This window comes from Aquila chrysaetos, chromosome 24 (genome assembly GCF_900496995.4).
Source record: "Aquila chrysaetos chrysaetos chromosome 24, bAquChr1.4, whole genome shotgun sequence".
Classification (NCBI taxonomy): Eukaryota; Metazoa; Chordata; class Aves; order Accipitriformes; family Accipitridae; genus Aquila; species Aquila chrysaetos.
The window spans coordinates 4,041,724-4,181,282 of NC_044027.1; the positions used below are offsets into that span (position 1 = coordinate 4,041,724).

The 139,559-nt window shown below is 57.0% G+C and overlaps 3 protein-coding genes and 1 long non-coding RNA gene across 9 annotated transcripts; 1 reads left to right on the forward strand and 3 right to left on the reverse strand.

The window, feature by feature from the left end:
* Window positions 1-2,049: 2,049 nt before the first annotated feature.
* On the reverse strand, window positions 2,050-19,594 carry MDFI (MyoD family inhibitor). The gene is made up of 4 exons (XM_030000220.2): window positions 19,351-19,594; window positions 8,002-8,196; window positions 3,694-3,948; window positions 2,050-3,300 (listed from the first exon to the last, which is right to left on the reverse strand). The coding sequence occupies exons 1-4, from the start codon at window positions 19,418-19,420 to the stop codon at window positions 3,044-3,046; spliced, it is 777 nt and encodes a 258-aa protein (XP_029856080.1). The 5' UTR covers window positions 19,421-19,594; the 3' UTR covers window positions 2,050-3,043.
* LOC115335058 lies at window positions 3,957-7,002 on the reverse strand. The gene is made up of 2 exons (XM_030000219.1): window positions 5,909-7,002; window positions 3,957-5,834 (listed from the first exon to the last, which is right to left on the reverse strand). The coding sequence occupies exon 2, from the start codon at window positions 5,619-5,621 to the stop codon at window positions 4,626-4,628; it is 996 nt and encodes a 331-aa protein (XP_029856079.1). The 5' UTR covers window positions 5,622-5,834; window positions 5,909-7,002; the 3' UTR covers window positions 3,957-4,625.
* An 8,364-nt stretch (window positions 19,595-27,958) lies between the features above and the next one.
* On the reverse strand, window positions 27,959-94,834 carry FOXP4 (forkhead box P4). Of its 6 annotated transcripts, none has more exons than XM_030000214.2 (17): window positions 94,737-94,834; window positions 71,318-71,534; window positions 62,350-62,439; window positions 53,726-53,848; window positions 51,636-51,722; window positions 45,575-45,722; window positions 44,825-45,029; window positions 44,435-44,539; window positions 41,768-41,855; window positions 39,624-39,707; window positions 38,871-39,072; window positions 38,691-38,767; window positions 38,368-38,469; window positions 33,872-33,993; window positions 33,678-33,744; window positions 33,357-33,523; window positions 27,959-33,128 (listed from the first exon to the last, which is right to left on the reverse strand). In XM_030000214.2, exons 2-17 carry the CDS (start codon window positions 71,516-71,518, stop codon window positions 32,984-32,986), a joined length of 2,013 nt encoding a protein of 670 aa, XP_029856074.1. In that variant the 5' UTR covers window positions 71,519-71,534; window positions 94,737-94,834; the 3' UTR covers window positions 27,959-32,983. The 6 variants fall into 6 exon arrangements, with proteins under 6 accessions (XP_029856074.1, XP_029856073.1, XP_029856075.1 ...); XM_030000213.2 differs by lacking the exon at window positions 94,737-94,834 and adding an exon at window positions 94,601-94,694; XM_030000215.2 differs by lacking the exon at window positions 94,737-94,834 and adding an exon at window positions 93,536-93,722.
* LOC115335060 lies at window positions 94,736-95,941 on the forward strand. Its single transcript, XR_003921345.2, has 2 exons — window positions 94,736-94,802; window positions 95,501-95,941. It is a non-coding gene; the product is annotated as an uncharacterized LOC115335060 (long non-coding RNA).
* The last annotated feature ends 43,618 nt before the right edge of the window (window positions 95,942-139,559 follow it).

A 139,559-nucleotide genomic window follows, 5' to 3' on the forward strand; every position in this document is an offset into this window, starting at 1 on the left:
GTTGTTAATTAATTCCCAGGCAGGAGGATTTAACTCCTGCCTTCCCCGGTGGTTTGCAAGGTGGATGGCCAGCATCAGCTTGCATCCAGAGGAAGGCTTGAACTTTGCTTTTCAAGCCCTTTCCAGGGACTTGAGTTGCTCTGGTCCATCATTCCCTGCTCTGATCTGTCATTCCCACTTCCCAGAACCATCCCTGTGATTTTCAGGAGCGCCCAAGACACGAGCAGAGCAGTCAGTACTGCTCAGGGCAGTGAATGTGCCCCAGGCTTGGGGCAGGGGCTGAAAAATATCTGGCTTTGCCCCTTCCAATGTCCAGCCCTGAACAGCTGGAAAAGGTGGGACCTCTCTTGAGGGTGGGTTTGCAGAGCATCACTCTGCAGGGCTGAGCTGTGATTTTTGGGTAGCCCTGCACTGGCAACTGCTATTTTATTTGCATTTTTTTGAAGGCAGCTGTCACTAAAGTACATTCGTAGGCGTGAATATCACATACATTCAGCAGTACATCATGCTCTGTGAAGAGCCCAGCTCTGCTCCCCACCTCCCTGCTCTGCCTTGCCCGTGAGCTTCAAGCCATGGGTGGGTGGACAGGGCTGCTGCGTGGGGACCTGGTCCCTCGGGAGCAGCATTAAAAGGGCATTCGATGCTGGAGCAAAGGCAGGGAACAGGCCGGGGGGGGGGCAACTGGCTGCTTGGGGTGCTTCAGGCACGTGAGGTGCGTGCGACCCCCCCGTTCCCACTCTGGGACACAAGCACACATGGCACGGCCAGCCCACAGGGCCCTCCCACACTGGAGGAATCTGTTCCCCATTAAGTGACTCCAGCAGCGCTCGTTACTGCGGCTGGTGGGGAGAGCAGCCCTGCCAGCTCCAACCTCCCTAATTAGCACCACAAGTGAGGCCAAGCTGGGGAAGGCCAGTGCCTCCATCCCTCCTTGCCAAGGATGCGAACGGTTTGGAGCAGGGCCTCAGCCAGAGCCCCTGGAAAAGCTTCCGAGTGCCGGATGGGGCCCCGGTCCCATCCGTCCCAGGGTGGGCAGCGATGTGCATCCCCCCCCGCAGCCCCCCGCTCCGAGGCTCAGCCTGAGAGGCTGTGCCAGGGCAAAGGAAAAAAGCCCCGATCCACCACCTTGAGTCCTCCCTGCCGTGCATGGGGTGGAGGAAGGCTGCCCGTATCATCCTCTTCCCCTCCATGCACTTGCACTGCACCGGGCTCCGACCGCCTTTAGCTCACCACTAAAAATAGGTTTCACGGCTGAGCGGCAGTGCCGGAGGGCAGACAGCCCAGATCGCAAACCAGCCTGTGTCGCCGTGACCAACTGACCCATTTGGCCTCGATTTTCAAGTATTTTTCCCTCCTCGTTCAACTTCAGCCCAGGCAGCAGCCTCGCCAGGACAGCCGAGCCCCCCGAGGGGCAGCGAGACTCCGGCAGCGTGCCGCGGTCCCTTACTTGCACGGCACGGCACGGCACGGCACGGATGGCGGTCCTACGGCCGGGCTGGGAGGTGGTGGGTGGTAGCAGGAGCACCCAGGCCACCCAAATTCGGATGGCTGCCAGCTCTCACAGCCTCATGCCAAGCCTGGGCGGCCGGTGCCCACCCCAGCCCTGCAGCCGGGAATTTGCGTCATTTCTTTTCTCCTTTAGGGCAGTCGTGTCCCTGGGGCAGATGAAGCAGCTCGTGGGTCCCGCTGCAGAGCAGAGCCCCGGGACGAGCAGGGGACGGTGCTGCAACGGGGCCGGGGTTTGTCCCATGGCTGCAGGAGCAGGGCAGGGAGCCGACGCCAGGCTGCGGCACACGGAGACCTCGACTTGTTCCCTGGAGCGAAGGACAGGGATTCCTCTCGCATTTTCACTCCCAGCACAAGGACCACAGCAGGAGCACCCTGGGACCGTCACTGAGCTGTCCCATGTCCCCACGGCCAAAGGAGCCCGGCAGCCTCTGTGCCAGCCCTCCTGCCCCGCGCCTGCAGCTGGGAGCAGGACGGGGTGGCAGGCGCGGGGACAGGGGACACGGCAGCTGTCCCCTGGGAATGCCCTGCTGAGCACAGAAATGAAGAAAGACCTTTATTTACAGTAACAAACAAAAGGGACAAAAAAAATAAAATACCGTGACACTTCCCTCCCGGTCTCCCCAAGCCCTTCAACGGGGCGTTTTCCACCCTCACCCAGCCACGAGCCCTGTCCCCAGAGTGGTGGGACGGGGCCAACAACTGCTGGGGGTCATTTGGCACCAACCAACCCACCCAGCCCCACCATCCCCTGGGACGCACGGGGGTCGGTAACAGCTTGGTCCGGCTCCGGGCTCTCCCCAGCTGCCCTGGCCCCCGGCTGCAACCCCACTGCAGGGACCGGTGAAGGAAAAGCTCCTTCCCGGCCAGCCAAACAGGGAGGGGAGCAGGCTGTGTGTATTGCACTTGGCTGCCGATCTCAGCACCGTGGGGGCTGGCAGGATGCGTCCCACAGCGAGGGACCCCGCAGCCCGGCTAAAGGCTTCGGCATCTCCCGGTGCCCGGTGGGCTCCCGGCGGGGAGCAAGGCTCTGTACTGCGCCCAGCCTTGGAGGTGTCCTTGTTGGGGAAGGATGCTCCGTGCCATCCCCGTGTAAACCAGAGCAACGCACCCGGAGCACCGTCCTGGGGCAGCCCCGGGCGGTGGCAGCAGGACAGGCTGTCCCCAACGCTGGGACCCTGCGGTGGCACCTGCGGGCTCTGTGGGACGCGGGGTGGGTGCTCCTGCTCTCGGCTCAGGTGGCAGGAGGCTCCCGCAATCCTCGGCGAACTGGCCCGGTGCGGGGAAGAGGTAGAGCGTGACGGGATGCCGGCCGTCCCCGGAGCCCCTACAGCTTCACCCTTCCCCAGGCAGGATCCGAGCCCGGCTCACCGGCTCCGAGGATGAGGTTTGCAATGGGGGAATATTGCTCTCCTCCTTCACCGGGCTCCGTCTTTTGGCATTTCACACCGGCTCAGGGAGCAGCTGGAGCCTCGGGCGCTGCTGGAGAGCCTGGGGGGGGACCCACTCCTGGTCCCCCCCTACCGAGTGCGGCCCCTCAGGAGGAGAAGCAGAGCCCGCAGCACTCCATGCAGATCTCCAGGCAGTCGGCGGACTCGCAGCAGGCGTCAATGATGCCGCAGTCCATGTCGCAGGGCAGGTCGCAGTCTGCGCACTCGCCCGAGTTGCAGCAGCAGCAGCAGATGCAGGAGTCCTCGGAGGTGCAGGAGCCGCAAGTGGCACAGTCCAGCACGATGTTGCAGAGGGTCAGGAACTCGCAGAAGAGGCAGGAGAGGATGCAGTGGACGCAGCAGTCTGCGGAGGAACGGCCAGAGAGTGGGCAGGGGGGACGGGGCTGGCTGGGTGAGACAGCACCCAACATGGATGCTCAGTCCCCGTAAGGGTGGAAATCCTCCCTCAGGAATTAACGGAAGGGATGGGAAGAGGGGCTGGGAGCCAGGCGCTGCTCCAGGGGCCTCCCTCAACACTCTGGGACATGCCCAGACCCCAAGAGAGACCGGTTTTGGAGGACATGAGATGACCCCACTCAGCACCCGCCCTGCAGAAGGCTGCCAGGAAAAGAGCTTGGGGCACCCAGGTCCTGGGGGTCCCGGTGGGCTGGAAGGATGCTACATGAGAGACCCCGAGGGACGCGGGGCCAGAGGAGAAAGGTGGCTGGGAAGGGACCCCTCCGGGGAGAGCCGGTACCTTCTTGCGCCTCAATAGGGATGTGGGAAGAGGCCGACTTGGAGCTGCCCTTGCTCTTCTTGCTGCTCTGGCTGTTGATGGAGTGGTGCGACTGCAGCTTTCGGTGAGGCTTCTGGGTGCTGGGGAGGGGGCGGAAGACCCCGTTCCCTGCCTCCCCGTTGGCACCGCCTGGATCCGGCCCCCGCCCAGCACCGTTCTGCAGCAGGTGGGTGCAGGGACCGGGGGGCTGTGGGGCTGCTCGCACCTGGGGCTGGCCTGGCGGGGGGGAGAACAGCACGTTACCCACTCCGAGCCCTCCCTGCAGCGCTCTGCCAGGGGACAAACACGTGCCCGGTCCCTTGCCACCGCACGGGAACCTGGTCCCCAGCTGGAGACGGGGTGGCCTCATGGCTGGGAAGCAGTGATGCTAACAGATGCATGGTCCGAGAGGGTGGAGATGGAAAAGGAGTTGTAGAAGAAGAGATGGCTGGAGGGAAGGAGATAGAGGCTCCAGAGAGAGGACGGGATGAAAAAAAGAGCAACAAATAAAGACTCGTCATGAAGGATGTGCTGCAACTGCCAAAACTCTGGGGTCTCCCGGGGTCCCGGCGCTGCCAGCACAGGCAGGAGGGATGAAACCACCGAGGCCGACCGGAGTGGGCGCAGAGGCACGGCGAGGCACGCTCGCCTCGTGCCGAGGGGGGAAGAGAAGAGCCTGTGGCTGCTTCCAGCTGAGAGCCACCCCCGTGGCCAAGCCACCGTCCCAGGAGCCCTAGCCATGGCGCTGCCAGACGGAGCTCCTGGCTGTCCCCGTCGCCTTCGGTAAAGCCAGAGACGACGAAGCACCACCGGAGAGCTGGACTGCTCATCTCCCCAGGACTGTGTGAATTGGCCACTTAATTAAAGGTCTCCCCAGCCTCTGGCTGAACTTCTCTGCAGGAGGAGGAAAATAACTATCTGCTCTGTCTGCACCTCCCTCCAGCCCTCGCACGCTGCAGCCGTGAGAGAGGCCGGCGGCCCCGCGTCCCGCCGGGATGCTGCCGGAGCCAGCGCCACGGCTCAGCCCTTCGCTCCTGCCCGGCGCCGCGTCCCCACGCTGCCGTCCTTCTGCGGTGGGGGAGAGGACTGGGAACCCAGCACAAGGGAGGGGGGTTCAAGCATCCATCCCCCCCCCGCCCCGCCACAGCAACGCCAATCGAAGCCACAAATAAAGTCCCGCCTGATGGTGCTTTGGCCAAACTTTGATTTTCCTCTCCCGCGGCAGTAAACAAGGGATGATTCAGGCGAGAGGCTTGAGGGCAAAGGCACCTCCAGCCGCCGGGGAACAGGAGCTGCTTTCTGCGTGGGGTGGCCGTGGGGTACGGGGAGACTGACAGGGTGGAGGGGGCACAGACGGTCTCTGTCCTGCACCCGCCCTCACCGGCAAAAAAAAAAAAATAGATGGAGGTTAAAAAAGCACAAGTGCACGGACCCAGCGCCCGGCTCTGCCAGACTGAGCTGGGCTCAGACCACGGAGGCAGTTTAACCGGGTGCTTGGGTGAAACGCTGCGTCTTTGACTTGTGCTGGGAAAGGAACTTAAAATAACTGGAGCTGAGCGGGAAGAACGGGCTGGAAGCAGGAGGGGTGGGAGAAGGGCAGAAAGGAGAAATGGAAAACAGGTCTTGGATAAAATGGGATGTGTGGCCGCCCCAGAAAAAAAACCCTCCTGGGGTGTTGGCTTCCCACGCACCCTTCTCCATCGCCCCCGACCTGCCTGCGCCCAAGTGTAGGCACCGAGTCGCACCGAGGTGCCCCAGAGCCGCGGTGGGCAGGGGCCGAGCCCGCAGGGACCCCCGCGGTGCCCTGGCCCGGCAGTGTCTGACGGCAGCAAATATTCTGCAACTTTGAGCGCTGGGTTTCTCCGGGGGTTTGCAGCAGCATGCAACGCGCTCGCTTTGGCATTCCCCATTTCGTTGCATTCCTCGGATTAAACCGTTTGTAAATCAAAATCACGCTCCGGCTCCAGTGAGTGGCAGCGAAAGGCAGCCAGTAATCCCCCCCTCTAAGTTAGGAAAAATAGCTCCTATTTTTTTAGGAGAGACTTTAACTCGCAGGAGCCTAAAGCTCTTCTAAAAGAGACATCTTCAACCCGAGGCTTAGGTGGAGCAGTGTATAACACTCCCTAATAACACGGGTGTCAGGGCAGGAGCTGGGGGGGGACCAGCGCACCTGATGGCCCCCACGGCATCTGCCCACCAGCATCAGGGTGGGACACCAAGGCTTTGGGGGAAAGTGCCTGCCTTCAGCTCTTCAACGACCAAAAACCGCCTGGATGTTCATTTTGGGTTTCGCACCCGAGACGATACTCCCCGGCACAGCTGCGGTGCCGGCTCAGCTCAGGTTCCCCCATGGCAGCATCACCGGGGCTTAGCAGACAGATGTCCAGACCGCAGCGGTCCTCGCCCTGCTGTGACCCGCCCCGGCCATCGGCTCTGCCAAAAGTCATCTTCCCGAGCCGCTAACAGGGCTTGGACAAACCGGCACGTTGTGGCCGCCTGAGCAGAGTCCGCTGCTCTCGCCTGAAACGCAACACCCAGAGCCCCAAACCCGCAATTCCCACTTTGGTTGCTCCTAAACTGCCAGAAGACTGACTTATTTAAGAACCGTGGCAGGCTTCGACCAGCAGCGCCGAGCCTCGGGGGAGCCGATACCGGCACCGCTGGCGAAGGACATGACCCAACACCCGACAGCCCCCTGCTGCCTGGTCCCTCCTGACCTTGCATGTGCCAGACTGGCACAAAAATGCCACCCTTACCCCCCTTCACCTTCCCATGGGGGAGCTTAACTGTGCTCCCCAGGTACTGCCGAAGGGGGGAATTTGCCCCTCCCAAGCGATGGTGACCCCCCCCAGTAACAGCAGCGGGGGGACACACCGTGAGGAGTGGGCTGCAAAGCAAGGGATGCCGGCGGCGATGCTCCGTAGGGAGCTGAACCTCATTTCCCCGGGGAGGAGAGGGGAAAGAGGGGGGGTTCCCTGCACCCAGCACCCAGGCAAGCCTGGATGCAGGCGGCCACGTTCCTCCCAGCCTCGGGGCCTGGGGGGTGGCCGTCCCCGGGGGGGTGGGCTGGGGGAGGGGGCTGCGCAGGGCTGCGCCATGCAGGGTGCAGCAGGCTGCAGCGTGACTCAGAGGTGCAGAATGTCTGTGGGCAGCCGGCCCAGCTCCCAGATGCTTTGCAAGGGCTTGAGCTCTGGTTGAGGAAACGTGCGCTCTCCTCGCTCCACGTACACCGTCAGGAGCGCCCGGATTTTGCCGTCCCTCCCCTTCCCACCCTGCCTGCCCGCTCTTCGAAGTTTGCAACCTCGTTCCCACCCTCCCTCTCCCCGTTGGGAAGCATTCATCCACTTTACACCCCTTGGAAGGGAAAGCTGCACGCTCGCATCCAACAAAAGGGGAATGGCTGTGTGCGTAAGGGGCAGCCTGGGAGCAAAACCCTCGGATCCAGGCTGGGGGCCAGGGAAAGGATGGACGGCATGACTCCAGGAGAGCCTGGCCCCCGGTCTCCCACATCTGCCAGCTCTGCTCTCCCGCCCTTGCAATGGGAAATGGAGCAAGGGCACCCCGGCCCCCCCCCCCCCCCGGCTCTGCTCCTACCCCACCCCGGTATTTCTCACGGCGGGGGGACCGGCCGGTCTGCAGCAGCAGAAATGGGGAGGTGCTGCTTGGCTTCACCAGCGCCTCCAGCAAAACCAGATCCTCAGCGCAGACAGCCCGTCCCCTGCTCGTTCAGGCTTTGCACCAGCCTCACCCTTGCCCTGGATATGCCAAGGCAAGAGCTCTCTCAACGGGAGGCATCTCCCTTTGCTCCAGCAAACGGCTGGTGCACTCCCCTCCTGTGGCTGCGATCACGGAGCCCGTTCTGCCAAGGGCTCTCCTCTCTCCCGCTGCGGCTTTGGAGGATGCTCCATACAGCAGCCGGCTCCTTTCCCCAGGGGCCGGTCCCTCTTCCCACCACGGCATCCCAGCAGGACCCCAACACGACCGAGAGCTCCTCCAGCTGCCCGCCCTCCTCCTCCTCTGCCTCCAGCCGCTCCCACGGACGAGGGCAGCGAGAGGCATCGCTGCGCTGCTGGATGCTGCCCTTCACTTTCCCCGGCTCCCGGTGACTCACGCTCAGTTAAAGCCTTTTGCTTTGATGTGGGGAAGAGCAGAGTGAGGAGGAGACGGCTTCCCACCACAGCTACCCGCCTTTTTAATGAGCCCTGTTACTGATTAGATGGCAGCAGCCTGAAGCACGGGCACCTGGAGGTGTCCGGAGCCGCACGTGCTGCTGCGGAGGGAAACACTCACATGTCACAGCTTCGGGAGCGCCTGCGAGCTCGGCCCGGGAGCCCTTCGTCAGGACTTTTCGGGACTCGTCATCTTCCAGGGGTTTCTCCTTCTTCGGCGGCGCGGGGCCGGCAGCGGGGCGGGCGGGCGGCCGGGGCTCTGCCGACGGTGCCGCTGGCGTCTGCCTCGGCGAAGGGCGCGAGGTCTCGCCCGCTTCTGCAAAAGAAACGGGGTTGGAGCCGAGCACCCCGGGGTGCCCCGCGCTGCGGGCAGAGACCCCGGTCACTCCAACCCACAGCAACCCGCAGGACGTCCCCAGCCCCTGCAAACGGCACCAGTCGGTGCTTTGGAACTCCGATTTCTGGCATGAGCCAAATCCAGCTGCCCCTGTTGGTTTTGCAGCCCAGAGTACACAGCGCGGGGAAGAGCTGGAGCACCGCGAGGGATTTGGGGCTGCTCGGGGTGGGCATCGGGGCTGCATCGCTCTGCAGCCGCTCACCCCGCTGCAACACCAGCAGTTCAGCAGCACCCTCCTCCCAAAAACCCTCCCGAGGTCCCACATTCCGTCTCTAAAAAGCCAGGGGATCTGGTTACACTGTGGTTCAAGCTGGATTTTTCATCCCCCCTTCCCATGAAAGGGCCACTGTCTTCCCCGCAGGAGCCGGCTGCCACCTCCCCTCGCGTTCCCGCTTGCTCTGGGACAGGAGCAGCCCCCGCAGGACCCCCTCGATGGGGCAAACAAAACCCAAAACAAGAGACGTGTTATTCCCCGTGGGGATAAACCCCAACGCCACACAGCCCCTTTCAGAAACCCAGCGAGGAGAAGGCATAACCACCTCCCGCAGAGCCAGCGCTGGGGGCTGGGGGCCGGCTGCCCCACCACGGCAGGGTGTCTGGGGGGGGGCTGTGGGGTGTCCGGGGGGGGGCTGCATGGTGCTCAGTGCGATGCTACGCTTCCCCACCCACCGCGAGCCCGCTCCTTGCCACCCCATCCCTCTCCCTGTCCTTCTCCCCAGCACTCAGAATAGCAACCGCTTGCACAACAGGGGCTGGACCGCACTTTATATAAAACTAAATTATAGCTTGGGCGAAGGGAGGGAGACCAAAGACCCATAATTTCCCTGGCTATAACAAGAGGTCCTACACGCAGGCAGGCAAGGGCGGGTGGGGGGAAGAGAGACCTCGGACACTTCATTATACTCAATATAACAAGAGGTCCTACAAGCAGGAGCCGGGGAGGAAGGCAGGCAGACCTCACACATATAATTATAGGGACTATAACAAGAGGCCCTACAAGGGAGGCGGACGGCCCCATCCGCACCCCAGGGTCGGCAGGAGACTGGACACGCTGCAGAGGGGCTGCAACCAGCCCGGAGCGATGCTCACGCAGCTCCCAGCTCCGCTGCACCCCCACATGCTCATCCACCTGCCTCAGTTTCCCCACAGGACCATCCCCTCTGCCCTCCCCAGGATGCTGATCCAGCCTGGGGCACCGGAGCTCCTGCGACAGGGGCTTTGCTGGGAAGGAACACTCATCCCGATGCAGAGCCCTGCCCGCAGCTCTTGCACGCAAGGTGATTTTGGGGCTCAACCAAGGGAAATTCAGCAGCTCCAGCTGAATTTTGCACAGCACCCTTGGCTCCAAATCCCAAGCGGAGTGGGAGTACACGAGTCCCAGAAAGGAGAAAACTCATTCCCACGTCCCTGGAAAGCCCAGGGCAAAACAGAGAGGAGGAGAGAGCAGGCTGACATCTACCTATAGGTGTTTGCACATAGGCGTGGCATATAGGTGAATAATAACCACATGTTGCTGCATCCACGTCCTGTCATGTCCCAACCTGGACTGGCCTGAGTCAGACTTGAAGTGTTTAGTCAGCTCCTGATCTAAAGCCTGTTAAAGCCAGACATGAAAACCCTGATGGCTGAGGAGCTCTGGATGAAGCCCTGAGTCAGAGCCGCCCGGTGCAGAGCACAGAGGGTGCAGCTCCTGCACAGTCCCTGGGAAGGGATCCAAGCCACCGGGCACCAGCATAGCCAGGCAGCTGCTCCAGTTTCTACTATAAGATGCCTGGAATATGCTCAGGGCTTAAAAATCAACAGCCGAGACTTTGGGGTTGCCCAGAGCAGCCCCAGCACCATCAGATCCCCTGCCCTGCTCTCACCCCCGAGGTCAGCGCTCCCCTCCACAGCGAGTGATTTACACTGGGAAAAAGAGCTGGAAAATCAGGTGCTGCAGCGGGAGAAGGGCTGGCAGCTGCTCTGTGCACAGGGAGAGCTCCAGCCGATCCCTGCCTCTGCCATTGCCACCCTGCGCTGCTTCCATCACATCCCTCACCCCCTCCGTGCCCGTTCCCAAGGGGCCGAGGACAAGGACGGTCTGTTTAGACCCTGAGCTCCGTGAGAAAGCAACGATGCTGGGCTGTATGGCTGGCGAGCGTGCTGGTCCGCCGACTATTGAGACAAGGCTCGTTTTTGCCATGTCCACTTCACACATATAATTACCCTGCACAACAAGAGGTCTCACACACAACCACAGCGATGCAGGGAGGAAGATGGCAATTAAATTAACTCCCGCTGGAACAAGCTGGCCAGAAGAGAGACAAAAATAGACAGGAAAGAAATTTGGGTAAGCTGGTCCTTCCCTGCCTTAGACAGCCTCGCTTCCCTATTGCTGCACATCCATGGGGAGCGTACGGACAGCGCTGACCCCCAAGCGCACGGCATCCCCTGGGAGCGAGATGGAGAAGGGCTACGTCTGCCCTCGTGGTCGCAGCCTGACCCCGCGGCAGGGCTGGGGGCAGCCGGACACGTGTGGGCTCGGCGCAAACCCTGCAGGCTCCTGCCCCACAGCCCCCTGCCTGCACTGCTGGTTTGCTGCGCCTGGGCACTTCCCAGGCACCTTCCGACCCACAGGGAATGCACAGGAAAATGCGCGAGCGCTGGGCGCGCGTGGGTACGGCGGCTCTCCGATAAGCTTGGCAAAATGCTCCTCTAAACACTCGCTTTGGGGCTCAAAGCCCCCCCGAGAGAGGGGTTCCTGCTCCCCAAACCACACTAGAGAGGGCGAGCGGGGAAAGAGGCACGGGGAGGAGCAGTCCCATCTCCCCCATCACTGGGGTCTAGCAGGGGGTCCCCCGGCAAGGTGATGCCCCCCCCAGGGTCCCCTCTCCCTGCTGCCACCAGGGCAGGGACTGGCTTCTTCCCTCCCCTGCTATTACCCCGCTACCACCAGAACAAGACCAGGCTTGACCTAAATCTGACGGGTTTAAAACCAACCACAAGCCCGGGCAAAATGCAGATAAAGCCCTAAGGAGAGCCAGCCCTCGGGATGGGACGTCCATCCCTTTCCCCACCTGCACCCCCATAGCAGCTGCACCCCAGCCCCTTCCCGGCCAGGGCAAACGCTCATCACACGGTGGAGAAACAGCCTGGGACAAGAGTCCGGTCTCTGCTCCCCCATTCTGCACCACCTTTTGTAAAACACAAGGGAGAAATGAAGGTAACGTGACACAGGGAGAGCAATTCACATGTTTTGTTTATGGGAACAGAGATAATAAGGCATTTAAAAATAATAAGCCAGGCTTCAATAAATCACAGTGCTGCCGTAAGGTACAAAAGATTAGGAAAGCCGATAGACGCGGAACTACTTTTTTTGCCTCCTGGTTGCCAAGCCCCGGCGATGCACACAGGTCAGGTTTTCTGACTATTCTCCCCATTTACAAAGTCCAAATCCACCCGTCATAAAAGCCCCAAGACATCAGTGAGCTCCAAAGTCCACCAAGCATCACAAGAGTTGAGAAAAAAGGAGGGAGGAGAGGAAAGATGCAAAGAAGTGGAAAGGTTTCATTGGCTTTAATCGAGTATCTTGTAATACTCCTGCAAAGTCAAACGTACAAAATGTCCCTCCGGGAGCAGCAACCGCTTTGCATGGCCAGAATCTGCAGGAGCTTCTGGGGCAACCCCCAGTTGTTCCGATTAGGGGAAAAACTATTTGTGCTTCGGGTGCGAGGCACGCTTAATTCCTGATGAGCTTGCAGGACTGAGCTAACCCATCCCCAAAAAGCTGGACAAACAAAAGGAAACAGCAGCGTGTCAGCAGCTGGTGAGAGCGCTCGGCTGCGCCGAGCCGGGACGGGGCAGCACAAACAAGAGCCACACCGCAGGCAGCACGGCCACAGCATCTCACGGCTCACCGGGACCTGTGGGTTTCCTTCTGTGGGTGCCCAGACCCCCCAGCAGGGAAGGCACAGAGGATGTGGGAAGATGCAAAGCTGGAGCCAGACTTTTGGGTCAAACCCACTCAGGTTGTCCCACGGCTCCTGCTCCGCTTTCCTGAGCTGTAGCTTAATGCAACAGATGATCTGCCTGACTGCTTGGGATCTCTGATTTATCCGCCCTTCTTCTATCCAAGTGCCTTTGGCTGAAGAGGAAGAAATCTGGTGGCAGGAGATGGACGTACCCATCACCGCTGCCCCACACGTGGCTGCGTGCCAGCGGCGGGCAGCACGGGAGAGAAAAATGCCTCCAACACATTGCAGCTAAAGACAGGCTCGGGCTGGTGAGCTCAGAAGCAAATCCCACCTCTTTAGCAGGCAGCGTGTTTGCATTAGGTGGTGTCAACCTGTTGCAAAAGGGAGGGACAAGGGTCTCGACACGTCTGGATCCACATCTGAGCTCTTCTGGACTCGAAGAGCATCCAAATCTAACACCGTGGGTCGCGAGTCCTGCTGACGTGGAGATGCTCAGGAGAGTCTCCCGTTCCCCCTTCTCTCTCCCTTTAATCCCTCAGGAATGGCTGGGCAGGGACGAGATAGTGTTGGACGGAGACACAAACAGAGACAGTCTAGCGAGGCATTTGCCATTAACAACATGCTACCTTGCAGCAATATTTAGTTTGGGAGCTTTCTAATCTGTTTTATGCAGATAAAATGAGCGTGTAATCTCTCTTGGTTTTCCCGTACATGCTGCCTGGCCCAATCAGGTGCCTGTCTGACCTATTCAAGGGATATTTTAGAGCTTGATTAAGTGGTTTCAAGTGCAGAAGAGACGGCACTGAAGCAAATCCTTCCAATCCCATGAGCCAGGCTGGAGGAGAGGAAAGCAAAATTCTGGTTTGAAAGTTTGCTCAACTGGGAAAAATCCAAATGGCTTATTTACATTCAGTCTGAAATTAATGCACTAAAGCATTTTCAGATTCTATGATATTCAGGGAAAGGAAAAGCAGGGTGAGAGGGGAAGGAGGAGAAATGCCCAGAGCTCCTGAGCACACCCGGGACAGATCCAGCACAGCTTTGCTTCCCTCCCGGAAAGCGTTTGCCCCAGCGTCTCTCTGCTCACCTGGGCAATACTTTGGATAAACAGTTCAGTCCTGGGACAATGAGGAATCCGGTCAAAAAAATATTGGTTTCTATGAAAAGTTACTTCCTAAATGCAAAAAAAGCAAAACAAAGCAAAAAAAACCCACAAAACCCCAAATAGCTTGCCAACCTGGGAGTTGTTATTATTTGTTATTTATAGCCATTGGGTGGGTAGGAAGAGAGGAATTTCGGGATGGCCAGACAGGCCAGGACCAGTGTCTATCCAGTCCATCCGCGTTTGGCGTTTGACCTCAGCTGAAAGCTCCTTCGGTGACAAAACCGCGACTCCAGGTTTGGGGCGCAGACCCCGTGCCAAGGTGTCCCTACAAATCCCATCACCCAAAGGTCCTCGTTGACCCAGCCAGCTCCTGCAAAGGAGGCACAAACCAACCCTCATGGAAGAATTGCTCCTACCCAAGAGCAAGGACACCAGGGTGCTGGGGATAACCCTCGAGAAGGGGTTTCAGGGAAGATAAGAAATAAAATCACTGCAAGAAGCATGCACTTCTGTCACTGCAGCAATGGTGAGGAACTATTCCTTACGCACTAAGAATATATTTAACATATATATATATTAAGGCAGCATTCGGGACTACAGCTGCAGGTGTAAGGCAAGAAGCAATCTCCAAGCCTAAACTGGAGAAAAAGGACAACGCGACTTGCCCCAGCACACAAACCCGATCCAGCAGGACCAGGTTTCTGCCTCCAGCCAGCCCATCTCCCAGCGTCAGGCCCGGGCTCCACCTAAACCAAAGAGCAATGTCTAACATCCCAAACGCACTGTGGGGCCAAGGAGTGGAGAAAAATGATGGGAAAAAACAAAGGGTCAAAGACCCAGCCTGGGGTTGAGTCAGCTTTCACTGACTTTGAGGAGCACCGTGCCGGTTCGGCGCTCCCCGGTGCAGGCTATCCCCCGGTACTGGCCAGAAGGATGTAAAACGCCCATGCCACGGGAGCCGGGCATGGAGGAAGGATGCAGGAAGAGATCCTGCCACATCCCAGGTGTCCTTAAGGACAAGCAATTATCCTTGAAGCCTGGAAAGCGGCTAACGTGATGCCTATCAGATCCAAGGAGATTCTGGGAATTACAGAGTAAGGAGCCACACCGCTGTGCTGGGGAAAATTATGGAGAGTCTAATTAAGGACCATGCCGGTACAGTAATTGCGTAACCTTACGGGGTCAAACCAGCACAGGTTCTGCCAGGGAAAATTTGTGTCTTTCTAACCTGCTAAGAGTCCTTAAAAAAAGTTAATTGAAGAGCAGATAAATGTAAGCTGGTGGACATCATTATTAACAAGAATAATAATTTGCACTTATGCAGCACCTTTCATCCTGAGATCTACCCGGCATACAGTTCTAAGCCAGTGCCCATCATACATTACCTGATCTCCATGTATTTTACTTTAGCATAGCTGCAGCTCTAAGCCGCTGTGAAATGGAACCTTATCGCTGCTCGGCCCGGCGGGGAAACCGAGGCACGTAAAAGGGATTTGCCCAAAGCAACATCCTACGGCGATGGAGCCCAAAACTTTGCAGTCCTGGTGCTCAACTTCCCGCCGGCGTGCACTCTCGCTAGGTTGGGGTTTCTTCTAAGCACAGACCCCAAAGCGGCTTCGGAGGAGCTACAGCGTGGCCTGAACGGGGCCGGGGGCGAGGTGAAAACAAGCTCTTCTGCAAACGTCAGGGCAGAGCTTGCGGGGCAGTGGCGTGCCTGCTCGCTGAAGGAAGGCGGCGAGGCCGGCCAACGATGAAGCCATCCGGGTGGAGCGAGCAATCGCTCCCGGAGCCAGCCAGTCAACCCGCTTCGTCGCGATGCGAAGGCGCAGCCGCTGCGGGGAACGCGCCGCGCTGGCAGCCCAGTCCTGGCACCGAAAGCAGCCGAACCGGGTGAGCACCCTCCTGCCCCGGGCACGGGGGCCGCCCGCAGCGGGGGAAGGAGTCCGTGCACACCCATGGGGAGCACCCCAAGAGAGGATGGGACCGGGGTGAAAACGCTTCCCGAAGCTACTGCTCGCTCCCCGATCCGCCCCGTCGCAGAGCCGGGGACGCACCGGTGGAAAGACAGCGGGAAAGCACCGGAGCGAGGGGGGAATCTTCCCCCCAGGTCAAACACGATGTCCAACGAGGCCGCCAAAGCCCGGGTGAAGATCAGAGATGGTCAAAAGCCTGCATGCATGTGGCTGCAGTGGGCAAAGCCTGAAAATTGGAATTTGGGGCAAAAAACCAAAAAAATCCCAATTACCCCATCCCTGCTGCTACGCAATAGCTCATTTCCACCAGTACAACCCAAACGTGGCACCTGGGGGGGGGATGCGGGAAGGGGCCACCCGCACCAGGAGGGACCGATGTGGCTCCGTCCCACACCAAACCCCACAGCCCCGGGCAGCTGCCGGTGCCCGTCCCGCAAGAGGCTGTGCAGGGCACGGCCTGAGCAAGGCGGAGCTCTGGGAAAAATCAGAAAAACTACAGAAAACGCCCAGAGGACAGCTTGGGTTTCTGCAACTAATAGACTCGAGCAGGCGCTTTCCAAGGAAATTCAATAAGGAGCTGGAGCGGGACCGGGACGCTGGGGCGGCAAGCGGCACAGCCCCGAAGGGCTTGCTTTGTTTTCCTCAAAACCAGAAACATTTGAAAAAAGTCAGAAATCTGCCTTTTTTGTTGGTTTTTTTGAGTTTTGTTGTTGTTGTTGTTGTTGTTGTTCAAAGACAAGGAAAAAAAAAAGCATTTTCATGAGCAGACGAGAAACTTTGAAAGGAAACCAGAAATGAATCTTTTGGTGCAAAAAGTCTTTATGTGGGGTAAAAAACAAAATTAATTTCGATTCTTTTAGGGTTTTGTTTTTTTTTTTTGGCTCCTTTGCACTTACAGGATGTCTGCATGCAAATCTGCAACCAGTTGCATTTAAATCGGTGCTAAGACAACCAAAGACCCTTTTATTTTGACCTTGGCGGGGGTTGCCTTTGTTTCTGCCCCCCTCCCAGGGCAGGACAGAGTCCCAGTAATGGGTACGTGAGTGATGGTGGCACCAACTCCTGCCCAGCCTCCCCTGCCCACAGCCCCACAGTGCTTGGGGCATCTGTGGGTGCTCAGGACCCCAAGTGGGGTGGCAGCACCCTCGTGCAGGCAGGCAGACCCCAATATTTCGGGTGAGCAGGGCAGAGCCGCTCGGCATATTGAAGGCTTCGCTGCTGGGGCTGCAGCTTTTCGCCTCCTGTTACACCTCGGGCCAAACTCCTTGGGAACAGGCAGAAAGAATTAAAGGAAAAAAATTGCGCGCGCGTGTGTGTGTGTGTGTCTCATCCCTGCCCGGCTCCAAGCAAAGAGCCGCTGAGCTGCCGGAGCCTGCGGCCAAGCCGGGATGCAGACACGGAGGGGGGACATGGAGGGGGGGACGCGGCGGTGGCCCCATGCAGCAGATGTCCTGCTGGGAAGGGAAAGAAGGGAGGTGGGAATGAGCAGACTCAAACCCGAGGGAAAGGTTTGTCTTCTGGAGATGGATTTGCCTCAAGCATCTTTACATGGGTTTGCTTCCCATAAGGAAAGCCCCTCTCCTGCTGTCCCTGTTCCCCCTCCTCTTCCTCCCCGTGAAGGGAAGGAAGGACAAAAATAATCTCATTGGCCAAAGGGCTTTCTGTTTTTCTCCCATTTTCTGTTAATTCCTCAAAAAAATAATTATACCCCACGTACTCCACACGGGCAGACAACTCGCTCTTCTCTCTGAGGCTCCTCTGCAAACTACCTGTGGCTATTTCAAGCATTTGGTTTGCAATGTGCCCGTCCCTCCCGGGCGGGAAGAGGCTGCGACGGCACCGGGCCCGTCTCCGGAGATGCCAAGGAACAAACTCCGGGAAACAGGCTTCGTCTCAGGCTGGGAAATCGGACCAAGCATGGCAATGCCAACCCGACCCTGCCCATGACGCACTAACTTGTGCCAAACCACTCTGGCACCTCAGTTTCCCCATTTACTTCACAGGCTCGGTGTTACCAAATTAACTGGTCTAATTTGCAAAGCATCGGAAAAGGGAGCCGAGCAAAAATTCCCAGGCTCCGTGGTGCGTGACAGAGCCCCTGGACGCTGCCCAAGCGATAATGGCTCTGCACCGAAACATCACGAGGCCAAACAAGCACGAAAGACAAACCGGACCCTGTCCATTCATTGCTCACCAAAAAAACCGAAAAAGAAGTTATGTGAGCAAAGAATTCAAAGCTCAAGACGTGCACCCAGAAAGCTGCTCTCTGAGAGAGGACAGGGATATTCTCTCGGCATGAAATTTGGCCCCTGGAGCCTGGGCAGATGGAAATCGAGGGTGTCCTGGAGACCCCCTTGACCCCCCTCCAGCTTTGCGTGCCGTGAAAGGGGGGTCTAAAGGAGGCAAATTTGGTCCCCCTCTGCTCGGGTCACCCACTCCAGGTCCACGCTCCCCTCCAGGAGGAGCTGGGGAAGAGGAGGGTGGGTTAGGGGCTAGTCTGGGATGAAGGTGACACCCCACCACCATGGGCCCACCAAATCGGGCACTCACGGATGCCCCCGGGCTCCCAGACGTTGCACACCTCGGCCGGGTCCCACCGCTCCCGCTCAGGACACCAGTACAACTGGGAGGCTGAACCACGCTCTACCTACACACTGCTCCTGTGCGGCCAGCGGCTGGCAACGCGGAAAAGCTGCAAGGCCATTTTTTCCGACGCGTTTAACAGATTTCTAAACTACTTTTAAAAAAACCCCACATTTGATCTCACAGCAGCTAGTGCACAGCGTTCCTCCTAACCCAGGCCGGTGGCAAGTTCCTGTGCAAAAGCTTTTTTGCACTAGGTCCGTGCATTAACAGTTCACCGTTTCCCACCTGGAGAGGAAAGCAAATGGAAGGAAATCCAGAGAAATAAGCTCTGCACAGCCCCTGCAGCTGCCTCGGCCCCGCGACACGGCTGCAGCACAAAGCAGCAAAAGAGTTTAGCTGGGAAGCGGAGCCTGCAGCATCCAGCTGGAAAAGCAGGGGGAAGAGAACAAGAGGATGTATTCTGCGAAATTTGGGCCCAGCTGTGCTCCGGGCCAAAGCCAACAAGGGGAGAGATCCAGCTGTGCTAAGCTTGGTTTCTGTGTATCACCATGCCCGGTGCTGCCGCGGCACAGCTCCTGCCTGCCCAGCCCGCTGCCCGGCAGCCGCTTTTGGAGCACGCGGGGAGCTGGTCCCGGGGTGAATTTGGCCCCTTTTGTGTCTGCTCTGACAGCGCACACAACGGGGTGTTTCACCTCTTGCCATCGGCTTCCCGCTCCGGCATTTCTGCCTCTCGCATCGGGACTTTTAATGCAGTTTCCGCACGTGAACTGAACCTTGGTGGGGACCCACCACCCCGGGACACCAGCGCGGGTCCTCACCACCCAGGCAGAGCCCGGACAACCGAGGGGCTCAGTTTTGTCCCAGGAAAAAAGTGAGGATTCCCAAAACTTTTCCATCCTCCGTGGCCTGCTCCTGCCCCAATTGCATCCCACCCGAGAACCCCAAAAAGTCGCTGCGGGGTGGGGAAGGGCCCCCCCCCCCCAGCCTGAGGGGATTTGCCTCGGGGTATCCCTGTCCCTCGGGGGTGTTTTTAACCCTTTCAGCTTGCACTCCCCCGCTGCCCTGGGCGCTTGGCCGAAGTTACCGAAACTGCTGCAAAGTTTTTTGCTGCGAACTCCCCCCCCTCACACACACACACTCGGGCCTTGCCGGACACGCACTCAGGCCCCCCCCACTCCTGCACACACACAGCCACGCACCCCCCACCCCCCCCAAGCCCTGCACCCCCCCCCAGCCACGCACACACTCCACCATACAACCCCCCCCCGAGCCGTCCTTACACGCACCCCCCCCACAGCCCCCCCCCAAACCGTCCTTACACGCCCCCCCCCACTACCCCCCCCCCCCCATACACACGCACCGTCTCCAGCAACGCACCCCCCGGCGGGGCACCCCCTAACCGTATACCCCCCCCCCCCGGGCAGACCGTATACCCCCCCCGACCCCCCCCGGGTACCTGTCGGCGGGACCGGCTCGGCTCGGGGGGGCTCCGGGCGGCTCGGTCGGTGATTGCTGGCCTGGGACATCGGAGAGGGGCACGGCTGCTGCGGCGGGGGAAAGAGGGCTCACTGCGGGACCCCGGCCCCGCCGCTCACCTGGGGGCCCCGGGGGTCTCCGAGCCTCGGCTCAGCCCCCTGCCCGCCCTCTCCGCCCCCCCCCCCCCCCGGCATCCCCCGGCCCCGCCGCCAGCAGAGCGCCGGGAGCGCTCACCGCCCCGCCGCCTCCCAGCCCCGCCGCTCCGGCGACCTATAATGAGCCGGCCGGGGACGCGGGGTTGGGTTTGGGTTTGGTTGTTGTTTTTTTTTTTTTTTTTTTTTTTTAACCCAATTCCTTCAAAAAAAAAAAAAAAAAAGGCTGCGAGAACAAACAAACAACCACCCGCGTCCCGCCGCGCTCCGCGGAGCTGGAGGGGGAGGAAAAGTTTCTTTTGGGGGATGGAGCAGAGCCGGGGAGGGGAGAGGCGCAGGGCAGGCAGAGGTTGCTTGGCTCCCAGGGCCAGGCTCGAAATTGGGATTTCTCTGCTTTGCTGCGCTTTCGGCTCAGCGTTGGGTTTCCCTCCTGAAAACTGGGGCGGGGGGAGCAGTGGGGATTAGCGGGGCTGGGAAACTCCCACCACCCAGCCGTGCTCGGGACCCTCGGGTGGGTGCTCCAGCTTGTCCGCTCTGCGCCCAGGCAAGGAAGGAAAGAGGGTGCTTTTGTTGCTGACTCTGCTCGCACGTCATGGGGAAAGCCTCTGCCTCTCCCACCACTCCCTGCCTCAGTTTCCCCAACTGGTAAATGAGGTTCAGCTCCTTGGGGCGATGCCTGGAGGTGCTGGCATCGGAGGTGGCAGCGTCACTGCTGTCATCAGCCCCGAGAGCGATGGCGTGGAGCCGAGGTTTCAAGCGGTATCAGCACGTCCCAAGTGGGCCAACTCAGGGGTCGCTGCGTTTGCTCCGGCGCTGTGTCCCTGCGGGGTCCCCATGAGGATTCATCCTCGTGCAGAGCATCATGTAAGGACCCGGTGGGACATTTTCAAAGTTGTTTTTTTATAACACCGCCATGTTTTCCTGAATTTAAAAAACCCAGCATTGCAAAGCATACAAAAAAGAGGCTGCAATCGCTCCGGAGCTCGGCCGGAGCCACGCTGCCGCCAGTGTGAGCCTGGAGCTGAACCAGCCGGCAGCACGGGGGGCTGCCCTCCCTGCCCTCCCCTGCAGCGTGGGGCTGGGGGGTCACTGTGAGCCGGCACTTCCCTCGGCCACCGCTTCCCGGACATGCCGGGGATCCGGGTGACAGCTCAATTTTGCAATCCAGAGCTATGGCTCCGGGTTCCCAGAGCAGGGCTGAACCCATGGGATGGGCCCCGAGTGACTCCCCATGTCCCGCTTCTTTCCTGCCTGGTGATGCCATAACCCTGCTGCCATCGGGGCCGTCTCCTACGCTGTGGTGCAGCATTTAGCGTGGCGAGGGAGACGTCACCGCTGCGGCCACATGTAAAGGAAACGGGTTGGGAGGGGGAAATGAGGCAGCCTGGGGCACAAAGCAGGACTGGAAGGACCCGACGTGCTCAGGATCCTTCTGAAAGCTCCAGCCTGAAGCCAGGAAGATGGAGACGGTCGTGCAAGACCTCAAGAATCGGTCTATTTTAAAGCCAACTTGTCACTACGGTTTGTGCCTTTTAAATAATCCTTCCAGGAGACACATTCCTGCCTGCACCATACAGCGGCCCTAAAATCCTGCTGCTGGAGCTGCGTCCTCCTGAGAGCCAGCCAGCACCATCCTGCCCAACCTTGCCGTGCCGGGCGCTGCACATCACAGTCCCTGCTTGGCAGGTTGGGATAATAGGGACGCTGACACGGACAGAACCCCGAGTGCTCCCTGCCCAGGCAGCGGTGGGTGCGTGGGGAGCAGCACAGGGTGCAGCGTGGGGTGCAGCGCCGTGCACCCTCCGTCCCGGCCACAGAGAGCCTTTCCCTGGGCATCGCTGTCACTGGGGGTGAAGCATCAATTGACACCACGACACCCCGTCCCTGGGGGGGGCCACCCCGGCGCAGGTCACCCCACCAGGAGCCAGCGGCTGGATCATTTCCTTCACCTGACACCGCTGCGCTGGCAGCAGCCCCAGCAGGACCCAGCCAGCTTTCCACAAGGGTTCATTAAAAGCAGCGTCCAAGCGCGGAGCCGGCCGTGGTGGTGACGGCGAGCGGGGCCGCGGGGTGTGCCGGCATCACCGGCCTCTGAGGCAGTGTCTGTGAGTCACAGCGGGAACACGCCAGCCCCACGCGCTGCCGCCGCACATTCCTCCCTGTTTACCTGCTCAGACACCCGTGAGCCTGGCCCCACCGAGGCGGACGCACCCTCGCTCCTCCCGGGCAGCCCCAAGGGACGTGGTCCCACCGGACAAAGGTGCTTCTTGCAAGAAGGGACCCAACAGCCCTGGGATTGCCTTGAACCTGGGGAAGAAGAAGGGCGGCTGCCCCGGGTGGGTGATGCTCTGCCTTGGGGAGGACGGAGCCGGGAACGCGGGTGCCACGTGCTCGGCTCAGGCCATGAGGCTGCAGAGCCGGGTGGGGATTAGCAGCACTTTTCCTCTGTGCTGACAGCTCGGCCTGATAACCCACAAAAAAAAAAAAGAATTAAAGAGTACTTGGGAAGCTGAGTCATAGCTTTGGTGGCCCAGGATCTCCCTGCCGTGCAGCCCTGGCTTTGGAGGGGGAAAGGAGCTCCCCAGGGCGGCCGCAGACACCCGGGCACAGCGGGAGCTGTGCCATGCAGCAAAGTGCTTTGCAGGTTTTTTGGGGCCGGAGAGCAGCAGGGCTTTATCGACAGCAACACCAGGGCCGTGGTGCTGCCCGCCCCGTGGGCCATCCCGCTGAGACTCCCGCGTCCTGAGTGGGGACACCCCTGGCCTCAGAGGCGCAGCATCGCTCCCCCTCCAAACGAAAGGGATTACACCGAAGCCAAAGGCAGGATCCAACCTCGCAAAACAACTCCGCGCCCTCCTTTCTTTAACCACCCGTGTCGCTTTGCTGTAAGGCAAAATGCTGCCCATGTACCTGCTCCCGGTGCCCAGGGGCTCTGCCCCTCTCCCTACGAGCCTGGGCAGGATTCATCCCATCTCGGCACAGCATGACGATGGCTGACAGCGGGCCTGCTTTCTGCTGCCTTAACTCCGAGCTTAGCCCTCCTCCGCCGTCCCGCTGCCTCCTCCCATTGGGGTTTCTCTCCTGCCGCGTCCCCCGTTCATTCAGAAGCGGGAGGCGAAATTGGGCAAGTGCAAACGAAGGGCAGCCGGGGCTCAGCCTTCCCTGACCTCTCCGTAGCGTGTTGCATCGCAGGGACGGTTCGAGCACGTCACCGCCAGCACCCGTCACCCGCAGCATCGGGTGGGACGAGCCGCTCAGCCGGCCCCGCTGCTGCTCTCCCGTGAAGGGCCCTGGAAAAAAAAAAAGTGCTGCTGCTTTGCATCGGTGTTGCCCTACAGCGATGAACCAGCCTCCAACAGTCTCCCTCGCTGCGGGGCTGCTGGTCCCTGGGCACGGTGGTCCCATGGGGGCTCCGGCCCCATCCCTGTACTGGAAAGCTCCAGGGATGGAGGTGAGCAGGAAGCGAGGTCTCTCGCAGGGATTACAATTTGCTCAGCGATGCTGAGTACCCAACCTGCTGACAAGAGCATTTTCCACAAAAACAAGGGTTTTTTTTCCCCAAAGTGTTGTCCTATCTAAAGAAAACTCCCCCCTGAGCAGTTTTAGCAGGGTGCTGGGATGGGCAGGATGGGGGCTGGGGGCACCCTGCAGTGTACAAGTACAGTCCTGCAGTGATTACACCTGGATTAATCCTGTGATACACCTGGGACTGCTGCACCCCAAGGAACACTGTGGGAGCTGGCTGTATTTTGGAAAACAAGGCCATTTCTGTAGGTGTGTGACTGCACTGACCCACATTCACAAACCCTGGCATCAGCCACCGCTCTGAGCTCCTCTGCCGCCAAAGTAAATCCATCCGAGTCCTCCCAGCTCCCGGTTGCGTCTCAGGCTCCTCGGGGGGAGCAGGGTCTGTGCCCCGTTGCCCCCGGGTCTCCTGCTCCCCATTTACCCCATAGCTCCCCATCATCCGGGCTGGGGGTGGCGCGGAAGAAGGGGGCAGAGATTTAAACCTCCCTGACCTTCCCGACTCTGGCGAGGATTTAGCACTAAAGCCTCGACTTTGCAGTTCAAAGAGGGTTTTGCAACATTCCCGGCATCTATCCCTCGGCGAACCCTTTGCAGTTTCGAAAGAAAAATAAATAAATAAGAGAAAATGCGTGCAATCCGAAAACAAACAAAAAAAAAAAACCCCAGCCACAGCGTGCGGTTAACCTGCCATGAATGGGACTGTAGATTTCGGCTGTGTCTCAGCACAGAGCCAGGCTGTGCAGACTGAGCCATGTTTGCTTAGGGTCCAAGCCATAACCCCCTGATCTGTCTAGCATAATTACCAGTCGCTGGGCGCACACAAAATCTCTAAACAAAATAACCTTCTCAAACCCTTCTGTGCGAAGCGGACGGGGTGGGGGGAAGGAGAGGCGCTGCCTCGCTGGGTTCGCAGTGAATGACCCCACTGTTTTAGATTTTCTGCTAAAAGATTTTGATGAGTCACGAGCTATTTCTGTAAATAATAAAAAAAAAAAAAAAAGGAAATGGACATTTAAAAAAAAAAAAGGGGGGCCCCACGAACATTCATCTTTTGAAGATGGAAAAATTAAAGACTTCCCCCCTCCCCTCCGCGCCACGCTCCGTCCCCGGGGGGGTTGTGTGCAAGCGCTGTTATTGGGGGGGGGGAGGCAGAGGCACATAAGCAGCCGCGGGAGCATCGTGCGGTACATGTCGGAGCAGTCCCACCGCTGCCACCCACCACAGCCACTCTCAGGGGGATGGATCGCTGGGGACCACGGCGTGGGGGGCTCGCCGGTCCCTCAGTGCTGGGGGGGTGTGAGCGGGCTACGTCCCAGCTGGGCAAGGGACTGAGCATCACCGCGGTCTTTTGCAAAGAAGGAAACTGAGGCACGAAGAAGTGGATTGCTGAGGAGGATACGGGTGCACCCGGGGATGGGGAGGTGACCCTCAGCAGCAGCATCCCTGAACGGGGCTGGGGACGGCAGCTCTCCCCGCTGCTGCGTCGGGGCTCACGCTGAGCACGTTTCTGGGCAGGGTCAGCAAAGCAGATTTGGCTTCGGGGTGGAGATCAGGCGGCCAGATCCTGCCATGGGCAGCGATGCGGTGCGCTCACGCTCGCCAAAAAGGTCCCCTTTGTCCTCCCATCCCGTCCTGCGCTGGGGGGACCTGCTGGCCTGGGGTTGATGTTCCAGATTTCTGCACAGATGGGTACGAACCGAGGCTTTCGGAGAGGCTGGGGTGGCAAAAGTGGGGGCTTACACCCACCAGTGCCTGCTCCCCCATTCCTGGTCTTTTCCTTCCTGGCTACTAAAGCCATAGTTAGTCTTTCCACTGCTTTTTGAGACCCCCCCCCCCAACGGTGCAGAGGGCTCACAGCCCCGGGCTGAAGCACATCACAGCTTGTGCCTTGCTCCGGACACGATGCGACGCTGATATTAAATCGGCCACGGTCTTTCCGCAGGGAATACAGCGCTGTCTGAGTGGCAAGAGAAAAATAAATCAGCTACAGGCACTTAAAGTATATTCAAGGGCTGTTCTTAACAGGAATTCGTCTACACCGGTCCAGCAGCCCCCGGGCAGAGGGTGGGCCGGGACCCCCAGGCGCTGCCCCTCCTGCAGCACCCTCCAGCCCCGCGAACAAACCGGAGAAGCAAAATGGGTGCAGAAGGGAGACTAAAGCAGGGAGCAAACCCACTCGTGTCCCATTGCAGATCTGAGGGCTCTGTGCGTGCCCTCTGCCCGCACTGCTTCAGGACCCCTTCTCAGCCCTGGTCCAAGGGGGGGGATACAGCCACGTGGACCAGAGACCCCCCTGAGACCCCAGCAGCTCGGGGAGGGAAACAGATCTCGGAGTAAGAACACTTTGGCCACATCCCTTCCTGGCCCCAGTTGCAATTCCTTAATGCTTATTTAAAAAAAAAAAAAAACCCAAACCCAAACCAACCAAAAGCACTCCCTCCTTTTGTTTGTTGTTTTTAACGATTTGAAAGCCGTGCCGGCTGCGTGCATCCGAGGCAGCGACTTGCCCCCGGCCGGGGGCTCCGCTCCCAGCAGCAAACCTCACGCTGTGCTTCAGGGGTGTGCGAAAATCCCACGGATTTGGGGCAAAGCATCGAGCTAACTGGAGAGAGGGGTGGTGTCCTCATGGGTGCGAGCTCTGGAGCACCCAGGAGGGAAGGGAGTGGGTGCCCCCCACCACTGTTTTCTGGGTGCATGGAGTTGCTCTGCACCCAGGAGCTGAGGGAAGAGGGTAGCTGGTCCCAGTCTCTTCCCCCATCCACGTACTGGTTTAGCAATCAAACCAAGAAAGCTTTCATGTCCACAGGAGGAAAAAAAAAAAAAAAAAAAGAAAGGAAAAAAGGTTTCTAGTTTAAAAGTTAAAAGCTCTTTCTCCAAGTGTTAAATCAATCAAAGCCACATGCTCCCCCAAGTGATTGACAGCCTGCGCCCAAACGCGAGCCCCCACGCCCTCCCCGTGGGAGCTGGGGAGCCGCTGGAGGAACGGGGACACCGGCCTCTCTGCTCGGCTCGTGCACCCATGGGTGCTGGCTCAGGTCCCCCAGGGCGGGCGGCGAGGGGCTGGCGGGGGCACGTTCAGCGCACCCCCAGGAAGCCACGGGCGAGCTGGCCGCGGTGCAAAGAGCCCTGGAAAAGGGCCACTGGAAAAAAGATTAAGCGAGTTTGGCTGAGACGGAGCAGCGGAGGGAAAGGGGATATAACAGTCTATTAATATTGGCAGGGTCTAGACGCAGATGGGAGCCAGCCATTTCGCTGGGCTGCGAACCGTGGGGCTGCGAGGCGGCCGAAATCTGCTCCCTGCCCTCTCCCGTCCTCATCCCTGTCCCCTTTGCTGCTGCAGCTCTGGCCAAGACTCATAGCGAGGATATTCAGGAAAAAAAATAACGCGATGGCCAGAAGTCCCTGATGGCGAAGCCCCGATGGCCCGGGAAGTCGATTCCCCGAGGGGAGTGCCAAAACCTTGCTGTTTTGTTTTTAAAGGGCAGATATCAAGGCTGCAGACCTGGCCCTGCTTTCGGAGCCTCGATGAGCACCAAGTGCTTCCGAATAAACCCCCCGGTCCTCCAGCCGTGGGTGCTGAGCTGCCGGGAAGCCGCCCCCTCGCTCGCCGTCATCCCGGGGAGAACCGGGCTGCCGCCGGGGCCGAGCCGCGGGCTCGACGGCGCCGGGGGCCGCGTGTCCGGCTGCCCGGGGGCTCTGTGGTGTGAGGGGGCGGCTGGTGGGTGCCGCTGCTGCTGCTGGATGGAGAGGGCTCTGAAGAAGGCGGACATGGATGTGTTAAACATGCGGCGGAGGGGCTTCACTGCAGAACTAGTCTTAAAAAAATAAAAAAAAAGGAGATAGGAGAAAAATTCCCTAAGAGCAGTGGCAAAAACTGTCTTACTTACTAATTATTAACTTCTTAGTAATTGTGATTTTTTCATTTGTACAGGCAGATCTCTTACTGCAGTAACTCCAGCAACTCACGTTCTCCCCAGCCTTTAGGAAAACCCTTCCCATCTCAGCAGGGTGGAGCAGGGGCTGTTTGGTGAGGAAGAGGAGGGACGCTCCTGTCTGAGGTGCCGTTGCGCTTTTCCAGGGGCCACTGCTGCCTCACGCCGTGCCGTGCCATGCCGTGCCATCCCATCCCATCCCACTCCATCCCATCGCAGCTGCAGGAGTCCACCAGCATGAGCCGGGTGCTGCGGAGGGCTGGCAGGGCTCTGCCCTGTAACCGGCCCATCCAGGGAAATTCAGGCACTTCCCAGGTTTCTGGGATTCAGGGAGCAGTATGTCAGCACCCGGGGAGGTGGTGGATACTGGGTGGGTGCTGCCGGGTCCCCTCTCCGTCCCTCTGCCCCCCCTGGAGCTTGGAGGGGATTGAACTTGCAGAAAAAAACCGAGCATCTCCTGGCTCCCCATCAGCCAGTGCAGCTCTGTGGTGTTGGCTGGGTTTGGCAGCTTATGGCAACTGTACAGTTCCCAGCACCGCAACCATACAGGTCCCAGCACCACAACCATACAGGTCCCAGTACCACAACCATACAGGTCCCAGCACCGGCGGACGTGGGGGTCCCTGCTGCGATGCCACCAGCAGCATCAGCAAACACTCCACGGGCAGGATGCGACCCCAAGGCTGACCAGCTCAGCAAACCCACCCGAAACGGGTATTTCAGCCAGTCCCCTGCGTTCAGCTGGTGGCGCTGGAAGGAGTGAGCTGGTGAGGTGTAGAATTAAGGACCTAAATTACCGGGACTGCTGTAGCCCCCCAGCTAGCCCAACACTGACAGAGCAGAGCAAGTCACTTCTCTCCCCTCTGATGCCCAGGCTGACCATCGCTCCCTCGCTGCTGAGAGCCTACAAGGATTAAAAATGCAAATTTTTTTTTTTAATCAATAATCATAAGAAAGCAGCCACCACAGCAGCATGATAGGTAATTTATTTTATTGCATTTTATAATGCCATTGTCCATACAGATTACATGCAGCTAGATCTACTGTACAAGGGTTTACCGTCTGCCAAAGCAGACACACGGAAGTTCAGAGTACAAATACACAGCAATGCTATTTCCTTTATACAGCACGAGGGATGCGGCAGCGAAGGCGGCGGCGGGAGAGAAAGGGTCACTTTATACACATCCTCCCTCCCCTCCACCCTCCAGCCCCCTCGGACCTCGTCCCACCTCCCCAGCATCACCTTCCCACCCAGCGCCAAAGAGGATGGAAAAAAATAAAGGGGAAAAAAGGAAAAGGTTGTGGCAGGGCTGGCGCTTCCCCGGAGCAGCCAGGGGATGGGGATGCCCCCAACCCAGGCACCCACCTGGGGTCCCCCAAGGCCATCATGGGCAGCTCCGGAGAGCGGAGGGTCCCCGAGCCCCTGGCTCTGGCCTGTCCCTACCTTCCCCAACGCTTCCAGGACAAAAACCTAGATCCAGGGAGATCCTCTTGGGCTGGCCAGGTGTGTAAACAAAGCAAAGAAACCCTTTGGTTTAATGCAGGTTCAGCTGCTGCTTTCCCTTCGCCTCCACTGGCCTCCCCAGCAGCCCCCCAGTGCTATCAGCGCCCCTTCCCTTCGAGCACCGGTTTCCGACCCCACTGGCTCTACCCATGCTAGCTATTCAGGGGAAAACAAAGAAATCATTGGGGAAAAAAAAAAAGGAAAACATGGAAAACTGAGTAATTCCTTCAGTGAGAGATACCAGAAAAATGCCTTTACTTACAGAGAGGTGCCCACACCTTCCCCTCGCAGAACCGCCCCGGGGGGCCAAGAAACAGGAAATTAAAAAAAAAAATAAAATCCAGAAGAAAACCAAAAAGAACAATTCATGTTGGTAGGTTTAAACCCAGCATATATATATCTCAATATATACAGACATACAATTCTGCCACACATTGCGTTTGGTCCTTTATCCTTCCTTCTCCCCCCCTCCCTGCCTCTGGCGTGTGTTTGAGGTAAGACATGCAGAATTCTGTAAAATTCAAATCAGCAAAAAAAATAAACCAGAGGGGTGGACGTGGGCGAGGCTGGGAAGGGACACGGTACCTGGGTTCAGATGGGACCCTGCAGAGGCGGCCGGGCCGGGCGGGGGGTAAGAGAATGAATTAAATTTACCCCTGAGTATCAAACCGGGCACGTTTCCCGTGAAATCACCCACCGTGATTCCCATTTCAGCAACGGCCGGGGAAGAGGCATCACTTGGAGCCACAGGACTTTCCAAACCTGTGCACGTGTTTAAAGAAAAAAACTCCTTTATATTTATATATTTATTTTTATATATATAATATATATATATAGAGTGCTCTTCGGAGCCAGGATGGCGGCTAAAGACCTATAGGAATATACGGCGCGGAGGGGAAGGCGCCAGGTTGTCCTCGCAGGGTCTGGGGGTGATGGCGTGATGGCGTACGGGAATTTTGGCTGGACCCGTGGGGATCTGGAGGCACGCAGCTCACCCTGGCCCCGGGAGGCCTTTTGGGGTTGTCTGTACCTCTGGAAAAGCTTAAAAAAAAAAATAAAAAAAAAAAATCACACCCCGAGCAGGAACCGCAGTGGGTGCCGGAGGGCTCGCCAATGCCGGGCGGGCTTTGTGCCTGGACCGCCTTGGGTTTTGCTGAACCATATGTGGAAACCAGGGGGTTGCAGAGCTGCTAAAAAATTAAATTTGAAGAGCATGAGGAAGGCGAGGGACTCAGGAAGAGCAAACGAAGGGGAGCAGCTACTGAAACAGCGAGGGGGGGGGGTCTGAACCCACGCAGAGCTCACAGCCCCGTGGATGCGGGGAAGGACCTGCCAGCAGAACAGCCCCAGCAGCGGGTGGGAGCCGGGGCCGGCAGCACCCACCACCCGCCGGTGCAACGGCTCGCAGCCCTCCCCGCACCCGTGCAAGCTCCCGAGCATCTGCGGTACCAACCGTGCCCGCACCCATCAGGCTGCAAAACCTCCCCTTCTGCGGAAAGGACAAACTACACCAGTACGAGGCCAGGTCATTCCCTCCCCGGGGACACTGGGGTGTTCCAGACACGCTGGAGCAGCACGAGGGGTGACAGCGGGTGCTGGTGCTGCTCTAAGAGGCACAATTGCTGCCCGCCGGGGGAGATGCAAAGCAAAAACCCAAAAGCCTGATGGAGGCAGGCGATCCCCTGCCGAAGCGGCTGAGCAGCAGCGGAGGGGGGGGGGCCAAGGGGCTGCACCCCAACATCCATCGCGTCCACCCCTCCCCGCTCCTCCGTACAAGTAAAGCAGCAATGCGCGACGCCGGCCTCCCTCCAGCAACGCCCGCCCGCGGCAGCTGTAAACTTGTTTAAAACAATAACTTAAAAGACTGAAAAAAAAAAAAAAAAAAAAATTAAGAAAAAAAGAAAAGCAAGCAGGTGGGGAAAATATGCGGCGCCTCCGGCCTCGCAGCTCTTTTGGAGGGACGGGGCTGCACCCGCACTGCAAGAGACGGGGGTTTGGTTCGTGTCCCCCCCCCCTTCCCCAGCCTGGGCAGGGTCTTTGGTGTCCGGCAGAGCCCGGTGGGAGCCGGTGGCGGCGGGGACGAGCCGGGAGAGGCCGGAGGGCGAGGGGAAGCGGGTGGCCTGGCAAACCTCCTCGCCCTGGTATTTTGGCAGCAGCGATGGCGCGAGCGAGGCTGCGGCGCGGGGAGAAACACGGGTCGAGTGGAGACACCTAGCGAAGGCCGGCACGGCACCGCACGGCCACCCACGCGTGGGGCTGGGGAGGGCGGGTTTTGCAGGATTTTCTGGCGTTTTAGGGAGGGGAAAGGGCCCCCTCTGCAACACCAGCCAGGGGGGATGCTGGTTGACCCCCGTTAATAGCCCCACTGCGCTGTGCTTTTCCCCCAGCCCGGGGGGGGCTGCTGCTGCTTCCCGAGGGTCTCGGAATGGCCCGGACGGTGCTAGGGTGGCACAGGGGAACAAGGCTGGGGGGGTTTCGGTCAGCCTCACCACTGGCTGCAGGGGGGGGACCCACGGACCCCCCCCCCCCCCAATCTCTGCAGCCACCTGGGTATCGAGGATGCACCAGGCAGCAAAAAGGATGATCGGAGGTATGTCCCGGGGACACGCCACAGGGCCAACAGCCCCTTGGGGATGTCACAGAGGTGATGCACGGGGACAAACAAGCCCCCCCCCCCCGCCCAGGACCCGCAGCCGTGTGTTGCATTTTTAACCCAAAAATGCAGCTCCCGGGGTACCAGCGCCAGGAGCCCGGCATGGGGCCGGGGGCTGTGTGCTGGGGCACTGACGCAGCCCCCACCGCCAGTGTCTCAACCCAGGGTACCAGGGACAGGGAGGGACGGAGCGGCGCTCGGGGTTGTTGCGGGAGAGCCCGGAGCTGCGCTCAAAAAACGAGAGCAGCTCCACATCCATCACAGCAAGTCTCCCAAGACCCCGCTGCGTGCCAGGACGGCCAGTGCCAGCCCAGCCGTGCTGGGGAAGGTGCTGGTCCCCGAGGAAGGTGCTGGTCCCCGAGGCCAGCACGGGGCACCCGGCAAGCCGTGGCTGCCTGCCGGGAGGAGCCCGGCGCTGGGTACCCACATCACCACCACCGAAAGAAAGAGCAGGGAGAAGAGGGGTGTTTGGTTGTGTTGTTCTCGTTATTATTAATATTTCTTTTTTTTTTTTTTTTTTTTTTTTGGCATTAATACCATCTGTTCACCTGAACTACGGACCTTCTGTCTCTAGAAATCTTTTGGTATCTTCCCATCTGGACGCACACGCACACAAAAGGATAATTAAAAGAAAAGATGAAAGCGGGAGCCCCAGCGGCAGCAGGCTCAGCTCGCTGGCCACGGCCAGGTTCAGCCGCCACGGGGTTTCACCGGGGTCGGCTTTGCTACCAGCAGGATGGCCGAGCAGCGTCTCACTGCCGGGCTCTGCCCACGCCAGCTCCTCTGCGGGTGCCCCCCAGGAGAAGGCTCGGCGGTGCTGGATGCTGCCTTCCCCGCGCCATTACCCGTCCTCAGAGACCCCGTCCCGGCTTCGGAGGAGGAACCGGGCGCGCGGGGGAGCGGGAGCCTTTCCCTGAAGTCGAAGCCGGGCCAGTGGCCATCCCTGCACGGGCTGGGAGGGTGTCACCCGCTGCAGCCGACGTTGAGAGGGAAGCAGGGAGCCGTGTCCTCGCTGCCCGGCGCTGGTGGCGGTCATCGCTGCTGGGTGCCACCAGCCCCCCCACCAGCAGGGACTGGGGGGGGGGCTCGGGGAGGGCGGCCGACCCGGGGCCGGCTGCTCTGCTCGTTTAGCAGCCTGCCGGAGGTGACGAGGCGAAGGGGACACGGTCCCACCGACGCGCCGGTCCTCGTCCTTCCCCAGCCGCGAGAGAACGGTGCGAGCCCGACATCCAAACCATGGCAGAGGACTCGCCCCCCGTTTCTGCTGTTTCTTCCCCCGAAGCCGGGTGGAGGCAGCACGTGGGCAAGGTCCACGGTCCCTCCTAGTGCAAAACCCACCGGGGGACGGAGAGACGACAGCGGGTTCCTGCCATCGCCTTCCCTGCCCGGGGCGGTCGTTGGCGGAGGCTCGAGCATCGCCGGACGGCAGAGCACCGCAGGGGAAGAGGGGACAGAGGTGCCTTCCCTGTGCCCACCGTGCACGGGGAAGGAAGGAGGGACCATTTCGGACAGAAACAACCTACCATCCTCGTTCACCAGTCACTAACCAAGGGAGGAGGGGAGAAAAAGTCCAGCTCTTGGGTTTTTGCTTCTCGTGTCGCGGGATGTCCCCCGCGGCAGGGGTCGGTCAGTCACCGGGGCTGCAGCGCGGGGCAGTGGGGAGCGTGAGGGACGCGCCGTCAGCAACAGGTTGTTGCACCAAGGAAACCCTTTTGCTTTGTGGAAGTGCCTTTGAGAAACAGGTTAACGCCGAAGGTCACCTTGGGGAGGTGGGAGCCGTTGCTTGGTCTCCGGCCGGGAGGGTGGGAAGGGTTTGCCCCTCGGTGGGGAGGAGGAAGGGGTCCTTAGGACAAGTCTTCCACCGGCAGCTCCTCCTCCAGGTCCCTGTCGTCGGGAATCGTCACATTCTGGTTGGTGGTGGCCATCAGTGAGACGGGTCTGCTGTCGTCCTCTGCCTCAGCTGGTTCCTCCTTCACGTGCACTGGATGGCTGCAGGGAGGGAAGCCTTCAGCCTCGGGGAGCCGATCCCCCCCGACCGCAACCCCACGAAGCTCTCGGTCCAACCCTCCCCGTCTCACCTAGGGGACAGGAGCCACGGGAGGCAACAAGCAGCTCCCGGCGCCCGATGTGCCACCGTCCCTTAGCTCCAAACCCTCCAACAACCCAGTAACACCCACCGGCACCGTCCCTCTCCCCCTCGCCCCCGGCCAGGCTGACCTGTACTGCTGCGGGGAGAGGCGCGGGCTGTTGCTGCCGTTGCTGTTGACCTGCTCCACGGTGCTGCTCACGTCGTCGTGGCCCACGTGCAGCATGCCGCTGGCGGAGCTGGTGTTGATCATGGTGGGGCTGTTCAGCAGCGGGAAGCTGCTCTCTGCCAGCGCAGCCTGCAACAGAAAGCGGCGGCGGCTCGAGGCACGGAGGACGCGAGACCGGGAACCGCGCAGGTGGCGAAATGTGGCCACGAGGGAAAACGGGACCACGGAGAGACCAAGGTTTAGTGCCCCCGCATCCCTGCCAGGGACGGGACTGGATCCTTACCTGGTAACTTGCATTAAGTGCTCCGTAACCGAGTCCTGAAATCATGTTTTTGACTAAAGTCGGACTCCTGCAGAAAGAGAGAAAGCAGGACGATGCACGGCTGAGCGCTCCCGGCCCGGGGATGGGGGGTCTGGGAGCAGAGGTGGGCGCGAGCGCGGCTCCCAGGCTGCGTCCCGCGGGAGAGGAGGACCCACCCTGTCATCTTTGGTGGCCTTCGCTTTTGGTACTCGTGCTCGTCGACGGTCCAGACAGCTCCCTTGACGTTCTCCACGCGCACGAAGCACTTGTGCAGGCTCAGGTTGTGGCGGACGGCGTTCTGCGGGCAGAGCGGGCAGGAGAGCTCAGCGGCACGGCCCTCGCCCCGCCACCCGGACCCCTCCTCTTCCTCCCGATCCTCCTCCTCGCCCAGCCCCTGCGGGTCCCCATGGCTCTGGGCTGTCCCGGCCACGCTCGGCTCGTCTACGGCCAAATGCTCCGCAAAGCCACCCGGGGATGCTGGAAAAGCTCACTCACCCCATCAGCACCGAGAGGGTTTAGGAGTTGAGCCCCCAAGCCACTCGTGGGACACGACCCCCCTTTCGTGGACCTTGGGCAGATGCCGAGGAAGATGGGGACAGCGTGGGACAAGGGACAAGTCACACCAGCAAGGAGCCGGGAGCAGAGCCACCCTCTCCGCTGCAGCTCACTCGGCGATGCTCGGCAAAGCTGGCTAATCTTTTCCTTTCTTTTTCTTTCCCCCCACCCCCCCGTTTTGGTCCTTTCCCTCCCTTTCTTCTTTACATCGACCATCTTTACATTTCTAAATGTAAAATAAAGAGACACACACGTAGGCAGACAGCACAGCCCCGAGAGATACCAGCTCCCTTTTCCCCTTCCAACTCCCTGCCATTTGCTACTGCCCCTATTTCATTACCAATTTTAATTTGCCTCTAATTAAATCCTGTGTATTTTTCCGACTCACTTGCTAATCCATGAGGGAGGCAGGAGGCTGGAGTGGAATCTCTCCGAGCTATAATTACAAAGGGCCTAATCACGCCGGGGCTCTGCCTTTGAATAAATTTCCTTGCATTAAGGTTCTCAGATTCTCTGCCTTGCAAATGAGAATGACCCCAATTTCAGGAAGTTGGCCTCGGAGGGTTTTTTTTTTATTTTTTTTTTTTTTTATTTCGAGTCCTGATTCGTGATGAGAGACTAATTCGTTACGCTAAAACATTAACAGCAATTTAAAAGGTCGAACGGGGGCTGTATAAACAAAGGAGCTGGCCAACACAACAAGGCAAAAGGAGACACAAGGACTGACCCCCCCCGCGCTGGAAAGTGTTAAGAGTTCCCAGAAACTCATCAAATTGCACTGTCCCCCCTTTTGCTTTTTAATTTAAGGACAAAACCAAACAAAGCTGGGCTCCTTCCCTCGTCCTCCATCCCTCCATCCATCCCTCCCTCCCTCCATCCATCCTCCGGCAGCTGCCCCGTGCACGCTGCCCGCTGCCCACCCCGGCGTCCCCGGCTATGCCGTCGTTCCCGGCGCTGCCGCGATGGCCCCGGCGAGAGCCGGCTCACGCGGCGGCAGGCAGCGGGGACGGGCAGGGTCCTGCTCCTCTCGCTGTTTGGCAGAGCCAGCCCGAAGGGGAAACTTTGCAAGCTCCCAGGAGCCGGTAGCTGGGGAAGGAGGTTTGGGCACGGTCGGTGCTGTTTGATGTGATTTTTTTGGGGGGGCGAACTGGGAACCCCTGGGTCGCATCAGGAACCCGCTGGTTGGCAGCCGGCCCAGCTCCTCGGGCGATGCTTGGTGCGGTGTAGAGCCGGGTCCCCGGGTCCCAGCCCGGTACCATTGCCGCTCTCACCCAAAGGGATACGCTCCATTTGGGACATGCCCTGCCCCGGGGGCAGAAGCATCCCTCGTCCTCGAACCCCAGTGCTGGCATCACCCAAAGAGGAGGGTCCGGCCGCACTCAGCACCGCGCAGACAGACATCCCGGGGAGCTGGAAATCCAAGAGGGACCCCAGGCATCGCTGTGCTCCCGGACCAGCAAGGGAGCAGGATGAGCCCCCGACCCCTGCTCTGTTCTCGCAGCATCTCCGCAAATATCCCACTCCCTGCCCGCGCCTGGGGGTCTGAAGTCCGGCCGGGGCTGGGTCCTGCCGCTGCCCTTGAACCCCCGTCCCCTGGCGAGCAAACACAGGACTTCCTCCCCTCGCCAGGGCCGGATCCTGCCCCGCACTCCCCTTCCTCTTTCCTGTGAGCGCAGGGGACTCCTCGTCCAAACAAAGCCCTGATTAAAGGCAAGAAGCGTGGCAAAGCCGAAACCTTTCCTGCACGTGGAGATGCAGCCCCAGCCCAGCAGCGCCCACGTCCCCCCTTTCCCCCCCACCCCGGTGACACCCCCCGCTGCTTTGAGGCACCGGCGGGTATGTGTTTGCAAAGGCAAAAGTGGAGATAAAATAAATCCTGGCACCGGGCAGGATGCGATTCAGCATCACCGGAGCCTGGGATACCCCCGGTGCTGTGTGTCAGGCAGGGTGCTGGTCCCAGGACACAGAGGAGGTGCCAGGCAAGACCCCCCCCCGCGACGTGGGAATCCTCCCACCTAGTGTCAGGGGTGGGTCCCCTGCCTCATCCTAATGTGGCTTTTGTATTTCGACAGAGTATTTGTTCAGTGCCAGACTTGGTTGCTCTGTTTGCTTCTCATCTTTGCCTTTTCTAATGATGTTTGCTTTATGCCCCCGGCCCCGCTCCCCATGCCGTGCTGGGGGGTCTCCCCGTGGGCCCCCACGCCGCACCGCGGCTCTGCCCTGCCGTGGGGATGGGGTACCCACCTTGGCCCCTGGCACCCCTGCCCCATCCCGGGGGGCAGCTATGGCAGGAGATGAGGGAGAAGCCGCAGCAGAAACGGTGGTTTTCTGAAGAGCGGAAATACATTATTTTTTCCTGCGTATCCCCCTCCTTCAAAAGAAGCCTGGCCTTGGACGCTGAAAGTTGTGAAGGGAATTATTTCCCCCCCAGCTCTTTTTAATCCCCTGCCATCCCTTTTGGTGGTGGAACAGGAAAAAATAAAGAGCAGCCAAAAGGGAACCAGAAGGGCTGGGGTATGCCCCTCTGAGACATCAACCCTGCCCTTGGGTACCACGGGATACGGGGGAGCCACAATGAAAAAACCCCAAAACATTTACTCCTTTCAGCTAGTAAGAGGGCAGGAATAAGGCATTTTCACCTGCCATTATCTCCTTCCACAGATGGGGAAACCGAGGCACGGAGCAGGTAAAGTGCTGCCCCGGACAGCCCCTGCTCTGCCCCACGGCGAGACACCATCCTGGGACCAGCGACGGCCACACCAGGCTCTCTGCCCCAAAATTCCCCATCGCTTCGCACCCTCTCCCCGAAGCCGGGGGTGTCCCCACGGGCCCGGCCGGGGTGCAGCGGTGGCAGCCAGCGCTGCTCCCCGTGCCGTGCTTGCAGTGCTGCACGCGTGCCGTGAGGGGGACTCCAGACTGATGCAGTGCCACGGCCAGCACCAAAAACCAGCCCGGGCACCTCTGACCGCTCCTGTCCTTCTCCTTCCCACTGCCATCCTCCCGCTCGGCGTGCAGGGATGCTCGGGATGGGTTGTGCCAAAGCCAAGGGCCACCCATAGCGCTTTGGAGCCGAAACGCCCGCTATTCACCCAAAGTTTGCTGCGGAGAAGCAAACCCCTGCTGCAGTCAGCTCTGATCTGCAGCAGCAACACACGGGGGCCCTGGGCTCCAGAATAACCGATTCCTCCTTAACCCTTTCAAAAATGCACTATCTTGCTTGTACCTCGCTTATTCTAATTTTTTTGTTGTTTTTTGTTAGCTTCCCTCTGCCACTTTACTTCTTGCTGCCCTGAGCAGGAGGAAGCTGTGTCTCAGTAAATACATGCAGCAAGAAACAATAAATAAATCTTCCCTGGTTGGGGCAATAACTGCTCCTTCTCACAACCACCCCGCTCCTCTGAGATGTGTTTTCTCGGTTCTCGATTTCTAAATAACCAAGGGGGGATCAGCCTTGGCACCTGCGTGCTGCCCCAGAATTCACACCCATCAGCCCAGGCCAGTGACAAACGGCTCCTCGGTGCCAAAAACTTTCAATACCTGCCCATACACCACCATGCACCGGGTGGGGGGACCCGACAGGCACAGGCACCCACTCGGGGTCTCGCAGCAGAGCCACGGGTGCTCCCACTCGCCGACGGTCTCCCCAGCCACCACCGCTCTCCCTCCATCCCCACGGAGCACAACCCGCATCCCCGGCCACCAGCGAGACCTGCCCGCCGCGTCTCGCGGCCCGGCTGCGGCACCTCGCGTTCGCAGCGTGCCGCCCGCCCCCGGGTTATCATTAACCTTATTTGCTATTTCGAGTGTCTTGCTCTTTTCTCTGCCCTTCTCCCGGCACCAAGGCTCCGCAGAAAGCCGCAGGTTTCTACACCGTGGCCCTTTGCCGTATCCTACTGCACGGATGATGTGTCCCCAGAGACCAGGGATGCGTTTTGGGTGGAAAAATGTGGGATTTATCCACAAAATCATTTCCTGCACCATCTCAGAGCTGTGCAATGAACCGGTCATTTACCACAGATGCCCATATAAGTTGGAGCGTCTCCCGCAGCAGGTGGGATTGGGTGAGCCCCGGGTGGGATGGGGTGAGCCCCACGGCGCTGAGCAGGGCTGCTCTCACCTTCCAGGTGGCCGTGTTCCTCCGGAAATAGGCAAACATCCGCGTGAACCAGTTATAGATTTCGTTCAACGTTAGCTGCCTGTCGGGGGTCTCCAGGATGGCCTGGGAAACCAGAGAGGGGACAAGAGCATCACTCGTGACGCCCTGGTGAGGTTCAACGTCCGTCCCATGGCGAGGCACGAGACGCAGAAATGGGGGTTCAGCAGGCACGGGAGCCCCCCCAGGACCGAGAAAGTGGGGGAGAGTGCGGCTTTGCCCGAGGTGCCCGGCAAGCAGGTCTCAGGGTGCAGAGCTGAACCCCGCGGGCGCAGGGAGCCACTCACCTGCCGGATGAGCGAGGCGTACGTGAAGGGCGGCCGGACGTCTGCGTTTTTGTAAAACTCGTGATTCTGTGCAAGTTCTGGAGGGGGGACAAGAAATAGGGGGGCGGGGGGTGAAGGGACCCACTTTGGGACCCAGGGACCGCGTGATGGGAGGGTGCTGAGCCCCATCCTGGAACTCACCTGAAGATATTGGGGTGCAGAACTTCTCCGAGTTTCTCCTGCGGATGGGCCCCACGTTGTGTAAAGTGGAAGAGCTGATGACAGAGGGGCCCTGCCGCAGGGGGGTGATGGGCGCCGTGGCGGAGGTGGGGGGATGAGGTAAGCCGTCGGGGAACGTGTCCGAAGTGCTCTTGGAGAGGGTGGCACTGGAGACCAGGTTCAGCTGCACGGACAGGCGGAAGGGAGGACGGGCGGTTGGGCACCGGTGTGGGGACGGCAGGGGCTGGGAGAGCCCCCGGCACACCGGCGGCTCGGCGGGGCTGAGCCGGCTCGTGCCGCAAAGCGGGCGGCGAAGGGTTTGCGGGGAGGGGGGGAGACTTGCTGGGCTTGGCAGGGATGGGATGCAACCATGGGATGGGATGCAACTGCAGGATAGGACGCAACCATGGGATGGGGATGCAACTGCGGGAGAGGATGCACCCACAGAACGGGATGCAACCACAGGACGGGATGCGTCCACTACATGCCCGAGCTGGTGGAGCAGCACAACACGCTGACGCAGGCTGCGTTTCACTCCCACCTGATGCCTTGCACCGGCACAAGGGACCAGGCTACGTGTGCCGGAGCAGAGTCAGGGCATGCCCATCCTGCCCAGCTGGGCTGCGGTGCCCATGCGCAGGGCAGGGAGGGGATGGCAGCCAGCGGCAAGGGGAAAGGGGAGGAGAGGGGGCGGCCGCAGGGACGTCCAAGGGCAGGAGGGGGACGCACGCTTACAGGTTGGCTGAAAGGCTTTGGCTCTGAAGGTCTCATGTGAAGATGGGCCATCATTGCTTGGAGACGCTCGCTCTCCTTTGCCAGCTGTGGGAGGCAAGAAGCAGAAGGGAGACGGTCGGGCAGTGCCGGCAGTCACCGCGGAGGTGCCCTGGGCCCGGAGGAGGTGCCCACCAAGCCCCCAGCCCTGGTTCTGGGCAGGCAGCATCCTCCAGCATCCCCGCAGGAGCCACCTCCTCCGTGATGCTGAGCCCTCCCAAGAGCCCCATCAGGGCTGTGGCTCTGCGGGGGGCTGCAGCACCCATCGTGGGGGGCACGAGGGCCGCCGCCGCTCCGGCTCCGTGTGCGCAGTCAGATGAAAAAAATCTCTGGTGAAACGGAGTCACTTCCCATGCCTTCAGGCTGCCATCCACCAGCACGGCTCCATCCTGGCCACACACCGCAGCCCTCGCTCTCCCTCCCGGGCGCTCTTGTCCCCGTGCCCCGGCGCCTGCCGTCCCCATCCCCTTCGCCCTCCCCCAGCCTCTGCTGTCTCCCGCTCACCAGCAGCTCCCTGTCCATCTACCCGTCCCTCTGTCCGTCCATCCATCCGCCCGGATGTGCAACATCGCTTTAATTGTGCACTCCCGCCTGTTTACTCCCCAGAGTGCGGAGAAGGGTGAAATATTCACTGTGGCACCAGGAGAGATTTTGAACCCGGCGGAGGCGATGGGATCTGACACCCGCTCTCTTCCCGTCACCTTCCCTTTCCACCACGACCCCTCAAGCTTGGGGCTCGGCCACATCCCCGCATGCTGCCGGCTCCCCGCTAGCCAAGCCCCCTCCCTGGGCAAGCGCCGGAGCTGGGAGTCGGGCGAGGAAGGAGTTAAAGGCAGGAGCCGGAGCAGAGTTTGCTGCAAGTTTGGAGCAGCTCGGATGCTTTTGCGCTGTCGTGGTGCTCATTAGAGCTGACAGGTCTCCCCTCGTGATGCAGACGCTCTCCACCGGCACAGCGGGAGCTCCGCGCTGAAAACTTTATAATTGGTAGCTCCGGTGGCAGGTTCTCCTCTCTGCACACGCAGCCCTTCAGCTTTTTTTTCCCCTTCCTTTCCCTCCCCTCTTTAAGCCCCAGTAATTGCTTTCAACCTCTCGCTTTAGCGAGGGCTGGGGAGCAGGATGTGATCGCATGGCTTCGCCCAGGCGGCTTGGCAGCCTCCCCCCCACCCGGGAAGGTTTTGCTGTGTCCCCCCCACCCCACAGCCCCCATTATAGTAACTCCGGGCAGAGGGTCTCCCAAGGCTGCCGCACAGCGTGGCCCGCTGCCCCCCGGGGCTGGCGTCCCCTGCGATGATACCCACGGCCACGCACAGCGATGGGCACAAACCGCTTCGAGCTCCTGCCAGCCCCTGGCCGAGCAGCCGGGCACCCAGGCACCGTCACGCCACGGGGGTCTCGGTGAGCAACCCTCTGACAGAGACCCCCGCCCCGTCCCGCTTCCCTCCTCAACTGCTTTCAAGTCCCAAGATGAAAACCCTCCATTTCCTCCTATTTTCCCCACTCCCTTCTCTATTAACCGAATTATGCACAACACATCGGGGAGTCGGAGACACTGGGAAAGGCACTATTTCAAGAACTAGCTTTCCAAAAATAGCACCCTGAAGTTGGGCTCCAAAGACCATCCTCAGCCACTGAAATAAGTGGCCTGATTTCCAAAGAGCCCAGCAGCCCCATGGCTCTCACTGCGGCGGCACGGCTGGGCACGACGGCTGGGGCACAGCTCACGTCCCGCCTCTGGGCATGGACCCCACCAGGCGGCACATGCCTTCCAGGTCTGCGGCATCTCCTTGGACACACAGGGACACTCTGGGCAGGAGGGATGGCTTGTCCCTTCCTCCAGCCCCATCATCATTGTGCAGGGATGCTGGTATCGGATGGGGAACCAGTTTGAGGGTTCCCTAGGTCTTGATCTCCACCAGGATGCGGCCCAGGGCCAGCACTCCCATTTGGGAAGGATGCTTAAAACGAGTCCCTGGGGTGGCTGGTTATCTCACTACGGTCCCCAACCTTGCTAACCCCTTCCTGCAGAGAGCAGCCAAGACACAGCATGCAGAGATGGAAAAGAGACGGCTTTTTAAACCCGTGTCCTTTGAGGCTGAGGCAGCACCCACCTGTATTTCCAGCTGCTGTACCACTTGCATCTGGACTCGACACTGGGCCGTGCTTCGGTCATCAAGTGCATGTTCTGTATTGAGGTGTCTGGGGAGGAGAACACCGGGATTTATGCCCGGACATACCCAAAATGCGGCCCCTCTGCTGGGGCCACACCTGGGATCAGCCCCAACCTGAAACCCCCTGTACCTCAGCAATGCCCGGGGATGCCCATGAGGCACTGCCCACTCCGGGGATGCTCCGGCACTGCTGCCCAAAGCGTGATGAGCAGAAGGGAAACTGAGGCATGAAGGAGGGCAAGCAAACTGTGCTGTGCCTCCTCCCCGACCCTGGGCTGGAGGGCAGCCGTGGACAACCAGCCCTGCCCATGGCAGCCCCGTGGTGTTCAGGAGCGGGCACTGGTTGATGGAAAGTCCTTGAGAAGGCTGCTGGCAGGAGGTGTCCAGGAGGACCTGAGGAGCAGGTTTCCAGGACAAAGGCGGCATTATGGAGGTTTACTCACACTCTCTAAGGAAATCCCCAAGGCGGAAGGTGACATTTCCAGGATGCTCCTCATCCTACTGCTTTCGTGCCTTATGTTTATAAGGCACTTTATGTTTATAAAGCACAAGGACCTTTGGTCCTTGCTGCCCTCCCGCCTTCTCGGGGAGGGGAAGGGCTCCCGGCAGAGGCAAGCAGCCAGTGACGGGGACAGCACTTGCTGCAGAGCCACGGACATCCCGGCATCACCTCGTGGGGGTCCTCGCCCCTGGACCCAGCAAAGCGGCAGCGTGGGGACGCACCCAGCCCTGAAGACGCCGCGTGGCCGGGCCACGTCTTTGCTGGGGTGGGTGCAAACCTGGGGGGGGTCCTCACCAGAGGAGTGGGACAGGTCGGAGGGGGGATGCAGGGCAAACTGTACCAGGGCCACCCCAGAAACACCCCAAAAGGTGGCATCTGATGCTGGAAAACACACAGGTGTCCCAGGGCCGTGGGCCAATGCTTTCCAGGACCAAGACTGAGATACTTCTGCTGAGACATCCCAGGAGAAGGTGCCTCAGGAGTATCTACCCTCAGTCCGGATGCAGAAGACGGTGGAATCTCACCCAGCTGTTTGCAAGAGACTTCCAGCCCCAACTTGTAAAAACAAGTTAGGTAACCGGGACCAGCTGCCAAGCCTGTATGTGAGCAAACCCCGCTGGTGTCTCAGCCCCGCTCTGCAGGGCTTCAGCTGGACCAAGCTGCCTGCTCCTCTCCACCCATGGCAGACTGAGGGCACAGCTGTTTCTCCAGGGAAAAAGCTGTCGAGAGCCTAGGCTGTGCTGAGCGGGAATGAAGAGGTCTCCCACCGACCCTCACAGGCTTTCATAAACCACTGCTCAAAAGATGCACTGCCCCTTTCCACCCTAACGCTGAGGCTTTCTGAGCTACTCCATGGAGGCAATGCTCAGAGGAGGCTCGAAGCCGGTGCCCGGACCCAAAACAAAGTCCATGCTACAGCTGGGCTCAGCCTTTGGGAGCGGGAAGTTTTCCATCTGTCTGTCCCACACCCCGACACTCGCTCACATTGGCAGAGAGGGGACAGAAACGCTTCACTAGTGCTGTTGGGGAGGCTGCCCCTCGGGAAGCTTGCTCCTGCAACACTACGTGTGCTTGGGGGGGGTCAGGCAGATGCGACACAGGGCGCAGGGACCCTACAGCCCCGGCCAGCGCAGCAAGGCTCTCCCAGCACCGTGACCCCGCTCCGGCTGTCCCCTGTCAACCCCAGCTCCAGCTGCCAAACCAGAGCTTGCTTATCTGCCCCATGCCATGTACACATGCCCGGAGGGGTGGGAGGAGATGTCTTATCTAGGTTCACCCCCTGAGTCACAGGCAGGGGAAGGAGGATGCAGGAGCCTGACTCATTCATTCAGTGGCCGCCAGGCAATGCTGCCCCAAGCCTTCCCAGGCTGCCTTCGCACCTCCTCATCCTCCTGTGCAAGGCCTCTGCCCAGCTCCTTCCCTGGGAACGAGGAGGCCAGCGCGGTCTGCGGGATGCTCCCACTGGAGCCAGCCCCAAGTGCGTGGCAGCGGACGGGATCAGTTTGTAAAAACCCAAAATCTCGCTGATGGAGAGCGAAGCAAGCGCCGGTGCATCTCGGCCGCTGCGCCAAGCAGACAGCCGGAGAGGCGGGGGGGAAGGAGCAAGCAAACCCGTCAGTTCCTTCTGATGTCTTTGCTAAAAATCCCGGCTACAAAGAGATCTAATTGCAAATGAACTAATTAAGTAAACCTCTGACGAAGCGTGAAAACAATTTGTTTGACCCTGACGCTAGCAGAGGGCTCTTCGACAGCAGAGTTAATCAGTCAGCGCCGGAGCCCACAAGCGGTGTCAGCGGGCTGCCGCGCCGCCATCTGCTTCCTCCTCTCCTCTCGCCCCCCAGGAGGGGAGCTGCAAACTCCCCTCGCCTGCTGCCTGCGCCTGCCCGCTCCTGCCCGCTGCATTGGGTCTCTTCTTCTCTACCAGTAATCCCCGGTGTGTTTTTTTTCTTTTGCATCGGGCCCCCCTGGCTCTGGGCAGACAGACTTTGGGGTGTCTGGACCTATTTCCAGGGTCTCCCCCTCCGCCAGCCCCATGCTGTCCCAGCCTGAGAGCACGGGCTCTCCCCTTCTCCGGGAAAACCTCCCCCAAAAAGGGGAGCACTTACTTGACAAACTGTCCCAAGTCCTCACAGAGGGTTTCGCAGCCGGGCCACTTGCACTCTCCGTGGCCGTAGAGCGGGTGGGAGCCGGGGGTCTCTTCGTGGGAAGAGCTGCAGAAGAGGAAAAGGGATCGTCAGATGGGACAGCTGTGATGCTCCGGCGTTCCCATGCACGGGACCAGCCCTCGGGGACCTACGGGAGACCCCACAGCAATGGCTCCCTGTCCTCTGTGGGCACACGGGCACAGCGAAACAGCAATAGGACTTATTTGTGTGGTGGGCAGAAACGCCCCAACCCTCCCAACCCTGTTGCCAGCCCTGCGGGTGACAGATCCTGGCCCCTTCCACCTCTCCGGGGGTAAAAACACAAAGTGCCAGAGCCCGACCCGGCTCTACCTGTCCCTTCTCGGCGTGTGCATGGTGCTCTGTCCATTGGGCAGAGGGTGATGGGAAATGGGAGGCGAGACCTTGGCGGCCGAAAACGAGGTAGAGTTGGAGGTGTTGGTGGTGAGGTCGAGACCTTCTTGCTTAATGCTGTCCTCGACGGGCTGGGTGGCCGTGACCTCCTTCCAGAGCTGCTGGAGGTCCGAGGGACACACAGCTACGGCGCGGGGAGAAAGCGCCCGCCGTCAGCGGTGAGAAGGAGCAGCACCCACCGGCACCCATGCACCAGGCTGGTTCGGGACCCCACGGGATCCCTCCCTGCCCGGCTGGCGCAGCTCGGCTCCCTGAAGCTCAGGCAGCCCGGCACGGACCGTGCATTGGGAAATCACTACCCGAACCTGGGCACAGCCCTCTGTGCCGGCAGCCGCGGAGAAGAGGCTGCCCGGCCCCATCGGGAAGCCCAAAACAAGCCGCCCGCAGCACCCGGGAACCCCGCAGAGCTGTCCCCGGAGGGAAGGAGACCCCAGCACCCCAGCACTCCTGCGAGAGGAAGCCGGGGGCTCAATCCTGCAACACAACCCAGCTCAAACTCCCCCAAGCTGCTCCGGCTGTTAATGCAATCCGGCCCCAAACTTTCGATGGATGCATTAGGAAAAGCAACGCCGCAGACCCCTCCCCGCAGCCTTCCCTCGCCCGGAGCAGGGAGAAGCTGCAGCCGCAGGGTCCCCCAGCAGTCTCCCCACCCCAGGCAGGGGTCCTTACCTTGGGGCAGGGTCTGCAGGGGCACGGTGCCCTGTCCCGGCGGGAGGCTCACCAGCCCCTGGCGCTGCAGGTTTAACAGGTGCTGCTGCTGGAGCTGCTGCATCTGCAGGAGCTGCTGCTGGAAGGCCAGCTGCTTGTTCCCTAACGGCTGCCGGGAGACAAAAGGGAGAAATCAAAGCACGTTATTTCCAGCCTCGCAGCAGAAGCCTCGCAAGGGAGGCAGGGGCTCGGCGGCGGCGGCGAGGGATGCCCGCGGCGGCGGGACCGTGGCCGTGCGTGCCTCCGTCCTGCTGCTGGGCCTGCTCAGCTTGCGGCTGAGCCGGACGGAGGCTTTGATCTATCGGAAGAGGAGGGGAAGAAAAGGAAAGGGGAAGGGAAAAATAAAGCACTGAAAAGAGAGGGAGCGAGCAGAGCCGGGGGCTTGCTCAGAGCAGAGACCCAGCTCTGCCTGCAACGTGGGCAAACCTGCAAACCCAAACCTGCAAACCCAAGCCGTGGGGTCCCACGCGGGGAGGCTCAGCCACAGGGCGAGCTCCCGCAGGCGCCAAGCATCGCCAAAGGAAAGGGGGCTCCCAGCACCCAAAAGGCATCCTGGATGCACGGCATCCTCCTTTAAGCAGGGAAATGGTCCCTAGTTGCCAAAAAAGGACCATTACGAGCCCCTTCTTGTCTACAGGGGAGCAGGTGCCCAGCGCCAGCACCGGTGCCCCCACCCCAGCCACGAGCATCCCCCAGGTAGGCGACCCTCCCACCCATCCCCAGGAGCCGGCCGCGCTCTGACCGGCACGGCTGGCCCTAAACTAGTTAGGCAGGACAGGTCCCTGGGGAGGCACCAAGAAATCCATGAGAATTAACTGAAGGGGAGAGAATTCAATTAGGGATGGGGACAGGCAGCTGCTAATCTGAGCCGGCCACGAGAGGGGAGCTGCCCCAGGCCTGCCTGGCCTCATTAGCGGGGCAGGCGTCTCCGTAACCCCTTGAACCCCTCTGTTTGCGCAGACGTTATTTGCAGGTTGCGAGGAGCCGGGCTGGCAGGCAGCGCAAGCCGGCTGTGCCGCGCTGACCGGCCCCAGCAGCAGCCCAGCCCTTCCATGGCAGCTCCGTTATCCTGAGCAAGAAAAGTGCCGGGGTCCGTCTCGGCAGAGCGAGCCCCCTCCTCGGCGGAGCACATCGGCCGAGCCCACGCTAAGGCGCTTCCCCCCGATCTTGCTGCACTCGTGAGCGGGGGCACTTTGCAGCCCCATTGCTTGGCCAAAAAAGAAGTATTTTCACGTCCATGTTCTTACTGATGAGTGCAAAAGCTTTTTTCGTATCTTCTGGCTGGGTCTGAGCATCGTGGGGATTCAGGCCCCGGTGCACCGGGGCTCCCATGGACCTGGCACAGCCCCACCTTGCTCTCTCCATGATCCCTGAGGCTGCGCCTCGCTCTCTGCTCAACAAGGAGCAGCAAACAGAATCTCCGTGGCAAATCCAGTACACGGCTTAGTTTGGAATCAGCACGTGTTGCTGTACCTGAAGCAGCACCCCGGGCCTCGCGGGATACAGGTGGTCCCCTGCAGATGCTGCCGATGCTGTGGCTTTGTGAAACGGAAGGCGAGGATGAGCTCCAGGCACTGCCCTGCAAAATCCCTGCAGTCTGCAATGTAAGGCATGACTGTGAGTCCTGTCTAGGGCACAGAGAGAGTTTAAATCTGGTTTCATCAGTCTCAGAGGGATGTGCGGACTCCTCCCTGTCCTGTCCTGTCCACCTCTTGGCCACAGTAGAATTGTCTCCTCAGAGTCAAGTCCAGATCCTCTTTGGCTTTGCCTCAGTCCTGCACCTCTGACGCTTGAAGATAAAGGCACAAATCAAAGAAATTTCCGCTCAGTGAAGAGAAATCCCTGCGCTCACCCTTGCTCCTGAGCAAGATGCTGAGCCAGGAGGGCTTCAGGCCATGGGACTGGACAAGACCACAGCCTGCAGGACAACGATGGAGGAAAAAAAGGCAGGACCAGGCTGTGTGCCCAAGGATCTTAAAAAAGGCAGTGCTGTCCCCCACGGCGTCCCCATCCCCTGCGAGGGAAAGCTCTGCCACCTCGTGCGATGGACACTCATGTCCTTGCCTTGGTTAGAAACGGCAGCTGGGATGGGAAAGGATGGGATGGGATGGGATGGGATGGGATGGGATGGGATGGGATGGGCTTCTCCTCCTCTTCCCGGCTCCACTGCCACCCTCCCCGGGGGCCCCGGGGCAAGCCTGGGCTCCGCGCAAACACAGCCTCATTCACGGCACTTCCAGGCTGCGGAGCAGGAGGAAATTGGGAGCGGATGAAGTCATGAGGATCCCCGGGGGGGGGGGCACGTCGCCTGCGCCTCATATCCCGGCTGGGATCTTCTGACCTGGCCTCACCGGAGCTGTGGCCGGCAGAATCAGACCCCGCTGAGCCCCTGGGGGACCAGGCAGCGCTGACCCATGTGTGGTTCTGGCAAGGATGATGTCTACGTTGAACCTGCACCTTCACGTGCTTCAAATCCACATGCGCATCCTTCCAGCTTCACCAGACCACGAACGCGGGGACCAGCCTCAGGAATACGAGTCCTGGTGCCCGGCAGATGCGCAGATGCCTGGGCTAAGCCAAAACAAGGACCGCTTCTCTCTGGGGAAGCCAATTTGCCAGTCCCTAGAGAGCAACCGCTGCACCGCAGAGCCGACAAACTGCCCGGGCTCAAAACCACTGAGCGCGACGGGTGAAGAGGTGCACCCGTGTGCAGACCCACCCAACAGCACCCACCAGCCCGGGGGCTCCGAGTCAAGAGTTTGCCCTGGAGAAGACGGGGCGGCGAGAGCCTGACTTTCAGCCCCAGCCTTATCAAAAACCTCACTCCCTGGCCATTTCCCCACGAGCTTTGCTCATCTCCTCTCCCTCTGGCAAGCCCCAGCTCGGCAAACGCTGGCCAAGTCCCTCCCAGAGGGGACCTCCCAGCACCCACCGGAGGAGCTTGCTCTGTGTTAAGGCCGGATCCTGCGTTTGGCCCCCACACCCCCCCCCATCCCAATCCCACCTCCCATCCCAGCGCGGGGACTCAGGGTCCGGAGCTTCGCCTGCGCTCAGCGTACATTAGACGCAGATGACTGGGTGCAGCTACCGGGGTAAGAGCCGCCGTCACTTTGATTTATGAGCACATCAGGAGGAGTTTCGGCGTGACACGCGGGACTGACAGGAGCAGTTCATTAAGCTGACACTGAGGTTAGGCAGCCGGCAGCTCCCCCTTGCCGCCCCCCTCCCCTGCCCTGCCAGACTCAGGAGAGGGACAAACACCCCCCGCCCCGGCAGCTTTGGGGGCACACGGAGACCCACTGGTCTCGCCCCCAGGGGATATTGGGGTCTCCGCACCCGGACGCCGCCGGGCTCGGAGAGGCAGAGCGGCTGGAGAAGGAGCGGGACGGCAGACACCGGCTTCGCTGCCTCTTGCCACGAGGGCGAGGGGCTGCCTGGAGCTGTCCCAGCCCTGCGCCGCAGCTCCTCGCTTCCCCCGGGATGCTGCTGGGGGCTCACCCTGACACCCTAATGCAGGAAAATGCTCCGGGCTGGGCTGGGATGTGCTGCAGCTCAGCCCCATCCTGGACCAGCTGCCTCGCTCGGCCCCTTCCTCGTGGCTCCTCGCAGCCCGCGGACACCCCCCACATCCTCTGGGACAGGATGCTGCCGACAGGCGCTTCCGACACGTTTCCATCCTCCGCGGTCCCTCTTTTCCTGCTCTCCCCTTCCCCGCGCCCGCTGGGGGACCTCCAGCTGCGCCGCTCCTCCTGGGGAGATCTGAGCCGCTCCTCCATGAGATGCTGCTACCTGCTCCCGGCACCTTCCCCGGTGCGGCGGCGGCACAAAGCCGTTCCCACCTGCTGATCCCCCTCCGTGCTCACAGGCGAGCCGCCGACTTACAACTACACCAAGGCGAGTCCTTGAAATCAAGCAGAGGGAAAGCAGAAGGCGCTCGGTTTACAAACCTTGCAGTGGGGCCGTAATTAAATACCACCGTGGATTTCCATGAAGGAACCGACGCTGGCCAAGAGCGGCTCTGCGGCGGCATCCCAGACACGCCAGCTATTCCCCGCGCCGTCGGGGGAAGCAACGGCATCACCGTTCCCAGCAGGCAAGCACTGCTGCCGAACGCAGGCTTTATTAATAGCAGCTGCCCAAATTCATGGGGTGAAGCCGACTCCACAAAGCCTGGCTGGGGGTTTTGGGGAGGGGAAACACCACGACATCTACTAGCAGGGACAGCCTCGCTGTTTTTCCTGGCCATGGGGTGGTGATGCTGCCAGGAGCTGGACACGCATGCCTTTAGCAGCATCTAATGCCCCTTCCCCCCTGCTGGCCACTCAGACTTTCTTAGCGGATAAATTTCTCGTCTCCTCTGTACCATTTAATTAAAAGTTAACATGCGCTTTTTAAACCAGGAGCCTGCTAAGCAAGCCCTTTGTTAGAGCTTAATTATATCCCCGTTCGTTGCTGCAATATAACATCGCCACAGCCAAGAGGAAAGTCCTTGAGGAAGCTCAGATTTATGCCTCCCCTGTTCCTGGAGCATGAGCAGCTACTCCAGCTCCTGGAGATGGCTCCGATAAAGCCTGACCCTGCACACGCTGCGTAAATATGCCAACATCCCGCAATGAAAGCCCGGGTCAAAGTCTATTGAAGGCTCGAGTGGGTGCCGGCCCGACCCCGAGCTGCTCAAGCCGCTCTATTTCCCCAGCACCGGCATGTGCTTTGCTGTCGAGTCCCTGCTGCAGCCACCCCAATGCACAGTCTGGGTTTAAATGCTTTCTTCCTCAAAGGAAAGCTGAATTTTGAAGTGCTGAGAATTGATGAGTGTAAATCAGGGGGTTGGATTTTAGGAGGGGTGATCGCAATGAACAGCCCCAGCACCCCGTTCCCCTGCTTGCTACTGATACTTGGCTGGGGTCAGGGACTGAGCAGCTCAGCTCCACGTCCCTCTGCACTGGGAGCCCAAGGAAGGATGCCCGATAGAGAGGGCAGTGATGCCAGACATGTATCAGCACCTGCAATGCAAAATACTCCCCCCACGGTACCCCATGCACTGATCTGGGAAGAGAGAGGGGGAAAAATGTATAAGAAAAAGGAAGGGAGCGGTGCTGTCTGCCCGCTGCCAGTCAGGGTCGATCCCCAGCCTCTGTGCGACCGACACATCCCCAAAACCGAGCGTTGCTGATACAGCCACAACGCCTCAGAGCGCATTACTATGGGAAAGGACAGCAAAACCTGTTGTGTAAAGGGAGTTATACAAGATTGATGCAATCACACCAGCATAAAACACTTCTACACCAGGCAACCGCCTCCCCAGCAAAGGGCCCACCGCTGCCGACCTGGTCACAGCATCCTCTGCCTTGAGCATCTCCCATGGGAAAAACCCTTTGCTGGCATCGCTGCTATTTCACGCATGCTTGCGTTTTGCAGAACTGCCTTTCCAGGCAGGAAAACCCCTGGTTTGGGTTCCCACCTGACCAGCCCTGCCTACCTACTTGCCAGGGTGCTGCCGTGCCAGCTCGATTAGCACTGGGCTGCCCGACGCGAGCTGTGCCAAGACCCTGGCAGGGCCAGCACGTCGGGCAAGGGCTGAGCCGAGCCTCCTCTGCCCCCCCCGCACCGCAAGGAGGATTTGGGGAGCCCTCGCTCTGTGCCGGGGGGGGGGCAGCGACCTGCCCCTCCTGCCGGGGAGGGTCCGGCGACTCTGCCGGAGCTGCCAGCCCACACCCGCTGACTTCACCGCTCCCCACACCCAGCCCAGAGTTTCTAGATGCGCCAACAAGGATGCGGCGCTGAGAACGATGCAGCTTGGTGCACGTGCCAGATCACAGATAGGGAGGAAGAGGAGGAACTCCCAGCACCCGGACCGGCTGCCCCGGCACCCCCCGGGAGCAGGATGCCCCTGTATCCCATCCTCGCTGGCTCCCAGCCGGCTGCCCTGGGTGCTGGGATTCACGCACACCTTGTTTTGTGCTGGTCCCCCTTTTATTTGCTGCCAGATCTGATGGCCCAGAACCCATCTGCATGAGCTCACCTCTTTGGGTTGCTGCTTTCCGGCTTGCTGCTGTGTCAATAGCTGCAGGTGAAGCTGCTCCTGTTGCTTCTTGTAATATTCCTGCAACTGGGAGGGAGGGAGGGACGGGAGGGGAGAGAGCAGCCTGGATTAGCAGCAGGAACACCTTGTTCACATCTCCCTGCCCAGCACTACCCCGTGCCCAGCACCGAGCTTTGCCACAGCCATGCCAGCTCCTGGCACCATGCCGTCAGGGAAGGCTCTTGGCTACAGGTTAAGATAAAAAGCACCCACTGAAGGAGTCATGGCTGCAGAAAAAACCTTGGCCACACGCTCCTAAGGGCTCTGGATCCCTGCAGCAAGTAAAATCCCCAAACACCTCCAATGCCAAACCTGCCATTCATTTTAATGCCAAGGGGTTGCCCTGGCTTTCTGCCACCGGCTGGTCCGGGAGCCTCCGCCTTGCCTGGCCTCCGGGAGGAAGGTCACAACCCCCGGCTCTAATTCCTGTGCATCCTGGGGATTTTGCAGCTGTGCTAGGGGGATTTTTGTTTGATGGGGGAATATGAAACACCAGGAGGTGGGTGAGCCCCTTGAGAGAAGCGGGCCTGGGCACTCTGGCACGTAACACAGTGTTTCAACAGCAGAGAAACCCCTTTTTTGGCGTGGCGGGACCTCAAAACACCCTGGCAAGTGTTGCGAGAGCTGGGGGGCTTTTGGCTGGGAAGGAGCCAGCAGCAGCCACGGTCTGTCCGGCACAACCCCGTGAGCGCCGGGGGCTCAGACGTGCATCCCCCTTCACGGGCACCACGGGAAAGCGCGGGCAACCCGGCTCCTCGCAGCACCCCGGTCAAAACAGAGGGTTTTGCTGGGCCAGTAAAAGAGAGAAAAACACCCCGGCCCCACGATGAGCCACCGGAGAGGGTCCCAGGCAGCATCGGGACCTGCCAGCGTTGACGCCAGCTCTCGCCCCGGCCCCTAAATAAACTGTTGGTGATGGATTTGCTGCGTGCAGGGGGGCCAGAGGCACGGGGAGGTCAGCGAGACCCGGCGGCCCCCTCCCACCCGGCCTGTACCCCCGTGCAGGGGCGACGGCGGCGGCTCAGGAATGCCCCTTTGGATGCCGGGAAGCCTTTATCAGCTCGGGGCTGACAGCGCTGACAGCAGCAACTTTGCTTTTTCTGTCGGCGAACAGGTTTGGAAAGCCTGGGTGTTTACCCGAAAGCCAATCAAAGCCAGGTCTCTGCAACATGGTCGAGCGCGGCTGCAGGAACATTGGGTCAGGGGTGAGAGGTGTGATGTTTGGTTTTCTTCTGGTGGAGAATGCGAGCTATTCCGGCCTGGGTTGTTTAATTTGCAGTCAAACGTGTTTCTTTATCCGGCTCCAAAGAGGCTTGGAGAAGGACCCACCCAGGGTAGTGTTTACCCTTTGTTCTTTCCCTGGGGCCAACCTTGAATCCTTATCAGCCTGTTTGGAGTAAACAGGTACTGGAGGCAGGAGGAAGGGTGTGGAGGATGCTTGTGGGATTTCTCCTTCTCTCCCTCCCGCCGGCGGGAGGTGTTTACCCAAGCAGACCTGTTTTGTTTCGGAGTTGAGGTTTGTTTTTTTTTTCTTCTCCTCCTTCTTCTTTCCCTCCCCGTTGGTTTTACATTTGACAGAGCACTCCAGAAAAGCTGAGCAGGGCCGTGAGAAACAAACCCACATGCTCAGGTCTGGAGCCGGACCCGGGCACCTGCCCTAAAGCCCAGGCAGCGGCCACGGGGGCTCTGCTCGGGCTCCGCTGAGCCAAGAGCATCCACCCGGACTCCAGCTCTTCCCAAGAGCCGGGCAGCCCCAAACCAGCCCTCATGTGGGAGCTTTCTGGGCTTTGAGACCCTGACTCAGGGCAGCAGCATCCAGCTTTGCCAGCATTGTTAGCACCTGCAGCTCTTTCCAGCCCTTGGCTCTGGACGTACTCAGAATCCCTAAGGAAATATGGGGGGAACGCAGGAGCCTGAGGAGGAAAGGACTCATCTGCCTGCCCCTACCAAGCTCCAGCGTTCACGGACACCAGTGAGAAATCGCTTGGCCCGATCCAGCCGATGCACAGCCAGCCCAGGACCAGGGTTACCTGTTGCAGCATTATCGCCTGCTGCTGCTGCAGGAGGGCCTGGAGCTGGGGCGGCGAGAGGATCTGCTGCATTTGCTGCGGTGTGATCATCTGCGGGGACATCATGGCCACGGACACCGGGACCTGTGGAAAGGAAGGACATGTCACCACCCCCAATTCCAACCTTGGAAAACCCTCCCCAAATGCCAACAGCCTGCGAGTGCCTCCCACCTCCCAGGCTCTCCTGCAGCAACCTCCGTGCCCCCCATCCCTGCGTCACCTTCGGGTGAAGCCCTTGGCCACCAGTCTGGCCCGGCGTGCCGAGACCACCGCTGGGGACGCGGCGATGGCAGGGAGATGCCCCGGCACAGGGGTGAAGCTTCCTAAACCGTTAGGTCCCCCCACCCTGAGGGCAGGATGCTCTCTGCCCACGGGGTCGTCTTTAAATGCAACGTAGCTGGGGGAATTAGGCACTGAGAGGAGCCAGTGGCACATGGGCAGCCAGCTCCAAACCACAGCTCCCTCCTCTCCTGCGAGCACGGGAAAGGTGCCGGGCACCGCTCCTTCCCTCCGGGTCCCGGAGGGTGCAGGGAGGAGGGAAACACCAAGGGAAGTGGGGAAGATACCGATCACCCAAATAACTTTGCAAAGCAGAGCACGGAGGAAGAGGTTACCAGGTTTTCCATAGACACATCAAAGCTTTACCTCCAGTTGACACCAGTAACTCACGTAATTACCATGCCAAGTGGAGGGAGGGCTAAGAAAACCTGCCAACCCCTGCCTTTGGTTATCATAACACGGGTCTACACCCCCGCGGCAAAGAGCCGGGGAAGGTGTCGGTGATGGATCCCAGACCCGTCGGTCCTGCCCAGGTGGAGCAACGCTGCCTTCCCAACCCCGGCCATCAAGAGCTGCCTTGTCGCAGCCCTCCGCTGATCCCACCAGCCCAAAGCTCTTCCCAAGGCTCTAGACAGGGTTATGGCTCTGTTGTAACTTAATAACCCTTCCTGGATGTTCCCTTTTCCTAGGAAAGCAGAGGACCGCCGCTGGTCTGGAGCAGGGGAGCCCGTCAGGCTGCCTGGCAGCCTCAGGCTCTTTGAGGGGACCCCAGGAGGAGGCGACTCCTTGGCACGTGGGATGCGGCAGAGCCTGAGCCAGGCTCCTGGTGCAAGCCAAGGACCCAGTTTTGATCCAAATTAGATGACTTTTCATCCCCTCACCCCAGGGTCTCGGGACCTGAGAGACCAAGGGACAGCGAAACAAAGCAACCGGCTTCAGAGCACGTGGCAAAGTCCAAATGAAAGCCCGCTACCTGCCAGCCCCTCTGCCCCAGGACCTCCAGCAACGCCCGGACTCCCCAGTCTGGACCTGCTGCCCACCCTGGGGGCTGCCCCCCCGCTCCGGCCACCCCGGTGGGACACGGAGCAGGGACGGGACCCCAGGGGCAGCCCCGTGCAGTCCCTCCCGTCTGCGGTGGGCATCCGGCCGGGCTGGAGCACGCCGACCTTCAAGGGAGATTGCAAAGGCTTATCTGTTTACTCAGGCATTTTGCTGGAGGGAGGCGTCGCAAGCGGGCCGAGTTTCATTTGTTGCCGGCAATCCCCCCCCCACCCCGGCCCCGCAGCTGCCTTCGTGTCAAGAGTTATTGATTAATTGCTGCGTGTTCACACCCAAGGGCTGCTGCTGGGGTGCCTTCAACCGCACCGGCTCGGCTGGCAGCGGCGGGCTCCGGAGGCTGCACGAGTACCCCCAGCAAAGAGCCGAAAAGCCCTGCGAGGGCTCCGGCACCCGCCGACGCCTGCCGGAGAGCCAGGAGAACCCCAAGCACCCCCCACGGCACCAGCACCGGCGAAGAGCCGCCGTTTCGGCGGTCAGGTGCTCACAGACAGCTGTGCAAAGCCCTCGGCAAACATCTGGGAAGGAGGGAAGCTCGCGGGGATGGCAAGACGAGAGCGAGAGGGGTGCGCGCCCGCTCGCTGGGAGCTAAGCATCCTGCTAATTTCCCTTTGCCAATTCATCAGCTGGCAACGTGCTCGGAATGAGAGCCCCTAATTAATTGCTCACCGCATCCCCCATCCGGGCGGCCTCCCCGCCCCCACCGCCGCCGTGCGGCCTCTCGTACACGTTTGCTGGCATTTTCAAATCGGAGGCATCCTAATTACCGGAGAGTTATAACACCTTCCATTTCTCGCCCAGCGGACTGACACCCTGTCAAGAGCAAAGAGAATTGCCAGAGGTTTTGACAACACTAATTGCCCCTATAATCTAAAAACACAAAGGAGAGGCGATTAGTCGAGAGGGCCCCAGCTCTCGATCCGACACGAGGTTTTCACAATGTTACAAGAAAACAAAAGCGACGCTTTTTAGAGTTTGATGGCTGCTAACAAAAGCAGAATTATATTTTCATACAACCTTTGTCTGCATTAAATGGTTTTTTCTTCCGTGCTTGGATGTGGAGCTGACACGGGGAAACGGTGGCAGCTTCGCGAGGGGGCGAGGTGTGAACGGGGCGAACCGGCGCCGGTTCTTGCGAGGGGCATCCAGGCTTCGCCGCCTCCCCGAACCCTGGCGGATGCCGAAGCCGCGCGAAGAATTTCCCCCCCCCCCGCGGCGTGGAAAACATCCCCCTCCCGGCTAAGGTTTCCAGGGAGGGCAGGAACTTTCTTTAGTAAAAGGGGAAATTCCCATTTACAGTAAGTTTTGCTCCCGCCGCGGCCATTCATCACGCGCGCCGGTGCCGGGTGCCGGGCAGGCTGCGGCGCTGCTGCCGGCGGCTGACTCGACCCCGGCACGGGGCGGCAAACCGTGGTGCCGCGGTTCTCGGTCCCGGGGCTCCGGTGACAGCCCCAGCTGCCTCTGTCAGGGACGGCGACAGCTGCTGCCTCAGCAAAACCAGACGGGGATGAAAACGTCCGCCCCCGGCCCAGCCGGGAGCCCCGCTGTGGCACCCGCCGGCAGCTGATCCGCTAACGGGGAGGGGGACGGCACGGCGCGGCCCCCCCCCCACCCCGGGACACCGAGGAGCGGGGTTCAGCCCCTTCGCCGGCAGCCGGTGCGCAAGCTTCTTCCCCGCGGCAGGGGACGAGGCCAGCCTGGCGTCCCCGGGTAACGCGGAACGGGGGCTTTGGGCAACGGTCACCTCAAAAGCTCGGATCCAGGCGGTCGCGGCGGTCAACAGCACAAGGGAGAGCCAAAGGGCGCCGAGCAGAGCGGCACGGGCCGGGTACGAGGGGTTAGCTGCACCCAGCTGCCTCCTCTCCATCCCGTCCACCCGGCGGCAAAGTCCCTCCCCAGGTGCCAGAGCAGCCGGGGACCGTCCCCGCACCCGGCAAATCCCTAGGGAAGCAGGTCCCAGCAGCCGGCCCCCGCAGCAGCGGCTGGTCCCCAGCCGACGCGTCACGAGCTGGCATCTGCCAGACACCAAGTCAGGAAGGGTTTGACTCACTCCTTGGCTGGCTGCCACTCCGCAAAACTGCTTACTAACAGCTCCGGCTGCCTCCCAGAAAGCCCCGGCGCTGCGGCTCCGACCGGCGAGCGGGATCTCGAGGGGGTGATTTTCCAGGCGGTCCCGGTTGTAATCCCTCCGTGCCAGAGGATGGGGCGGACGCGGATCATCAGGCAGCGGGTGGAAAACGAGACGGGTATTACAGGGGAAACTCGGCGCTCAGCGTAAGCGCAGAACAACTCTGCCAAAGCCGGCTGAGCGAAACAGGATTTGGCCGGGCGTAACTCAGCAGGATGGGGGAGCGATGCTTTTATTTAAATTTTTCTTAGATTTTTTTTTTTTTTTTTTTTTTTTTTTACGGGAAGCGAATTGCAACTCCCAGCCACGAGGCAGAGCGGGGAAAGCCACGGCCCGACGGCCGGTCTTGGCTCTCAGCGCTGCGGGGCTGCCATCAGAGGGACGGCCGCCCTCCTGACCCCCAAGACAGCTGGCTTGGCACAGCATGGGAACCGGGACATCCCCCATCAGCCCGGGGCGTGTGAGCAAGCCCACGGTTTGCTCAGCCTCAAAGCATCCCTGCACCGACCTTCACCTCCCAGCCGCGCCGTCACCCATGCCGGGAGGTTGCCGCAGGAGCTGCCACGTCCCCGGGGAGCCGGGGGCAGCAGGTCACCGCTGCTACGGGAAGGAGCATCTCCGGGTTCACACCTAAAACCACATGTCCAAGCTCCCGTGCCAGGGCAGGCGAAGCCCAGACCTCGTCCCCCACCCCGTCCCTGCTGACCGGGGGGAGCTCTGGGGCCGCCGGGATGAGCAAACCTCTCCCTGTGGTGGGTGCACGCCAGCTACCTGGGGTGTTCGATGCTTCCCGCAGAGCCCAAGGCGCTGCACATCATTGTCTCTGATCTAATCTCGAGTTTTAACTCCCAATTAGAAACAACAGCAAACATGTTTGTGCTGTTTTTCTTTTTTTTTTTTTTAAACACCCTTTTCAAATCCAAAACCAAGAGAAACAAACCAAGGAGGTCGGTGAGGGAGGCCGGGAGCCGGGAACATAAGGGGGGAAACAACCAGCAGCTTTGGGTCTGCTGTTTTTAGGGGCATCGGATGAGCAAACCCCCCCCCCCCAGAGCACCCGCTTCTCGCTGCTGCAGCTGGACGAGAGCAAATCTTTCACTTTGAGTCCAGCCAAAGCGCACGCAGGCAAATCCACGTGTCCCCTCCTGCGCCCAGCATCCCTGGGCGAGCTCCAAGATTCAGCCAGCTCAGACCATCTGCAAGAACTTCAAACGCCCGGGGCCAGGCAGCGATGCCACTCACACCACTGTAACTCCAGCTACGGTTATATATGTCTTGATGGGTGGTACAGGGCCACCCAAACACTGCCCAGCCTCCGTGCCCTCCTCCGCTCACACCACGCCGTGTCTGGACCTTACCAAGATGGGACAGGGACAACAGACCAAAACCTATCCAGGGTCAGAGCAGAAACCAAACCCAGATCTGCAAGGGAGCTCCAGCTCCACGTGCCAGGCTGGGTTTTGAGGCTGTGAGGTTATTTTATGAGTACTTTGAAGAGCCTTAGCACCAAAGGATTAATTGCCTTGGGTGCGGGTGGCAGGAGGAGGGCAGCAGCACAGGGCGAGCAGGCACCACCGTAGCTGCGTGGAGGACAACCGGCCTCCGATGTTCAGCTGCACGCAAAGAAAAGGAGGAATCAATCCCCTGCGTGTTCGACCCAACGCGCATCCTCGTTAGCACAGCGCGCCCCGCCAGGGAGGCACTGATCGCGCATAATTGGGCTGCGAGTCGCTAAAAGTTGAAAGGGAGCTGGTTGGGGGATGCTTGGCGGCGGTGGGCTTGCTGCCTGGCAGCCCCTTCCTCGGGACGGCCCTGCCGTGGGTTGGGGTGAGCCGCTGCCCCTCAGCATCACCCGGGCAGGATCCCCGGGGGGGCCACGTCTCCTCCACGGGCACGGGGCGCTGGCACGGCTCATCACGCCGATGAAATCGGCAGGGATTGAAGCGACTCCTTTGCTGCCCCGTTAATCCGAAACGCCGTCGGTGCCGTCGTGGCGGTGGGGACGGCGGAGCGGGATGGCGGCGGAGGCTACGGGCTGGCAGAGCTGGGGGCTCTGGGAAGGAGGAGGGGGAATGGCGGGGGGCAGCGGGGATGGACGGCGGTGCTGCAAGTTCAAATGGAAAAATCTAGCGCCACGCAAGCCAAGACGGACGGGCTGCTGTATTTTTTCCTGGAGAGGGAACGCAGAAGGGCTGGTATTGATCTGTCTTCATTACCCATTTCACTCAAGTTTCAAATCAACAAAATACACTTTTCCGCTCCGCTGCCCTCCCCGCCACAGCAGACAAAAGAAAAGCAATTTCCCGCAGTTTGCTCCAAACTCCTCTCCCCTTCCCTCAGCGTCCTTCAGCCCCTCTCCTATTTCAGAAGCTTTTTAACCTCCACAAGCTGCTCCCGCCAGAGGCTGGGAGACCCCCGGCCCCCCAAAGAGGGCACCCCGTGATTCAGCAGCGCCTCCAAGACAGAAATGCCCCAGCACCAAAAATACACGGTGCTGCCTTTCTAAACACGCTCCAGCACCTCATACCTTGGACTTTACCGGATACCGGCAGCATCTCCCCATGCCGGCAGGACCCCGGGGGGGATCCACCGCTCCCGACCTGCCTCGCGCAGGGGAGGAGAGCCCTGCAGACCATCTGCAGCAAGAGTCCTCAAACGCAACACTTAGTCGGCATCTGCCAAGTTTCTAATAGTTTTAAAGTTGCGAAGAAATAAAACCATTTAAAAATGTTTCAGGGTGGGGTTTTTTGGGTGTTTTTTTTTTTTGATGTAGCTGTAATTCGAGTGTCAGCTGTGAGGCTCTCCACGCACACCTCCAGGCATCTGGGGGGAGAGAGGGTTCACACTCCAAAAAAAAACCAACCCCAAGATCCCTATTGAGCCCAGCAGCTCCTTGTTTGTTTTTAAGAGCACGCCATTGCCGACTGTCATTAATATTCCCGCTGGCTTGGCGCCCCGTAAATGTCCCGTCCCCATCAGCAAGGTGGCAGGGAGCCGCTCGCTGCAAACGCAAGTGCACGGTGTCGGCAAGCACGGGGAATTTGCAGCGCTCCTGGGTGCTGGGCGCGGGGGCTCCCGCTCGCTCTGCCGACGCTGGGACCCTCCTGCTTGCTTCACCTGGGACTGGCAAAGGGAGCTGTGGGGAGACCACTGAAACAGCTTCTCCCCCCCGAGCAAAATAACTCAAGCGACGTGGAAATCCAGCCCCCAACCACGGGGGGCTGCGGTGCAGCCGCACATCCACAGGCAAAGCCCGCGGGGGTCCGGGCCGGCACACCGAGGGCACCCCGGTTCCCAAAGGCTGCAATGAACCCCCCGGTCCTGCCGTGCTCCCCCCGTCCTCCCTAGCCAGGGGCTGCTGCAGCCTTTCTCCTCCTCCTCCAGCCGTCCTGGCCAGTCTCATCCACACCACTCTGCCGTTAGATAAACTTCCTTTCAAAGGAGTCTGCTTAATCCTCTATCTCCCCTTGGTCAGATCCCGCTCCAGCTGCCGGCCGGGCTGGTGGGGCCGGTGGGGGGGGGAGGAAGAGGCCGGTCGCTGCTGAGTTATGAGCTATTTCTGACTCACGTCTACAACTTTCACAAGTCCTTTTGCAACACAAAAAGGGAGGAGGGGAGAGGAAGGCAGATCCAGTTCACTCCGGCAAAGCCACCGGCCAGATGGGCAGGGAGGGGAGGCGAGAGAAAGCGGCAGAGAAGGGGGGAATGGGATGTTAAGCGAGCGGAGAGCGAGTGAAGCGCGTGTGCATCGCAGCCGGGGGAAGCGGCGGAGAGAGCAGCGAGGGATAGGCAGGAGAAGAAGGAGCGCAGGCAGGAGAAGCGCAGGCAGGAGAAGCGCAGGCAGGAGAAGCGCAGGCAGGAGAAGCACGGCCAGGGACAAGCACCCACGGAGGGGAGCGAGGTGCCGGTTACCGGAATCTGACTTCACCCTCGCTGCCTTTGTCCTTCGCAGACATTTTCCATGCAGTGACTGCATTTCCTTCCTGCGAGCGCCACTGGAAAAAGCCGCCTGTTTGTGCCGCAGAAGCCCTGACTAATTCCCGCTGCTCGTACCCGGCTGCTACTTCCCAACCTGGTGGGGCAGCCGGGGGGCTCCGGGCTTCCCCGGCCCCCGCGAGCCCACCCCGGTACTGGCAGCACTGGGATGGCACTGGCTCTCGGCCGAGGTTCAGCCGTGCCCCGGCCGTGGGACTCGCCAAACTGGGACAGGAGCCGGCGATTGCCCGTCCCAGCCCCGGCTCTTGCCACGCTGCCGTGCTGGCTCAGCCTGGCATAGGCAGGACCTCCAGCTCTGAGAGCGCTTGTGCTAATTACGTTCCTTTGTTAATTAAACCCACGTGGCTCTAATAAGGTAACCTGCTGTTCTCCGATAAATTTAATTAGCCTGAAGGGAGAGCCCCTCTGCACAGCTATTTAAATTGTCACTTTCCATCGCTTGGGCTTTGCTTCTTTCTGCCTCCCCCTCTCTCCAGGTTCACGTCCCTCTTCTGCCCCTTTCCTTTGGGGGAGGAGGGCAGCAGGGGTGCAAAGGGGAGGTCCCCCCCTGCCCTATGGGAGCAGGATGCCACCCAAGGGTGCTGCGCTCACCCAAAGCCCCATTTTCCTGCTAGTGCCACAAAAACCCCACCCAAGCTGGGCTTTTGTCCCATCCCAGCGGCTGTTCCGTGCTGGAGGACCTGCCCTGGCTCCAGCCCCAAAGGACTGTCCCTTATCCAGTCCCCTGCACCCAGCTCACAGCACCCGGCATCAATCCTGGGGTGCTTGGGGTGGAAAACTCGGCACCTCCCTATCCGAAACGCTGTCCCAAGGTACGGTGGCACACGATGGCCTTCTGTCCCCGGTCCTTGCCCCGCCTGGAGCCATCCTTTGCCTTGCATCGCCCTTTCCCACCATGTCAGCACACAATGGAGACCACCACCCCCCTCCCCCCAAAAAAACCCCAACAAATTTCTGGAGGTTTCCAGGGGATTTAACTCTCCGGGGGCTCCTGGTGTGCTTCAGCCACCCCAAGGACGGAGGCGACGTGCGTTTGCACGCGCGTTTTCCCACAGCATCAGTTTGCAGCCGAGCCCTTCCCGAAAAGGGGGTGACGGGGGGACACACACACGTCCTCGGGGCTCACCTGCACCGCCGGCTGCTTGCCCTCATTGCTGCTGGGGGAGCTCAGCCCCGTGGCCTGCTGCAGCAGGAACTGGCGTGCCACCTGGAGAGCCTGCAAAAGAGACACAGCAGGGTGGGCAGGAGGAAGGATGCCCTCTTCCTCCTCCCTCCTCCGGGCACGCTCCCCCTCCAGCTCCCCAGAGCAGCGCCCGGACGCGGGGCCGGCCGGACTGGTTCTCCGCGGGTTCGATCCATGGGGTGCGAGGGATACTCGAGGAGGGCACTGCTCCCCGACGCTCCCTCCTGCCACACCAGTATGACCAGTACATCCCATTACAGACCACCGCTCTCCAACCCCCCTGGAGCCACAGAGGGCCATGAGGACCTGGGGGCAATCCTATCCTCTTCCAAAAACCCCTACCCCATCTTCAGCAAGTCACCAGGTCTGGCATCTTCGTGCCTCTGGCAGGTTTTCACACGGGTTATCCCCAGCCTCGGTGCAGGCGTCTCCTGGCCAGGCACAACCAGCACCCGACCGAAGGTCCGGCGGAGGGGCCAGCTCCCGGCTGATTTATTCCACCCTTGCACGGAGCCACCACTACATTTCTGCTGCAGCTGACATCCCTTGTGTCTAAAGCTACCGTGTATATTTAATTTTACATCTGATTGTCACGCTGGAGCACCAAAAAGTCCCAGATTCAGTCAGGCCAAGAGCAGGATTACACCCTGAATTAATAATCCACGAATGCATCCGCACAGAGTTTATGGTGATGCAGGAGTTTAGCAACTCACCCAAGTGACCAGGATGAAACCTGCTTATTTTTATGGGTGTTTGCCTAGAAAGAGTTATGGGTTTCCTTAACTTGTTTGCAGGGATGAAGGTGTCTGGCTGGGAAGTCACACAACAGGCAAAAAAGGGAGAAACCAAAATAAATTGATAAAAACCACTTGTGGAAACACATGCAGGCACAAGCAACTATGAGCGAGCCCTGCACAGCAGTGTCGGCAGCTGAAGAAAGCGGGTGAAATTAAGGAAAATCCTGCAAAGAGACAAGAAGGACAGAGGAGCAAGTGCGAGCCGGCAGAAGAGCCGGCTGGTCACCGGCGAGCACGGCCGAGGGCGAGCGCCGGTGTGTGTGCGAGCCGAGAAAAGGAGCTTCATTCAGGAGCTGGGAGCCAGAAGAGGGAATAAAGCCCTAACGAAAACAACCCTGCGGTACCCGGCTGCTGCTCCAAGACCCGCTTCCTCGTACACTCCTAATTTTTGCTTTTAAAGAATTTTTTTTTTTTTTGGGGGGTACGTTTCTCAACAACCAAGTCATTGTAGCCCTGCCTGCAGGACAGGTTTGCATTAGGGCCCGGCGTGGGGTCAGAGCCCGGCTCGGCGGTGCCGCCAGCAGCACACGGGTTCCCCCGGCTGTCATCACCCCGGCTGTAAATCACTGCCCCAGCTTCCAGGAGGCAGCCGCATGCCCCGAGAAAGGGCCGCTTGTTAATTCTCTGCATTTCCAGCTATAAAGAAGAAAGCCCCCAGCCCGTGCGCTGCCTCTCCATCCCTCCGTGCCAAATCCGCTTGCAAACCGGAGAGGCATCGCCCACAGCGTGGATGCACCTTAATACATCGCTCCAGTCCACTCACTATTTATTTAACCTCTGCGAACCAAGGAGCACCCACGGCACCCTTAAACAGTTGCTCAATGGAGCATCCGTGAAGACTCATTACCTGCGTTTTAATCAAAAGGTCCCATTTTGTGCTCCTCTCTGCAGGGGTTGCTCAGGAAGAGCGTAGGGGACAGATTTAGAGCAAAGGATGTCCGAGCTCTGCCACCACTGCTTTTTCTGTGAATAAAAGCCTTCCGACCCGCTCCTTGCACATGGACAGGCGTTAGAAGTGCATTTGCAAAATGAGAGGTAATTTTAAAGTTGCTGCCGAAGCCAGAGGCTCTGTGCAGAGGGTTTAGCAGACAGAGCCTTGCCTATTTTATTCACAAAAATATCATTTCCCAGCAAGGGACCCAAACCCAACAGCTGTGCCCCAGACGCAGTACAGTACACCCTCTGCCCTGCCCGGCTCTGTCTGTCACCATTCACGTGCCCCGAAAAAGTCAAAAGCCCAGGAGTTTCAAAAGCCTCTGGGATCCTAACATTACCCTCCCACGACGAATTGCCAGGGCTGCACCCCTGGGTGCACCCAGGAGCGGACGGAGCCCGGTGCGCCCAGCGCGGGTGCACCCAGAGCTGCCCCAAGCCCACCGCCTCTTCCCGAGCATCCCTGGCCGGCTGCTGGGGATGCTGAGAAACTGCATGACCACTGACTTGCAAACTCAATTTATCCAAACGATTAAAAAATAAAATCCATGAGGACAAACACGGCAATTCGCTGCTGGGAATCACTGATGGTATGAACCCGTGGTGCAAGTCCCAGAGCCGACGCGGCCCCAGCGCAAGGCACGCTCCTGTGCGGGCATGTTATTTCCCTGTTATTAACAGTAATAGATGTGCATCGGTAATGTGAACACAAAAACCATGTGACAGTTATGACAGCTCAAGGTCTGATATTTTAATTACTTTTTGAAATGAAAACAGTAATTCCAGTTAAAAGCCAAGGGTGGAGGAATTCAATCGACGGCTGCTCAGCACCAGCATGCAGCAGAGCCAGCAGGTCCAAGGCACCCACCTGAGGATGGGTGCCGGACCACTGGCTGCATCCCGCGTGTGCACACCAGCTGCCCAAGCTTCATCTATTTTTCCACGTGTCCGTTTGACAGAGGTTTGCATGGATTTGGTTTCTCCACCTGCACCACGTGAGATTCCTCCGGTGTTTGTAAGGACCATCTCACAGAGGTGATCTGGCGAGGCAGGTCCCTGCCCCAGCCCAACAAAAATCAGTGCAGCAGGTATGGAAAATACAGCAAAGAAGGGAAAAAACTGGAGACATAATGCCAGCACCCAGGCAAAGCACTAGGCAGGATTTCTCCCGCAATCTCTCTTTCTAAACCCAAAAACTGGCTGGCCCGCGGGTGCCACCGAGTCCCCAGCGCCCGGCTGGCTCAGCCCGCCGCTGGCCGCCCACCCCGCGCCGCCTCTCAGGGGGGAATTTAATTCACTCCCTGCTGGCTCTCTCACTTTGTTGTGCTCTGAAGCACGAAATTACAAGATTTACAGGAAAAAAAATGACATGGCCTTACAATTGCACACAGGGGCCTCCCCGCCAGCGCCCCGGAGCTGCCCCCTCCCTCCCTCCCCACCACCCAGCAGCGATTTCCACTTAAGCCTAAATTCAGCTCAGCCTGCAAACGAAGGATGCTCTGGCTGGCAGCGCCCCGGAGTCTGCAAACCTGTTGCACAAGGCAGGCGGAGTCCCAAGAATTGAATTTCGGGACGCAGAGCCCCGCGTTATCTGCATTTGTTACCCCCACCCCACAGGGCAGGAGGAGCAGCCCAGGTGCTGGGGGGGATAAAGCCTTTCTGTAGGGATGAAGGTGTCACCCACAACCGCTCCTTAGGGCTGAGGAGACGTGAAAGCAGAAGGAAAAAAGTCTCCCCATAGGAATGGATGGGCTTTCACCTTCTGGCTCTGTGAACCGGAAAAAAAAAAGATTTAAAAAAACCAAATGTATCCTGCTGCATAGTGTTATTCAAGAGTCATTAGCATGTTACCCGTAATTAGGAACGAATGGGTTGTGTCAAATTCATCATGCTCCTGGATGGCTCCCTTTGATCAGCAAATTATCCCATAAAAAAAGTTTGCAATGTCTCAGACACTTACATCAAGAGCTGATGCAGTTTGGCTTTGCCCTCCCCAAGAGCAGCAGCAGCAACACGTTTCAGGGCTGAGGAAGAGGACGGTGACCCGGACTTTGCTGGGGGTGGCCCACAACTACCCCAGACTGCGCGGGGGCACCTAACGTACCAGGGTTTTGCAGGGAGAGATGAGAGATGCTGGAAGGTGTGTGCTGGGACAGGGAGGGGCTCAATATATAAACCAAGCCTGGGATTAATCCCAGGCACGGTGAAGGCTCTGTCCAGGCAGCACACCCCTGCCAGGGCCAGCTCCGAGCTACTCCCGCGGCAGCAGAGGTTTCCCTGCCGTGGAAAGGGGCTCTCGGGGTACCCAGCCCGCGGGGATGCTCGCCTCTCCCCGGAGACACCGAATCCCTCCAGTTCACTGGAAAAAACGAGACTGGATCCTTCCCCTGACTTCAGATACAAGCATCTCATCCTCCAGCGGGGAAGCAGCCCGTTACCCCGGCTTCCGCTCAACGTAATTATCATTAATTCTTCCCCCAAAGGCTTGTGCTCCGGCCGGTGGGACTCCACGCCTCCACCCCTGTATGCGATGGAGGCATCCCAGGACGGCAGGAGGGCCAGCTTTTTGCCTGCCTCCCCCCCAGCAAACACCACGAACCTCCCTTTCTCCCACGGGGAACGCCAGGTCCCATCTGGCCCCAGCGATGGAGGAGACAGCAGCTCCCACCCCATTCAGGGTGGCTGACTCACACTTCAGGCCCTCATCCCTGCCCGGCTGCCTTTTTCTCCTCAAAACCTGCCCGAGCGGAGCCTCTCCGAGGCCTCCCGCTGCCTGGTCAAATTAGGAAGAAATAGGTCAAGAGGTTCAAAAAAAGTTTGCTGAGGATGGAGACATCCATGGGTGTCTCTAAAAGCACAAGCCCCAGCCTCCCAAAAAATCAAATGGAAAATCTTGCCCAGGGTATTTTTAAAACTACCTTATTCTACCAGGTATTTCATTTTACGAGGGTGTACTTTTTAATTATGCTCAGCGGTGCCCGGACGCTGCAGTTGCCGGAGCCAAAAGCGGCGCGCCGGCTGCCTGCCGCGCAGGGGGGAGCGGGTTCACCCGGCCCGCGATGGGAACCGCTGCCCAAAAATAGCCGAGGGATTTTCCACCTGGATGGGATCAAAGCTTTGCATGGGGTTTTAACCTCCAATGAGTGAAAAGCCACCCTAAAAATGATATTAAACCAAGAATTTTGCCAGGAGGGAGGCAGAAAGAGGATCTATAAAGAGAGTCTGTATCTTCCCTTTTCCCTCCGTTCCTTTTGGAGGGTAGAAGGAGGTTGGGAAGGGATGAAAAAATGTTAAAAAAAAAATTTTTTTTACACTAACCTCATAAAAATGACATCGTCACATTCCAGAATTAGAGCTATTAAAACAACACACACACGGATATTTTTAGATGGATATTAACGGTAAATGATGCCATATTGAGAAGCACTTCCACCCAGCCCAGCCCTGGTCTTGCTTAACCAGAACCAAATGGCTCCAAGAGATCAAAATTAACAAAAATGACACAATTCTTCACAGGAGGAAAAAAAAAAGAAAACCAACGTCCTTTTTACAACCGGCTCTGTGCCTCTCTCTCTGCCCCAGCTGTTCTCCCTTTCGCTGCACATGCTAATGCTTCTGGACTTTATTCCTCCACTCTTGACTCTTCAATCCTCGCAGGCGAGGGGTTAAACCCATTTCCACTAATGAAGAACACAAGGAACAAGCTCCTGACAATCCCACCCCATGAAAAAAAAAAAAAAAAAAAAAAAAAAAAAAAAAGAAAAAACCCTCCTGCATTTGTACTCAGTAAAATATGAAATATAAATCAAGGACCCTAATAGAGAGATGAGTTTCACTTAAGTGCTCCGGTCTCATTTTTATCTTAAATACCCTAATAATAGAGGATTACACAATATATTTGAGATGTGATCACATGTTTTATGGAACGGTATCTTTCCTATGGCAGAGAAGTGCCTCTCCTCCCCCACCCACACCCTTCTTTAACTACCAAAAAAGTCCGATTTGCTTCTTTTTTGAAAAAAGTCTTGTTTTTGTTTAATAACTTAACGTTTCTTTGACATGTGTCTGCAATACCCTGCAATTTTTATTTTTTTTTTTAATAATAAAAAAAACACCGAACAATGCCTGAGCGCCTGGATTTTCCAGATGGCTCCTTTTCCATGGGATTGCAAGTTGGAAAGAGCTACCGTGCAGCCGCCGGGCTCGGGGACTTTCCCCACGATTCCCCCAGGACATCCCTGCTCCGAGCACCTCCAGGCTTTCACCTCCCACCCCCTGAACCCCAAAAGCTGCAACGACCCCCGAGACCCAGCCTCTCTGCACCCCACAGCTTTAAACCCCAGCTCCGGGATAAGACTTGGAGAGCCGGGATTTTTTTGCAGGAATTCAACTGGGAGAAACCCAAAGCATCGGAGAGCAGCGCCCGTTCGGCACGCAGCCCTGTACGATGCCCACCCGTGGGTCTCCCCTGACCCCCCCCCCGCCCCTGTGGGGTGCAGCCCTGCACCCCGATACCCAAGCCGGAGCATCCTTCATCCTTCTCCCATCGCAGGGATGCGACACCCCCACCACCCCACCGTTCCCGCTTCCTGCCCGGCTTTCCGAGGATTACCGGGAAGGGGGTGGGGGGCCCTGGCGTGGCGGGGGGGCGAGGGGCCAGCCCCCACATTAAAAACTCATTAATGCGCAAAGGCGGCAGGGCCCTTTGGAGCCCGGTTCGAGGATGTCAGCGCGCTGGAGGTCTCGCCACGTTCCCACAGCAACGGCGGTGGGAGACCCCGGCCGGCGGGCAGCCCTCCCATGCCCCCGGCCGACCTCTCCCCTCCGCCAACCCCGGCACAATGCGGGCGCGCGCTATTCAAGCTTTTCAGCCGAATCCCGCCATTGAAATCCAAGGATTTAACCTGAACGCCATCCCTTGGGCTGGGGGGAAGACGGAGGGAGGGAGGGGAGGGGGATGCCCTTTCCCCACCCCATCCCACTGGGCTCCCGCTCTCCCTCCAGACTCTCCGGACCGCAGGATGCTCTGAAGTCGCATGGATCGGGGCGGACAGCCGGACCAGGCGCAGGTGGACATCTGTGTCCTCTTGCTCCAGGGACTCCCCGGAGGCCACAAAACAGCTTCAGGGGTTCCCTGAGCACCCTACAATATACACACCTCCCCTCAAACTCCCACCCAGGACACCCACCTCCGGGCAGCATCCTCAAGAGAGGAGTTTTAACCTGAGAAGTCCCTGCAAACCAACCCCAGGGCTGTCTGGGTTCACCCTTTCAAAAGGGTGAAAGCAGAGAGACTGCGGGCACCGAAGAAGGTCAAAACCAGCTCGTTTCGCCAAAAGGTGCAAAACCAGCCGAAAACGAGGGCAGAGCACGTGCCCCCGGGGAGCTGCATCGCCCAAGCAAAACCCTACGGACATGGAGTTTTAAGTCACCGGTGGCCCTTCAAGCTCAGGTTGGGTGGTTGAGCGGTGGGTTTCCACCCCTCCAGGCTTCCTAACGTTTCCTGGGGATTTCATATAGTTAAATAAGAATAAGGATTGAGTGTCAGCATTTCAGGAGCTGCGGCGGAGCCAGGACGGAGGAGCTGTCAGATGGGAATAGCCCAGTGGTCCGAGAGCCTGCCTGCGACAAGGGGCGAATGCTGGATGCTCCCGAGGATGGTGTAAAGCCTTCATAAAGCACCTAATTGTGCAAAACTCTATATATGGGGACATTTATTCCTGACCCCAGCTGGTGCTCAGCCTGTTTCCTGAAGCATGAAGATTGATAGTCCTCGGGATGTTTTTTTTTTTTCCTCCCCCCCAAGGTGCTGTCATTGCAGATGTCATTTGTTTTTGGAAGTTTACCAAACCCTCTGCCTTAATAATTCCACGTGCCAGCAAGTTTCCCAGGGTAATTACACCGGGAATCCGAAAGAAGAAATGCAAAAGGGTGTGAAATTAAACATCGTCCGTGCTTTGGGCAGGGCAGGATTTACCAGGTGAGCTCAGGGAACAGCATCCACGGGGATGAGCCAACAGCAGCAGCACTCTGCATCGCGAAAGCCCCTTTTTTCCTTATTTTCCGGAGGAGATAACCCCGTTTTACAACCATGCTGCCCCACCCTCCGATTTGCTCAGTTTTGGCCGTGCAGGAACAAGCATCTCCTATTCACCCCTGGCTCCGGCTGCCGCTCAGTGAAATTCGGGGCCGCCCTCGGCGTGGGGAGGGGAGCGAGCGGCAGCTCCTTCGGCAGGGGTGACTCGCAGCAGCATTACACGCATGATTACCCTTCAGATCAGGGGAACAGGGGCTTAACTGCGTGAGAAACGGCTGTTATTCAGGTAATGGATTTACAGCACTCACTACTAAAGTATCAGACACAGCAATTTTTTACAGCTTTCACGCTGGAATTTATGGCTCAGGGAGGCGATCTCCATACGAGGCAGGGATCATTGCCTTATTTAGTATCCGAGAAGGAAAATTTATGTTTTTGCCAAAGTTTGTTTTGAAAGGTAACCTGCAGGCACGCACACACGTCCCCCCTCCCCACAGCCGCCCGGGCGTGCGTGTTGCAAGGGGAGATGCGTGCCACGCAGCTCCCGGGCACGGGCTCCCCGAGGTGCACGCGCGTGTGCTCAAGGACAAAACTGTTGCATGCACGTGTCACGCTCACACGTGTTTTAGGCCACGCGTGTGAAGTTAATTTTTCAGCTGAAGGCACCAGGAGCCCCAGAGAACGGGAGACCGCCTCCGGTCACCCACCTGGGTGACCAAATACCGACTAAGAGAAAACCTGCTCCTTATTTTACAGCCAACAGGTCTTTACTCTGCTCTCACGGCCCTCCTCCTTTTCCTGCACCACTTTCCCCGCACCGACGGGGTACGGAGCAGGCGGGACCCCCCCCCCCCAAAACACAGCCATCTCTGGGGCAGCAGGCACCAGCCCACGAGCTGCACGGACGGACGGGCTCCATCTCCCGAGGGACGTGCACCCCAAAGGACAGGCGCCTGTTTTTTGGGGCAGCACTCGCGCCCCAACTTCAACAGGGATGACCAAGCCTAGCGCAACCCATGTCCTCGGCCAGCCCCGGAGACGAGGGGAGGGTAAATTTGGGTATTGCCCCCCAAACCAAATCCTCGAAGGACCCAGTTCCACGTTGCCTTGTGTAAGGCAGGAGGAAGCGGGGCGTCCCTCCTACCTGCTGCTGCTGGAAGTGCAGGAGCTCCACGGGGCTCATCTCGCCGTTGGTCTCGCCGCTCGCGGCTCCTTCGCGCCCGCCGCCCCCTCCGCCGCCGCCTGCGCCGCCCCCGCCGCCATCGGGCTGGTTGCTGAGGCTGCTGACCCCGTTTTGGCTGGAGGGAGTGGACCGTATCGTCTCCGAGGCAGATTCAACCATCATGACTTGCTAGCAGGACCTGAAAGGGAGGAGGAGAGAGCAGAGGCTGAGAAAAAAAGAGTCTGAAATCCCTGGCTGGCATCCCCATCCCCGCCTGCCCCGTGCCCCATCCTCGCTCTGCGCCGGCTCCGATCCCCGCGAGGTCTGGCGGTGAGACGCAGGGATGGGATGTCAAACGCCGGCCAGTTTTAGCTGCGTTCCATTTACTCCAAAAAATAAACGTGCAGCAGCGTGAGCTGCCACGAACAGGCTGCCGGCCCTGTACAGCACCGGGGCAAAGCAAGTGCAACCTGTGTCCCTTAGGAAAACAAGACGTTTTCAGCTTTCTCCCAGTCTGATGCAAGACACAAAACCCCAGGACCCGGGCATTTTTCACAGAATCCCAAAATATTTCATTTTCAGACGCTGGAGACAGCAAAGCTGAAGTTTCAGTGAGGCTGCACACCAAGCATGTGGAGCCTGCACCACATATTTCACCGTGAAAATCTCAACAAAGTTGACACTTTTCCACAAAGCGCTTCACCTCCCAGCGAACCAGCACTTCCCAGCAGGAAAAACCACCCGGCAGAAAGTCTGCCGCCAGGTCGAGGAAGCCCAAAGGTACCGCGGATCTGGGACACAGCAAAATGAGAGCACGGTGGCACCCCAGAAAACATCACTCAGAAAATCCTCCCTTTCTCACAGATGCCTCCATGCACCCCCCCCCTCCTGCTGTACCCCTCGGATGCCCTCGAAGGACCAAGCTGGGCGCTTCACCCTTCAATGCCGAACGCAGGGGCCGCAACACCCGCCGCATTTTCAGCCCCGCACGAGCCCCTGGCAGCCGCGGTTTGAAGCCCTTGCACTTCATTTCATGCAATTACAGGCTTCCCTCTCGCAAGGCAACAGCGCAACGCTTTGCCTCTGCGGATGGGTTTTATTCCTGTAAACTCGCCCTGCCCATCACCCCGTTACACCCGCGGCACAAGGGCAGAACTGCCCGCACCTCGCCGCTCCTCCCCGGGCTCCGGCTGCAGGGCTCGTGTTAGCAAGCGTGCCCGTGGGCGCTGCAGCAAACCCGGGAGCGGAGTTGTGGGGTGCCAGCAGCCTCAACGAGTTGAGGGAAACCATCCGGCACCGGGAGAGTCACAGGCTGGAAAAGCTGCTTCCACCCCAACGCACGGCCGGCTGCACGAGAGCTGGGTGCTAAGTGCATCCCTTATCCCCCCTGGTCTTAAATGCTGTTTAAATTAAGGCAGATGGGCTGGGGGGACACGACTTGCGAGGAGTTACAGGGCTTGGCTTCAAAGCGATGAGACGAAGAGTCTTTGCTCAATGGGGTTTGATTAGTGGGCAGGTTGTTAGCTGTGAACCTGAGGGTCCCCTTTTCTGGGAGAAACTCCTGGATCCGGGCTGGCACTGGAGGAAACACAACCACGGCGTCCAGCATCAAACCAACACAACCACGGCGTCCGGCATCAAACCAACACAACCACGGCGTCCGGCATCAAACCAACACAACCACGGCGTCTGGCATCAAACCAACACAACCACGGCGTCCGGCATCAAACCAACACAACCACGGCGTCCGGCATCAAACCAACACAACCACGGCGTCCGGCATCAAACCCCGCCGCTCCAGCCAGCAACCGCCGAGCCCCCCGGGGCCGCATCCAGCCCTGACGCACGCACAGAGCGATCGGGGGCACTAGAAGCCCCGCCGGAGCCGAGGGTCTCTCCCTCCTTCCCAACACACACTCTGCTCTGGGGAAAAGCAGAGGAAACAGTTTTATCTCATTCGATCCAGCTCCTTCCCCATCGGCGGGTGCCAGAGCGGGTTTGGTGTTTGCCCACCGGCACTTGCAGCCGGCTGGCGAGTTTGAAACAGGAAGGGAATAAAGAAAGAGGGACGGGGAAAAGAAATACTGTTTCTCCCTTTTTCTTCTCTTTTTTTCCCCGTCTTCCCCCCGCCCCCCCCAAAAGACAGAAAGACAAACCGCGAACAACATAATTGCTGAAATGTGGCGTGTAATAATAGCTATTCAGAAGCTGATCATTCATATTAAACAGGGTGAAGCAAGCTTCTCATTTGCATGTTTGAGATTATATGCATTTCAAAAGTCATTTCCGCAGGGTATATGACTGACATTAATTCCCATGTGGAGCTGCCGGCTCCCTCCCGCCATCCCGGTGCTACCAAACCCGCGCAGGGTGACACACCGGTGGCTGCGGGAGAGTTCAAGGTTAACGGGATTACTGGGCTTTGATTTTGTTTGAAGTGCAGGAGCCGGGGTGCTGGGGTGAGAGCGTGGCACGGTCGGAGCAGCTTCCCGGGAAAGGATGGGGAAAGGATGGGATGCTCGCCTACGGCCACTGCGTTAGGAGCTAAAAAGCTGGAAGAAAGAAAACACCTTTTGCCTCGAAAACTACATTTGCTCCTCCCCCCACAACCAACATCAAACAAGAGCCTACAGAAATATTAAATTATTGCTGTTCCTTTTCTCATTTTCCTTCTGAAATCTGCCGCCTGCTCCGCGTTTCGACCAGGCGAGCGGCCCCACAGGGAAAGCCAGGCTCTGCCCGTGTCCGGCAGTCACAAGGCATCACCATGGCCAGAAACTCAGCAGGATTCAAAAAGGGATTTGACTTTTATACGGAGAACAAGAATATCCAGAGTTACAACAGGAAGTATTAAAAAAGGAAAAAAAAAAAAAAAGTTTTTGGAAAGGATATAAAACTTTCCTGGCTTCGGGGCTTAAATTGAAGCTTAACTATTGGGAATTAGGAGGAAATCTCTTCTGGTGGAAGAGCTGTAACCATGGTCTTGCTCTGTCATCCCTGGCCCCTGCCAGAGGCGGGATGCTGGAGCAGATGAACCGGCGCTGGGGTCCAGCCGGGTGATTCCCGCAGCCCGGGACACCAGGCCAGTTGGGTTCCCTCTCCAAGTCTAGTAAAACTCGACTTCCCGTTCGCAAACCCTACTGGGATGCTGGTGTGTCTGGGTTCCCAACACTGCAAGGGAAGTAATAAAAGAAAGTAATAATAATAATGAAAATATTTCCATTCATATAAAAGTTTTACAAAACCTTAAAGAAAAAAAAAAATGAAGCCAGTGTCTGTAACATTATAAAGTCGATTTAAATTAGGAACGAGCGCTTTTCCAGCCAGGACTGATCCGGGATGACTGAAGCCGCATTGGGAAAAGCAAAACCTGGCTGCACGACCGGCTGCAAGTGCTGAAGCACACGTGCATCTCTGCACACAGACGGGAGGGCTCTGAAGCATCCCAGCTCCCGCTTTTCATCTATTTTAGTTCAAACACATCCAATATTTTAGGGATTCTCCATACACTGGTATCCAGAGGGTCTAATCAGGATCAGACCTTCCCCCAGGCATAAAGGCAGGGACCCTGTCCAGACAGTCATCGCAGAAGATACAACACCCAGATAAAGTAGAAAAGGATGGTTTTACTTAAAAGGGGAGGGGAGGAGACCCCTCTAATGGTGATGAGCAACAGAAGCTGCGCAAATGGATTGCTAATTACCATTTCAGACTCAAAATCACTTCACTGAATAAGCACTCTGCCTTTTTTTTTCCCCTTTTACTTAAAGGGGCACCTTTTGCAGGACAAAGAAAAAGGAAACAGAGAATTACAAATGGAGTAAAGAATCCCCCTGCCTTTAGCAGTACCATATGGCAACAAGAGTATATTAATTACCGTTGCTTTTTAATTAACAATTGCTTCATCTGAGCAGTAACATTTCCTTGACATCCCCTGACTTGCCGCTAACCTGTAAAGTGCACGTGCCATGCCAAGTCATCAATTCATTTTTATTGACAGCCCCCCCAAACAGGCACAATACCGGCGTTTTCCAATTAACACCTCCACACTCTCTAATTAGCGCAATTAACAGACTGATGGATGCCCAGAGCTTCCCTGCGAGGGAAGGTGCAGATCAGCCGGCCCGGCTGTCGGACACGGCTCCCACGGCGTGCACGTGTGCCCGACACGCATGTGCCACGCTTCCCGGGGTCCCGCGGGAGCACCACGCGTGTGCTGTACTGCGCAGCCCGGCATCGCCGCGGAGCCTTTCCGAGCCCCGGCAGAAAGGGGAGGATGAACGCGGAGGCGGACTCAAAGCAAAGATTTGCACCAAAGGACATGGGGTCTTTAGGAGCAAGAATAGGAGATGAAGCATTTAACAGAGCGGATTTCTCCCCAAAAGCTCCCGATGAATTTTGGGGCATCCAGACCCACCCAAAACGATGCCGCTTCTCCTCCCGATTCAGCTCCACGGATATGAAAATTTAATAGCGCTTCGCAGCCCCTGGGACCCGCAGAAGAAACAGGTACAGCCAAGACCACGCGCTCCTAAGCAATTGCCTGAACACCTATTTTAGTCGCTTCTCCTATTTTTAAATATCCTCAATACCGTGGTCCTCAGGGGCTCCGTAACTTTGGGCTGTCCTTCACGGGCTATTGGCAGGACCGGGGCCACGTACGGACCCAGCATCATGGGCACCCCCTCCCCGCTGCCAGCGGGTCCCTGTCCTCGAGCCCCCGTCCCCATCTCCACGCCGGCGGATGCCCCTTGGCCTTGGTTTCCCCAGATGCAAACCCAAAGAGCGTCCCCAGCTCAAAACCACCACCTGGGAGGGATGAGGACGAACAGTGGGAACCGCTGGTGGGAAAACGCTCCCCCCCACGTCTCCATGAGCTGAGCAAGTCTCTGGTGCCGAACCGCGTTTTCCAAGGGACAGCACGGGTGACACCACGGCCCGCTACTGTGATGCTCCGGAGGCTTTTTCTACCCTTCCCACCACATCCTGGCCCCAAAGCGGTTTTCCAGACCTTTCCTCCCAGCTCCAGCCTCGCCAGGACCTGGAGGGGAGCAGGGGGCTGCCCCATGGCACGGCGAGAGCTCTCCCTCCAGCAGCAGGAGCCAGCCGTGCCGGCAGCCCCTTCCGCGGGAGCCGGCAGATGATGGAGGAGCACGGACGGAGCAAATCCCCCAGAGCCGTCAGAAGTTCTGCAGGATGCTCCTCTGCACGGCTGGGAGGAGACGAGGACTCAGGGAGGCTCGATCCCAGGCACCGGATCTGCTCCGAGCTACGGAAAGTTGAGCAACCTGCTTGTCCGGATCCGGCACCGCCAAGGCTTTAGGAAGTGGCTCGCTAATCTTAAAAGGCTTTGGCTTGAAGAGAAGCGGCAGCCGGGATTGCTCGGAGAGTGGCTTTTTACCCTTTAATTAACACATAAACACATGGAAATGTGGAAAGGGGATTAAAATAAAAGTCTGGGGGAGCTGAAACGAATCTAGAGCATTACTGTAAATTAGAAGAGATTTAAGGAAGCAAGGACTGGCTAAGCCTGGGCACCGCTTTAATGGGATCTCACCTCCGGGCACTTTCATCTCCCACTTTCATCTTGCTCCCAGCAACTTCTTTGGGAAGAACCAACCTCCAGGTGCTCGCCCTCGCCGGCAGGCAGACCTCTACGCCCTCGCCTGCCCGCCACGATGCCATCACCGCCCTGGCCACGCTCACGGGCACCGGCGAGCGTCAGGCAGCGGAGAGCATTTGCCGCTACACAGAAATCAAGCAAGAACGACCGCAGCGAGGTTTTTTTCTCCCCCAAAAGTTGGTTCATCTCACTCGAAGAGCCGGGAGCGCACCTGGAAGCGCGAGCAGCACCAACGGGCGAAGCCCCCGGGACCGTGCCGTGCCGGTCAGCGGGACACGGCACTACTCCTGCTCGGGTCCTGGCGAGCCCACCCGCCTCTCCGAAACACGCCTCCTCCCTCGGAGCACCCTTTGCTCTCCGGAGCTCGCACCCACGCGGCAACGAGGACGCTCCGACCGTAGCCGACCCCACGGGAGATCCTCCGCTCGGTGCCCATCCCAGCGAGCCATCCCGCACGGGGACGCGGAGCATCCCTGGAGACGCCGATGGCCGGTCGGCATCGTCTTCCGTTCCCCGCCGAGCTTCGAGGAAAATCAAATCGCTGCCGGCGCGGATGCGGGCTGGCCGGACGCGGGCCGGGCCGGTGCCGGACGGCTGGCGAGGCCGGTGCCGGGCACGTGCCGGGCACCCGGGCTGCTGCTCCATCCTGTGCTTCCCTCGTTGCGCTCTTGAAAAGATTAAAAAAAAAAAAAAAAAAAAGAGCCCCACTCCATCTCATTAAGAAAGTAAACACAAGAGCCGTCTAAGTGTCTAATTAAGCTTCTAATTAGTCCCTGCTTGTTACTAATGCAAATTAGATTACGCCGCTTAACTACAGCATGTCCACAACACCCTTGTTAATTGCGGCCTTTTGAAATTAAATTACTCCCTAATTAGCATATCAAAGCCATTGATTCGGAGCCAGGAAAGATGAGGGCAGGAGGAAGCCGAACGCCAAGTTTTGTTAATCAGGGACGTCTAATTAAATAGTGACGTGGTGCACGGGGGCTCCCGCCTCGCTGCTCGGGAGCCGCATGTGTGGGCCCAGGGGGACCCCAAGTGGGGCAGCACCCTTGGTGGGTGCCGGCTGGGTGGGTGCTGGTGGTCCGCACCCAGCGTGGCCCACCGCTGCCGGACCGGAGCATTCCCACAAGTCGGGGTGCAGGTGCGGTATCCGCATCCCGGCGGATGCACGCTGCAGCCAGCGAGGCTGGGGGGGCAAAGCCCGAGCTCCGGGAAGCCCCCGTGGAGCTACGGCCGCCATCGCCGTGCCAGGATGCGGCCCTGGCAGCAGGGAGGGAGGTTAAAGCAGACTCCAATTTCTCATCCCCCCAAAAACTCGCTTTCCTTTCTGCCCAACGTGTTCTAAATGGGAATTCAAAGGAAAAACGTCCCGAAGCGCAGACACAGCCCTGCAGCCCCCCCCTGCGCCCATGGGGGCAAGGGTCTCCGCTCCCCCCCAGAGCACCCCCAAAATCCTTGACAACCCACACGGGAGCAGAAGAGGCACCCAAGCGAGGACAGGCGAGGCTGGAAACAGGCAACGGCATCTCTCACCTCCAGGACCCCAAACCCAGCGTGGCACCAAAACCCCCCGCCGCGACGGGACAGCACCCGGCACGGGGCGGGATGCCCACGCCGGCGGCCCTGGCACCGAATCCCCCCTCGCCCAGGGCACCGGACCCACGGAGAAAACACCCCCACATCCCATCTCCCACCCCAGCACCCCACGGGCATCGACGAGTGCGCGGCGCAGATCCGTTCTTTGGAGAAAACTAACCCACCTCCCCAGCCCCGAGCGGGGACGCCCTCGGCACTCGCTCCAGTTAGAGCCGATCTCCCCCAAAACCTCCAGCCCCAAATTCACGACGGGACATAAATCACGGAGGCACCAGGGAAGAGTCTGGATCTAAAAGTAACCAGGTAGATTCACTCCAAGGAGAGTAAAAATGAAACGAACACCTAATTTTTAAGTTATCTGAATAACTTCCTGAATGACCCAGTTCTTTAAATTTTATAACTTTTCCTCTCTCTCTCTCTCTCTTTTTTTTTTTTTTTGTTTAAAGAGGTGGGAAGGGAAAAAAATAAAGGGACGAAGATTGGAAAAGTTTAATAGAGGGAGAAAAAGTCTATTAAAAAAAAAAACACGCAGGCAGCCCGTCTCAGGGGAAGAGTTGAAATATTAAAGAAAGGAAAATCGCTTCTCCGGCTGCCGAGACAGAGGAGGAGAATAGAGTGGCTTTAAGAGAAGGAGCTGTGCACTTTTAATTGAAAAGAGGGAGATTCAAATGAAATATCCAATATCCCCCATTAAAGAAAGGAAGAAAGACGGACCCTGGCCGCTTTGCTACGCCGAGAAATTGCTAAAGCCCCAACTTTCTTTCTCTCCCCCTGCCTCGGAAGTTATAGGAAAGAGGGATGAGAGAAAGGGAAAAAAAAAGGGTCTTTCATACAAGAGGAACTCAAGGGAATGGGGGAGGAGGGTGGGAAAAGAGACCAAGTTTTATTCATTTATTTTATTTTATGAGATGAGTAAAAATAATATATAAAAAAAAAAAGGCAGAGTTTTATAATGTCACAGTGTTTGGAAGCAGCAGCAGAAGGGAGAAGAGAGGGGGGAAAGCAACTAAGAACAGAAGGGCCAGCTCCAACCACCCGCCGTACAAGCCTCTCTCCCAACGAGATTCAATTAATTGATAACAAGAGGCATCAAATTAATTTTTCAAGGATGTTAGATTTTGATGAAGGAAAAAATCTCTCTGATTTTAATCGGGGCGGCGTTTAAAAGGCATAAATGAATATCCCTTTCTAATCATCTGAGGCGCTGAGGAAGCACCAAGCGGTTAACGTGAAAATTCAAATCGTTTAATTAGGGGGGGCCGAGGGGAGGTGGCCGTGGTGGGGGAAGGGGACTTGGGTTTTTCTTTTTAAAGAGCTTTATGAAGAAATTATTTTTAAAATTATTTCTTTCAAGCATCTTTGCTCTCCCCCCCCCGCCCCGAAACGCACACGCACTTGTAAAAACATCTCAGAGGTTTTTCTTTTGAATAGAGACCATTCCCATCACAATCTAATTAACAAAAATGATAATGAATAGGGTGGGGAAAAAAATTCATAGGGAACAAAAAAAATACTCCAAACTCCCAGGAAAAAAAAAAAAAACACCAGGAGGAAGAACGTGTGATTTCCCAACACGTACAGCTCGCTGTCAAGAGCCGCTCTGCACTTCCACATGGGACGGGGTTTTTAAGATACGGGGGATTTTCAGCACAAACACCCCCCTCCCTCAAAATCCTATTAAAATAATTAAAAGCACCTCCCATCGCTGGTGCGGAATGGGATGCATTTGCAGCCAAAGCAGAGCCCGAGTCCAAAGGCTGGTCCAAAGGGACCAGCACGGCAGCGTGGACCGTGGTGCACGCCGGCACACGCGCGCTCGTGCACGTGGACACACGCGCTCGTGCACGTGTGCACCCTCACAGCCCGCGGCCGTCGCACCCGCAGCCCCGGCGAGGCTCTCCGGCATCGCTCCGGCATCGCTCCGGCATCGCTCCGGCATCGCTCCGCCGCCCAGCGCCAGCAGCCGGGTCCATCCCCGCCAGCTGCCGGGACACGGCCGGCATCGCGCCAACGTTTCGCGAAGGCTCCTCCGGCATCTCCTCCTAAATCCCGACTCGGGTTTAAATCTCCGCCCGCGTGCCCAGCGCCCCGACAATTATTTTTTACCCCATCGGCAACACGGGCGACGCGTGGCGCACATCTCACCCGGCCTTTCCGCTCCGGCATCCCACCAGCAAGGAGAGCCCCGAGCCCACCCGGGACACGCGCCACGCGCCTTGCACGCGCAAAATCACCTCCAGCCCTTTTGCACGCCTGACCGCGGTCCCGCGCTGGCGGGCGTCCCCGGCGAGGCGCCTGCCTGCCGCAGGCTGGGGCACCCGAGGAAGAGGAGGGCTCTTCCTCTCGGATAGAGCCATAAAGGGCATCGCCTCGCGGGAGCCGAGGAAGAGGAGGGCCACGGGGAAGCGTCCCGACGTGCTCTAGAGAAAGGTGCCTGCTGCCCCGCGGCACCAGCACCCGGCAGCCCTGGGAACGGTAAAGGCAGCGCCGGGGCGGAGGAAGGCTCCCAGCAAGGGTGTGTGTAAGGAAATAAAAAATCAAACTCAAGCTGCGGGAGCTCCCCCCACCCCATCCCTTCAAGAGAGGCTGCAAAGGGTGAGGGCAGAGCCGGGGAGGAAGAAAATGACCTGGAGCAGGTGAGGGACAAACCGGACTGTGACGAGGAGCGATGGCAGGGCCATCGGCGGGAGGGACCCGGCGCTGGGACGCAAGCTCCCGTGTCAGACCCCGAGCGAAATTTTTCAGCTGAGTTTGCGTGAAGTCAGACTGGAGGTCGCTAAAAGTCTCTTCTGGCCTTCAAATAATCCAGAGGGGAGGAATAAAAAGTCACGGTGCCTACTGAACAGGAGGGAGGAACTCAGATGCCGCAAGTTTTCCCAGACTCCGTCACGTTTGTGCAAAAATTCATCCAGAAAACGCTCTATTTAATGCGCTCCCTGCTGCACATTGATGCTTTCCACTGCAAATCCCATTTCTATGCAGGAAGAGGCCTGGTTTCCATCCAGAAATTATGCTGCTCACGAGGAGGGAGAAGAAAAAAGGCGGTGGGGGGGAGAACTATCCTTGGGCATTTTCAAACTCCTGGTCTGAAGTCCATTTTTTTGCATCCAAATCAGAGGCAAGCATGACCCGAGGCCGGCTCCATCTCGCAGCCACCGCCAGAGCCGGTCTCGGCACTTTCAAACAACCTTCCTGATTTTATTTCTGCACAGCTCGGCTCCATCTCGCACGGATTCAACATCTCCTGGTTTCCCTGGGCACCCGGCACCGCCGCAGCAGCCTCGGCACCCGCGCGGAGCAAACCGCAGCCCCGAAGACAAACACGGCTCCCGACAGCCCCGACATCTCTGCTTAGAGCAGCGACCGGAATAACCCGAGCGATTTCTCCAGTGCTTTCTTAAAAGCTGGGAAGCGGCATGCTCAGCAGAGAGGCTGGGCTGTCCCGGGGTCTTCCTCTGGGAATGGTGATGGGTGGCTGCGAGGCCACACCACCCGCAGAGGGGATCGGGAAGGTGCATTTAACATTTTGGGTGCTTGAGAAGAGAGCAAGGCTCAGCCGAGAGCCATGGAGCATCCCTCCAGCCGGGGGAAGCGTTACCCCATGCCAAGGCCAAAAGATTGCCAGGGTCCCCCGTGCTCCTTCTCCCCGTGACCTGGATGAGCCACATTCAGCCGCCACGTCGTCTTCCCGGGGAGAGCATCCCTCTCCAGCACCCTTCGCCAGGGAGTCCAGGAGGGCGACGGTTCACCCAGCGCACCCACAGCTGCGGATGCAGCAAGAGCTTTTCCCCTCCGTTCCCGGCGGGATGGCAACACACCTCCGCGGTTTCAGCATCCCTCTGGACCGCTGCCAGGCCGGCAACACGGGAACGTGATCTGGTCCCACAGCATCACTTCGGTGTCACCCGCGGCATTCCCAGGTCATGCCGATCCATCCAGGCTCCCGAGCCCTGTGCATCCCCAGAGCTCAGCCCTTACCAGACGGCACACTGGGACACAGCACCTTCCCAGATCCGGGCAGCACATCCCCACTTTATGGATTGGGACAGAGCTACGGAAGGACGAAGTGAATCGAGGCGATCTGTACCTCCCGAATCCCTGCTCATCCCTGGCAGTAGGCATTGCTTCCTCCTGAGAACAGCGAGATCCCCAGACAAGCCCAGCTTCAGGGTGCAATGACACCCAAGAGCAGCACGCAGGTGGCTGCTGATGCTCCGGGCCACAAGCAGCCGTGCTGCAGTAGCCAAGGAAGCCACCGGCACCTTCCCGCTGACATGGGACAGACAGCACCGTGCAAATCTGGGGAGTTATTACCGTTAAGGTGGTGTTAAGATACATCCTCACTGCAAAGCACGCTTGAAAAATTGTGTGTTTTTTCCTCCCTCCACCCCTCTTAAAAATAATCCTCATTCTTTAAAATATTAGTTTATGATTCACCAATTGCAAGCTGTAACACCTCGCCCAGGCCCGCAGCTCCCGGCTGCCAAGTCCCAGGGACCCTGCGAGCACCCGCGGGTGCCGGGGCAGAAAGGGGCTCGAGGTACCCAGTGCCCGGCCGGCTCCCAAGGGGGGCACTCACTGGTGGGAACCTCAGCAAGGCACCCCAGCAGCAGCAACCTGCTTTCTTTAGCGGGGAACCCAGAAACCCCCCAGCCCAGGGCACGGCGGAGCTGCGGGCGTCGCAGGTGAGGGTGCCCACCTCGGGCTGGGTGCCCACGTGGGAAGCTTTGGCACGAGCCCCACCGCAGCTGCGCCACGGCTCCGGACTCCCCGCCGGCACCGTTCCTCCGCAATCAGGTCACATCATCTTTCCGCATCTCCCGCTGAGACAGGGCCACAGACAACCCTCTCCCCGCTGTCCCCAAAGCGCGTCTCCCCAGGCGGGAAGCGAGCGCTCCGTGATCACCGGCTGTAGGACACCGAGCCACCGGGTCCGTCACCGGCCACCCCAGGCAGGGCACTAACCCAGGGGACGTCCCCCTTCCTCCCCGGACCAAAAAATCATCCCATCATGGTGAGGGAAGGCAACGACACCAGGATATAGCATCGGGCAAGACACCAAGTGGATAAAGTCCAGGTCACCAACTCCCCCAGGGACCCGACCCACCTCCCTGTCTGGTCCACGAGCCCCCGGTACCTGCCCACGCCGGCAGCCCCGGCCCCGCGCCCCCGGCCAGCCCCAACGCAGACCACGGCTCCTGCCCGCTGCCAGGAATTTTAAAACGCCAATTATTATTTTAAACCTCCAGCTAAAACCAGCGACTTGCCGCTTGTTCCCAGCCCCAGGGCGATTCCCAGACCATTTGTATCTGCAACAGCGAGGACCAGCGGAGATCTCCGCTGCGGTCGGAAAGGACCAATCCTGCAATGGAAGGAGATGCACGTCCCCTCTGAGGGCAGGGGACAGGGGTCTGTCCCTCCGTCCCTCTCCCAGGCAGACGGGCACAGCCGCCGTCTCCTCCCGCCGCAGCCCAAACCTACAGCTGGAAATTCAGCGGCAGCGGTGCTCCCCACTGCGGCACCCACTGCTCCGGTATGGCAGGGACACAACTGACCAGATGGCACCGACCTTCCCCAAAGCCAGCATCAATCCCCAAACGAGCCCCCTCGCCTGTTAAACTTCATCTCATTGCATTTCTAAACAGACCAGCCTTTTCATCAGAGTATTTTAAAACCACCAGCTCTATAACCCAGGGGAAAATCGCTCTAGCACTGCTTTTGCCCAGCCGCAAGGCCAGTGATGCCAGTATCAGCACTGGTGCAATACGTGCGTGGTGCGGGAACAAGGTGGCATTTGATCTGCAGATGGGGCTGCTCCGACAGCCCCGAAGTTTGACCCAGATTCAGAGCCGTGGCTCCACTTCCCAGGGAAAATGACATTTGTTCAAGGCTCGAGCCCGCCGGCATCAAGGGAAAGACTTCAAGGGATTTTGAAACAGGCCCTAAAAGTACACTCTGCCACGCTAGGTATAAATAAAAACCTGGTTTAAAAGGGGAAGCATGACTAACCCAAATAGAGCTGTGGTGAGCAGGGAACGACCCCGATCTGCCCGCCGCATTCGGTGAGCCCTGAGCATCCTTCAGGGCAGGCAAAGACGCATTAAGAGAAGATGGGGCTGGTCCCTGCAGCACCGAACGTCACTGCCAGGGCGAGCAGAGGAGCCGGGGAAACTCAGACCCAAATTTCAGCACAAATCTTCTGCCTATCGCTACGGCAAAAAAGGGATGAAACGAACCTCGTGTCGTGCCACAGGAGCGGAGCTTGGCCAGAAATCCCTTACTGGGGTTTCTCCGGCACTCTCTGCACCTCCACCCCTCACTGGGACGGATTTTAGGACATTTTCCTTTACTTGTTTCTCTTGAAAGCACATTGACTAGGCAGCTCCCCTTTCCAACATGCACAACAAACCCCAGATTTGGGGAGATTTTCCCCAAGACTGCATAGATGCCTCCGCAGGCTGGACAAGCTCCCGAGGGGCACTCGGGGGCTGGCACTCGCTCGCCCACCCTGCACACAGCAGCGATGCCCTGATGCCCCACGCTCTGCAGCCCCCATGTCCCTGCCCCGGCCAGAAACCCAGCACAGAGGGACCAGAAAGTGAGAAAAAGCACATCAAGGCCCTCCTGCACCCGGTGCGCGTCAGGGACCTTTTCTCTCCCTGCCTGCGATCCCCCCAACCCTGCCGAGCAATCCCGCGGGACTCCATCAGCCGGGTGCAACGTGGAAAAACACGGCCCGAACCCCCCCGTTGATGTCACGCAGGATCTGCCGGAGTTTTGCAGACACTCGAGAAGCCAGCGCTTGATCTTGATCCCTTCCCAGGAGGTGACCGAACCCAGCTCCGAGGACAGAGGGGACCCTGCGCCCCAAGCCCCAGCACCCCCCCACGCAGGCAGCTTCGGAGCCTTTCCCAGGGCACTTGGCTCAGCGTGCTTTCGGTGGTTTCACCCCCATCCGTTGGGGTCTGCTGCGGAAACCAGTACAGCTCTGACCCCACTCAGGTTTGCACGGGTGCAGGATCCGGCCCCGTGCACCCCAGCCTGCCCGTTCTTCTCCTTCGCCTGCTTCTTGCCTCGCACCTGCACACAGGAGCAACGGCTCCGCTGTCGAACCCAGACCCTCCTGCAAGCAGCACCCCACAAACCCACCACCCCCAGTGCCACAGCGGGTCGCAGGGAGCAAGGCACGAGTGCCCCGGACTGCGGGTGCCAAGAGGCTGAAGCAAATTGGGAGCGATGGGACCCACAGCAGCACCCTCCTCCTCCTTCCCCCAGCCCCAGATTTATCCGCACAGTGGGGGACAAGCACCCCTTTTGTTTCCCAAATGAGAAATCACGTCGTTTTTGAGGTTTTAATTTATTAACGGCGAACATCCAGGCGGAGCGGTCGCAGCCTGGCTCCCCAAACCCCACTCCTGGCAGAGCCGAAGCCGAGCGCGGGGCATGGCAGCACCAGCAGGAGATGGGGAGGGGGAGACCCTCCCCTGCCCATAAACCAAACCACATCCCGCCGGGACCCCGCTGCAGAAATGCAGAATAAAAATGCCACCGCTCTGGTAGGGAAGGGACTTCACTGCAGGGAAAGCAGGTTGGGGAGTAAAAGGGGAAAGCGTAAATACTTTGGAAACAACCCCAGAGAAGGGCAAAGCTGGAGATGTCGTTCTACCCCCACCTGAATCCATCTCAGCAAAAAAAGGGTTTTTTGCAGCTAGGCCTGGCACAACGCATTTTCAAAATCTACATTTCCTGCCACAAAAGTTATGGGACACTTTCCCCCCACCCCACTTTTATTTTCTCTCCTTCTTCTGTTTTTTAATAGGCCCAATGATACCACATTTGTATTCCAGATCCAAGTTACCCTGCGCTCCAGGGAATTTCCCTCCCACCGTCAGGTCTAGCTGCATCCAGGAGGGATTGGCCGGGTGGGCTTTAGACTCTAGAGGAAGGACCCAGCCCGCTGGGTGACAGTCACCCGCTGGGAAACCCTCTTGGTGGCAAAAAGCATCTCACTGCCTCCTCCTGCCCCTCCTGGTTGGAAGCTGGGACAGGGATGCGGGGCCACAAGATGCTCAGCAGAGCTGGCCCCTTGCTGGATGCGTGGAGCATCCCTGGGAGAAGGGGGGAGATGCCCAAGGAAAAAAAAAAAAAAAAAAAACACAGGTCGTTAAAGGGCATTTTGGTTTTGTTCAAGGCACCGAGATCCCGCACTGCTTCCACACTGTGCTTAGGAATGGCGAGTTTTGGGGTGCGCTTCTCCAGCCGGAGCAGCTCAAAAGCCAGCGCAGCCCTTGCAAAAGGGCTCCCGGTGCCGCGCAGCTCCATGGCAAGGTGGCTGCCAGGACGCAGCCCAAGAAGTGTCCCCCAGAAGGGACACGGCACCATATGGGAAGCCCCAGGTCGCGGGAGAGGGTTTCTCCCTCCCCAGTACAAGGTCTCTGCCCACCACTCCTGCCCAAAGCCTGGTCCAGTTCAGCCAAAAACTCCCGACGCTCAACAAGAAACTGCATCTCTGTCAGTTTTGTCTTGCCTGAAGTTGTCCCCTCAGCCCAGGGTGGCTCCTCCGACACCCTCGTGACCACCCTGAGCCCCAAAGAGCCCCAGGGCCTTTTGCCCGTGCTGCAGCGGGGCACCTTTCCCCCTGCCCCGGGAGGCAGCGAGACGTCCCCTGCCATCCCGGCCAGGCGCTTCCATCCCATGGGAGCTGCGGATGAAGCCATCGGGCAAGCCGGGAGCCGAGGCACCCCCGAAGCTCCACGTCCCAGTGGGGTTTGGGGACAGTCCCGCAGCCGGGAGCATCCTCCCAGTAGCACCCAGAACGGCGTGGCCGAAGGGAGATCGCCCACGCCAGAAACCCCACGCCGCCGTGGCCAACCCAAGCGATGTGCCGTGATCCCGGCACGTGACGGGTGACACCCAACCGCGCCGTGAGCCCAGCGCGAGCTCCAGCACACGGGCGAGCCACCCCCGCGCCAAGAAACACCGGCAGAAAGTCACCGGGCAAACCCGTTCCCACTAACGGGCCGCGACGGACAACGTGCAGGCAGGGAACCAAAGCCGAGGGGCCACCATCCTTCGCTCACGAGCACAACTTCTGGCCTTATAGTTTGCATTAAGCAACCTACCTCGAGCCTTCCTCCACTGTCCCTCTTTCCTAAGGTTGAAAATGTCTTTTACCAAGCCCACGACAGCTTCTCCTAAGTTGTCCCCTTCCAGATCTCGCTACAGGCGAACAAATAAAGAACAGTCCCCGGCTCGCCGATTCACAATAAGCAGGCAAAAAGAAAATCACTCGCCTAAAATCTACAGTTTGCAGAATAAACCAAGACTCGGAGGAAGCAAGTGAACGGCCAGAGGGTTTGGGCTCAGGGCTTTGATGGCTCCTGGCCCCCGAGGTGGCTCGGCAGCGTGATGCTCAGCTAGCCCTGCCCAAGCGCACGGGAAGCGCTCGCTGCCCCGGACGGCACCGTTGATGTTTTATGCCTTTATTAGCCACGGCACAGTTAAATCCCACTAGATAAACGCAGCTCCGCCAGAGACCTGGCAAAGGTGTGTTGAAATAAGTTGTTTCAACACCGCCCGCTCCGGGTGAGCGGCTCATCCCGGCCGATGCCGGTCGCGGCCCCGTGTTTGTTTAAACGGGAGCATCGGTGCCCGAGCAAAACCCCCTCCGGGGCCGGCATCTCCCCGAGCCTCGGGAGCTGCCGAACAGCCCGCACAACACACACAGAGCGCATACCCATCACATGGGGGTCTTCCTTCTCCTCCCCGGGGGGCTGCAGCTCCCCTGCTCCCTGCCAGCCCCACGGCCCAGCCGGGACCAGTCTGGCATTTCCCAGCCCCAGCCGTGGTTTCCCGGCTGGCCGGTGCCAGCTCCCCACCGAAGCCGGTCACGTGGAGGTGGTTTGCCATGAGGCAGAATAAACAGCTTCCAAATCACCTCCAAATCAGGGCCCTCCACGGGATTTTTTTCCTCGTCTAGTACCTTAAAAAGGAATTATTTTTTTTTTTTTGCACCTTTCCTTAGCTTTGAAAGTAATCTTCCCCCAAAAAGTTTTATTATCGCACCTTTCACTCCCGATAAACACACCCAGGAGCCCCCAGCAGAGTTGGGACCAGGTGAATTTTCCTCCCGTGGCCACCCTCCACTCCTTATTTTGCTAAAAAAGCAGCATATTTTTGCTGCTCATCTAGCTCCGGTGACAGCGGCACACGAGAAGGCTTTCCACCAGAATGCACCGCAAAACACTTTTTGCCAACTTGCCAGGGCACAAGAACCGGGCGGCAAGTGTCGCCTGGGGCCAGCAAACGCCAACACCAGCTCGCTTTACTCGAGCTAACTGCTCTGCAGAGCAGATTGCAAATACAGGCTTTTTTTTTTTTTGCCTTTAAAAAAAAAAAAAAGAAAAAAAAAGAGAGAGAGGATCCCGACTCCCTGTGCCAAGTGCTTCGCGCACGCAGGGCTCGTTCGCCTGGCTATCCAGGTACCGTTACAGCCAGCCCCGTGCCCACGTCTGTGCTGCCGGCACAAGGCATCGTAATCCCTTAATGACTTCCCTCCAGCTCCATCCCCAGATCTAATCTCTCCTCCAGCAGGATCTTTATAAAATAAAACGTGGCGGACGGACGGGTTGCATTTTCCTCCGCAGCATCGCGCTGCCGACCTCTGAAGGGAGCAGCTCTCCTTCTCTGCTGCTTCTGCCTCTTAATTCTTCCCTTTCCCCGATGCCGTTCCACTTGCAAACACGTTTTTGTCATGGGCAGTCTCGTTACCAGCAACACGTTTTATCATAGAGACTTGCCTATGTGATTGCCAAAAGGGGTTTAAATTAGGAAAAGTTAGGAAAAAAACAACTCTCGAGCAGCGTCTTCGCTGTATTTTATGCAACAAACACTTGCAGCAGGGTGAAAAAAAAATAAATTAGGAAGTTTTTCAAGCTGTGCCCAGCCCCATCTTGATCTACAAGTTATATTTGACTTTAAAAGGTGCAGCACAGCGAGCAGGGGGAGGGGGAAGGTTTTGCAAGATGATAAAATGGGTGCGAGTCCTTCCCCATGCCGCCCTCCCATCAGTTGGCAGAGGAGCGAGCTTTACCGGCCAAAGCCCCCGCGGCCGCTCGGAGGGGCGAGCAGGGCCAGCCCGACGGGGTCGAAAGCCGGACGGCAACTCACTGCAAAACTGATGTCACGGCCTCTGGTTTTAATTTCAAGCGAGCAGCTACCCCTGCGTTTCTCTCAGGTGCACCGGGGGCTCCAGAGGCGGCACACGGAGGATTTTTACATCTTCCGAGGCAAACACATGGGTTTCCAAGCTCCAAGTGCATTTGCAGTTTTATTTCCCACCTTTTTCCTCCCCTCTCCCGCTAGCACAGAGCTCGTCCCTCCGTGGGGAGGATGCCCACAGCGCATCCCTCCCAGGGCAGGACGGACCCCCCCTCCAAGCCGGGTTTGCGAGGTGCCCCCCCGCCCCACGTAACCCCCACGGCCGCGCCGGAGGAGCTGGAAATCAAAGAGGACGGGACAGGAAATTTCAAGTTTCCACTTCCAGAAGTGGCAGGTGACACCGAGGCGACGGCAGGGTCATTTCGGGAGCCCCGGTGCAGAGCAGAGGATAAACCCAGGATGGCCCCCGCTGAGGAGGTGAGACCCCCCCACACACACCCGGGGAGATGCCGGGGTGCGAACAACGGGGAACATCATCCCCACGAGACCTCCACAAACCACCTGCCAGCCACAACCCGCGGGCTCTCCCGTGCTTCAAAACCACCGTGGGGAAGGGGGACGAAGGCGGAAAACCACCCCAGCTCTCCCTTCCATAAATAAGAGAATTCCCCTAAATACTTCGCGCCACCAAACCCCACTCCGCAGTGGGAAAAGCGACTCAAGGAGCCATAAACGTGTATCACTTTTAAAGGAGCAAAAGAAAAGCCGGGGACCTCTGGGCTCTCCCGCCTTTCTCCGGTTGGAAGAATGAGCCCCGTCCCTGGCTGGGGGCACGGCTCGCCCCCCACCTTGCTCCTACAAAAGCAAACCCAGCACCGCACCTCTCCTCCTCCGGCCTCGCTCCCCCCCTTCCACCCTCCCCGCGGGACCAACAAGAAAAGAGGGAAAGGGGGGGAGGAAAAAAAAAAAAAAAATAAAAGAAGAGAAAAACCTGAAAGCCAGAGCCTTGCCACCCCCCTTTCCCCCAGCCCCACAGCGAGACACAAACATCAGCAGACTCAAAGCATCCCCCTCTCCAGCGGCAGAAAAGAAAAGCTCCCGGGCTCTCCGGGCAGCAACTTCACAACTGAGTGCACTCGCATTCCTGCCGGGTTATTAGGAGAGAAAGGGCGAGGGCCTGGAGTAGATATTTTAGTGTCACTTGATTTTATACATTGCACAGATTTTTTTTTTTTTTATTTCTTTTTCAACGCGCCCTGCTCTTCCCTTTCCAAAAGGAGACGTAAAACCTACAGTCACCCGTCTTTCAGGGAAGCAACCGGGGCTGGACACAACATTTACAGATATTTTTTATATTTTTTTTTTCAGGTCTGAGTATCAGCCCCCTCCCCGCCTCCCCCCAGCAGCAACTTTAATCCGTTTTATTTCATTTCACTCTGTTTGCTCAGCCTTCTGCCCCCCCCCCCCCCCCCCCCCCCCAGCACGCCGAGTCCCAACCCTCCCCTCGCCCGGGCGTTCTCCATCGCCTCCTCCTTCCCCAAACCGGTGAGCGGGGGGCACCCATCGCTCCCCCCGACCCCGCTGGGCGACCCATCCCCGGGGTGCGCAGGTTAAGGAGCTGGGGGGATTTTCCACGCCGATCCCGTTCTCCCGCACTTTTTCCCTCCCAACCGAGTCCAACTTCGCGCTGCGCGACGGGGCCGGTTTCTCGCAGCGGTTTGGCTTTTCTCACGGGAGCGATGCTCGGAGCGGCGGCATCTCCATCCCCACGCCAAACACCCCAGCAAAAGGAGCTTGGGATGGGGTGGTGGTGGGGGAACCCCACAACAACCCCCCCCCCCCAAGAACTAGTAAATTAAAATGAAAAAAGAAAACCAAACAGGTAGCATCTCAAAACAAGGGCTCCTGACCATTATTTGAAGCGGAGGGAGGGAGCGGGAGGGCTCGGGAAAGCTCTTCCCCGCCTCGCCCCCAGCCCCGGCACCACAAAGGGCAGAAGAAAAGGCAGGAGCCGGAGCCACCGAGGGCTTCGCAGCCCTGACAAAAGCTCCCCAGCTTGGCACTGGAAATTTTGTCCCTTCTCCCCCATGTATCCCCCCCTTCCCAGTTTGATTTAAGCAACCTGAAGGGGGGGGGGGACGACGACAAAAACAAAACAAAACGGAAAGAAAAAGGGGGGGAATGGGGTAATTTTTCCAAATCTGATTATTTTCTCTGTCCACCCACCCCTGGGGGCTTGTTGCATTTTTTTTTGATGGACTTTAAGGTGGGGTGGAAATTAAAAAAAATAAACAATAATAAATTAAGAGTTAGATTTCACAAGAGCCCAAGACTTCGCTACATTTAATTGAGAATACGGGGAGGCATGAAAGGGAACACGTCCACGCAAACACACAAGGACCAGGGTCACACCGCCTGTACAAGACACATGTTGGGTTGATTTAACATCAAATGCCTGTTCTCCAGCATAACACATTTCTCGTGTAAATTTTTAACACACAAGAAGAAATTTGTAAAAGTAAATCCTACCTCTGGTTTGGGTTAAAAACAACCCAAGCTTTTAATACAGAAACTAATAACATTTTTATTGTATGCCCCACAGCTTTACAATGCTTGCGGAAAAGTGAGGTCTTAATCCGATGCTAACTTGGTTCTGAGTGTGGTAAAAGGCAAATCTCTGGGTATCGCGGTCTCCCAGCAAGACCGATGGGGATGGAAGAGCTGCCTGAGGCCGACGAGCGATCCCGGGGAGGAATTCAGACACAAATTCCTCTAGGACTATATTAAGAAGAGCAAAAGAAAAAAAAAATCCCTGCGCAAGTTTTCAAAGCGGGCAGTTCCCGACCACTACTCCGAGCAAAGTGGAGTTTGCAGATGCCTGTGAATTATTCCTGTTTTCCCCTACACACATTTTTCATTTGTATTAAAAAGTGCACAGGAGAGGAGAGAGGGAAAGAGACAGCCCTTCGCTTATTTTTTTTTTTAAAAAGGGGAAAGAAAAAAAGAAAATGAATCACTCCCAAATGGAAAAAAGAAAAACCAATTACACTCCACTTGTTCTCTCCTATACACACCTTCAAAACGCGCCTGCCAACTCAAAACAGATTTCCTACCACCAAAAGAAATATTCAGAGCAATCTGCTGCTAACACAGCACTTTCTGAAGTGCCTTTCTTTTTTAGCGGGAGAGGAGAGGGGGAGAGGGGGAGAAGAGACAGAGGCGCGTTTGTTTATCACGCAGACGAGGAAGAGGGATCAGGGAAGAATAGAAATATCTGAACTTTGCCAGCGCCGGGGTTGGGAGAGCATCTCGCAACGAAGGCGGACACCGGGGTGGGAACGGGATGAAAGAGGCTGATCGGGGGCTCCCAGCGACCCGCCGCCAGCTTCGTTAAACAATATTTGCCCGGGAATTTCTGAACTCCCAGAAGACAACAGCTCTGTAATAAAAACTCTTTCCAAACACATTATTATTGCTGATATTATTAGTAGCCGCTGCCGGCAGGGTCCCAGCCAGCCCGCCGAGACCTCCCGCAGGCAGCGGGCATCGCGTCGAGGTTATAAAGACCCCCCCAAAACCTTGGAAAAAAAACCCCAACCTCGCTCCCCTTTCGAACAAAGACACACCAAAGCCTCTCAAACTTTGCAACCGGGTGAAACGCAGGCACGGGCGAAAACGCGGGGCAGGGCTTCGCTTCGCAGCCGGCTGCCGTAACCACCGCCTTCCCCCCCTCCTCCGGAATCCAAACCTGCGGGAATTTCTCGGGAATATTCTCCAGCTCCATCCGAAGCCGTGCATTTGTCCTCCTCTCCCCTCACCTTGCAGTTTGGGTTATTATTTTAGACACCGCGAAGGATTTCCCAGGGCGCTGCTGGAGCGATGGCCGGTCTGGCTGCAGGTTGACGGGGACGGCGGCGGTTGCTTCTCCCACCAATTTCAAAACTTGGGGCTGACTTACTTATTTATCTCAAAGGAGGCGATCGCACCCGCTGGGCCGCTCCTCGGCACAGAGCGGCGGGGCTGAGTTAAAATGCAATGGTGGGGAGGGGAAGGAAGGGAAAAAAAAAAAAAAAAAAAAAAAAAACAACAACCCACCCAAGCCCCCCCTAAGAAGCCGGAATTAAAACAAAACTGGTGGAGAGAAAAGAAAGATGGGGGGGGAAATGGGAAGCACCAACAAAGGCAGCCCAGGGGCGGCTGGCAGAGCAGGGACTGGTGTATGTGTGTCCCCCCCCTCCGGCTAAAACCCGCCCGGTGCGAAGCCCCCCCCCTCCCCGTCCTGGGGGTGCGGGACCCCGAGGCGGAGGCAGGTCTGGATCCGGCCCCGGCAGCGGGGCTCTCCCGGCGGCAGCGCAAGTTTCCCGGTGCCCGACCCCCTCCCCGAGGGGGGTTGCCCCCCCCCCCCCGCCTCCTCCACCGGCCAGCGAAACGCCTCGGGTGGGTGGGGGGGGGAAGCGGCGGAGACCCCCACACCGAGCCGGGGGCACAGCGAGGACCCCGCACGCTCCGGGACACCCCCGCGGACCCCTCTCCCCCCCCCTCCCGGCTCACCGAGTCCCCCGGCCCCGCTCCCTTTGTCCGGGCGCCGCAACAAACTTCCGAGCGCGCCGCGGCCGAGCGTGGGGGGGGGGACGGGACGGACGGACCCGCCGCGCTCCCGGATGGTGGGGGGGGGGGGGGATACACCACGACGCCCCCACCCCGCCCCACACCTGCCGGTGCTTGGGGGCGGGGGGGGGGGGGGGGCATCCCGAAATCCCCCTCCACCCGCAGCAGCTGCGGCGGGGCGGGGGCAGCGCGCACCCCCCGTGGGGGGGGGGGGGGCTCCCGTGGCGGGGACACGCACGGACCCTCCCGCCCGGTCCCGCTCCGCTCTCACCCACCTGGTCCCGCCGAACAGCCGGGGGGTTCCGCGACGGGCATGCGGCCGCGCCGCCTCTCACCCGTGTCCCGTTTCCCCCCCCCCACTCCTCCTCCTCCTCCTTCTCCTCCTCCTCCTCCTCCTCCCCCTCTCCGCACCTTCCCCAAACTTCGACGGGGCGGCCGCGGCGGGGCTGCGAGCTTAGGAACGGCACGGCATGGCGAGTGAGCGGGGTGGTGGTGGTGGTGAGACGGGGAGGGGTGGCGGGGGGGGGGGGGGGGCGAACGACGGGACGGGCTCCCGGGCACCGGCGCCGCCGCCGCCCCTGACGCCCTGCCGCGGCTGCTGGGCGGCGCCGGGCCGTGCGGAGCGCGGGCAGCCCGGGGCCGGGCCGGGGCCGTGCGCGCCGCGCTCAGGTCCGGCTCGGCGCGGCGGCGGCGGCGGCAGCGCGGGCGCGGCGGCGCGGGGCGGGCGCCGGCCGCCCTACCATAGTTCCTCTAAAGCAGGTGCAGCCGCTTTCCCCGCCCGTCCCCCCCCCTTCCTCCTCTTCTCCTCCTCCTCCGGCCGGCGGGGTGCACCCCCCCCCCCCTGCCCCCTTGGTTTTTTTTTTTGGGGGGGGGGGGAGCTATCCCCACCCCCTGCACCCTCACCCCTGCGCGATGTGCCCCAGTCTCTTCCCCTTCGCGTTTTGCTCATTAACGGCTGCGCTAATTGGTTTTTCTGCTGCGTTTGGTGTTCCCCCCCCCCACCCCGGGCGCAGCGATGCCCTGGGGCTGGGTGGGGGTTTGCGGGAGGGAAACTGAGGCACGGGAGAGCGGGCGGCTGCGGAGTGCTGGGGGACGCGCACCCACCCGACCCCTCCCCTCCACCCACGAGGTGCGCGGGGTAGAGCCGGGACGGAGGCACTGACCCCATTTTACAGACAGGAACAGCAAGGCGCTGAGCTGGTGACCCCGGCGGCGCCCAGCCCGGCTCTGTTACACCCCGACACCCCATCCCACCGGCAGGGAGAGGGTCCGCAGAGCCCGCAGCAGGGTGCCGGACCCGAACCACCACCTGGACGCTGAACCCAAACATCTCCTGGATGGAGGCCCCAAACCTCCACGAGGATGCCGGACCCAAACCAGTACCCGGGTGCTGAACCCAAAGCATCGCCCGGGTGCTGGGACCACTTCTGAGCAGGACGGGCAGACGCAGCCGGCTGCGGAGGAGGGCTCGGCGCTCTGGCCTTGCTGCTGAGGCTGGCTCGGAGCAGCAGTTCGGGAGGTGACGTTCCCATCTGCCGCAGGGATCTGCACGGGTTAGGGATGGATGGTCCAAATCTCACGTGGAAGGAGTGAAATAAAGTTTTTCGCAAAGTGTCGAAGCCAGTACGTTTCAATAGCACCAAAGTGTGACTGCTCTACGTTCTCCCTTTTTTTACCTCAAAAGTAGCTTTTTTGAAATTTCTGTTTTATGGACAGATAAAATAGTTTTAAAAGGTGAAATTGGAATGAAAAGTATTTCAACCCACTTGGATTTTTTTTTTCCCTGGAATTTAATTTTTTACAGGAAAACTCTTTTTTAAAAAATAATCTATTCTTGAATGAAAAGTCTGTCCCTGGGCATTCCTGTATGATGGAAAAGCTGGTTCCCCCCAGCTACAAGCTCTGGTGACCCCAGCAAAGATCCCAGCAGACCCATCGCTTTTGCCCCCCCCCCCAAAATCATCCCTTGAGGGGAGGACAGGGCCGGCCGTGAGCACTGCGTGACTGGCTCCTAGGCTGTGCCTAGCCTTAAACCCAGGTCTTAACCCAAGCCTTTCGGAGGCCTGGGATTTTCCGGAGGGCTCGGCTTGTTTTCAGGCAGCTCTGGGGCTCCCATCGGATGAGCGTTTGCTGCACACCCACTTCTGCAGAATCAGGTCCCAGGGGCAGGAGCCTGGCTTTCTTGGAAGAGGCCCCCCAGGACCCGTTTCTCGGAAGCACGCCGCACCGGCCCCATGCTGCTGCGGGCAGGGGAAGGCTCCGCTTCCTGCCAGCGCACTTTCCTTCGAGGAGGGACAGCTTTCCCCTCTTTTTCATCTGAAAAAAACAGATGAAAAAAACTCTAGCCAGCCCTCTCCATGCTCCCTGGCTTCGGCGACGTTTTCTCCATCGCTGGAAGGGGATTTCCTGCAAGGGTCGCACCCGGTGCAGGCAGCCCCCGGGCTGGGCAGGAGCCCTCTGCGAGCCGGACAGGCGGGCAGCGCGATGCTCCGCGCCCCGCAAACACCAGCCTGGCGTCCGCGTCGTGGCACGAGCCCTCCCCTCTCCGCCATCCTCCAGCCTCTTGCCGGCAGCCACGGCGGATGCGCTGCAGGAAGGCGACCGGGTGACCCCTCGGATCTGCGGCCGAGGTGGCCGAGCGGGGCTGGCTCTGCATCCCGCAGCATCGCCCGTGGGAGCTCCCGCGGGGACCGGCCGAGCTGGCAGGCCTGTCGCCTCCCGGGACCCCACAGCCACCGTTGTGAAGGCAATTTTTTCCTTTATTTGCTCAAAAGGGATATTTTAAAGAAGGCGTTAGAAAGGGGCAAAGCGCTCAATGCTTTTGCTCAATCCTTTCTGTGCTCAGGATTTGGAGATACGGACACCCCAACCCATTCTGTGCTCAGGATTTGGAGATACGGACACCCCAACCCATTCTGTGCTCAGGATTTGGAGATACGGACACCCCAACCCATTCTGTGCTCAGGATTTGGAGATACGGACACCCCCAACCCATTCTGTGCTCAGGATTTGGAGATACGGACACCCCAACCCATTCTGTGCTCAGGATTTGGAGATACGGACACCCCAACCCATTCTGTGCTCAGGATTTGGAGATACGGACACCCCAACCCATTCTGTGCTCAGGATTTGGAGATACGGACACCCCAACCCATTCTGTGCTCAGGATTTGGAGATACGGACACCCCAACCCATTCTCAGGGCTGGGTACCACACGGGAAGTGGAGCGGCTCCAATTCCCCCCAGCTCAGACCAGATCCCTCCTGGCACATCTCAAACCCATGAAGCGTTGGTAGCTCTGAGACCGGTGCGATGGGTTTGCTCCCCACAAGCAGAGGGGCACCCTGCCGAGATTCGCTGCCCTCCCCGTCCCACCATCATTCCCGGAGATAGCCTTGACCCGCAGCAGCCAAACAGAGGCACCACAAGTCCGCTGCCTGCCCCTGGCTCGGCTGAGACGATTCTCTTCAGGCATTTTTGTGGGTTCAAGGAGTTTTATTTCCCTCCCAGATACATAAAAGCTGTTTTCCCATTCGCCTCCCCAAATTTATACCCTAATAGCCAGCATTCTGACTTTATGAGTTATTCACCCAAATATCAGCCTATGAAAAACAGAATGTATTTTTTTAATCCCAAACCAGCACTTTTCTGAGTGAAAAATAGCCTTGAGTGATGAGCCTCGTCAAACCTGCGCTTGCCCTCTTTTCTCAACATAAGAATAGCCCCTTTGAAGACATCAAATAGCATCTGAGCGGGAAGGATTTGCACAAAAAGGCATGGGCAGCCTTCCACCAAGGGGAGTTTGTGAATTGAGCGTGGCCCAGAGATCCCTCTTTGTTCATCTGTGTCAGCCAGGAAAAAAAAGAGGAGTGAGCAGGAATCTGGGTGAGGAGACATGGCTTGACCGGGCTTCAGTCAGGGTTTTGTACGGCACCTTGCTTGGTGGGGTTTGGTGTCCGAGGGATCACCTCGCTCCTGCCACAGCTGGAAAGCCGATGGCCACAGGGACATCAGGGATGCTGCAGGGGAGGCCAGGAGATTCCCAGGAGCGCGACAGCAAGAGACACCACGGATGGTCGTGCTACAGCGCTAAACTCCCAACAGAGAGAGGGAGAAGAGGAAAAAGAGGAAAAAACTTCCTTTATTCAGCAACAGGCAAAGCTTCAGGCAGGTATCACCTCCAAAAGGGTGTAACAGAGGCAGCAGGATTTATAGCTCTTGGATTAAACATTTTGCATAATGCCTAGTTATAAAGCACTGAGACACGTGGCTGGAGGACCAGGAGTTAGTGTGGGGCAAGTGATGGGTCCCAAACATTGTGTCCTTCGTCTCTCCTAGGAAAATTACATGGAAAAAATCCAGCTCTTCCAAGCTCATCTTCACTCTCATGCCTCTGGGATCAACCCCCAAACTCTTATCTGTGGGAAATTGTTTTTCCTGGCAAGGTTTTTTTTTCTCTCCTCCAGAAAGTGTCTGCTTTTCTAACTAGAATATTGAAAATCTTTAAAAAGTGAAAATTTTCAACCAAAGGTTTTTGATCCCATGCTTGCCTGGAATGGAAATATTCTCAGTTTGCCGTAAGGTTGACAGAAAGCTGAAGTCTTCCATGGAAAAGGTCAATTTGGGTTTGTCCTAAATCCCATTCAAGGCAAAGCAGCTCCGAACCAGGCAGCATCCTCATCCTTCCAGGAAAGTCCTCTCCGAGCCAAATCCAAAGCCTGTTTGCCACAGGTTATGGATTGGCCATTTCTGGCAAATGGGTGGTGGGGAACATCTTGGTTGTTTTCTATTTTTTCTTCTATGGGAAGAGTAACTTCAAAAAGAAAACCTGACTTTTCTGAAGATGCTCGTTTGAAAAAATCTGTATTTGATGATGTGAACAAGTCCCCTGAACTCCTCTGCTTCCTGCCTTGTCTCGGATTCTCTCCCTCCTTCTTTCAAGGCAAAACAAAGAAAAAAACAGATGGAAAGAAGAGAAAGATGACAATTGAGAATGGGAAAATAGGGAGGAGAAGGGAAGAAAGTTATTTTTTCCCTTCCAGAGTAGTGTTTTGGGGAGGGAGCTGTGCTTTGACATAGCTAAGCCCCAAATTCCCATCCCTTCCAAGGTGGAAATTTCAACAGATGAGCGGAAAAGCTGTTTTTCCACCCAAAATACACCAGCCGTTTTCATGCAGTTCTTGCAGCACCCTGTGAAGTTGCGGTGCCCGACAGCGCCCGGAGCCCAGCCCTCCACTCGCTCCCTCGCCTCCCCCGGGGTCCGGGGCTGAACCACCCCGCGCTTCATCCCGGCAGCGTTTGCACCCAGGTGCCCTCCCGGGCAGCACCGCAGGATGCACTGACCGGCGGGCGAGCGGAGAAGGGTGCAGGATCGGTCCTCCCCAGGGCAAACCCACGGCTCTGGGCGTTGCATCCGCAGCCAGCGCAGGGCTGGCGAAGCCCAGGGGTCCCGAGGAGACCCCCCAGAGCCCCCAAGGGAGGACACGCCGTGGTCGCACGCCCCGCTCAGCCCACGCTCGCAGGCCGCCGAGCGCCCGGAGGAATCCGGCTTTGCCCGGACGTGCTGGCGGGGCCGCGGCCGACGCCGAGCTCTTGGACCCCGCTCGCCTCTTGCGTAAGGCAAAGAAATGATGCACCGAGTTACTGTAAGTGATGAGAGGCTCCTGGCTCCCTTTTAAAGCGACAGGCTGCTGTCTTCCCGGGGGTCTGGCATCGCTCCCCCCTGCCCCGGCCGGCGTGACCCCGCTGCCCTCGGCCAGAAAGCCCCGCGGCGTTTCCCCAGGCGAGCAGCCCCCCGGGGAGGGGGGATCCAGACACCCGCGGGGGCCGGCGGCCCCGCTTCGGAGCTGCGCACGGAAGGGGGACGTGGGGGGGAAACGTCGCGGGGGCTGCGGCGTCGCAGGCGCAGCCTCGGAGCCCAGGCGGGGGCTTTGCAGCCCCTCTGGCTTGCAGCTGTGCCGTGCCTCAGTTTCCCCTACTTGCACAGACAGAGGAGAGCCAGACAGAGCAGGCTCAGCTGGGCTTTAGTGAGCTGAAGCTCACGGTTAAAAGAGAGACGGCGGAGATGCGAAAACACCAGCGCCTGGGTGTGCTGCTCCCACACACGGAGAAAAGGATGTGGCGTGGGGGGTCTCCAGACAGTGACCAATTTTCCTCCGTGCCTGCAAAGCCTCAGCGCAGGAGAGGAAGGAGCCTGCGAGCGGAGGGGCCGCAGATCGCCCCGCTGCAGGGCACCGTGGCATCCCCGACGGAGCCGACCCCCCCGCTCAGAAGCCTGCGCGCCGTGCCGTGGCACCAGCACGCCGAGACACAGGGACGCAAGGACACCTGGCTTCTCTCTCCCTGCTGGCATGTGCCGTGGTTTGGTGGTGGTTTTTTTTTTTCCTTTCCCCTCTCCTCTTTTTTTTTTTCATTTATCTGCTTTTCAAATAACGTTACTCATCCAGAGCAGGACGTCTGCATTCACCACTCACCGTGTTTGTCTGCATTGTTTCCTTCGGGGAGATGCTTACCCGCACGTGGTGACTACTTGTCTGAGTCGTCACGGTGCTGAGCGGCAGGGATTACTCATGGTGTAAGGTTTGAGAAAGGAGGGGGGGAGGCCAGATTCAGCGCTTTGTCTGCAGTTGTTCATTTCTCACTCTTTGATATATTTTTTTTCCCTCCTCTCTTTCTTCTTCTGCCAATGCTCTCCATCCTGGCTCTCTGAGCTGCCTCCTCCTTGCTCTTCCACCGGGGCCAGAGCATCTGGCCGAATCCCTGCAGGATGTAAAACGGCCTTCGCTGCGCTGCCCCACGGGTGCAAAGGGGCCCCCCGTCCCCTCACACACGGCCGGGAGAACCAGTCCCTCCCTTTGGGACCCCCTTCTTCCCCCTCTGCCCGCCGCCGCCGGCTCTGCCCGCTCCGCGGTTGCCCATTTCCACTCGCTCTTGGCCCAACTTTCCCCCCGGCTCTGCCACGACGTCCCCACGTGGCACCCGGCCACCGCGGCACAAACCGCTCTGCCCAAGCCGGACCAGAGCCGACCCCGACATCGCCCCGTTTGCTTCCACCAAAGGAGACCCAAACCTGATGTATAAAACCTTAGCCATTATTAGGCATAATAGTGTGATAAAGGGGGGGGGGAGAAATAGCACCCAGAAGGCCCTCGAGCCTTGCTCCAGCCCGGGGGCTCGGCCGGGCTCCCCAAAGGGCGCCTGCCAAGGGCTGATGTGTGAATTACCATGTTTGCAATGCCGGGGCACAACCCGCTGTTTTAAGTGCGTGCTTGGGAAGACTCAACAGAAAAGCATTTGGGACACGGTCCTTCCCTTTCTCCATGCAAAACCGCGGCAGATCAATGAATATTTTAACAAAGAAATATTTCATTAAAAGAGTTGATTGCTTAATGAACTGTCCCTGTGAGCCATCAAAATGCAATGGTTTTTTTTTTCCTCCCTTTAACGAAGGCGAAGATTCATATCACGAAGAACTGGCTTATCAAATTACCGTAATAGCCTGTGTAGACCAAGCCCGTGGAGCAGCGCGGGGAGGCCGGGGGCTGCCTCGCACCAGAGACACGACTCCACGTACTCCACGGGTGTGTTTAGACGATACCAAACAAGACGGGACCGGACCAGGGTCCCCGGGTGCTACTGCAATATGATCCATAAATAACAGTGGTAGGGATAGCGTGAGGCAGGTCTGTTTTCCTTTGGGCTGCCAATATTTGAAGGGAAGGAAAACGATCCATCTTTTTTTTCCCATCCCAAGAACATTGTGATAAAGGGACAGCATCTTGTTCGTTAAAAGCCAGTTCTGATGTCTGAATCCACAAATTCAGAACAGCTTTGCCGGATTTGCACCAGGGCTCCAGCCTCATTTACCTGACTCTCATCTTGGGTGATTAAAACAGAAAGGCATCCAAAAATGTAATCAGCTCTCTCTTATCGACGCTGTTTGCTTGCTTGTGTGCCCCAATGAAAACAGCTGAGTGCTTCCCATCGCTTCCCCGGGGCTGCCGGGCAGGACATCGGCTCATCTTCCTTGCTTCTTTTTGAAGTTTCCATTGCATTGCCTTTTGAAAGTTTATTAATGAAAATATTCCTCTTCGTCTCAGGTTTCATAACGGCTCTGCTTAGGGCGAGAGCTGCCAGGGCCACTCCGCAGGGCAGCCGCGATGCTCGCCGGGCTCCTGGGCCGGGCACGGCTGGCGGGAGCAGAGTCATTAGCGGGTGGGAAATGAACAATAACTTGACAAGAAACGACCAATTTTCCATCAATTAGAGCGAAGCCTCTTTTTGTCTTTTTGTAAAATTAAGTTTTGCTGACTGGTGATTACTTTGGTCTGATGACAATTCATTAAAATTTACACGGGGACGATGCTAACAGCGCAGCCGGGAGGAGGAGGAGGAGAGGGAAAGGTGGCGAAGCAGCCAGTGCAATGCCCTTGGAGAGAAACGTGGGTTTGGAGGAAGACTCCGGAGGTCAGGATCTGGCCTGTTTAATGCTCCAGCAGCGGGACAGGACACGGGAGAAGAGGGAAGCAGCCTCCAAAAGCGGGGCAGCAGGAAGCCATCCCCGCTCGCTCTCCGGCAGGAGCACAAAAGCGCTTTGTTTGGGGCCGGAGTTGGGCTTCTCACACCGCTTCCCCCACCGAGGGCTCCTCCGCCGCCTCGCTCCGGTTTATCAACACTGCAGCATCCCCGGGGCCAACGCCAGCTCGGGATCCCGACTGGGGCCACAGAGCAGCTCTCGGGGACAACGGGGACACGCGCCACGAGCCCTCGCGCAGCTCGCGACTGTGCTCTCTGTGCCGTCGTGCCGGCTGCCCGGCCCCTGCAGAGGTGCCACGGATGGGGACGGGACGGCAGCAGGGCTTTGAATTCGGCACACGCGGGAGCAGGGATGGGCAGCGGCAGGAGTGAGCTGGGCCTGCAAGACCAGGCGGGGAAGTCACCATCAGCACCTTGAGCAACCGCCCAAACCAGATGCAATCGAGACCAAACTTTTGTTGAAGCGTGAGGGGAAAATACATACCGAGTTTTGCATTTGCAGATACGTATCTGTGTGTGTGTGTGTGTGCGCGCGCGCGCACAGGCACAGGAGCCTTTAAAAGTCAAGTCAAACAATGGAGCAGAGCTGCCTCTGTTGCAGGATCAGGCCTCCTTGTCCCCCAGCTCATTCCCAAAACCAAAGACAGAAGTTTCTCAGGCTGCTGCTCCATTTGCACACACCTGGTGATCGGATGCATCTGTGCTTGAGCAAGCATCGGGGGGCCCTAATCCTACAGAAGCCCCCCTCAACCATCCTTTGCACTTTGGAAAACTTCCCTGGGTGAGCCTAACCCCAAACTTTCACTTTTATTTACTTATTTGTAAATGTTTCCCAGTGATTCCAAATCTGGCACTCATGCGCACCGGTTCTCTGCAGAAAGGAGCTGCCTCTGCGATCCCTTCCCAGGGAAATGGGCAGGGATTAGATCATCAGATGGCGATTGTGAAAGCTAAGTGAGTATTTACTGTAAGAGGGCTTTGATTCAGCAAGGCGGGTGTTTAAGTGCTAAGTCAATGGGATGGGAGTATGTGCTTCTGTGCTGGGCTGAATCAGAGGCGCAGCCGAGCCCTCCCTGCCCGCACCCCTGAGCTCCCAGGTCTCTTGGGACACACACCCAAATCCCCATCCTGCAGGAGAGCAGCAATGGCCAGGTGTGAAGGATGCAGAGATTTAGTAGGAAGAAAAGTCAGGGTCTCACCAGGTTCTTTTCTTTTTCTTCCCCAAACTCACTGCAAGTTCAGAAGGGGTGAAATCTGCAGTTGGTTCAAGCTGGGTTTTTTAACAGTACCCAACTGGGCATAATGGGTAAATACAGGGATGATTTGCTCTGTGCACTTTTTTGTCACTCTATTCGTAACTTTATTTGGGAGGGGATTTCCACAAAAAGCCATAAAAACTGGGGTTTCCCACTGAAAAGCTTTTCATGTTCTTTCATGACCTTTGTTCAACAATGACCTAATTTCACTCAAACTCTGGCACAGACTATTCCTGAGGTGGGAGGAGAAGTGGCATTCAAAACTGGGTCAGTTTTCATTAAAAATGCTTCCGTTTACTAATAGTTTTTCATTTGTTGGAAGGACTCGGATCCGCTCAAAACGCCACTCGGCGCAGAGGGGACGGCTGCCGTTCTTGACTTGAGAAATGGGTTAATCTTCATGGGAAATCACTCGTCACCTGATGCTCAAGGACTTTCTGGCTCTTAGCTAAGACCTTTCCCCCTCACGGAGAGGCTCAGGTGGACGCGGTGCCTCGGTGCTACGCAGTGCCCGCGGTGACTGCGCCTTCCCGAGGGTCCTGCGCTGGGTGCTGGGTGCAAGGACTGGGGAGGGACAGGGGCTGCTCGAGGCTGGGCCGTGGTGGTTGTGCCCATGTCGTCGCGTGTAACTCGCCCTTTGGGTTCGTGAGCACGACCCGCGTGTTGGCCAGGGCAGCTCGAGTTCAGCCGTGCCTCAGGAAAGATGCAGGATGGAAACATGAAAGCAACCGGGAGGCTGAAACATCCCATACTCTGACCTAATTCAGAGCCTAATCCAAAGCCTGCCCTAATCAGGGGGATCTGAATCTTAAAGTCTGATCCCCCCCAGTAAAGCAAATGGGAAAATGCAGCGGGATTCGGGAGACGGGGGCCAGCTGCCATGCATCTGCAGAGGCCCCTCGTTGGGGCTCCCGGGGATGGACCGGGGCTCGGGGTGTGGGAAGGGACCGCGGCCTCGGGTCTGGTCCCCGCAGAGGCGAGAGCCGCAAGACTTCACTTTTTGGAGTCATTCAAGATGGGACGGGAGGGAAGATGCTTTCAGAGAGCAGCAGAGCCCACCGACCCTGCGATTAAACCCTGTGAGAGCTGCGGGGTGGGCGAAAGCTAAAAAACCAGCTGAAAACCGAGTGAGGTGGAGAAGGAAGCAAAGCAAAGCACCCAGCTCTCAGCCCTGTTCCTGCGGCCCGCTTTTCAAATGTGCAAATTATGCAGCCATTTCACGGGACACTTAGGAGTCAATTTGCAACGCGGCTCAGGGGGGAAATTGGGCACATAATTCCCCTGAACAATAACCGGGAGCAGCCCGCTTAATTTAACTCGGAGCCTGTACCTAGTTAGCGCTTGGCCGAGGGGAGGATGCTACGGGTGCCGGGGCCACGTGTCCACATCCCGCCGGACCCCCGGTGCCGGCGGCGAGGCCACGAGGACCGAGGGGCAGCGGGGCGAGCCAAGGACTGGCCTCCTTTGCAAGGCAGAGCGGCTGGCGTGTCGCACGCCGGCTCGCACACGCGCCGCGCACCATCGGGCTCCGGCAGCCCGGAGCACAGTGGCAGCAGGCTGTTCTCATTACAGCCCAATGAGGCTGTTTACTCACCCAGCTGGAGACAGTTAGAGAGTGATAAATAATGAAAGAGAAAACATGATTTTCCCCTCTGTGGTTTCTATTTGTGTAACCATATGTCACAGCTCAATACAGCAGCATTTTTTTCTGCTTTATTCAGGAAAGAGTTGATTTTTTCCATAGAGCGGCTATTTTTTTCCCAACTTTTCTTTTTTTTTTCTGGTGCAGTGACAAAAGTGTTTCTGTTTGTTTCCCTGTGAAACTCGCTCGTATTCGGTCTCCTTAAAGTCTGGCTTGTCCCAGTAACTGCAAAGGTTTGATAGGACGATTCTCAGCTTCTTTTCAAATACCTGTCACGGGGCTGTGGGGAGAAGAAACAGCTGAAAACAGACTGGTGAAGGAACACCACCCTGAGCGAGGTCTGCGAGAAGAGTGGAGCCTGCCTCTCTCTCAGGCTGCAGCAACTTTATACCAGAGGATAAAACGCATCAGAGTTTTCCCTGGCAAGGGAAGGGAGGGTTAGATGAGCGATAACTATGACATTTTTGCAAGCAAGGCTCTCCGAGTGCTTTCCAAGAGTAATAGAGCATCGGTCCTGCTGTTTTGCAAGTAGGGAAACTGAGGCACGGTGCTGCAGAGGTTTCATCCAGGCAGTGAACCTGCAGCAGCAGAGCCCAGCTCTGTCCTGGAGCGGCAGAAACAAAGTTTTAACTGGGGGAGAAGGGGCTGGTGGGGGGAAGGAGGCAGCCGGGCAGGCGAAGGAGAAGATCTCAGACGAGCATGGCTCTTTCCCCAAGGAAAAGCACTTGCAGCGCATCGCGCAGCTCGGGTTGGCGTCGGGGAGAGCTCGGCGTGCGTACCCAGCCCTGCCCGCCCGCTGTGCGTGCCCTGGGGAGGGCAGGTCCCTGCAAGGCCCCTCTCCCTTCCCGCCAGGTACCGTACATCTTCCTCCTGCAATTATCCCCCCCAGCTTCCCCCAGCGCCGCATCTCAGCTGCCGGTGTCTCTTCTCCTGCCATGCCCCCGGAGCCTGCAGTCTATTGTTCGGAGGTCTTGGCACGTTCTGCCGATGAGTTTCCCCTCGGAACGCTCTCGGCCAGGGGTGTGCGATGTGTTTTTTTGCCCTAGCAAGTTCTCCGGCTTCATAACATCCTCTTCCCGCAAGATACATCGTTTGGGGAGAGCAATTATCTGAGTGACCTCATCCATGTCTGCGGCATGAGGTCACCAACGTTCGGGGAGGTGCACACCTAGCCTGGTCCAAATGGGGTGTGCCGGGGAGCTCAGCTCATCCCGATCCGGCATTTGGGCTCGCTCCAGAGCCCGATCCCATCACCGAGGAAACTGGCAATTAATTGTGGTATAATTCCCAGAGGCCAAATCAGGTACCCGAGCGTGGATGCGGCAGTGGTTGGATGGGTGTACGAGCCGGAGTGGCACTGATTACCAACATCCCTGCCCGATGCGCTGCCGTGGGCTTTGGGGGAGCTGTGCCGGGGCTGAATGTGCCCCTTTGTCCTGACATAGCACCGAGTATCGTATCTCCCTCGCACAGACCTCCTGAAACGAGACCCACTGACCCACTGCTCCACCTGCCTTCGACAGGGTCCAGGTCCCGTTACTTAGTGTGTAATCACGGTGTGTACATGATGTTAGCTGCGATACCTAATCTCTACAACCGGAATCCCAAAGCCTTTGCTGTGTTTGAATTACCTCAATTAAATTTAGCAAACACACCTCCTCGTATGGCTGATCACTTTTTAAAACGTATGAAAACCATTTCTCTGGAGGTTTTGTGTGTAATAATCCCAGCATGCCTGAAAGGGAGAAGATCATCCTCTGCTCCCCCAGCCCTGCACACACACGTACGCGCGAGCACACGCGTTACACAGGCATTCGCACAGCACTTTGCTTCGCGGGTTCCTACATCTGCTCCAGTGATACGTAGCAGCGACTGGTTTGGAGTGAGACCGGCATTTCACTGGCTGCATCCTCCAGGTCTCAGAGGTGAGGTCCCACCAGCGAGACCGTTGTCAAAAATGTGCTCAAATTCACCCAAATGCTGAAAAGCCAGCTGTTACCCAGACTGGAGCCACCACGTCCCAGCAAAAACACTGCAGCTCCAGGTCTGAACCATATGCTGAGTGTCTGAACACTTGCAGCGTTGATGGAGTTGTCCTTTTTTAAAGCAATTTAACTGAGTAAAATCAGTATCTTCTTGCTTCAGGTCATGGTGAGCTCTCATTGCAGGGCTTTAGCTGGAGATTGGGCAAAGATGGACTCTGCTGGTTCCCCTGACCCCCTTCCTGCCCCAGCAATTTTTACAGCCTTCCACGAGCAGCCCAAACCCACTCCTCAGGCCTCCAGGTCCCGCTCCTCTCTCCCCGCAAGCATCAAAAAATAAGGGCTGGGAATTTGTTGCAGGTTAATTGGGGTTATTTCATATTAAAGCCCCTTTGCCTCTGTAAACCGAACCTTTGCTGCACAGCATCGGTGGTTTCGACGTGCCTTATTACACCTCTCGGTGCAGAGGGGGTTTGCGCTCTGCCAAGGAGATGTGGATGCTTCCCCCACCAGTTCCTGCAGCCCCAGGTGGCTGTCCTGGCCAACGTGGGACATGCCACCTCTTTACCTGTGTCACCTCCTGCTGTGGGTCACATCAGCCAGGAGGTGATGAACCCCAAATCCTCTTGTTGAACACCAGTGCAGATGCCATTCTGGAGACCACCTAGATGGCATCTGGAGGGAGTCTGCAGCCTCTGGAGAAGATGCCCGGCAGCTGGGAATGATATTTAACGCAATTGCATAGGAATATCAAACCAGCTCCCTCCGGGTAATGTTTCTACCCGCAGATCTTGTGCCTCCAGGCTTCCAGCCCCCACCTCCGCAGCTATGCCGGACGGCGGCCGTGCCAGGAAGCATAAAGGCTCTCCATGGCTTTTTCCACTCCTGGCTGTGCAAACACCAGGCCCCTGCTCCTGCTGGCTGTGTTCGCCTCCGCACCCCCCTCTGCCTCCCCGCTGCCCGTGCTTCTGCCGCCCGGCCCGGCACCGCCTGGGTTAACGGGAGGCGGTTGGATGGAAAAGGCCCTTTTTTATTGTAACAGCAGATACGGAGAAGAAAAAGCGCTAGAATCATTTATCTGGCTCACAGTTTCACTAATGCCCTCGGCTTTAGGCCAACGTGAGATATTATGAGGTAAATCGGCCAAGTCATGCTATACAAACATTTCAAAAAAGAAAGATATTTTCAGGCGCTTGCAGGAATCCAGCCCTCCCCCTGCCCCGCGTCGGGTTACTGCAGGATTCGGCCGGGTTTGTAGCCCACTTTACGTTCATCTGTGGGTGCTCATAAAGCAGGAGAACTTAAGCCGAAAGACAGTGCTTGAATTTGGCACGGGACTTGCTCAGCGGTGCAACCACCGTGGCACCGGCCGGGCACCTCGCGGAGCATCGCCGGGGCACCGCAGCGGCCAGCCGCAGCCCGCACGCTTGCCCCGCGTGCCCGAACCGGCCGGGATGCTCTGCCCTTGCCCACCTCCCTGCCTGCCGGGAGCTGGGGAGAAGGGAAAAGCAAAGGGCAGGGCTGGAGCGGGGCAGCAAGGGGAATTTCCCAGGGGAGAAAATGCCTTTATGGTCCCAGATAGACAGTTCTTTCCTCGTAACAACCCAGGACTTGCCTTGCGGTGCAGTGGTGCACAAAGATGAACCTCTCCAGCCACGCCACGCTGCTGGGCTGCTCCAAAGAGCATGGTGGGCAAAGGCAGCCCCTCCGCCGCCTCCGTTCGGTCGCAAGGGACCGACCCTCACACCGGTCCGTCCTGCCCCGAGTGTGCAGAAGACCTCAGAGCCTCCTGCATTGGCAACCCTGAAAGCAAAAATATTCTTGTCTGCATAGTGGGCACAGTTAGCTTTTTAGGTTAATAGTGGATTTTAACTTCATGGGAACTATGTATGTTCAACAATATATACATATTTTTTATTGCTTACAACATTTAAATGGATGGGTTCTTTGTTATTTATTAAAGGGCCATTGAAAATGTCTTTCCATTCTTGTTTCTGTGTCTTGAGCAGTTCATTAAAATGCCCACCTTTCCTGTCATAAAACCCACGTACGCAGGCTAATAAAATCCAAACATGTACTATTAAAGTCCCCACATACAGAATAAAAAAAAACCACCCACGGCCCGTATTGCAAGTGCCCACATAAAACACAGTAAAAGCTTTATGCCGCTGCACTGACACCCGCTCAGATGCGTGCAGCGACGGCGATTAAAGTATGGAGAGAGGGTGCCAGTGCCTGGGGCTGTCCCAGCTGCCCCAGGTGGGACTGGGAGGGGGACAGACCCTCCCCATACGCATCGGCGGTGGGGCAGACCCTACCCGTGACCCTACAACTGAGCTCTGCCTTTTTTCCAGCTTGAAGGTCCTAAAGACATGGCTCCTTTCCTTACTGTGATACCCATCGGGGTGGAGTTTGGGGTATCTCGGGGGGCTTACAATATCAGGATTACCAAGGGCTGCCAGTCTGGGTCCTACTCCAGCGCTTCCCCGCCGGGAGCCGATGGGGAGCAGGGAAGGGGCCGCAGAGCTCGAGGGTGGGTGTGAGAAATCGTCATCCCTCCCAAAGCCAAGGGGAACGTCTGCTGGGGAGTTTGCAGTTCAGCTTGGCTAGTTTTTATTGAGGAAACCTGCCTGAACGGGGAGCCTGTGACACGCAGTTGCGGAACAATCTTGGTTTTCCACCCGCCCGGAGGCAGAGGTGCTTGGATCCAGGATTTGGTGCCACCTGAGCTCCAGAGGTGGAGAGGCAGAAATCCCCAAACCCTGCAGCAATCCGGGCCCTGTGCTGTTGCTGCAGCTGGACTTAGCCGAGCAAGATTTCAGTCTACAGATTTTTCCCATTCCTTTGCCCATCTCAGAGGGTCAAAGCAAGATGGGCTTTGCCCAGGTCTCTGCACCATCACCAGGAATGTCTGCTCCCAGTGTCACACAAATAGGGGAGAGCTCATGGCACCCACCCCTCTGAATGCAGGGCTGGGAGACCCACCCCGGAGAAACCCCTTTGCTCTCCTGTAGTTTATCCTGACCCCAGCCAGGCCGTGGGCTTGCTCATGCCGAGGCCGGCTGCATGGGTGGGCAAGGGGAAGGACAGACAGGCTCCTTCAGAGCCGCTCTCCCGCAGCAGCCCCTGGCCCGGTGATGTGTCTATCACTGAGCATTTACAGCCTCCGATCGATGGCGGGTTGGGCAAAATACTCCAGCGCATCATTATTGTAATGACCTGACAGTAAAATCGGTATACGCTGTCCTGGGGTGACGGTTTCATCTCCCCCACTGGGCACCGGTGCCAGCACTAGCAAGAGGCAGCAGCACCCTTTCCCTGCCCATCCCTCGCTTTTGGCCGACCCCCGTGAGACGGCCAGAGCCCGCAGCCACCGCACGCCGGCCCCGAGCCCCGGCTGCCACGCTGGAGCATCCGCCGACACGGTATCGCAACCCCCGTCCCCCCTCTGCCTGCGTCCTCCCCCGGGGAGCCCCAGTGCTTTGCTGGAGGGCACGGAGTGAATCATCCAGTAACACAGAAATCTCAGAGTCCTCTTTAGATGTCCCAGGAGGAGGCAGATCTGAGGGAAGGCAGCGGAGAAGATGCCTGCAGCAATGTCAGTGCTAGAACAGCCGGGCTGACAGGATTCAGAGTGGGGATTAAGGTTGGGATCAGGGATGCGGGGAAAATGAAAAAAGACTCTGGCTTTCAGGCGCGACTCCGCTGTGTTTGTCTTCTTGTTTGCTCGGGAGGAGGACGGGCTCCCGGCTTTAAAAGGCCTCCGATCGCCTTCCTGAAGAGGCCAGGGTTCACCTCGGCGCTGCATCCAGAGATGTTTGCAAGGGGGGTGAGGATGCCGTGGGCCTGCTCGGCTGGCCCTGGTGCAGCTGGACCAGTGGCAGCAGGAAGAGGCTGGGCAGACCGAACGCTGTCCTGTGGGAAGATGCATTAAGCGGCACCGAGCAGCCGTGGGTGCCTGAGGAATATCTGCCTTTTCACAGGGGTTTCTGAAAGTTCACTCTTTCACTTCCTGACCAAACTTTTCCCACTTCCATCCTCCGCAGGGCTTCTCGGCCGGGACATCTCTGCCTTCCTCCCAGGCAGGGGCAGCAGGCACACCCGGGTGGTGACAACATTCTTACCAGCTGCAAATGCCTTTGCTCTAAGGTGGCATTTTATTGTGCATGGGAAAGCGGACCAGCTGCCTCTCCCCATGCTCCAGCCCCTGCTAAAAGCAGGACTACGGGTCATGGGAACCTCAAGGAAAGCAAGAAAGGAGGAGGAAAAGCCAGGGCGATTGTGCAGCTCGTTTAGGTGCAGGAAATTGGGATCCACTGTAGGCAGGGAGCACCCCACTCCCCACGGCTGCTGCCTGTCCCCTGCTCGCTTTCCACCACGTCACCAAGAAGAGACCCAGCCACTTGTCACCTAGCATCACAACTTTGCTCTGCTTCCCCTAGCATTTCCCCAGGGTCAGCCATGCCTTTGCACGCTGGCAAGCAGAGCTGGAGGTCCACCTTTCCAAAGGCTGTTCTGGGGTCCTCCTCCCCCAGTTGCAGCTCTGCCAAAGGGCGCGGAGCAGCCCCCAAAGGGCAGGCGCTGCTGCATTTCCCCTGGGCGAGCTGGGGAAGAGAAGACACAGCGAAAGTTTGATCCTGGGGCAAGCAAAACCTACCTAAAATTGCATTTCCAAGAAGATGAAGTCCCACCCGCTTCTGACCCAGACAGAGCAGGCTGAGGATCCCCGGGCAGGCTCAGGGCTGCTCTCTCAGCCCCCCATCTCCCCCAGCCCTCCCCATAGCTGAGCGATCGCAGGCGCTGGAGCAGGGTCCCCCCCCCGTGCCCCCAGCCCGCTCCTCCGCTCTTATCTCTGGGGGAGGGAAGGGGCTGCAGGGTCCCTCCGTGCCACGCAGCCAGAGGAGGTGGCGGGCCCCAAACACTCTCCAGAGCACTGGCGGGGGCTGCTTTAATCCACAGGCTCTGCAACCATCCACCGTCCAGGCAATATTTCCAGTCAAAGCAAATCTGGACTCTCTTCCCTTCAGCCTATTTCTCTCCCTCTTCTTGCCTTTTTTTCCCTTCTCTCTTATCTCCACATACACCATTAACTTTCCCCCCAGTGCTGCCCACCCTCCTCCCTCCCCTCCTTGGGGCTCCTTCGCATGCTTTTTTCATGGACTACGCCGACCGCCCCGCTCGCACCCCTTGCTCACACAGTGACTCAAGGACGCAGAGCCCCACGCAGCTCCGGAGCTGCTCGTGAGACACCCGTACGGTTTATATACTCAAACATCCTTCTCCGCTTTGCCACTCCGACTCTCTCATTTCGAAGCTCCTTCTTTTTCCCTGTCGAGATACAAAAGACACCAAGTTTTTCCTTCACATCCCTCTTTCCCCTTCTCCCCTCCCCTTGATTCGCAGTATCCAACCCTCTGTTTTCAAGGGGGTTTTTTGCCTTCTTTCCTACCCCTCTCCCCTTTTTTTTTTTATTTAAGTTTTTCTTTTAACTTTCAAGGTCAACACGGACAGACAATGCCACCAGTGCCTGTTTGATATGTGAGCGCTATTGGCGTCCATTGCCACGGTTTCCGTGGTAACACAGTAACCATTAATTTTCAATTAAAGTAGACAAAAAGCCCGATGACAGCTCCAGGTCTGCTGAAGATGTCAAGAATCCGTATTAATATACAGCAAGAGAGCATAATTGTGTGTCCATCTTCCCGAGCAACGAAAATGGAGGGATAATTACCAGCTAGAAAGCCACTCTGTAATTTTGTTCTTACTGTCACCACAACCCTACATATTAGCATAAATTAAAAGCAGGGTTTATTGTTACCAAAGTGCATTGATATTTCCAGCCTATTTTCTTCCTTTTAACTGTTTGTTGTTGATGAGTGACTCCTGGACACATGGTGGGTGAGCCCACAGGAGCAATCGAGATGCCAGAAAGTAATGGATGAAGCCTTGCGATGCCACCCAGGTGGAAGGAAGGGAAGAAGAGCACGATGATGTGTGGAGGTGGGCAGAGAAATCCTAGATCGGTCTGCAGCCCTCTTCCATCCTCTGGATCCAGGATGAACTCGTGTCCCCAGCGTGGTCCACCCCAGCTCAAGTCCTCCACGGGCGACGTGGTGGGGGGCTCTGCCATGTGTCCCCATCGCCAACTCCTCGGGCTTCGCCTTAGAGCTGGAAGGGGTGTAAGTCCCTGACTGCTGCGCTCTTGGTGACAGGCGCTGAATTCATGAATTTAAGTGAATGGAAAAAAGCGGGTTCCTTGTATCATATCCAGAGAAAGCTGTCCTTCAAAAGGAAATTTAGTGTAATTACCCTTAAGGGAGCGATCCTCACTCAGTCAGTCACAACACTGACCTGCTGCTAGGATCTGACAGGGAAATTACAGGCTGTGTACTCAACAAAAGGGGCTTCCTTGCTTCTTAGAGGAAAGATGAAATGCTGAGGTTTGAAAAGAAAAGTATTGGCTTCTGGGTTTTAAATCAGTATCTCACACAGGGCTTTCCTTTACACAGAAATTAGAAGGGGGTGGAGGAGAACCAAGCCCGGGAGGGGAATGGGTGTTTTACGGGCTGGAAAAAGAACCGAGAAGCTCCAAATTCCCACCGAGCGAAGAAAGTGGTTTCTCAGGATTTGCTTTCGTGATACGCAGCGAGGCGAGGGGCATGGCGAAGAGCAGAAGTGAGACAGCCTTGCAAAGAGGTGTGCTGCGAGCAAGGCTGGCACATCTCCATCCTTCTGCAGGAGCAGTGTCACTGCGCGGAAGCCAAGACAAGCCCTGTGCCTCCCCAGCTGCCGTTGCCCCAGTATCTAACCCGGTGGCTCTTCACACAGAGCTCCAAGGCCAGGGGGGTCACAAACTCCCCCTCAGATGCCGTCACCACTCCAAGTGGGGCATGCTCAAGTGGGGATGGGCTTGGAGAAACCTCTGTGGTTCCCTCTTGTACATAAGGAGGGACTAAATCCCTTTCTGATCCATCGGTTTGCATCTATGTGAACTCAGATGGTGAATTCCCGGAGGGCTGGAAAAGACAATCATAACATCTATGATTAAAGGGGGGGGGATTAGTCAGAATAAAGTGATACTCGGAAAAATACACAAATAGATTATTAAGCAATCAATTTGTAAGGAGCTAAAATATAATGGCGAGGAGATGGGTTTGTCTAGAATACTGCAACAAGGCAATTTCTTTCTGCGCTGAGGCAGCTGGCCCAGCTGAAATGGGGAGAGCAGCAGACGCAGCACAAGCTGACGGCAGGAAGACTTTGGTGCAGCCTCCCCGATATTCTCATAAGCAAATAAAGGTAACATGGTCTCAAGATGAAATCATCATCCTGCAGAGGCACAGCTGGGTGGGAAACCACACTAGGAGTTATCAGCAGCTTGCTATCGAACTGAAAGGACTTTTTCAGGGTTGGGGCAGGAGAGATTGTCCCAGGCCTGGTTAATATTTTTGGTGGTAAGTTAGGCTGCATGCAGACACTACATGTGCAATGTCTGCGAGAGCACCCTGGAGAGGGGCTGCCATTTGGGGGGACAAGATTGGCATTCAAAACCATCTCGATAAAAGGAATGAATGACCTAATGAGCTGCAGTCAGGCCAAAGGGACAGGGAATGAGAAGCAAAAAGCTGAACTATAACTTTTTTGCGAAAGGCTGGCGAGCCAATGGTGCAACGAAGAGTGAGATTTATATTTGATCGCAAGCTCGGTAGGAACCAACAAATTGCCTAGTGTAGACAGAGCGAGAGAGCCTGCAGCAAGGTGCACGGGGGTGCTGCGGGGCTTTGCTCCACGTAGGGCTCGGCCGGGTACCCAGCCCGCATTGCCTGCCGCCTGCCAGGAGGGAGATCGGCAAACTGGAGGGAGTTCAAATACGACCAGAGAAGAAATGATAAGAGGTTTGGAAAACACGACCCATGAGGAGAGATTGGAGGAGCTACGTCTGTTTAGTCTAGCCCAGAGAAGGCTAAGGAGGGCAGATGATAATGGCCTTACAGTATAAAAGGTTGCTGCGATGAGGACGGGGATCAACTGCTCTCCATATTCCCAGCACGGGAGGAGCAGAAAGGGGCTTCGCTTGCAGTTTTAGGATAGAGAAAACTTTGCACGAAGGTTCTGTACTATGTGACCAAGAGAGGTCACAATCTTCTTCATAACGAGACTTAAGAGATTAGAGGGAGGTGTCGATGCCACCTGCGAGAGAGACCTGACCCTCTGAGCATCCTCTCCCAGGCAGCACTGCCCTGACTTGCAGGGAAGTGCAGGCTCCAGACTCTGGCAGAGCAGTGTCAGGCACTCACCCCAAACTTGTCTTGAATGTTAATGTTTGTGGTAGGACTAAAATGAGGATTTCCATAACAAACTTTGAGGTGCTTCAATAGCCAGGTGATCTGAACAGGCACTTCAGCGAGTAATGAGGGTAAACACAAAAGAAATTGCTGGTTTTGGCCAAATTGAAACATTTCAAAAGTAGGTCAGCTTTAGCAACTTTTCCAGAGTAGAAATAAGGAAACAGGAGCAGGCTGAGAGCATCCCATTTGCGCAGTTCAGAAATGGGGGGGCAGTTTTGAATGGATTTGTTTGGAGAACATTTAGTGCCTCTAACACTTAAAATATGACAACAGTTTTAAAAGCTCAAAACAGGATCATCTGATTTTCTATAAACAAAACCCTCAGTCATTTGAAGGTTTTGTTTTTCTTCCAAACTCCAGTTCATGCTAATTAAAAAAAAGTTTCTTTTCTATCTGTGGACAGAATTTTCTTTTTAAATTGTGGGATTTGCACGGATTATTAATCTGTATGGTGCCTCCTGTGATATGCATGTGAACCTCATCCACCATATGAGGAGTTATGAACCACAGTGCCAACATACTGCCCTGGAGAGCATAAATACCACCACTGGGAGAGAGACTCCATCCTTCTGGGGAAACACAACATTAAGACTGAGCCCCTTTTATCCGCGTGCCCCTGGGCTGCCCGTGGTGGAAGCTGCAAGCATTGGCTGGATTTCAAAACATTCTGGGCCAAATCAGCCAGTGTAAATTGGTGCTACTCCACCCGCACCACTGTTAAGATGCTGATTTAAACCAGCTGAGCTCTTAGCTTTTAATTTCCACCTGACAGAGTCAGCTGTTTGCAGCATTTTCCCTTCACTTCCCATGTCCAGCAGATGTGTAGGACACTGATCCTGACCCCAGGATCTGTCCTAGCAGTGGCAGAAGGAGCATTGAGTGCATCTGGAAGATTTGCATGTGCTATTGGGATCCCTCAGGACAAGAGAAGATGCTATAAGCGTTATTCACGTGCCCAGCTCAGCTGATGGATATTGCATACCCTCCCAGTCCAGGAAAGAGGCCAAATTCTGCTTCTTGTTACACAAGGGTAAATCTAGAGCAAGTCCCTTCTGACTGTACCTCCTTCCCAGAGACAGGTGGCTAAGCATCCACGATTTGTTTAGTTTAGGGGGAAAAAGCCATCCAGATGATTTACAGGGGCAGGTCTGAAAGGGAAGGTGACAGAACCGGCTGGTCGCCAGGAAAGTCTCTGCGCCCCTCTTTGCTAGAGTGCTCTCCCAGCCAGGCAGGTGAGGGCAGACTGACCCCCCTAAACCTCTCCCTCGCAGGCGTGCAGGAGGGACCCCGGCACGGGACCCCGCGGGTGCTGAGCTACGGTGCTCAGGTGCGTACGTGGCTAGGACGGACTGCAGGCAAAGCTGGCTCTCGGACCTAAACAGGGCCAGCCACGATTGAAAGCAAGAAGTGAGGAAGGTACCTCCCCAGCCTGGTATGGCTGCTCCTCTGGGGTGGTGCAAGAGCCCTCTGTCCCCCCAATTCTCCCAGGATGGTCCCATCTCTGGGATCACTGTGGTGCGGACATGCCAGCATGCTGCTAACCACCTCTAGCTCTATTGCCCTACAGCCAGTGTCACCTGAAATACAACACACTTTTATTCAACTCGCCTTTTGCTAAGCTGCCGAAAGGCCCTTTCCAGCTGCAGCTAAAGGCATGGCGCGGGGCTCAGGCGATGACTTGGAGCTCCCATGTCAGCCCCAGGCTGTCGCATGGCCGAGGGCAAGCCAGGCTGAGCTTCGCCCATCTGCTTCCCACGGTTGTGCATCCTTCCTTCCTTCCCTTCCCTCCGTGGGGCTTATTTTGCTTGCAAGCTGTCCAAGGTGGGGAATCCCTCACCAGACATTTATCTACCCAGCGCCTGGCACGGCGATCTCAGCCAGGACCTCTGCACGCCTCTGCACAGCAGAGAAACGCTGACGCTCGCTCAAAGCCCCCGCACACCCTCGCACACCCGCCCGGCTTTGTCCCCGGCTGCAGCCCGGGGTCCTGCGTGACACCCAGCCCGGACCCAGCCCAGACCATCCAGCTCTGGAAACACCCCAGTTCATGCAGCCGTAGCTAGCAAAGGGTCAAAAAGATCCTAGCCCTCCTTCCCCCCCCCTTGATATAAATACCAGCCTACCAGTCGACACAGAGTACATACATCTTAAACAAACACTTGGCCGGGCTGTTTATCTCCACAGCCTTTAAACAAACTCTTTCAAAGGTTTCTGCTGATATGAGAGATTTACTGAAAACCATTCGCCCTTCTTAAAAGCCTCTCAGTTTATGCTGCTATGGGTGAAACGAATAGTGTTTTAGCCTGGAGTTTTCTGTCTTCTGACCGCATGTTTATCCTAGGGGCCACTGCTGGCTTTGATACGAGAGCAGCATGGACACAAATCTTTACGAGGGAAAATATAAAATAAACCCAGAAACTCCGTATGTGCGTGCGTGTGCGTGTGTGTGTGGCACGGGTGGAGGGGACCAGGCAGGGAGGAGTGAATGAAAAGTTTCGTCCTTGTCAGTGTCATGCTCAGCATCTCCGGTCTGTGGCTCCAGCATCCCATGTTGCTATCCCATGGCGTACATTATTCCCATGAAATTTTTCATCCTGGCAATCGGTGTGGGGCTCCCTGAGATTATAAATTTTTAGCAGCTCTCAGCAGCGCCCGTGACAGACAGCTCAGCACCTCCACGGGGCACGCTGCCGTCACGCCGATCGGTTCGCAGAGCAGGTTTCATTAAACCACTGGCAAAAACCGAGAGACATCAGAGTTACTGCCAGAGCAGCGAGGACGTCTGTACAGCCTGAGGCACTTTATATTGTCTCGGTGCGTTTTCAGCCCCATTTCACAGGTGGGGAACCTGAGGCAGAGGGAAATGATGTGCTCAAGGACACTTGGGAAGTAAATGGGAGGAATTGGACCTGAGTTTAAATACTAGATGGTCCTGCTTTGAGTAAGGTTGATCTGCTACTTCTGACTCCAACATGAGAAGAAGAAATGGGAGAAGACAGATTGAAAGTGCTTTTGGAGGAGCTGAACAATTTAGTAGGAAGAGCATTTGCCCACAGTGCTTAGAAATCACACCTTGATTTTAACTGGGGCCTTTTGCATCTCGCCCATGGCTTTGCAGTGGCTGTGCCAGGTTTCAGCCAAATCCAGAGGTTCTCACACAAGTTGGGAGGGTTTGTCAAGCTGGTCTGCAATGGGCAGAGCTGAAGCCTCCTGAGACCTGGCAGTGTCAGCCAGGGATCACCCCACGGATGGTTTCATGCCTGGGAGCCCCTGGTCCTCCTGCCCCCTCTGCAAACAGCAGAACAGCCCACGCCATGCAGGGAGAAGAGCAGGACGTGGGGGCACAGGGCTGTCTCCCAGGGTCCTGCCAGCGGGAAGGGCTGGGGACGTTGGAGCAGGAAGGCTGGATGCAGCGGGATGTGCTCAGAGACTGGGGAAGGGGGGAAGCAGACCTGGCAGCCTGCGTGCTGGCTCCCGGCACCACAGCCGAGGGGCAGCCGGCAGGAGAAGGGACATTTTCTGTCCTCACTTGTACCCCTGTGTATCCAGGATAGCTGCTTCAGTGAGGCTTTTTCTACTGACTTTGATGGGCTTTCTGCTGGAGCCCAGGCTAATTTCACCAAAGCCATCGGTTTGCCTGGCACCCACAGCAGTGTAATTAGGAGATTCTGGCACGGCTGTAATTACCGCTCGTTGGATGTAGCGCAGGAGAGGATGCAGCGAGGCATCATCCAGTCTCCTGCCATGACCCCAGGTATAGGGGGGACCTTGGCCAGCTGGCTTGGGTGTCCTGGGTCACTGTCCGTGTGCCAGCAGCTATGGCCCAGGGACTGCTCCAAGGGGGTTTGCACAAGGTGCCTCTGCCCCAGGGCAGTGCCATCTGGCTGGGTGCATTGCGCCTATGTGCAGCTGTCTCGGCAGCCCTGCCACAATGCCACTGTATGCTGGGCAAACTCTGAATAAAGATGGCCCCTGCCCCAAAGACCCTGCAGTCTACTGACAGGGTAAAACATTCTTTCTCCTTTTTTTCAAGCACTTTATGTCATTTTCTCCAGTGTTTTCCAAGGAGATGACCCAGCCTTCGATTTGCTTCTGCTGCAACGTGCCATGCAGAGGAGGAATCTGTTCCCTTGTTTCCAGCAGCCCCGGGCTTTGCAGCATTACGTGTCATTTCTTATTTACCGTCCTCCCTCGCTTATGACACACTCAGGTAGAGACCTGTTTGTTGTCAGTATGACACCCACATTGGTAAACAAGACGAGTTTACCCAGCCATCAATCAGGGAGTTATCGATAGCAGGCACTGCTTTCCAACGGCAAGAACAACCTCAGGGTGGGTGAGAGCTCAGAGCCAGCATAGGCGATGCTCTGTCATCCAATATCCTTGGGGTCTCTGCCACACAGCCAGAGGACAAGGGTCTGCTCTTGCACTGCAGAAAATCAGCAACCTACGATGCAGGCCCTGCAGGGAGAAGGTTGCAATCAGGTCTAGGCTCCTAAAGGTTTTATTTTCTTTTATTGCTATATGAATATTTTTTCTCCTCTGTCTCTCTAGCTCCCTGGATCTCCCAGTGTTTTAGCAAGCCGGAGTGAACAAAGCCACACGACAGGTTTCAGAGTAAACACTGGCTACCACGAGACTCCTGATAAAATTGCAAAAGCTCTGGCCACCCAGCCTCACTTGGAGATATGGCCTCACTACCCCAGCAGGCCTGGAAAGCAGAAGGCAAATAAAGAAAACCCCAACAAATTTATCAGGGGCAGCCACTAAAGCATTGTGGCATGGGTTTTCAGCCTGTTTCGGAATAAGCTGGAGGCCTCACATGGGATTTGTGAATGCTGGCATTGATGGTACTGCTTTTCCATCCCCTTTCCGGCCCCTCACCTCAAGGTAGGAGAAGCTCAGATGCTTCTGGGTCTCCTATGAGCCCAAGGTCCAAGGCTGCAGGGAGGGAGGAGGATGAAGAAGACCGTTCCCAGATGTCTCCCTGCACCACCATGCACGTAGAGACATGGAGATAGGGTGATTCGGGCTTCTCTGGGGATAAAAGGCGGTTTCGTATGCTCTGCATTTAGGAGAAACCCGGCAAAAGAGCAAAGGTCAGGAGAGAAATGCTGGTATTTATTTATACAGGAGAGCTTTGCGAACAACATGTATTTGGGAGCCTTTCGAAACAACATAACTCACCCTACAGAGCTGCTAAACCAGTTTGGTGGCGACACTCCTGCACATACACGGGCAGCACGAGGGACACCCGGGAGAGCATGCGGAAGGGCAGCTGGAAAAGCAGCCATCCACCCGAGTACAATAACTCACCTCAAATCCCGAGGGGCTCAGGGCAGCCGGCCGTTCCCTGGGATCCCCCCAGTCTTGTTTCTAGCGCAGGGGGGAGCCCCGTTTCTGGGTGCTGTTTAACGTGGGCTGAGCAAAGGCCAAGCAACGTGGCCTGACGCTGGGGTGAGGGGCAGGATAAGCTTAGCTCTAGGTGGAAACCAAGGGAAAAAAGCAAAAAGCTGCTTTCCCAGAGGGCAAACCTTGGAACACTGCCCCCAGGCTTTTCAGACCCTGGATTTATGGCATTTACTTTAATGGGGCAGGTAGGTGTTTATCCATGGGAATCCACGAGCCTGGGGTGCTCGGAATCTCTGCACCAAACCCTGACTGCGCCCCAAATCAGTAGCCACTTTTCAAAACTCGTGGCTGTAATGTGGAGCAGCCTTTGTGCAGTCGGCCTGGGTCTGAGAGCAGAGCCCAGAACAGGTCCAGGTGGCAGCAGGGGCCCCCAGCCCATAACAACTACCTCCCTTCAAATGGAAACTTTCCCTTATTTTATCGCCGTTTTACACAGTGCGCAGATGAATACAGCAAAGCACAGCTGGGCAAAGGGAGGGACATAAGCAGGAGCCAGGCAAGATGCTGCTAGCTCAGTCGTGCTGATGTTTCTGGTAGCTTGGAGGAAAGTCGTTCATTATAAAAAGGGCTTTCTCTTGAAGCCTCTCACTGCTGTATTGGTCCTGCAGGAGGATGGGACGTGCATCTGTCCTGATGGGTTCGCCTGGCAGCATTTTGGTGAGCAGGTTTCACCGGGGTGGCTGGACCATGCCGGCACAGTGGCTGCCTCGGTGACGCCCAGGCATTGACTCCCGGGCCAGCCCTGCTCTGTTTGCTGTTTGTCCTGGCTCCTGGGATGGCAAAACCACGCTGGTGGGGGTTCGGGCTCTTTCTGGGCACTGCGTGAACAAATGCAAGGTGGTAATGGCAGTACGGTCAGTGGCCTTTCCTGAGCTGTGTCTATAAAAGCTCATATTTGCCCTCCCCATCCCTTTTTTGGGGGATCCTGCCTGCCGAATGAATGACCAACACCCCGACATCTCAGCCACAGCCAGGGCTTTGGAGGAAAAAAATAAATGCAGGCAAAAACTTTGGCCAAAACATGGTGAGGCTGACTTGGAAGCGCTCCCGCAGCGCCGCTTGGGATCAGTAGCTCATTTTTTTGCACGCCCCTGCCCTCCCCTTCAGGCTGCACGCCCCGATGGGCAGCTCAACCCCAAACACATCCCGGCCCCTATCGCACCCTCATCCGCAGCTCACGGCTGGCTATGAGGGTAGCGGCAAGGTGGCCACGATGGTCCCCGTGCGGGGCAGCCGCGGCACGAGCGCGACAGAGCCCCGCTGCCGGCGAAATGTGGGTAGCACAGACGGGCCCTTGAGCATAAACCGAAGAGAAGACTTTTTGTTCACATGTGTTGGCTCAGCTCAAATAACTCATCGGGGACCCGAGCTGCAGGCTGGAAAGGGAAGAAACTCTCTCCAGATGAAAGGATGTCAGAAAATTGTATTTAGTCAACTGCGTGTGTGTGTTAGAAAGGGGCGGAGGGAGGAAGGGGCCGTGGAGGCTGTTACTGTGACTGACTTTCTGACTTCTTAACTTGTCAGCATATCCTAAAGTTAAAAATGCACATGCACACAGGACTGCAGCCAAAGAGGCTGTCTAGCCGCAAATCCAGATGTGGGGGCCACTGCGCAGCCAGCCAGCCCCGCTCTCCCTGAAACGACTTTCAGACTAAACAATTGTGACTTGGCTGTGAGAGGCAGCGCAATTCCAGATGCTGCTTTCCTTTCACGTTGTTTTAATTGGGCTGGCAGGCGCAAGGGCTCTTTCAGTGAGAGGAAAGCTTCCCCACGGGACCGCAATGTTTTGGCAAAGCTCCCACGCTGCTACCTTAAGAGAGAGTGAGAGGGAAGGAGAGGGAGAGGAGGGCAGGCAAGGAGGTGGTGGTGGGGAGAAAAATTGAGAGCGACTTTCCAAGGTGTTTACTGCCGTGAACGGCTGCCGCTTTGCATTTTTATCTGCTGAAATTCTCACCTTTTTTTTTTGGGGGGGGGGGGGGGTGTTCAGTTTCTTTAACGTCACCCTGGAAAAAACAAAATGCACAGGACATGGGGCCATGCTGGGGAATGGGGACTTGTCCCATTGCAGCCTGGGGCGTACCCAGTGGCACGGGCAGTCGGTGCCGGCAGTAATGCTGGGCCAGCCCAGCCATCCTGGGAAGGGAGTACCCGGGCTCTGTGCCTCAAGCAGGGGCAGCATCCGAGAGCCACAGTGGGTTTCCGTGTTCCCATCCTCACGGCACTGTCATAGGGATGCTTCCCCATCCCTTCCCAGATGTTTACAGTCACAACAGCCCCGTCACTGATGAGTGGGAGCCAGCGGGTTCGCCCTTCCCCTTGCACTGGCAGAGTGGGAAGCGATAAGGGCTGTTAAAGTCACTGCAAATCTAGTCCTACGTAATGTAGGTGCTGACATCCAGACCATGCTCCAAGGGGGAAAACCCCGTGTCTGGGTGGTGAACACCCTTGTTTTGTCCTGCCCTATATCCCCCAGTGGCAACCCCACACTGGCTGGTATAAATGGGTTAAATCAACCCATTTCGGTACCCCTCCTTACCATCCATGCTGCTCCCCTAGTTATCCCCCTTAGCCCGCAGCACACCCAAGGGAGAGGGCTCTGCCCTCGCAGGGTTAAACCAGTGTGGTCCTTCCTCCATGGGGTGAGACCCCAAATGCTCTTTTAACTGACTGCCTTGAAGTGGTGTGCCGGCCTCGCAGCCCGCTGCCAGCGGGTGAGTCAATAGCACAATTTTAGCCTGGGCCGGGCTCCTCTCCCGAAGCCAGGCTGAGCCAAGGGAGGCACAGCCGCTGTCGAGATGTGATTTTAAGGTGGACTCTGGAAAAAAACTTGGGAGCCCCATGGGGAGCACCGAAGGCGAGAGGGGAGCGTGGAGCTGGAGTGCCATCCCCACTGGAGAAGCCGCGGTGGTAGGGTAAAGCAGCTCCTGGGAGCACTCGGCCACTTGCAAAACACACAGAGCGGCGGAGATGCAAAAATACGGCTTTGCTATTTTTGCAGGGGGATGCTAAAATCCTGGGGAATGCTGCCCGGCCATGGGGAAGGTGTTGGCAACCTCGTCCCCTTCGGTGGTGCCGCCGGGACGGCTGCCCCGTGGCTGTGCAGCTCTGCGGGCACTGCCTTCGCCACCTTCCCCCGGCTTGCTTTGCTTAAAATTGGGAGGTCTGAATTCCTGCTGGATGCTGTCGTTTGAGATTCAGGAAAGGCTGGTCAACGGCCTTCTCCGTCCAGCGCTTCCAGGAGTGACAGGTACTTCCGATTCATGAAATGCAAGGCAAAAAAAAGTGCTTTTGGGGTCGGGGGGCTCTCACAATGCAAACACAGCGAGGAACTGAAATTGCTGTCCCAAACCCAGCCTGGCTTCTGGGCCAAGTGCACTGGGAATGTTAAAAAATAATCAGGAAGGTTTTCTAGACAGGAAAAAAAAAAAGTCCCAAACACATCCTTAGCCTGCGCCCTTACAAGTCCCTTAACTCTTTTTTCCCCTCCTAAATGGGGAGGGAAATAGTGTGTTTTTTTGCTTTGGTTTGTTTGGGGGGGTTGTTTGTTTTGTTTGTTTTAAAACTTTGGCCTCATTAATTTCCAAAAAAAATTTCCCCCCAATAAAAGGAAAACATGGAAAGAAAAACAAACTATTAGAAAAGAGAGGAGGGAGGAAATGTTATTTAAAAGGTTACCAGACCACATCATTTTCCAATGATATTATATACTCCCTGCAGTATCCAAAATATATATGGGCCTTAGGCCAAGAATGTAAAAAAAAAAGAAGAAGAAGAAGAAGAAAAAAAAGAAAAAAAAACACCCAGAGTAGACACAACATCTGGACAGAGGCTGAACAAAACCTCCATTTATCACACTTAATCCTGCAATGAAGCAGTCAACAGTTTACTTCTGTTTTGCTAATTTAGCTGCTTTCATGCTTCCGAGGTGGAAAAGCCAAAGTAAAAGCTTTGAATTAAGTGTCACTCTGTGAAGCTACTTCTCCTTTTTCTCTTCTTTTTTTCATAAAACTTTCTTATCCATTCTTTTTTTAATCCTGTTCTTTTATTAATTCCACCTTCCCTGCCCCCTCCTGGGTTTTTTTTTGCCCCCCCCTTTTTTTTTTTTTGCTAGGATCGGCTAGAAAATCTGGTGGCATAGCCTGTACAGACAAACCCACTGAATCCTGCCCCCATTTCTACTCAGACACACACAAACCCCATGTAGGTCGGTGCCAGCCTGCCCAGAACGGGTCCAGCACCGGTGGGATTCACAGCTCTTAAGTTCCTCCGAAAATCAGGGTACTGGTTTAGCTGCCCAAACCCAGACGTGTGCGCCCAGGGCCAGGCCCTCAGGTTGGAAAAGTTTGAGCCATGCAGTTTTTGTGGCCCAAGAGGTGTGTGTGCATAAACCTGCTCTCAGCTAGAAACTGTCTTGGAGGGGGGTTTCACTGGAAAATTCGTTTTCTCCCATGCCAATATGGGTGGCAAGGGCTTCTGTGTGTGAAATGTGCCTTTTTCCCCAGGAATCATTCAACTTTTCATTGAAAACCAAACCATACTGGGGCAATGGCCCCTGCTTCCCTTCCAAAAAAGCAGTGGCCATCCTGGGAAATTCAGAGACTGGGGTCCGGGCGCATCCCCCCACTCTCCTCCCACTGCCACGTTTCAAGGTAGCTCTGAGACTTGATTTGTCTTCTCCCCTGAAAAAAAGCTCACGTTTTCAGTAGAGAAAAACCCCATTTCCTGACCTACTGCGGTGCAAATATGAGTACGTACATATGTCTGCCTGCTATCTTCCACACCCACAGCTCCTACAATTAATTACAGAGGCAGGTTTTGCTGTCCTCAGAGAAGAGACTCTTGCTTTTGACTAGCTATAAAGTACCTGACACCCTGTTTGGGGGTTGGCGATGATAACAACAACCACAGCATTAACCACAGCACATCTCCATCCCCCCAGGAGTTGTGGACTCCAGAGAATTCTCATTCAGCTGCTTAAATACAGATTTGTGAGCCTAAATTCAGGCTCTTGAGTTGGAAAAATTTTGGCCGCTGAAGCTGTATTGCCCAAAGGATGTGTGGTTTGGGGCTCCTGGGGACAAGGCTGGTTTGTCTCATCCTAATGTTTAAAGTTAAGGAGCAAAACCCAGTTTCTGTTGGAAATTCAGCTGTTATCATCTCTGGGACAGCATTATGCGGTGTGCAGCTGAGCCAGTGCTAGGCACAGCCTTTGCTGGAGAGGAGGGCAAAACACCCCTGTCTATCCAGCTGGGCCAAGGTATTTGCACATATTTAGTAAACACAGTTATTTGTCTGCTCTTGTAGCTTCTTCAGATTATTTTTGTTGTGTCAAGAGCAAAAGATACAACAAATATCCATCCTCAGAGGCTTAATTAATATTTGTTAAGACCAAAATAGCCTACATCTCATGAACTGCAGGGTGTCCTGCCTGTTTCGAGCTGAACATGCAAAGCTTAATGCAGCGTGGGGAATTAGGTTTATTTTTGGGCCTGTCTGGTTCTCTGCTATTGTTATATGTATGGTATTGCCATCGTTTCCCTTGACTTGATGTGGTTTCATGTGTGTGTCAAAGGCTGGCTTGTCTCTATAGACACTACTTATTACTGTTTTATAAACTGGAAGAATAATGAACTAACTAACTGAGTGCTTTAAGATCTGCAAAGAAAAAGCCTTGTGCAGTGCGAAATGCAAAAATATTAATAGCTTATCCAGAGCAGCTTGCTGGTCCTGAATGCTGGTATTCAAAAGTGACACATGCTGCATACCTTGTCTAACAGACACATCAATACAAGATTAGATAAGGAACAGCACATTCAGACTCTCTAGAGCAAAAAAAAAATGTACCTAGCTTTGAAAAACAGGAGTGGAAAATTGCTGGCATGCATGATATTGTTAGGGCCTCCATCCCTGCTTCAATGGACTAATTTTATGAAAACATGCATCGGTCTGAAACTAAGCAACAAGTCACCCTTCCACATCTGACTTAATAAGAACCATGGGATCTCCCATGCCCTTTTGGGGCAGATGTGCTATATGCAGAGTCAGTGTCTGCAGATAGTTAGTACTTAATACATAATAGTGTGGGGCCCATAATATTAATACGATTAATTTTCTCTGTCTGTAGGAGGGCAAAGTAATATAACTTAAGTTAAGCTTTTCGAAATGGGAGTTACAAGTGATAACGGCCAGGCCTTTTCTTTTTTGGAGGTGTCAATCTCTGTTCATAGGGTGGCAAGCTGCGGGCTCCCTCCACATGTGGAGTTTAGTCCTCACTTCTTATTTCTGGACCCAAACGGGAGGTCAATCAGCCTGTGCCGGTCAGTGTGGCTTGGCTTCCCTTGGTGCATGGTGTGGTCATGCCACCAACATGTCACCCCCTCCACTCAACCTCCCAGGCTCCTGCCTCTTTCCGAGCACAGCTACGTCCAGCTGCTTTGGGTACAAAGGGTAAAAAACTGCCCAGAGGCCTTTGGGCTCCTGGAACAGCCCTCTTAAAACCCACAAAACAATATTAAAGTGTAACAGAACAAGCCCTGATTTGTTGCTTTCTGGACCCGCCTGTTAGCTCGAAGAACAGGCGTTTCCCATTTTGCTCCAGCCTAGCAAACTTCTGCAAGGCTTTGAGCTATTTTCCTGCAGGGATTTTTCCCATTTCTTTCCAGAAGCTTGTCTTAGATGATGGAAACAAGAGAGCCATACTGCTGTGCAAAAGTTGTTCCCTTATGTATCCTGCCCAGTTCTGCCAGCTGTAGAAGTTGAAGGAGATTTTGATATAACTTAGCTAACGTATCTTAGCATCCTGCCGCCGGCTTAGCAATTGTCAGTTCAATACATCCTAGCCAGCTGCTGATAATAAATAACCACATTATCTTTTCCTCCTCGCAAAGGCAAGGTCTGGCGGCTTGCACGCGTTTGCCGCCCAGGGCACGGCCGGACCAGAGACCCCCCAGCCCCGACCCGCGGAGGCCACGGCTGCGCCCGCGTTCCCCGAGGCCACGCCGTCTCCCCGGCGTGACGTAACCGCCGCTGCATTCCCACGGCTCTCCAGTGCACAGACAGACTATTTCAACCCTAGCATGTCGCTCCGGGGTCATCCGTTCATGTTTACTGTAGGGGAAGGAGGCCGCTGCAAACATTCCTCCTTGGTGCCTCACCCGGGCGGGAGCTCTCCCACCGCGTCGGGCAGCCCGGGCGCCCTGGGAAAGGCTGCCGGACGCGGTGCCCAGCTCTGCCTGCCTCGCGCAGGTGCAGAGGACGTCCTTTCAGAGGCCCTTTTGTTGCAATGAGGTTGGTGGGGTTCAGGAGCAGACCCGTGAGCCTTTGGATGAAGGGCCTGACCATGCCGGCCCCTTTCTACGATGGAGTGGGCTGCACTTCCCCAGAGGCACAGCCGTGCCAGGAGCTCGGCATCGATCCTTTTGCATCCTCACACGGGGTCCACTGCAACATCAGCACTAGGCAGGGGGTTATGGCCCCCAGCTCTCCCCCCAAATCAGTGGGCAAATCCCCTCCTGGGGGCTTTCTCCCCCTCCGGCACCTCCTGCCCCAGCGTGGCTAATAAATGATAGTCCAGCGAGCGCTGCGAGCTGCGGCACTGCTGCCCGGCCGTCGGCGTCCCTTCCCCAGGGTGGCGAAGGCCCCCCTGAAGCTTTCCGGCAGGGAAACCCCCACACATCTGGCAGGAGCTGCTGTCCATCCCCGCTGCCCCCCGCCTCGACGCGCCGCGGAGGAGCTGCCAAGGGAGGACGGGAGAGCAAACATCCCGACTGTGCCAGCGAAGCCGTCTGCTTGTGCTCCAGCCGCTGCACAAAGAGCCCGCTCGGACCCACCTTCGCTAGTCCCTGGCCCAGCAGGGTTTTGGTAGGAGGGGCTGTGCTCATTGGGAGCTTTGGGGAGTGGATTTGGCCCTACCTGGGAGAGGACCTCAGCTCCTGAGCCAGGCTGGGAGCATTGCTCCTTGGGCTGGTGCAAAAGGGATGCTCAGCTGACACTTGGTAACCCCCTGACATGGAGAATAAATAACCCAGTTCCCAAATCCACCCGTTCCCCTCCATGCACAAAAAGCATCAGTGCCCCAGCAACAGGGTCTGTCAAATTACAGTAAAAATAAGCCCTCTGCTCAGCTGGGAAGCTCCTCTCTCCTGCGCTGGGAGGGGAATTGCTTCCCCTCCTGCTCAGCCAGGACTCCTGGTGGGAGAGGGACCTCCGGAGCTGCCCGGCTGCTGTCTGCCCTGCATGGCTGGTATTTACAGAGGCAGCGCGGGGCTGCTGGGGCGAACGTTGTGCAAACAGGCTCCGGGAGGATCCCCTGCCTTGGAGAGCCTACAGACTAATTGGAACAAAGGAAACCTTTGCAGAGGGGGAAAGGGGACAAAGAGCCTCCAAGTGCTTTTCCCAAGGCCACCTGTGGCAGGGATGGAGCTGGGGGGACACTCCGAGACCGAGCCGCAGGCTCTTCACGGTGGGCTTGGGGCCACCTTCCCCTCCAGGCAGCCCGGCGACACGGCGGGGAGTTAGCAGCCCTTGGCTGAGTGAGGTCTGGCGAGATGCTCGGTGAGCAGAAGGCACACGTAGGGAGGGAAACGGGGAGCGAGTTTCTCCATGTGCCTGTTTTTTCCCGGATCCCCCCTTCCCTCCGCTGTGCTGTGCTGTGCCGCGCTGTGCAGACACACCGCTCCCTCCTTTCTGGCCTCCCTTATAAAACATCTCAGCTGGGGGAGACGCCACTAAGCCCAGCCGCCAGCCCCATGGCCTCATCCAGGAAAGCCCCCCCGAAGAGCCCGAGCAAGGCATAGCCCAGCTCCTCTGCTACCTTCCACATCCCCACGTATGCCAAGAAACCCCAGTTTTGCTGTTCTCTGCTAAGAAAAGTAAGAAGAGAGCCTCTGGCTCAGATAGTTTTGTTGCATCAAACGCTTTGGCTCAAAGGGACAACTTGCAGCCAGACAAACTCCTCCACTGGCAAACGTCGGCTGAGCATCCCTGGAGAAACACCTCCTTTACCCCAGCTGCGAATCTGGCCCAAGCCACCCGCTTTACCTCCACGTCTGCTGATGCTTTAAAGCAGCCTCTTTAAGGTTGTTGTCTCATGCAGTTTTCTTTTTTCGTATTTAATATTAATAGTAATGACTGTGGCAGTAAGATAATAAGCTTCAGTCAGATTAGAAGGGGGTCGGCTCTTATCTGTGACTGCTGAAGACGCATGTCTTTCACCTGCTCCTTTAATATCCCCCATCTTTCATTCCTACCGCCGAGCCCCCTCCCACTGTCCTAGAACAAAAGGGGTATTATTGTCCGGGGTCTTTTCAGGCTGGAGCCAGGAAGACCTCCTCCTCCCCCAGCCGCTCCCCGAATGTGCAGCAGTTTGAAATGAGCCTTTTTCCTTCCCCGGCAGGAGATTAGCTCGGTTTGACAAGGCGGTGAACTTTAGGCAGGGTGAAATAGGGTCTCCTTGGGGAGTGGAGGCAGTTCAGCCCTGACTAATTCTGACAAAGAGAGGCACCAAAAAAAAAAAAAAAAAAAACCCTGAAAAAAAAAAAATTAAAATAAGAAAAACAACCGAGCTGGAGAGGAGGCAGGGAGGGGGAAGCTCTAGGGGAAGGAGGGAGCGTGGAGGCTGCAGGGAGGAAGGAGGGATGGGAGGCCAGAGGGCACGTTCCCGAGCGGGGCTGGGCTGGAGCTCTGGGGTTTTCTTCCTTGGGTCTGGCCTTGGAGGAGGGAATCGCCTCCCTGTGACTCCCCGGTCAGCCCCAACACGGCACGGTGCAAACGGCCACCAGGATTCATGGGGCTTCTACTGCTCTGGATTCACTTTCTCCTGAAATCCCCTTTCTTTATATTTTTTAAAGTTCTTTTGAAACCCTTTTAAATTAAAACACTGTGGAAGCAGCACCCAAGACTCGCAGCTTTCTTTTAAAAAGCAAAATGAAGTGTTAAGCTGCTGTGGCCAAGGTAGACAGTTTAAACAAAAAAATCCCCAAACCCCACAAAGTGAAAATCAGGATTTGAATGGAAGGAAACCAAAGTGATTTCATTTAAAAATGCTGTTTGTGCGTCAGAGGCCTGAGTTTGTGCAGAGACTTGTGATCGTGACGTGCCCAGGGTGGAGAGGGTGTGGATGGAGCCGGGGAGTGACGTAGGTAAGGGATTAAAGGAGAGAGACTGGCAGAGGAAAAAGCAAGCCTTTTCATACTGCGGTATCTAGTCCAGGGGTGTCTTCCATCACAAAAAGGCTTTAAAGTGATGCAGAAAAGGGTCATGAGAACTGAAAGAGAGGAACGTAAGCTGCAGGGTTTGGAAGGTGTGGGGGCTGGCAGAAGACTGAGGCACTGTGTATCTCAAGTGCTCAGAGCAGAGAAAAGGGAAGCTTTTTCTGTGACCTTGCACTAGCACAGCAACGGTGGCCTGTGCAGGTGGTGCCTCACATAGTGGTTCATGTAATATGGATGGAGAATCAACTTGGAAATATCCTGGAGTGTTTTCCTGGGTCAGGGGGCATGGGGAAGGCACCATGTTCATCCGCAGCTGAGAAACTTTTCTATTTAATGAGGCTTTTAAGTTGCAAATATTTGCAGATGAAAAGTTCTATGTCAGTCTTCCCCACCCTGCATGTAGATACACACAAACATTACACATATATCTATAAGTACACTAATGCACACATGTGCATGTACATCTACGCTAAGTAGGAAAAGCAGCCATATGACACAAGGTCTTGGCACTCTGAAATCCTCCATCAAAGAGGAAAAGAGGAGGAAGAGGCTGTGCAGCCAAGCCTGTGCACAGCAGAGGTCTGACCCAGCAGCAGAGACCACGACAGACCTCAGGTTCTGGGTTAACTCATCTCTCAAAATGCCTTTTGAACCCCATGGAAAAGGGACTCTCACGCCAACTTGTCCCTGAACACACCAGTGAACTGTCACTCGGGATGTTCCTATCGGAGCTCTGAGTTTGGATTCAGGACCCAGACAGCAAACCAAGGCTGCTGTCATCAATTCCTGCCGATGTCCTGGCTCATTTGTGCACAAAGGTGTGTTTTCCTTAGACAGCACCGGCACTTCTCCCAGCCTGGTGCTGGCTCCCTTTGCTACCACCCACCTCCGGACTCAGCACGCCTGTCCCGTTGCCGCAGGCTGTAGGTCGAGGTAACAACCTGCAGCAATGCATCCCTGCAGGCATCACCCCTCTGCCCTTCCCTTTGCTCCCGGCGTCCTAGCCCCTGTCCTGCAGGACATGCCGCATTGTGCAGGACATTTCCTGCCACTGGCTCGGCAAACCCCTGAAATCTCCCCGTCCTGCCAGGAGATTCCTCCCTAATACTCATTAAGCCGCTTGCAAATCCCTGGCTGAACATGGCTGCACAAGTTTAATAAAGCAAAAGACAGATGCCATCAATCATGTGGGCCCGCCACACATCTGGGGGAAATCCAGGGCCATTACTCTCCTTTCTTCTGCCCACCTTCGTGTCCCAACAGTCAATATCCCAGGAGTTACACAGGACAGGTCTGCTCCCCTCCTGGGCTTACTGCACCTTCTCCATCCCTCGGGGTCCTTTCCCTGCCCCTGCTCCCCATCACCTGAGGCCCAAAGCTTGCACAAGTGCTAAAGGAGCTTTACGCATTACATAAGCTGTTTTCCTTTGGGCAGTGGGATTTCCATCTTGCAGTCAATTTTTTTGCTCTTTGAAATGACCAGGAAGGTCCTCACAAAGGGCCAAGCGCAGAGGAAGGACCTCACAGCCCCGTTTTGGTCGTGCAAAGCAAGACAGGAGCCAGGGGGAGGCACAGGAGGCAGGGGAGGAGAGCAGAGGCTGGCGCTTTATCCTTGCACCTTCGCATTGCACGCTCTCTTTCATTTTCGGCATTGCCTCCTGCTTGGAAGCAGCGGGAGCAGGGAGGAAGACGATCCCTTCAGCAGGGCTCAACACATAGATTTTTGGTTTGAATTCAGATGATGGCACCTATGCTCCCCATCTGGAACAAATCCACACCTTTACTCAACTGCTTCCATCAGGTGGGAGACAACATTTATTGAGCAGATGTTCACTTTGGAGGAGTCAGGACCTCGCTGGTGTGTCTGAGCGATGCACAGCCCGAGCATGCACTTCATTTAGGAAACGCGGCTTTCTTTTAGCACAGCAATCCTCCGCTCTGCCTCAGACTCAGACTCACTAAGAAGAGCTCCTATTTATTTGTTTTACAAGTTCCTGCCTTTCTAAAATCTTTATTTAACAACACAGGTTGCAGCTAACCTACTCATCACGGTGCAATGGAGCTCACCCACACGTTAGTACTCCAACAGACTGGTTTCTTTTTGCATTTACAGCCCTGATAGTAAGGTGAGAGGCAGGTGAGAAAAGCATAGTTGATGGGTCGATTGACTGATAGATCTGCCCCACTTTGGTTTTGGGCAATCAGAGATAACTTGTCATCTGAAGGTGACAAGGGTGCACGCCCTGCAGAAGTTGCAGTGTTGGTGTGTGCACATGTGTGGATGTGGTTTCTGTAGGAGGCTCTGTCTCAGTGGTGGGAGATTAGTGAAGAGCCAGTGGTCATTTGATTTTGGATAGGTACTCTCAGCTGTGCTTGTTTCTCTAGATCTCTGGGTTGAGCTGGTGTCAGCAGGAGGACACAGCCTCCTCAAGGTCTTTCCTATTTCCAAGTGTGGGTGGAAGCACAGCTTGGGCAAGGAAAAGCTGCCTGGGATGGGGAATAGTGGGGCAAAGGGGCATGTAAAGATCCTCATTAGCCGAAAATCAGGCCAAGCCACATGTTCAGACAGACACAACTTCCACAGAGCCTCGAGGCCACATCGAGGATGGCAATTAGCACTATGGGACAACGGGCATGTCCTGCTTCTGCCTCAAACCTGCTTGAAAGCGAGGATTATACCTCTCCTCTTGCCGTATCCCTGGGTTGCGACGGGAAATTCCTGTCTATTTGCTTGGTGTTGAGACCACAGGGAAGCCAGGAAAATAGCCCAGCAGGAACCACTGCTTAACTAAAGCTATCTGTTAAATAAAGTGGTCTTTAAAGGTTTAGCGAGGCTCTTCCCCCACCAAGTCTCCAGGGCTCATGCTGTCAGCCGTCCCCTGGGTGTCGGCGGCATTGCCTTGACTGGCAGCTTCGAGTGATAGACAAATAGATCTGGCAGGCAGGACGGCGCTTTGGCTCCCGCACAAAGTTCTGCCAACCGCCAAACACGCTTCTCATTTCTGTTTTGCAAAAGCCTCGATATGTATTTATTAAAAAAAAAAAAAAAAACACAACAGAGATGGAAGGATTTGATGATCTGATCTTTTTATGCATGCCCGTGCTTATGAACAAGGATGTGTTATTGACTAATACAGCGTCGTGGGACTGGAATAATGCATGGGGTTTACTTCATCTTTGTCTCCATCAGCCACAGAGGGATCTAAACATGTTAGAGCTGAACAGTTTAGTGCATCTAACTGGGATGTCAGGGCTCCTGGGTCCCTCTCTCAGCTTGTGGAGGGTGAATTCATGTGTGGTTACAGGGCACGCAAAAGCCAAGCTCTTCCCTCAGCCCTGTGAATGGCTCAGGGTGGGATCTGGGACAAGCCACCCCAACTCGTGCAGTGCTGTTTCCCCAGCAGTCAATGGGGAGGATGGTACCTGTTTCCCAACAGGTTGCTGTTGAAGTGGAAAGTGTTACCTAAAGGTGTTGAGATGGGCAAAGATCGGCTTCATGGCATCTTTCAGCTCAGCACAGGGACTTAAGATATTTAGATGTGCTTGGGGCTTGTCCTCTCTTGTCCTCCTCATGGCGACCCCTTCCTCCCCGCAGGCTTCCACCTCACCGCTTAGGCTCAGACCACACCGTCAAACCGAGTACAAGAGGACACAGAAAAGAAAAGACCCAGATGGCCCATGTCATCCCCAGTGCTGCTCTCCGCCGGCGCAGGGAGGGAAGCGTCTGGGCCGGAGCCCGTAAAGGGCCAGGCTGATTTCGGCAGGAGCCGCGCAGTCCGGTCGGGCTCTGGCGTGGGACGCCCGCCAAGTCGCACATGTGGGATAGATTAGCCACAGTGGCTTAGAGGGGCTTCTCTCACTGCCACTCACCTATCCGCCCGTGTGGCAGAGGGGATGGCAGAAAGGTTTTCACAGCTGGAATAAATTGCAGGGAGGAGGAGGAGGAGGGGTTTGGGAGAGACAAAAAACAACATTGAACTCAAGATGGAAGAAAGACAGTATTAGCGGAGGTAATGGAGAAAATATGTGTGTGTGTGAGAGAGAGGGTATTTTATTTACAGTCTGTTTGTTTGGTGTTGCCCACACACGGTGAAAGCTGGGCAGTGGCTGGACTCCAGAATCCCAGCAGGCGCTTTGGCTCGGAGAGGTAAGGCGAAGAAGAAAGAGGGAAAAAGAAGGGAAGAGGGAAATACAGAAAGAAGGAGAAAGAGATGGGATTTGGAAAGGAAACAATCAAGTGGCACTTGTTTGGACAGTGAAGGCATTTAGTGGATGGGGTGATGGAAGATCACTGGGACTGCCTTTGCCTCTGCTTGTGGTGGAGATGGCTGGACAGGGAGATTTCTGGATGTTTGCTTGCCCCCTCTGGCAAACTATTGCAGTTGGTGAGGCCTTCCTCAAGGGATTTCAGTGCAAAAAAGCACTCTCCATGCTTTCAGAGCTGAGCCAGCCATGGTTCCTGTGCACAGGGTGCCTCACCCGCATTGCCACCTGGCCTGCAAGCAGAGGTCCAGGAAGCCCTACCCCAAACCTAGTGCCCTGCTTAACACCAGGGTGTCCTGCAGCACCGTAAGCACTGCCTCAGTCACGCAGAGCCAATATCCCGGCTCTCAGACCCTGGGTTAGGGGCAGCCAGAGCTAAGCACCAACAAGAAAACCGGCTGCAAGCTTTGCCCTCCCCAGGACATCCCTGGATCCAGCCATGGCTTCTCCCAACACAGAGAAAATTGCTCCTTCCCAAGCCCTCTCTATCTGCTCCCCATTGATGGTGACACAAGCTTTAAATTGCTGGTCATTAGTCGGCTTTATCCAGCTGTCCCCTCCAAACCCATCACACTTTAGATGCGAATAGCCACCCCGGGACTGCATCTCCCACCAGGACCCTCGATGTTTGCCTTGGGACAAGGGGAGGGCAGAGGAGGAGGGGAAGGCGCATTTGGTGACAGTGGCATTGCTACCCAAGGAGCCCCGGCAGCCTTCGCTGACCGCTCTGTACATCCCTGGGGAGGGATAAGACAACCCAGAACTCCCCAGTGAAAGGTTTTATTCTTCACCCTCTCCCCCCGCCCCATCTCATGAAATATTGGAATTAATATAATAACACACCTTAATAATATTATCCCTTGTCGAGTCCATAAAAGTCCCCTCTTGCATTACGGCATTTGAGAGACTATTAAGTTTTAAGGCCACGAGACCTCCGTGAAGGAGAGAAGTCATTTCCATTTTTTCTCTCTCTTTTGAGGGCGCTGGGGTTTATGGGGCAGTCAGCAACCGGGATTGACGAGACTTCTGCACGGCAGCACGTGGGCCGCCACACTCACTGGGGAGGGCTGGGCCCAGGGCAGCGGTGATGGGGGTCCCGGCACGTTCTCAAGGATGGGGCTTGCAATAATGTGGGCTTGGAGCGGCTGATGCATTTTTTTTTGCTCTTGGTTCTTCCCAAATCCTAGGCTTTCTTGCAGAGACAGGTGTTCAGGGAAAAATTAGACAATCGCTTTGACATACAACAGTGTGAGGATGTGGGATGAAACAGGCAATGGGCTTGAGATCCTCTTGTGCATTTGTATCCCTCTACATGTCTGAGCATGCAAATATCCCAGCTGAGCACGAAGGAACAGGACAAATGAAGCACCCTTTGCTCCAGAGCAGACCTGTTTGTTATTTATTCTGTATCTCTCTAGCAGTATGGACAGAAAAGTGGTAAGTATTTTCACTTCTATCCCATAGGAAAATAGCCCGCCTGTCTGCCTGTGCTGGTTCTGATCCCATGTGAGAGCAGAAATAACACCCTGGTCACCTGAACAGTCCTGCACGGGCTGGGCAAAGTGACCTTGTCCTCAGGAAGGCTTGGTGTGCACGTAGATTGCAGAGACAGGCAGAGCTGGGAGACTGCTTGGTTTTTTCCAAAACTCAGTCCAGAAGTGAGCACAACTCAGTCCAGAAGTGATGTGAGCATTCATTCCCCAAAATCCAACACTCTAAGGATTTTGGATATGGTCAGGTCACTGCTGCTGGCTAGGATTTGGGGGCTGTTTGGCTCGAATCGCTTACGGCTCAGCAATGAGACACAGAGCTAAGCAAGACAGAGGCCTGGTTCATGGGGCCATTTGCAAGCAGGTACTTTGGCATGTGCACAGCCTCGCTGTTTATGCAGCCCAGAATTGCATTTGGCTTAGATTTAACAAAGCACTTTGTCTCAAGTGCTTCGCTAAGCAGGGATGGACTTCACCCCGCTCTCCAAGTTAAGCAGGTGCTTATGCACTTTGCTGAATGGAGGCACAGAAACCACAGTGGCTGCAGAGCAAACACAGGCACCCGCTGGTGAGTTTTCCTGAAGGCAGGATGGTGTCCTCCAGCCAGCCCCAGGACACGAGCTGCCGTCCGGGCAGGCTGGCGGCATCCGCCGGCTCCCACCGCGGTGAGCAGGAGCGTGGCTGTGCTTGCTGTGGTGTGCAACTGCAGGAGAGAGGAACGAAATGCGGCTCTGCGGTGTGGTGGAAGTGAACGCTCCCCCTCTGGGGCAGGTCTTGCAAAAATGCAGAGAGGGTGGAAAATTCAGCATTTTGCATCAAAATGGGTGCAGTGACTGCAGCCAGCGCAGCCTGGGGTCCTTTCTGCTGAGAGCAAGCGGGCAAATTACGGGGAGGGGTGTTGTGCACTCTCCCTTCCCTTTCATTTCTGCTCACCCTCATTTGAGAGTAAAACACCAACAGGATTAAAATGCAAAGACCTGATCCTGTTCTTGCAGAGAGCAGTGCAGATGCTGTCGGTGACAGTGGTGGTGACACAATGCTGGCTTGTGCTAACTGGGGTTGCGCTGGTTCAGCAAGAGGCACTCAGACCATGTGTGCCAGGAGAGAAAGGGGTTTGCAGAGCTTACGGTTAATAATGTGCTAGCGTTTAGGGGTTTCCTTCACAATTTTTATGTGCTGTAAGAATTTCAGGGATTCTCCCCAAAGAGAAGGAAGGGTTCGCAGCCCAAACCTGACGGCGCGGTGGGAAGACGGGAGGACCTTCACTGAAAGGCAAAGCAGATAAAAAAGCAAAGTGAGAAGCGCACATCAGTAATGATGGTCCCTCAGTGAGCAAAAGCAAGAGGAAAACCAAAGCGAATGATGAAAGGAAAGGAGAATGTAAAAATTTCTTCCCTTTTAGCAGGAGTATCATACTGATTTTAAGCAGCTGGTTAGATTCAGGTTCTGCTGAAGGCAGCAGAGTTGTTTGTGATTTACCCCCAAGTTAACGAGCTCTGATTTGCAGTATTTAACCTGCCGTTTCCCGGGTTGCTCCCCCAGCCGTGGCCATGCATTGTGTTCTGTATCGGCACTGGGATCTTGGAGTTTCAGTTCCCTCACTTCTGTTTGCTGTGTTGCCAGAGAAGGGGCTCATGAGAAATGTGTATTTTTTTCCTAAAGCATAATTTCACAAAGATACGGTGTTACAGAAAAACCTCCACCTTCACTAAAAAACAAATAAAACATCTTTCTGATTGCCAAGAAGAGTTTGAAAACGTGACCACTGCAGGCTCAAAAAACCAGAAGGCCAATTAAAAAACACCCCTTTCACATTTATTATTATGTAAAATCTCATGCTCTTTAGGGCAATCTCATGATTATGAAGGGGTCAGGGGAACTGATTTATGATTAGAGAGCTCTTGGCATCGGCAATATTGTATATGTTTTAATTTTGAACCTTAATAATCCATCCAATATGCAGCACTTGATCATGACACTCATTTCTCACATATAATTTTCCAAGACTCTACACATCCACCTTCACCTCCTCTCTAACATATACACCCGCCTGCGCAGCACCAAGTAGCTGTTAAACCTGTTCCCTGCGCCAAAG

Excerpts from the sequence above, each read along its gene's own strand:
- MDFI (XM_030000220.2), bottom strand. The coding sequence starts at position 19,420 with ATGTCCCAGGCCAGCAATCACCGACCGAGCCGCCCGGAGCCCCCCCGA. Across the intron at positions 3,949-8,001 it reads CGCTCCCGAAGCTGTGACAT|GCCAGCCCCAGGTGCGAGCA; the intron begins GTGAGTGTTTCC and ends CCCCCCCGCCAG. Across the intron at positions 3,301-3,693 it reads CCCTATTGAGGCGCAAGAAG|ACTGCTGCGTCCACTGCATC; the intron begins GTACCGGCTCTC and ends GTTCCTCCGCAG.
- FOXP4 (XM_030000214.2), bottom strand. The coding sequence starts at position 71,518 with ATGATGGTTGAATCTGCCTCGGAGACGATACGGTCCACTCCCTCCAGC. Across the intron at positions 62,440-71,317 it reads TGCACTTCCAGCAGCAGCAG|GCTCTCCAGGTGGCACGCCA; the intron begins GTAGGAGGGACG and ends TCTCTTTTGCAG. Across the intron at positions 53,849-62,349 it reads GCAAGCAGCCGGCGGTGCAG|GTCCCGGTGTCCGTGGCCAT; the intron begins GTGAGCCCCGAG and ends TCCTTTCCACAG.
- LOC115335058 (XM_030000219.1), bottom strand. The coding sequence starts at position 5,621 with ATGGGGAATGCCAAAGCGAGCGCGTTGCATGCTGCTGCAAACCCCCGG.